General features: G+C 41.7%; 5 protein-coding genes across 8 annotated transcripts in view; 3 read left to right on the top strand and 2 right to left on the bottom strand.

Moving 5' to 3' along the window:
• Positions 1–9010, bottom strand: part of cul2 (cullin 2) — a 30715-nt gene extending 21705 nt beyond the window's left edge. The window contains exons 1-10 of the mRNA XM_080854831.1: positions 8877–9010; positions 7728–7866; positions 7434–7536; positions 7225–7319; positions 4749–4854; positions 4418–4500; positions 3202–3298; positions 1459–1569; positions 322–484; positions 33–157 (exon numbers count right to left, since the gene is read on the bottom strand). Coding sequence (XP_080710957.1) covers positions 33–157; positions 322–484; positions 1459–1569; positions 3202–3298; positions 4418–4500; positions 4749–4854; positions 7225–7319; positions 7434–7536; positions 7728–7846 — 1002 coding nt within the window. The 5' untranslated portion in view covers positions 7847–7866; positions 8877–9010. The remainder of the gene's footprint in view (positions 1–32; positions 158–321; positions 485–1458; positions 1570–3201; positions 3299–4417; positions 4501–4748; positions 4855–7224; positions 7320–7433; positions 7537–7727; positions 7867–8876) is intronic.
• Positions 9011–21145: 12135 nt separating this feature from the next.
• On the top strand, positions 21146–27960 carry LOC308378596 (cAMP-responsive element modulator-like; the record flags this gene model as incomplete). Its single annotated transcript, XM_080855534.1, has 6 exons — positions 21146–21185; positions 21501–21689; positions 24280–24436; positions 27368–27511; positions 27739–27762; positions 27816–27960. The coding sequence occupies 6 exons, from the start codon at positions 21146–21148 to the stop codon at positions 27958–27960; spliced, it is 699 nt and encodes a 232-aa protein (XP_080711660.1).
• Positions 27961–31602: 3642 nt separating this feature from the next.
• Positions 31603–73688, top strand: ccny (cyclin Y). 4 transcript variants are annotated; one of them, XM_080855411.1, is made up of 12 exons: positions 31603–32231; positions 59329–59403; positions 59804–59824; positions 61454–61488; positions 62032–62055; positions 62614–62714; positions 62830–62865; positions 63345–63402; positions 63701–63820; positions 66979–67145; positions 67989–68151; positions 70215–73688. In XM_080855411.1, exons 1-12 carry the CDS (start codon positions 32078–32080, stop codon positions 70329–70331), a joined length of 1071 nt encoding a protein of 356 aa, XP_080711537.1. In that variant the 5' UTR covers positions 31603–32077; the 3' UTR covers positions 70332–73688. The 4 variants fall into 4 exon arrangements, with proteins under 4 accessions (XP_080711537.1, XP_080711538.1, XP_080711539.1 ...); XM_080855412.1 differs by lacking the exon at positions 59804–59824; XM_080855413.1 differs by lacking the exon at positions 62032–62055.
• Positions 73689–76148: 2460 nt separating this feature from the next.
• Positions 76149–77874, top strand: gjd4 (gap junction protein delta 4; the record flags this gene model as incomplete). Its single annotated transcript, XM_080855533.1, has 2 exons — positions 76149–76238; positions 76676–77874. The coding sequence occupies exons 1-2, from the start codon at positions 76175–76177 to the stop codon at positions 77872–77874; spliced, it is 1263 nt and encodes a 420-aa protein (XP_080711659.1). The 5' UTR covers positions 76149–76174.
• A 4343-nt stretch (positions 77875–82217) lies between these two features.
• Positions 82218–108216, bottom strand: rreb1a (ras responsive element binding protein 1a; the record flags this gene model as incomplete). The annotated part of the gene is made up of 10 exons (XM_080855532.1): positions 82218–83257; positions 88250–89038; positions 89194–89358; positions 90378–93060; positions 93181–93370; positions 97496–97638; positions 98310–98454; positions 105919–106082; positions 106409–106501; positions 108076–108216. The coding sequence occupies 10 exons, from the start codon at positions 108214–108216 to the stop codon at positions 82218–82220; spliced, it is 5553 nt and encodes a 1850-aa protein (XP_080711658.1).
• Between the last annotated feature and the right edge of the window lie 35963 nt (positions 108217–144179).

Raw genomic sequence — 144179 nt, 5'->3', positions numbered from 1 at the left:
ACACACAAACGTACACACAAACACACACTCACGTTTTCCTGAGAGGGGTTACTGGTAGCTCGGAGCCCCTCATCATGGATGTGAACTTGGAGCTCCTGGATCATGTGAGGTAATCCATTTGCGACCGCCCTCAACAAGGTATACATATTCGCCATGTCTGTAATTGAACACGTACCACAATGTACACACTGAACAACAGAGGCTTCAAGGATGTCTAAACAATATAAAACTACACTTTTGGGTAAATCATTATCTTTTCATATGAAAACATGCTAAGCAAAATGCATGAATTGATAGCATAGTATGAACGGTTTCCCTGACCCTCTCTCTTCTCCTGTCGGATGATGCTCTGGCACTCTCCATGGAGGAACTGCAGGTGGTCGGCCACCATCCTCTGTTGACATTCATGGATGACTTTGCTATAGGAGCTGGGGTGAAGGTACTTCCGACATCGCACTTCTTCATCTTTCAACCGCCCTAGGACCTGGGAGACAGTAAGACAAGTAGACCATTGTCAGCCAAGTGTGTTGAGATCAGTTTGAGTTTGCTTGATTAACATGTATCGTCATGCCTGATTGTTGCTCCATGATGTGATTTGGTGGCCTGTGAGGACAGAGGAATCAGGTTTCTTCTTGTGTCAAACAGGCTTATCTAAGAACATGCAATTGAGTCATGTTGTTTCATTGAAGAGGCCAGTGCTGGGTGGTTTTTCAGTCCCACTCCTGAAAGGTCCTGACCCGCTCCTGCAGAAACATGGCATTTTTGGCCTGCTCCCGCCACATCTAACGTTTGTCCCACTCCTGCCCACAATACCCCACAGGTGGATACAGTTCTAATTCAAATAGAAGTGACTGTATAGCTACTTGTTCGCTTCCTAGTTGTGTCTGTTTCACCGTTTTCACATGCCCACACACAGCAAAGAGAGCGATTGGCGTCCCTTACTTGTGAATCCAGCATAACCATCTGCCAACACCATCTCTATGTGCTGATGGCAGACCACATCAGAGCTCACAAGAGGAACATGTGCACTTCTGGATGCAAGTGGTCAGTCAAAGAACATATTTGTTAGGACATAAAGAACACCATTATTGGTGGGTTTATAATCTGTTGAGATTATATCGAGTGATTGCAGAAAATACAAAACAGATTCCAAACCATTGGGCGGTAAATGCAGTTGTATAACATATAATTTCAAAGAAATTCAACCAGATAGCCGAAAATCAAATTATGTTTTCTAATCAAATTTCGGGAGGATTCCATGGGGATGATTGACAAACGTCACTCACCTCACTTCTGCTTTCTAGCCAATAAAACCCTCCTTATCTGTCCATCACACACTCTAAATCAAGCATTCCGACGGATAATTACCACAATGCTACGTGACACTACAAAAGAGAGGAAGACTATTGGCTGTTTACTCTACAGATTAAGGATATAAAAGGGCCTACTGCTACTCACTTTCTCCATGTAGAGTGAGCAGGTGGACTCTTGCAGAAGATTGGAGGCTTCCTGTTTGTAATACTCGCCCGTCTTTGTCAAGAAGGGCCCTTCAAAGATCTCCTGGTAAAACTGCACCACAGGAAAAAGGTGTAAACAATTCCATGAATTCAGATTATGCGACAGCTAGATCTGGTCGAACAATTTTTTGGCATAAGCCATTTTTGATATACTTTCACCATTGAATTGTACAACGTCAACAATCCATTCATTCAAGGCGAGAGAGCAGAATGGCAGGCAGGGTTTTTTAAAGTTGCGTTTGAGAGTTTTGGAGTGAGGAAAGGAGTAGGAGGAGAGGAACATGTCAGTGTTATTGGCCAGGGCCCTAACCCTAACCCTGACTCCACTTGGCTGCAGAGCAACAACACTCATCTCTTGGCAACACTTCACGCTGAACACACCGCAACTATTTAGAACTGCTTTTTTGGAACAATCAAAATCATATTCTTCCCTGTATTTTTCCTCAACCTATTCTTTCATGTTTTTTCCCTGTGCACAGGGCGTTTAAACTGCTTATTTTACAGCCTATTCTTCCCTGTGCACTGGGCGTTTAAACTGCTTATTTTACAGCCTATTCTTCACTGTGCACTGGGCGTTTAAACTGCTTATTTTACAACCTATTCTTCCCTGTGTTTTCCCTGTGCACTGGGCGTTTAAACTGCTTATTTTACAACCTATTCTTCCCTGTGTTTTCCCTGTGCACTGGGCGTTTAAACTTCTTATTTTAAAGCCTATTCTTCCCTGTGTACTGGGCCTTTAAACTGCTTATTTTACAGCCTATTCTTCACTGTGCACTGGGCCTTTAAACTGCTTATTTTACAACCTATTCTTCACTGTGCACTGGGCGTTTAAACTGCTTATTTTATAGCCTATTCTTCACTGTGCACTGGGCGTTTAAACTGCTTATTTTACAGCCTATTCTTCATTGTGCACTGGGCGTTTAAACTGCTTATTTTACAACCTATTCTTCCCTGTGTTTTCCCTGTGCACTGGGCATTTAAACTTCTTATTTTACAGCCTATTCTTCCCTGTGTTTTCACTGAGCATATCTCATTTATGCTGTACTGTAGCCATATACACATTTCTGCACTCCATGCCAAAGAAATGAAATGGTAAAGTTGCCCATCTTCCGTCCTGAAGTTAATATATCTGAGCTCTGATGATGTTTCCGATTTTATCATCAGTTTCACTACCGTAAAGTTAATTATGTTATTTCTTGTCTGTCAAAATTTGTCAGTAGCAAAGCTAACATCAATACATTTTTGGGTGATTTAGGCCAGATATTCTAGCCAAGAAGAACACAAACCCGCTGAAGTTGAAAAGGGTAATCTTGCAGCAAAACCTAATCTAAACAGTAATATTAGACTGATTAGAATTAGCATAAGAAATGGTGAGGCTAGGGATATGTTACAGGTATTTACTGCAACAATATCATCCAAATTCATGTCTATTGTATTTTTAGATTTAGCAGGCCAAGAACTGCTTGCCCAGATGGCAGGCCACTGAACTGCAGGAATATCTTTTGTTTAACAACCCCACTTTCACTCATTTCATATTGCTTCAACACCAACACATAAAGACGTTCATTGAAAGAAACTTGATGGGACTGAGAAATAAAACCTGGTCATTCATTCATCAATCCAGCAACCCATCCATCTGTGACATATTTCTTTGTCATGAAGGACTCCACATAGCATAGCTTACCTTTAGAGGAAACTTCTTCTTGTACTGTTCAACATGAACAAAGGAGTTGATAACCCCATGGATTACTTTCTGATTGGGATCCTCACCACACCGATCACTTTGGGAGAGAATAAGAAGAGTTAAGCATGCAGACTAGGACCCTAGTGTTATCCAGAATGCTGCAAAATGTTCCATTGATTTGAATGAGCCAGCCCAACATTTGGAAGTCTGATATGTCTTAATATAACAGTTATTTAACTATACCATTTATTGGATATTTTATATATCAAAAATATTGCATTTGACAATGGCGAAGCAAAGTATAAGGCGCAGGGGTTTTGGCGACATAAGATCGCAAGCTAGCAAAATCTGATCAGTGCTTTAGTTGTTGGTGTATTCTTGTTACTAAAGTTAGTTAGCTGGCGAGTTCTGGACAAACTATGAGATGGGTTAATCAGGAATAAGGTTAATGTGTTCTTTTTGAAACGTGTTCCTCATTCAATAAAGTGTATTTAAGTATCTGCTGTTTGGCATTAATGTGTGGTGCATATCACACTGCTGAGGCTTGTTTACTTTGTCATTAGCAAAACTGACTGATTTTTAAATGTTTCTCACAGTAAATTCATGATTCATTTAGACTAATTTATCATGGAGGATGTCATTAATTGTATTATCTTAATGTAGCCAGTATGAAAAAAGCACCGCTGAAGCATCTTAATGTAGCCCGAATAAAGTTAGCACGACTCAAGCATCTTAATGTAGCCATATGAATTAGCACCACTCAAGCATCTTAATGTAGCCGTATGAGGTTAGCACCTGTCAAGCTTCTGAATGTAGCCTGTATGAAGTTAGCACCACTCAAGCATCTTAATGTAGCCGTATGAAGTTAGCACCACTCAAGCATCTTAATGTAGCCGTATGAAGTTAGCAGCACTCAAGCATCTTGTATTTCAATGAATGAAAATAGCAATTATATTTCAGGGGCTATGGTAGAAGTCATAAATCCTAAATAGAACAAACACATACAAGGGTGTACGCAAACAAAGAGGTTCAATGTTTAATCATTCTGGGGAGGAGGTATCAACTATTGCCATCAGCTGTATTCATGGACTGTTCATTCATCGACTACTAGCCCATAAAAATAAGCATAACCAGTGTAGTAAAAAGCTTTAAACCAGCGATACAGTAGCAGTAGACACAGTACATCTATTGTCCAGACAAATAAGAGGAGACCTACTTTTTGATCTCATTCAGTAGCATCCTGATGAGAACTGCTTGCAGGGGCTCAATCATTAGTTTTCTCCACATGTCAAGAGCGAGCTGGAAAAGTGGGAGTGATTTTTAAACTACAAAACATGGACATTCAAGTCTAACTTCAGGATACTACAGATTATCTCTACTATATCATACTTGACATACAGTAGGGCTGCATGACTTGAACACACCCCTTCTAGATTCCAATGGTTAATTTAGTAATTTTTTCCATCAACAGTCATTTTAACAAAACATGCATTTTAAAATTGTACATACTCTCAGCAAATGTAAATGTAGCAGATTGATTGACTAACCTCTCCAATCTCCATCAGTGGTTCATTCATGTCCACACCTCCGTACCCATACTGCAGGTCAGCTTCAGTCAGCTTGTTTTTCTTGATAAACTGAGTGTTGAGATACCTGGAACAAAATAATATGTCAGTGGGTATCAGCAAAGGAATACTTTCACAACAAACAAAATCTGACTCTTAGTCTGGTCTCCAAATGGACAGCAGCCTGATAACACCTCTCCGCCAGTTTAGATCCCACTCTCCCTGCGATTCTGGCGGAGACAGCTGAATGACTCCCGGTGCCTGAAACTGACAGCTGCCATGGGCCTGTCTTAGGCCTAAACAGGCTCTGTGTCAATGTCCACTTTGTTTTCCCAGCTGTGTTCTCCCTGCTAGATCTGCATGAACAGTGACGCTCAGCTCAGCTCCATTAGCCTGGTTTTCCCAGTGACATACAAAAGAGTTGAATATTCACCTCGACCACCTTAAAACAGTACACTCCAAAAGACATAAGACCCTTACAAAAAAAAAAAAAAACATAGAAATCTCATGTCCCTGAATATGACTGTACGTATACTTAGCTTCAATTCTGGAGGGCTCATGTTAATGACATTACTAGCATTTCAAACGCCTACCTACCTACCCTACTCCAATGACCCTTCATAAAACACTAAATAACAATGACTGCATGGAAAGAAGCACATGTTCTGTAGAGAGAGGATATGTCAGCAGCTTCACTACATATGTATGAGTTGACTGTACATAACAGTGCAAACAGAGAAAAGAAAGAAGGAAATTGTGTCCAGATCAGGAAAGGAAAACAAATGAAAAGTTTGTTTGTTATTTGTTATGTCTAAACCATTTTTTTATAAACTGTATAATTCTCCTGCTTTAAAAGTATCCTATAATATCAATCATGGACCAACAGATCAACCTTGATGAAACCAAAAATGAATTCAGACATCTATGAACTTGGAGCTGTAGGCAAAGCAGCATTTGTGCAATGTCCACACAAGTGACTTGTTCATGCAGCAGTACATTACCTGTATGATCAAATATATATAGTTTAGAAAGTGATCAGAACTATTGAAGTAAAGCCATGAGACTGAAATGATGTGTTATTCTTCATTTATCTGACCTATTTTTGATCCTGAGCGTATCCTTTATGTCGCCATTGGCAGGACATGATAATTAACACAACACCTCATCATTGTGTAAGTTGAATAAATGTGCACTGCATTGCCATAGGCCCACGTTCATATAGAATTTTTGTTAATGACATAAAAACTATTCTGTGGTGCTAACAGTAGTGCTATTGCTACAGATCTGTGTCACTAGTTAATCAATAGTCAACGCCCCCTCTTGTTCAAGCACACTGGTGCAGTAGCTTTAATGCCTTTCAAGCAGATGCCCCTGGTTTGAGTATTGGTCAAAACAATGGGAATAATTTAATTAATTGATTATGGTCCGTAACTTTTAATCAATTTACGATGTCACAAAGTCAATGACTAAACGTACAGTCAAAAAAGACTAAGCCTGTATGTGTGTTTTTTTTTGGATGGTGGCATTGAGATTCATGGTGCAATAAGGCTGATAAGAGTTCACCCTTTGGAGCTAAAGGAGTTCTGTTTTTTGCATTACATCTGTGTTCTCAGATCAACCTAAGTCTTTCAATCAAATGATAAGTCACTCCTTATTTCATAAATATAACCAATCATCATCCTTTCAGCCATCAATTGCATAGCAAAGATATAAAAGCAATTCATGTAATTTAGCATGTGTACCCAGGGTGAATTGGTCTTTAGTTTGTTTGTTTGTTTCCATAGTTAGTCCTTTTGAACTATTCACATATAGTACCCGTACCCAGATCACTGATGTCTTTAATCTTCAGACAAATTTTCAACCAAACAAGAATGCACCTGTTCATTTCAGTACATATAAGGATCCTTCAGGGATGCACCTGTTAGTTTCAGTACATGTTAAAATCTTTCTACTTTTCTTGTAGCTCTATTATGTATGCATGCAAAGTCATCTCACGCTTACCTAAAACAATGTCTGCATATGTAATATCATTTTTCATGAATGAAAAGCACTAGTTTGGCAACTCTAATGTTGAAAAGGTTTTCTATTTTGTTTTGTTTTTTTAAAGGATGCATTGGCAACCTTGTTCCAAAAGTACAATTTGTTGTTCAGTAACCACATCCAATAAGCTACTTGACAACTGTCAATTATTACATCGAATGTACCTTACAATTCTCCCCACAGGAAATGAATAAAGAACAACTCAGGACACTCACTTGATATCCACCCTTGAGTTTTCAAACAAACAACTGAACAACTTCTATTTAACTACACAAAAAAAAGCAGATAAAAGTTGGAGTTTTGGACCGGACTATAATATTCAGAAGTTTATCCTCACAACACCTCTCAGAGACTGCAATGCTTTTGTTGTCCTAGCATCAATTCAAAGTCAGCAAGACTTGACAAAATGGATGGTTACCTGTACAAGCAATCCATGTAATCTGCCCCCTTGCTGTATTCTTCCCAGTATCTGTGATACATCACAAGAAGCTTTTCCTCCGACTCCAGTACTTTCTGAGAGAGAAAAAGAGTTGTCAGTCCAGTGGGCAAGCTAGATCAGGTGGAGTTGCTGATTCAAATGGTTCAACAATGTGCTGTGGACCAGTGGCCCATGCGGAGTGGCCTTACCTTGTACAACTGTCGAACATGATTCTCCAGGAATACTTTAGTCTCCGTATACAATCGCTCACCCAGAGGTTCAGGGTAAGCGACACATAATGCATAAATGTCACTGTGCAATGTGTTAAGAATACAATTTTGACAGGAAACAGACGTGGCTACAAACATTATGCGGTCACTACTAACTATTACCAGTCACAACTACAACCACCGACACATAAAACTTTGAATTCAACCAATATCCATACTTTTATTTAAACTGGAAGAAACAATCAAATGGTTATCTGTTCAATGTAAGGATACGAAAATCGATCGTTCCAGGTTGCTCTTTCCACATAGTCAAGCATTACTACTGCTTTGATTGTCGTCAGGAGCTTGTTCCATGTCTCGTCAAAATCCACCACCCGCGGTTTTAAGGACATTCTGTGGTTTCTTGTACAACCTGGATAAAGTTAAACAACATTGGTTTGTAAATGTATACAATTATGATCAATACGTTTGAAACAACAATAACCAGAGTAGTACAACCAAGTAACTTTCACAGACACAGAGATACATTGATTAGAAATCCCTGTAAATATTTCTCTGCCCTCCAAGACAGTATAACTTTGCAGACTTAGATGCCAATTTACCTGCCTCGATAGCTAAATATTTCCCTATCTTCTGGGGTGAGGGGGAGTGTTCATGTTCGTGTAGTTGGAGAATTGTGAATAAACGAATAAGTGAAATTTCACGACAAGAAAGTGACCCTATCAAAATGCCTTAAGGGATGTCAACAATCGGTAATGGCAGCTAACATACATGGTGAGCTAACATTACTTTGGTCGGACACATCGTAGATCCTGCTTGCGATGGTTTACTTGTTGGTAGGACACAAGGACATTATATTACCACTCTTTCAATTTCAATGTGAACGGTAATCTATTTCACAAGTTCGCGGTCGCGAAGTCATACTTACCCAGCTAGCTACGTTAGCTGGCAAACTGGCTAGACTGCTGTCTAATGATGTTGGCTAACTAACGCTTTTGCACTAGGCCTAGCAGGCTAGCTACGTTAGGATAGCTATTTCAATACTCTCGTCATTCAAGATAGTCTTAATTGCATTTCCAGTCACTATGAAAAGGCTCAAAATAGCGAAGTATATCAAACGAATACGTTTTGACTGTTACCGATATGTTCAATATTTGCTGGTAGTTAAGTATCATAGTTCACGAGCTAGCTTTGTTGTAATTGAAACGGGGACTGCTACTGATAAATACAAGGCTAGCTAGCGAACGGGTTAGCTACTGCCATTACCCCCCGTTTGAGTTGAGCGAGTGAGCAGTGAGTTAGCAAGCACGTCAGCTCATAGATTTCTTTCCTGTGATTTGCACAAACCCATGATACACAACCTCATTTATTTGTCAAAGTACTGTAAACAATTAGAGATAAGAAGACTGATAGGGCGATTACCTCCAACCAATGTCACGATGTTGGAATAAAACTTAAGGTCCTCTACTGTCAGGAGCTTGATCTCTTTCACTTACACCTCTTCCATTACCTTACTTCATGGATGTTACCATTGTATCAGCTGGAGGCGATTTAAGACTTACATACATTATAAATATTCAGTATAATCACGTCAATTCTAAGATGTCGTGTTGCAAGAAATCATTAATTTAAAAAAAAAATACGATACAATGGCATGATTCGTCTAAATTATGTTGACTTCATGGTAAATATACATAATACTTTATACTGTGCCCCCAGTTTTGATGGTACTGTCTGAAACTACGGATGGTGAGAAGGAACAAGAAGTGTCACAAGACATGTATGGTTTGCGTACTGACAGAGTATGTTTGCGACAGGCGTCGTCTTAAATCTAGGAGCCTAGATGACAGAACAGAACAGGCACGTTAAGCGTAGTAAATCCTAAAGTGGAATAAATCTCACAAATGTGGTTGTTCAGTGGTAAAGATTACCTCAAACACACACTGGTTGATCATAAAAAGGTGTAAATTATTCAAAACATGGCATGATACAAGGTGTGTTTTGGACTAGGCTTTTTTACCACCTCCCTTTTAACTTAATTTCCACTTAGATTAGCCTGACTTCTGTAATTTACACCCTTAGCATGTCATCAACAATACCTGTGGGACCTTCGTCATGTGGAGAAAGTAATAAAAAAAACTTTATTTTATATAGCACCTTTCATGCAATAGAATGCAGCTCAAAGTGCTTTACAGCAAAAACTTAAAAACAGACATTAAATAAACATAAAAACTAGGATATAGTGCAAAACAAAACATCAATAAAGAATAATAATGATTATTGAAATTATCATAAAAACAGTGATAGAAAAAATTTGAATACATAAAATGCATAACATAAGATAGAAAATAAAACTGCAGAGATATATTTCATCTAACCCCTTAATATCACCATGAAAATCTAAGTAGGACACAAAGAAATATGAAATAATTAAATTTAATTAAAAGTATTTATAAAGGCTAATGTGTAGAGGTACATTTTTAGTTTTCTTTTAAAGATGTTAATCGAGCTGGCTTCCCTGATGTCTATAGGCAGTATGTTCCATAGCTTTGGGGCGTAATTGACAAAGGCTGCGTCACCTATTTTCTTACGGCTGTTGCTGGGAACCTCCAATAAACCAGCATTCAATGATCTTGAAGGCAAGTTTTTGACTACGGAGTTTGCAATGTAACTTGGTCCTATCCCATTAAGAGCTTTGTATATTAGTCAATTCTAAAGGTTATTGGAAGCCAGTACAGAGCAGCTAAAACTGGACTAATGTGCTCTCTCCTCTTGGTTCTGGTTTTGTTTTGAATAAGCTGAAGTCTCTCAGTTGTTTTTTTCGGGAGGCCAGTAAGGAATGCATTACAATAATCAAGCCGGATTGAACTAAAGGCATTCATCAGTTTTTCATCATCTTTTTGATTTATAAATGGCAGGCTTAAATCTGAATCTAAAATAACACCAAGACTTGTAACCTCAGATTTAATCCAGGGAGTTAATATCCCCAGATTATTAAACATAATTTCTATTTTTGTTTTAGGGCCGACTAGCAGGATCTCAGTTTTGTCCTTGTTTAACTTTAAGAAATTATTGCTCATCTACCTATCGCCAAAAGACAGATAGTAATGGAGTTTATAGCTGCAGCATCATTTGGTTCAGTAGAGATGAACAGTTGTGTGTCATCAGCAAAACTATGGAAACATACATTGTCTTCTCTAATGATGTCCCCAAGTGGGAGCATGTATAGTGAGAATAGTAATGGACCAAGGCAGCTCCCCTGTGCAACCCCAAAGCAGATGTCATGTTTCTTAGACACATTTGATGTATGTTCTGAACCAGTTTGATACAGAGTCAAAAAGCCCAACTAACTTTTCAATACGATAAATTTGGATGTCATGATCAATAGTATCAAATGCTGCGCCTAGGTCTAAGAGGATTGAGACCTTATTTGCATCCAAATGTAGTCTGAGGTCGCTGATTACTTTAGTAAGAGCAGTTTCAGTGCTGTGGCATGTTCTGAAGCCTGATTGAAATGTAGTTGGGAAAGGAGTTTATTTGCACTAAAACAATCTTTTCAAGTATTTTACTAATGAATGCAAGATTGGAAATCGGCCTATAGTTTGGCAGTGCATTACCATCTAGGTTTTTTTTTATTTGGTAAGGGTTTTACAACAGCTGTTTTGAAGGCATCTGGGAAGATGCCTTTTTGAAGAGATGTATTTATAATCTTCAGGACATGACTTGAAACACTGTCCAAGACCCGCTTAAAAAATGCTGTAGGTAGGGTCAATACATGAGGTCACCTGGTGGAGGAGTTGCACTCAGTGACAGTCTTACAAAGATCCACCAATTTGATGCGGGTGAAATTCACCATGGTTGCATCTTTTTTACAGTGTTTTCTGAGGCCTTCTCCATTTACATCAGGCTCTAATTGAAGTTATCTTGTTATTGAGGAACAGTGCAAGTTCTTCTTCATTTTGATGCGGAGGACTGCAGAGGAGTAGGAGCAGTGTGGAGTAGCAATAGTGGAGAATAATATTCTAGAATTTCCATCATTCTCTGTAATAATCTTGGAAAAGTAATCCTTTCTTGCCATACGTATTGCTTTGGTACAGGCAGTTATTGACTCTTATATATTGCAGTGAACTGTGAGCCTAGTTTTCCTCCATTAAGGTGTTTTGAAACTCGACTTTCATTTCACTTGCCTCTTTCAACAAAAGAGTAAGGCCTACTGCCAGATAATACAAATACTTCTAATTAACCAAACAGCTATGTAGTTATGGTAAAATATAGAAATCATTAAAAAAAATATAATTTGGTTTCCAAAAGCCTCCCCATGTGTCCCCAATTTCTGATAGTTTTACCTTCAATGGGGCACAAGTTGCACAACCTTTCAATTGTATTTTATTTTCATGAAAACTTTTCAAACAAATTAATGTCAAGAACTTTGGCCTAATATAAAAATGATTAACATTAATCCTCTAAACCCCCATTTAAACCACTTCTTCCTCCCACAGCACTTCAGACCCGTCTTTGAAAAAAAAAGAAAACAGCCCTAGAATTAGATTCTACAATCGCTATGGACCTCCTGGATCTGGCCTGACTTGACAGCTGAAAGGACACATCCTGATTCCAAGCCCCATCGTTTGGCTTCTCTTCACAGACAGCTGGCTACTGTTTTCTTTTTTTGTATATTATCTTTTTCATTCTTGTCCAGAATATGTATTGCCATTGGTGTATTACCATTGGTGTCAGCCTGTTGATTTTCAATAATCCAGATGTATTTTATCTTACAGGCTATATGTGCAAGTAGGGTACATCTAAACTTAGACATAAACGTATGGAGACGTCAGGGAGACGCTTTAGGACCATCATAGCAAAAACAGACAGGCTGAGAAAGAGTTTCTATCCCAGAGCCAGCATAGAACTTAACAATGCACAAAACTGAGCTTTATTTGTCTCTCTGTTGTGTTATATGTCAAATCTATATTTTTATTGTTTTTGTAGAGCTACTACCTTAATTTCGTTGTACTTGTGCAATGGCACATAAGTATATTCTATTCTATGTCTATACATCTAAATGTTATTCTGTCATAATGAGAACAGATAATCCCCTGACAGAGGTCATACAGTTAAAGGTCGATGGTCCAGTCTTTGGTCACCGCTAGATGTCCCCAACAGCAATTAATAAAACAGCCACTTTTATTCAGATTCATTTTCATCAGAGACGTTTTAAAGGAGCCTATAGAGACTTTTTAATTCTCTGTTAATATCGGGAAATCACACACGTTTCAGGTTATTCTGTGTATTCCAAGTTTTCCTAAAGGTACAAAGCTGTTTTATGTAAAAACTGCACTTAATACTTTTTAGAATTCTGTTTCAGATGAATATCTATGAACCAGATCAGATGAATGTTCCAAGGCAGTTGGCCCTTGTTTATTCTTTATCCAATCAAAAGGAAAAAAAATCTGCCTAAATCCTCACGCGCCTTGTAACATTTTGAAATTACTGGCTAACGTTCCTGTTAATCATTTTAGCAAGCTAGCTACCTAGACTCTCAGTTTAACCATCTCAGCACCATCTGACTATCTTTGGTGAGTAGAAAGTTTAATTTGCAGTTGATAGCCATAAAACTTCGTTTCCCACTAACTCTGTCATTGTCAGCTCATGGAAAAAGGCATCAGAGCTGACGCGAACACTATCACGTAAGTAACCTCAGTAGGAACGTGGATAAACAGTGACGATTAGCAGAGCGAAATGACACGTAGCTTCTAGCTAAGATACTTCACAGAGTTTGTTTCACCAACTTTGACAGTGGAATTGATAAGTGTTTGAAGAAGTTAAGTAAACCCCAAATAAGTAATAAGATCATCAAAAAAATCTAAATGATACCACCCGTCATAGCATACAAATTAACTTATATCCCTAACCTGTTCATTTATCAGCTAGCTAGATGCTTCCATAGCAAAAGGTAAGTACTCTATGCTGGCACGAGGCTTTGGCACCTTAACATGTTCACTTCAAATTAAGATTAGGATCGTTAGCCAAGGCATTTAGCTAAATAGGATTTATCTTTGTACCCATCACATCTAAAATCAATCATCTCTTCAAAGCTTGTCTATTTAGTGTTATCTTTTGTTATTGTTAAGAGGGTACATTCAAACAAACAGCCACGTCATAATAAAACATCACTAATACATACTAACAATGTGGCTTGCCTAGTCAAGTCAAATGTATTTATAAAGCACATTTAATATACAATACAAAACAGATACAAAACACTCTACTAAGCATCTCAGAAAGCAAGTATACAAATGATCAACTCAGATCAGGAGAATCCAAATGCTAGAGAATAAAAGTGGGTTTTGAGCCTGGACTTGAAGGAGTCAATAGAGGGGTCTGATCTGATAGAGAGGGGGATGCTGTTCCACAGTCGGGGCTGTAACAGCGAAAGCGCAGTCACCCATGGGTTTAAGCCATGGTTGGGGGACTGCCAGGAGCCCTAAATAAGATGACCTGAGGGGCCTGGCGGTGGAATAAGGGGTTAAGAGGTCTGTGATATAGGAAGGAGCCTGCCCATTCAGGGCTTTAAAAACAAACAGGAGCACCTTAAAATCAATCCTGAGCCGCAGAGAGGCCAGGATACTGCTAATATAGGGTGACCAGACGTCCTCTTTTCGAGACCCGGGCATGTCCTCTTTTCGAGACCTAAAAAATGTGTTGAGGATTTTGCCTCGTCGGATATTTGTGTTTCTCTGGGTCTTTCACAAACTAGTAGTTTATAACAGCACATGACATCTGCATGTGGAAAAGATGGCAAAACCTTGTGGGGGAAGGGGGCGGGGTCATCTGTATGTGAAAAAAGATGGCAAAACATTGCTGTATGCCAGGGGTTTTAAACTGGTTTTGTCCCATGGACCATTCTGACTACAAAGTAATCCGCGGCCCACATTTTACATTCCCGTACCCTTCTTTTCATGTTTGTAACCGCCGCTGCCACGCCCCCTTGGCCCCCACACATATTCTGCCTATACATTTACATTTAGTCATTTAGCAGACGCTTTTGTCCAAAGCGACGTACAAGGGAGAGAACAGTCAAGCTAAGAGCAATAAAACCCTGGTGTAACAATAAATACTACTTTTTTTTAGAAATAGAAAACGACATAGAAAGAAAAAGAAGTGCGGGACTGTCACTGCTTAAGTGCAAGTTAAGCCAAGGTGCCAGTTAGGAAGGGAGGTGCTCTCTGAAGAGTTGGGTCTTCAAGAGCTTCTTGAAGGTAGAGAGGGACGCCCCTGCTCTGGTAGTGCTAGGCAGTTCGTTCCACCAACGTGGAACTACAAATGAGAATAGTCTGGATTGCCATGCTTGCACAGGCGGCAGTGCCAGACGCCGCTCACTAGATGAGTGCAGCGTCCTGGGTGTAACATTTGCCCTTACAAGAGCATTTAGGTAGGTGGGAGCAGAACCAGCAAGCACCCTGCATGAGTGATTTGAACTTAATGCGAGCAGCTACAGGCAGCCAGTGGAGCTCAATGAGTAGCGGGGTGACATGTGCCCTCTTTGGTTGGTTGAACACCAGATGTTGTATAGCGCAATAGCGGCACGACCTGGAGACAGAGGCCATGTGGGCTGTGAAGGTCAGTTGGTCTTCAATAAAGACCCGGAGGTTTCTTGCTGCTTTGGATGGAACAAGAGATAAAGAGTCAATATTGATATTGGTGTTGTGGTGGATGACCTGTTTGGCTGGGAAGACCATCAGTTCTGTTTTGGCTAAGTTCAGCTGAAGGTGGTGGTTTGTCATCCATGTGAATATATCAGCAAGACAGTCCGAGATCTGCGCCGAAACAGTGTTGTCCTTGAGGAAAAGACAGAACCAGTTGAGTATCATCGGCATAACAGTGATAGGAAAAACCATGCGATCGGATGATAGGGCCCAGCGAGGTGGTGTAAATGGCAAAGAGAAGTGGTCCCATCACCGACCCTTGGGGCACCCCAGTGGTGAGGCGGTGAGGTACAGAGCGTTGACCTTGCCATGACACCTTGAACAAGCGCCCAGTGAGGTACGATTCAAACCAGGAGTGCGCCTTGCCAGAAATGCCCATACTTGACAGTATGGAGGACAGAAGGATGCGGTGGTTGACTGTATCAAACGCAGCTGATAAGTCAAGCAGGACGAGAGCCGAGGATTGAGCTACTGCTCTAGCTGTTTTTAAGGCCTCCGTCACAGACAACAGGGCTGTTTCGGTGGAGTGACCGCTTTTGAGTCCAGACTGGTTTTGATCAAGGAGACTGCAGGGGTTCCCGCGGGTCCTTAAAAAGTCTTAAAATGTCTTAAATTAAAATTTGGGTAATTAAGGTCTTAAATTTCACGCAAAGTTGATGTAGGTATTAATTATTTTGCCGGTGCGCTTAATGACGATGAGAAAGCAAAGTGGCGTAGTATAAAACATCTAATAGTTGATTAATTTAGTATTTTGTGAAATGAGTCTCTGCAATTGAATAGCTGTTTACGGTACGTCGGCTACAGACGCTGACGTCAGGCTGCGTGTCGCCATTACGCGGTTGTCGATGTGAGGTTCAAATGCTAAGAAGATGGGGAAGTGCAAATTTAACAACAAGTGGATGGAAGAGGATGCATTTAGGAGGTGGTTGGCGCCGGCTGAAAACAACAATCAGTACGTTTACATGATGGCATAAACCCGATATTGGCTAAAGTCTGGTTTCTCTATCCATGGGGGGCAACTGCTTTATCTCATGGTACTTGGCAGTATACAGTGACAAATCCAGATCTTGGTCGCGTCAGTTCAAATCAAATGTGGAATGTTTACAAGCGGGCATCTGCAACCGTTGATTATACAGTAAATAAGTTGTGAAATATAACAAAAACCCATCACAGTTAAAGTTATATTAGTAGCCTATTGATTGATTCACATCGATATGAATGGATTACATGACTAACAAGTGGTGGAAAAGTAATATGAAAATATTTGTTCAGTGAATTAGCGCATTCTGTCCAAAACAGTCGCAGTCAACGTTTTTTCTAATATTAACACATTGGTAGGCTATAGCCAGGCTACCACATAACTATCATCTGAAATGGGTAAGATGTATATGAAAAAAAAAATCATTTTCACTTTGAACTGTTTTCTTACGGACTTCGGAAGACCATTGTCAGAAAATATCTCTGAGCACAGCTGAAGTGTTCTCAGGAGGATTCTTGAATAATTCTTGAATAAGGTGTCAGATTTCTAGAGACTTCCAGGCGAAAAACACATCGTTAAAAGTAGGGATGGGTATCGTTTGGGTTTTTTCCGATACCGGTACATAACCGATACTTTTAAAACGATAGCGGTGCCTAAACGGTGCCAGAACCGATACTTTTTTTTTTTTTTAATTAAAGACATTAGGCTTATTTATTGCCAAGGCAAATAGTTTTCTTCAAATTTAACAATATATTAACTGTTTAAGGTATACTCTAAATAAAAATAAATACAAAACACTTGGCTTCAAACCTTTTAACTTCAAACTATGAACAATATATTAACTTATAACAACTGTTTACAGTATACTTAAATAAATATAAATAAATACATAACAAACTCTGTACACACACTTCACACTTCAGTAATACTTTTGCAGAAATAGGAGCATGTTTGCCTTCAGAGTAAAACAAATATTAATTAGTTTGCATTTATTTAAACCCACTGGTTTCGTGAATGTGTACTGCCCCTTTAAAAGTTTAGCTTCAGGGCCTCTTGAGTTCTCTCCCCCATTTACACGCAATTTTGTTGTTGCATTGTCGCGTTGTTTGAATCTTTTTGTGTGAAATACAGCCACACTTTTGATCGTTTACCTTTCGACATTTTCTCCGTTATATTGATGGCTAGCTCTGTTTGTGCTTGCTCTGTGCAAGGCTGCCTGCTCTTCACTGTCAGACTGTTGCAATGTTATTGTAGCGTCCAAGTTAGTGCTCTCTTAAGAACTCACATTGAGAAGGAATATCTTTGGATGAGACGGTAGCTCTCCGTTTAATAAAGCGTATCCAACGTCTGCTTAGAACAACCACACTTATCTTGAAACCGAAACCACACGCAAGTCAACCCATTACCATGGCAACTCCTCAACACAAATCCCGTTTCCACTAGTCCCATAAGGAATGCAGCGTGAGCGACACAGGCGAGAGTCTATATTGGGAGATGGAGCAGTTTTATATGTGCCCCACGAAATCTGTTATCAACACAAAAAAGTATACAGATCGTACTCAGAAAGATCTACGCCACCAACGTTACTTCTCGTTAGCTATCGCTAGTTTTGTTAAATTATAAAAATTTTAATAAAAAAAATGTTAATAAAAAAAAATTATCTGCTCAGGCACCGAAAGGAAGCACCCAAATCTGCGTTGCATTTCGGTCCGGGTAGGTATCGGTTGTATGGAACCGGTGCCGTATTGGTACCGGTTCTCGGTACCCAACCCTAGTTAAAAGCCCTGTATCCAGATTTGCCCAAACAGTAGATGCTGCGTGTGCTTTCTGTGCATGCAAGTGTAAGGGCGCCAAAGTTGCGTAGTGGCCGCGAGCGGTATTGCAGACACATAGAGGATCAAATTGGATATGAAGATGAAATCTGACACATAGTTTCAACGTTAAACTAATAAAATAATTCATTTAAATCTAACGATGACATACGTGGCGTCTTTGCTGCCATGTTCCCTGATTCGCAGCTTGCAAAGTCATTCACCTGTGGTGAAAATAAAACTGCATATGTCGCCAAATATGGCATCGCTTCATTCATCAAGAAGGAGCTATCGTGCAGCATTAGTGAGAATCCAGTTAAGCTCTCTTGGCTAAATACAGATAAGTTGCATGAAGCTCACAAAGGGGTTAATCACATATGGTGAAAAGGTACTTGATAAAAAGGTGTCATGAAAAAGTATTTTTGCAGAGTTTACACATTTAACATAATTGATAACAAATTGTAAACTTTAAGTTTTGATTTCCATTGTAGGAGCCAATACATTGAGTATTTAAAAGAAATTGTGAAATTTTTGGGTCTTAAATTATATTTGTTGAGGTCTTAAAAAGGTCTTAAAAAGCATTACATTTTACTTTTGAAATGGTGCAAGAACCAGACAGGAACTCTGTGACCTGTTTGGAAGCTACCCTCTCAATGGTTTTAGATAGGAGGTTGAGAAGAAGTGAAACCAGTGTTATTGCCGGTAAGACGGCAGGGGATATGGCTGGGATGGGATCCAGCGGCCATGTAGTTGGACAGCTACCTGTTAGCATTTTGGAGACCTCACTCTCAGTGAGAGGGATGAAAGAGGGATACGATGAGCCATTGATGGTTGCGCCCTTAGGGGGGGGGGAGACAGTTGGTCGAATTGTTTCCCAATGGCTGCCACTTTCACTGTGAAAAAGGAAGCAAAGTTATCAGCAGTGAGGTTAGTAGCTGGGGGAGGAGGAGGAGGGTAGAGCAGAGTTTTGGTGGAGAATAGTTTCCAAGCGTCAGTTGCACCGTTGATTTTGTCATTGAAAAAGGTTTTCTTAGCAGCAGTGATGCTGGATTCAAAGGAAGCCAGCATATAGCACGTAAAATATGTGAAATTGTCAGGGTAGAGCATTAACCGCCCACCCCCTCCCCCTGTGTACGTATTTTGCCTATAACACTTAAATATTTGGAATTGTCAGGGTAGTTCACTAACCGCCGCTGCCACGCACCCTCCCCTTGCGCACATATGCCTATAGCACTTGTAAATTTCACTGAATTTTTTGGAATGCGGCAAACTTGGCTATTCACACTATTTAGATTGACATCAATATGTCTACGAAGTGTCCTCTTTTTCTCACACTCAAATATGGTCACTCTAGCTAATATGGTCTCTTTTCCGGGTACCGGTCAGGAGCCTGGCACAGGCGTTCTGGACTAGTTGTAGGCGGGATAGAGATGAGTGGCTAATTCTAGTATACAAGGAATTGCAGTAGTCTAGCCGGGAGGATACAAAAGCGTGAATGACCTTCTCAAGATCTTTGGGTGACAGGAAAGACTTGATTTTGGCAATGATGCGCAGTTGGAAGAAGCTGGTTTTAACTACTGCATTGACCTGTTAATAATAATAGTGCTTCACTCTTAATAGTCTTCAGCCTATTCCAAACCCTTCATATAAAATTTTAATGTTCATGTTGCAAACATTACTCCTCTTCCAGTTCATTAGGTAACCAGACAAATAGCTGCATGTATGAAAATGGAAGTCCAGTTTTGTTACTGGCCTACTAGCCTGAAACTGGTGTGATTGTTACAACTCGGCCAACAACGCTAAAGTGCCAATGTTCTTGTATTGCACAGTATTACATTAGTAGCGTATGGAACATAACATTACTATCTTTTGTTAACAGTAGATATATGAATACCATGGAAGAGGCTTCTCTGAAGAAATCAACTGGCTCCAAAGGTTCTTCTCTTCATCCTCAGGTAAAGGTGTAGGCATTCAGCATGGAATGAATGACCCATTTTTAGTAGATGCAGCTGTTATTTAATCATCTTCAAATTATTAAATGAATTTGTGTCTCTCCTTATTACTTTGTGGCAGGGGTGGTAATTATGGGTAAGATGTATATGAACAACAGAAAAAAAGGAACCTATAGTATACTGCCATTTATGTGACAATCACCTTAAAGAGTACCGCTCAGGAATTAGTAAGCCTACACTGCACATTGTTTAGAACTGAAACATGATGTGAGTCATTTGATGTTGTATTGAGGGTTCTTATTTCTAGGGGTCTGCATGTAGCAGTAGGGGAGGAAGGGAGTCACAGGCTGCAACAATGGTGAAATTACCCAATGGCCAGCTGATGCAGGTACAAAGAGTTATTCAGACAGCGCAATCAACTGTCATCCAGTCCCCGCAGGTACAGAGACCTCAGGTAAAGTTCTCAACACAAGAATACAAGATGTATAATGGCTAAATGTAATGTACTTCAGAAAGGATTAAGACATATACTTACAACAATTCTAGTTACAACACTAGTACCATTTTTATTATTATAATTATCATCATAATGATGACACTGAAGTGGAAATGACTACATGATTACAAACATGACTACAATGACTACAAACAGGGTAAAGAAGGAACACAATTCAGACAACTTGAAGGAAATCTCTACAATCCTTTTTCTTCAGAGCTTAGTAGAGATGTACAATATCTGGTGGAGGAGTGGGACCAGCCTGTCAGTAGTAATAATTAAGAACTTGTGCATTAGTGTGTATTTGTATATCTATTATATGTACTTTGTCCTTCATTAGTCTCTACCCTGGCCCAGGTACATTTATCTAACGTTAGGTTGTTTTTACATCAACTATGGCCGACTAGTATTGGCCAGAGTATAGGTCCATAACAGATGTTACTCTGTTTTCCCTTGTTGAAGGTTGATGATGCAGAACGTGGGATGGATGTCCCAGCTTCTAACAAAAGAAGAGAAAACATTTCCCGTAGAGCTCCATACAGGTGTATTAAAAGCACAGCGTGACAAAACCTATACTTGAAAGCAAACTGCCTAGCCTTAGCATACATACCAAATATATGACTAGCTAATTGATATTTGTACCTGTCCCTCAGAAAAATCAACAACTTTGTATCAGAAATCCCCACAGTGCAGAAAATTGAAGACAAGGCAGAAGACGGTGATAATTCAAATGTACCAGCAATCCCTATGCAGACATCTATCTTTCAGACCAGCTCTGGCCAATACAGTAAGGCTCATAAAATGTCCCAGAGTATTTGCTAAATTTGGTTAAAAAAGAGGATATTTCATGTTATAACAGTATAAAATATAATTAAACAGAATGTGCCATTTTAACATTTTTGTAAATTGAATAATTACAAATATACAAGTGTCCTTTTTCTCTGAAATCTCTTTAGAGGTACATGCAAACACACAATTTGACTGTTTCCAATGTAAACTGAAGCTCATGTAACATTCAACCTAAAAAAGAACAGTTTCTAGAACTGTTTTCACTGTTTTGTCTGTCCAGTTGTATTCACCCAGAGCGGTTTTGTCTGTTCAGTTGCTTTCACCCAGGGAGGTGCCATCCAACTCACAAATGCTGCAGGAGAGGGACTGCAGGGACTGCAGACTCTGACCGTGCCCACCTCAGGAGCGCCTCAGTCTGGGCCACCCATTGGACCATATGGCTCACAGTCAGGTGATGGGACCCAACAGTACTACATGCCAGGCAACAAGATGATGGTACAAGGTAAACAACCATTATGTCACACTTCACTAAACAAGGATTACTGTATTAAGTGATGGAAATAATCGGTAGATTTTCAGTGGGGCTTATCTCTCCTCACATAATTTAATCATATAATTTCCTAAAACAATAGAATTTTCACCAAACATAAGTTTGGTCCCCATTCATAATGAGTTCATACTTAACTTATCATATTTAAATGCTGATTGATTCATTAAAACATCTTTGTAATGAGCATACTTAAATGCTATTGTCCTGCATTAGACAGTAAACCGTGCACGGGGGGGCTGAATTCAACATTTGAACTAAAAACAAAATACCAATTACTAATACTTTTCCCTAAATACTAATGAAAAACCTTTCAAAATATTACCTTCATATAAGCTGAAAGTTAAATTGGGAGCAGAAAAATGAACGAAATCTGCAAGGAATACATATTAAACCATTTATACTGTATTTTGTATACTGTCAACATTGAAAAAATACCTGTAAAAAAAATGTTCATGTGCTCTCATATCTCCAAAAAGAGCATTAGACAAGTGCATTCTAGCAGTGGAGCTGAAAGGGTCTTTTAAAAAAAGTGACAAACTTAAAGAAATTGACATTCAGGGCTCCTTCATTTGAGCTCTATACAGTTTCAAACATGCTCTGAACCAAAGCAGGAGGTAGGCAATCAGCATATTTGGTTGACGTCATGCTATTGACATCAGGAGGCCAGTGATGTCATAGTGATGTCAATGGCTTTAATTGTAAACGCTACTCATAGCTTCTAGTAACGGAGCACTGAATATAGAGAGCAGAGTGAGAGAGCACAGGCTGGAGCTCTATGCGAGGCACATGGATGTTACAGGGGATGAAACAGAATCAGGTATGTGTGTCATTTAACATATCTCTTGTTTTCCTTCTTTATTTAACATTCAGATAATTGGTTACATGCAACACAACATCATAGCAAAATATGTTTTTAAAATAAGCCATCAAGGTGTTTTATGAATGTGTTCTATTTATGAATGTTATTGTCTGTTACATTGGGAACAATTCAAGCATATGCAGAAGGTGGGGATTTCAAACTTACCATATCAATTAAAACGTAAAGGAACAGGCTTTGAATCCCATGACCATTTTCGTCAAAAAAACATTGAGATCAGGTTGTAAAATTAAGTTGAATGAAGGTAAATCCACCGCTAGCCATTTTAAGCAATGTTGTTTCTTCATCTTTTTCACAAGCTTAACTAAATACACACAGCTCTTTAAAGGTCTATGTAAATCAACAAGTTGAACAGTGCACAGTATTTTCATAGCAAAGTCTTTTGTGCCTTTCACGTCCTTTTCCTTTCCTTTCTCTCACTGTCTCTCTCTCTCTCTTTCTCTGCTGTCTTGCCTCTTCCCTCTCCCCTCTCCCTTCTCTGTCACTCTCTCTCTTTCTCCTGCTGTTTCCCCTCTCCCCTCTCCCCTCTCCCTTCTCTGTGTGAATGCTTGACTGCTTAGCCCACTCACATCTCTGACTGACGTCATCACATTTCCTGGAATTGGACACCAGCAGGGAAATGTAAATGCTCAACAGCAAATCAGATGTACATTGACGTCAGTGCAGAGTCACACTGTGATTACAGGCAGTTCCTTTCACGCAAGCAAGACGATACTAGATTAATCATCTGTTAGATAATATCCTGCTTATGTCTCGGTGGAGATTCTTCGTGGTTTTAAAATACAAGAATATAAAGGCAGCGCATGTTTGTCATCTGTCATACTGTCTTTTTCTGCTCTTTATGTTTGTCTTTGTGTTTCCCCTCACTATTGAAATGAATTAATTCCTACTGCTGTGCATATATATTTTGTATAGCTTACATATAACAGTTTTGCCTACTAGATATGTTTGGCATATTAGAAATTCACATGTTGACTGATGCCTTTTGTATTAAATCAAGTTATTTACAATAGAGACTAAGAGAATGATGTTAGGCGTTCATTACTACAGCACCAGTCATCCTCGCATCTATACCAGTGAGAGGACGATCACCATGTTTGTATAGTTTGGTCTGGGTATATCTGGACTTGTATACCAGTGAGAGATAGGACGATCATCACGCTATGCTGGCCCACGTCATTGCTCTCACACTCAGCAATCTGGCTGATGTCAGGACTTGCCACCTTGTCTACACTGATACTGAAGGTTCACACTGTCTCGTTGGGGCCAGGTCATAAACTCCTGGTTGTTAGTAGGGCATATTTGAATTAGTGCAGTGTTGGCTTCTTTTGTGCAATCCCTCTTTGCCTTTGTTTTGGGGGCTATTGTGAAGAACGCGACATTTGTTCAGATGCTGTCATTTGTGTACCAGGCTGAAATCATTGTGCATTCAGTTAAAGTAAGAACTTTTCTAGTTTCTAGAATAAAGCAAGCTTGGATAAAGTACAGGTGTGCATAAACAATGCCTGAAAGAGAGAAAAGAAAAAAAGTTCAATGTCTGACATTCTCTCCCCCTCTCACATTTGAAACTCTATAAATGTATCTACTTCCATTCTCTCTTGCTCTCAGTCTCCATCTCACACACATACATAACTACTTCTTCATGTTTCTCTTTTCCCATTCCAGCTGCTACTGGTGATATATCAGCATACCAGATTCACAACCCTGCCCCTAGTCTGCCCCAGGGAGTAATGATGTCTGGCTCACCCAACTCCATGCATTGCCCCCAGCAGCACACTGAAGAGGCCACGCGCAAAAGGGAGGTGCGTCTGCTGAAGAATAGGTAAGCAGAAGTTTATAGATCTGCCCACGTCATCTCTGCATTGCTTCCTCATCTGTTTCTGTTTCAGAGGTTGTTTCAACACTTTTTTGCTTTGCGCCACTTGCTTGCTCCTCACTGAAACAGTAACTAAACAGACGTACCATATAACCAAGTAATTCAAAGAATCTCTTCAAAGGCTGACGCCAATGCCGCTTACCACATACGGTTTGAATGTAGGCGTGTGTGTTTACAAAAGAAACAGTAGTTCATGGCATGCTCCCGCCCCCACCACCACGGAGCAAAGATTGAGACCAGGGACGTGCACAGGAGGGGGCTAAGGTTGCCGGGCAACTGCCCGTCTGCCCTCCTCGACTGAAGTTGCCTCGCCAAAGGAAATTATTTGTATTTTTTTAAATAGTATAACGGCTGAAGAATTGCATGTAGGCCTAGATTTTTTTTTTAAATCACGGTATATGTGCGCAGGGGGAGGGGCCATGGCGGCGGCGGTTAGTGATCGACCCTGTCAATTTCACAGTTTCAAGTGATAAAGGCAGAATATGCGCGCAGGGGGAGGGGGTGTGGCGGCGGAGGTTACAAAAATGAACATGTTGTCCTTTTTTTCCAGGGCAGAGCAAAGGCCTTCAAAATCCCTGTGCACGTCCCTGATTGAGACATTCACATATTACCTGCCATTTAACTTTCAATACAAAAACAGATGCCCATCAGCTGTTGCATAACTTTTTTAAAAGCATAATTTTTACGTTTGAACAGATGAAACGTTTTTAAACTCATTTCACCAATATTTAAACTTATATTTCATCACTTATTATATATTTTATTGGATCAGAGTGTTTGACCTCTCACTGGGTGAGTAGTAATAACTAGGCTAGCTGTCCGTACTACTGTATCAAATATGCTAAATGTAGTATATGGGCCATTCTACCGAATTGGTGCAAAGTCAGGTCGGAAATATTTGGATTTTTTTTATGTTTTATTCCCAAAACTTTGTCCGTATGTATATTGTACCATATCTAAAGTACACTTATCTAGTAAAAGAACAGTACATTTTTATATTGTATTTTCAGAATGTGTTGGAATGTTTTTCCTCTTCCAAAAATTGTCACTACCGAAACATCACATTTACTATAGTAAAAAAGTATTATTATTGACCTGTTCAGATTGTGTTTCCTTCCCTTCTCTGAAGAGTATTTTTACAAATATTTCTTGAAGGTTTTCACAATGAAATCCATAAAAATGAATTTTTTACCAAATTTTCAAGTTCAATTTATACAATTCATCAAAATCTAAGTGCAATGTTTCTTTGTAAAATGCTAAATACTGATCATATTGATTCCAGAGTTGTTCATTGATGAAATTGAACATACATTAATCCAATCAGTATCATAACATTTTAGTTGATTACTCAATATACTTAATTTTTTACAAAACATCCTGTGTTTCGGTAGTGCTGCACTGTTTCGGTAGTGACATCCAGTGTTTCGGTAGTGACTGCACTGTTGGATGGATGTTCATTTCTCTCCCAAAATCTTCCAAAAGGTGCTCTGGGCCGCCCTTTAGTCCACACAACACATTTATTTAAAAATTATGGGATTGAACTACTTACCAATTAATTTTGTCACTACCGAAATCATCTGGTCACTACCATATGTTTCGGTAGTGACTGTTTCGGTAGTGACAATTCTAGCTAACTTTAAGCATAAATAAAGAATTCTAACAAGCACACGGCATGCAAACACATCTTTGAAGAGGTGAACACACATACAAACATAAGATTTTCCATGAAACCCCAAAAGGTTTACTTAATTGAAGAAAACATGCGTTTCGGTAGTGACAATTCTTAAGGTTACACGTCGATTTTCAGACTTTGGAACACATTTATATAAAAACTATGGGATTTAGCTACTTACCGTTCAACCATGAGGGTCAGAGATGCAGTGTCATGGCTAAAACACAGGCTCAGCCAATGGACTAAAACTCTTGTGTTTCGGTAGTGACATGAAAACTAGGGACATGATTTTTTGAGTATAGAAAATTGATTTAAAAATTAAACCCACAATAAATCTAAATATTCCAAGTTCTGTTTCAACCCAATCATAAAGATCTTTGAAACTAAATCATTGAAAAAAATCTAAAAAAATTGAAAAGTGTTATTTAAAGGCATTGAAATTTAGATGTCAGGGTTGGGGACAGCTACTTCCCAATAGAAAGTACCCTATAAATGATGATTTTGTATATATTTAGCTTATCACTATCTCATGTAATGCATTGGGTTTATATAGACCATAACATTTTCTAATTAAATATCTATGCCTAAATACCTAATTGTTTTGTAAATAGTTTTTATTGTTGAGGGACTGCATATTACACGAATTCGGTAGAATGGCCCATATAATGACTTTATTATAAGTAGGCACTGTTGGCAAGTTACCTCTGACAAGAAAGAAATGTTGTCTTTCATTGAAAACATTCTTCGAAACTTTTAAAACTTTTAAAACACAAATGGCTGAAAAAAAACAAACCAGCTTAGCAATTCCTTGCTCACCCACCATGCCATTTTGGCCTCTCTCAGGCTTCTCTTCTCGGTCTCTTCCTCCTCAGCCTCTCCCTCTCCTACTGCATGCATGCATTGGCTGTATTAGAGTTGTGATGTGGCATTTCCCCAGGCTGTCCATGGTGTTGGTCTCTTCCTCTTCTGGTTCTTGTGTTTCTCCAGCTCATGCGCTCATAATGCATAACCATAAATTGCCACTGACTGCATTGAACTGATATGCAGGCTTGCTTTGTGTTTGATTGTCCTTGTGTCAGAAGGGCTTTGTAGTTTTCTGTGAACTTTTTAGTTGATGTGGGCCCGTCTTATATCTGAGAAAGTATTTGCGTCAAATACGTTTTTCTAGTATGAGCTCTCATTGGGCTGCCTTGTGTGACTTCTAGGGAGGCGGCACGGGAATGCCGCCGGAAGAAGAAGGAGTATGTCAAATGTCTGGAAAACCGCGTGGCTGTTCTTGAAAACCAAAACAAGACACTCATAGAAGAACTCAAAGCGCTGAAAGACCTATACTGCCACAAAGCCAACTAGCAACTAGCATCCGCAATGTTTGCAGGATGTTATGTGGAATTTTGGTATAACAATCAACAAACCCAACTGAAAAAAATCCTATGTGAAATTCAGTACCCTCCTGGCACAAACATACGGGCACCAACACACACACACACAAAAGGGCATTGGTGAACATTGTCCGAGATTCTTGTGTCATGAAGACAGATTTGTTTCTGTGCTTGGGCTAGTCATGACATCTGTGTAGCATAGCCTCCCTGAGTATCAAGAGGTCAGTGGAGTGTGGCACCATGCTGCCCTTTCTGTTGCTTGTACTTTGTGCAGGGATGCAGCTAAGGAGTGCAGGAGAAGAAAGAGAGAGTATGTTCGCTGCCTGGAGAACCGGCTCTCTGTGCTGGAGGTGCAGAACAAGAAGCTTCTGGAAGAGCTCCAGTACTTGAAGGACATCTACAGTGTCAAGTCAAGCTAAGACAATCTTCAGGGTCTACTTCCCAGCAACAACCAACAAGTGGAGGGAAATCACAACGCTGCCTTGACTGATTTTAACTTTCATCTAAAATAGCTGTTTTTCTTTAAAAATGTCTCAAAGGTTAAACTCTGCCATGTAACACCCTATGCTTCACCGCCATTGCAATAGATTGCAATAAATGCTGTTTAAGGCCTCTATGAGGTGCTCAGCACAAATATGTATAACCGTTTATGCTGTAATGATGTTTTTTATGAGGGTGTCAAAAAAAATTTGTGCTTTGTTTTTTCCCAATTTTTAAAGGTACGAGCATGGGCATAATACATTGCTTCATGTTTCAACTTTTTGAAAAATCACTTTCCTCCCTGAGCACAAGTGGAAAATTTAAGCTGTCCATGGAAGAAACATATACATATATGTGTGTAGTTGTGATCTGTGTTATGCTGTTTGGGTCAATCAGGCCTTGAATTGAAATGGAGTTTTACTTTGATTTGATGGAGCTCTTTCCAACTATTTGCCATAATTTATTTGATTCAACAGTGACCTTTGATGTGACCAGCATACAAAATGTACCTCTACAAGTAATAAATCACCAATAAATGTGGTTTAGTTTGTTTTATGCAATATGCCTCAACTGTATTTTTATTGAATTATTTTAAATCCATTTCAACAGTACAGCTCTCTTTTTGAATACAGATTCAGATATAACTAACCAGCATAGGCGAACTTTAAAGTGTTATTTCATGAGGAGTATCTGGAGATTGACATTAATTTATTACCATTGTAATGCATAATATGTGCATTGCAGTGGACCTCTGTGAAAAAGCATAAATATTTAAGTATATATAATATAATAAGCATAAAATGCATTTTCTCATTTCTTTTCAATGTCTGCCTTTTGATTTTTATACTTTGTATTGTTTCTCTTTTAGTTTGATTGACACTATTCTGGGTGACAGTTTTGCAACAGTGATTGTGACATTCATTACTTTAACTTTGTCAATTGTTGTCCCAAGTTCTAAATTGATTTGATACATAAAAATATTATTAATAAACAGATTTGCACTTCTATGCCGTTATGTGATGTTATCTAACATTTTTTTAGACGATAGTCATTTACCATATTCATACAGTTTTCCTCTTCTGGATATCAGATAGACAACAGGGTCATATTTCAATGGCACATTAATATAATTATGGAGTTAACAAGCATATATTAACTTTGGAAAGGATTAATGGTTTGGTTCCCCTAATGGAGAGTAATATTACGTACAACACAGAAGGAACTCAGAACAGATGACAGCAAGCTCATCCTGCTCTTGAAAAAAGGCATCATGTATCTAGCCCTAATGAATTATCCCTACTGAAATATGACATGATGAATCCATCCAGTCAGAAAGGAGAACTAGACTAAGAACTAGAACTAGACTGTCTATCATCATGTAGAGATCTACCCAATGGTCACCTCTCATTCAGCGTTGGCCTTGGATGATTTTAAACAGTAGATGGCGTGTTGAGCCACTTTTAATCAATAAATAGATGATTAAAAAAATAAAAGAGGTAATTTTGTCTATTAGTACAGTCTTGACCATTGGTTTACATCTCCCAAATCACCTTTAATTGTACGGTACCACTTAGTTTTGATGAGTTGGGTCTTGGGAAAGTGTACCGCTATCCAGAACAGTGACAGACTTTATAGAAGAGAGACAGGCCTTCTACAACTGAAGGTGCATGTACTTCCAGCAGCTGTCCAGGAAGCTATGGCCTAATGCTGACCAGGGATTTCCTGTTAACGCTGTGGTGCAACACAGTTCCTGTTCTGCCCATTGTGTCTCCATCTAAACACAAAGATCAAACCTTTTTTAAACTATGGGTGTGATATTTTCATAAAATGAACATGAGATAAAACTTGGAAAGACAAAACATCAATAGACCAGGAGTTCCAACTGAATACATAGACATGTAGCCTCTCATCAGCCTGAAAAATAAAATGTATCATCAGATATGATTATTTTCAGTTGTCATTCATTGCAAGGTTCTTTTTTTTTTTTTTACAGCAGATACAAAATCGTTTTTTAAAACTCAAATGTGGGCAGTATTGCTCACAAACTGATTACTTATTCTGAAGATTTTTGAACTTCTGCAAGACCTGCTCTTAAATGGAACTTTACATCAGTGCGCCCTCTTGTGGTGAGTTCATGGGATTTGTCGTTAGTGGAGTTCTGTTACATCTGTTCAATTCTGCAAGCCCAAGTCAAATTTGACACCATATATCTCCTGGCAAGGCAATAATGACTTTGATATTGATAATACAGATATATATACAGTATATCAATTTATTTTTGCCAGAGTGCAACATCACAAAACCATTTGTAATTCCTTTACTTCCCTGTGCCTCTTCATATACAAGGTGAATCTGATGAAACCAAAATGAAGAATTTGCTAGTACATATTATCCTCTCAAATCACAAGACTTTACAGCATAACTGTCATATTCTGTCAACGACTGATGGTGTTTGTACAAGTAGGATGCACTCACTCATTTCTGATACCTACATTCATAAATACTAAAAGTGTATATCTGTGCCTGAACTTACTGTAAGAGGATGGAATCACTTTCTCTTGAAAATAATTGAAATCAATGGCTTCACTGGCTTTAGTAACCTGTAGCCATTAATCTGCCTTGAAGTCCTTTATAGGCCTCCCTAAGATTGAAATTTAACTTTTAACTTTAATTTTTTAAACATTTAATTATGTCACAAGTCCAGGCACAGGTCATTTTAAAAAGACAATTTCGCTTTTTGTTCTCTTGGTCACACTAAGCAACTTTCACAATCTGCCAATTAATTGTAATAAATAACTGACAAATTCCTTTGTTTATCAGATAAACAAAGGAGATTGTCAGTTATTGTATCATGTCATTGTTATATAGCCTAGTGTTCCCTGCTGTTTAAGAGCCCTGTCATTCCAAGTGTTCATGCCCAAGCTCACACGTAGTAATATCACATTTGGGCAGGATTCAGGTAATATTAAGAGTTTGGTAACACATCAACAGATTGTTGAACATTTAAGGGCGTGTTTTTCCACATTAAGGGCATCATACACATAATGGTGTTGCCAAGTTAACTACATGGGTAAAATGAATAGAACAATAAGTATATTTAAAACTTTCTAAAGGAATTATTGTTTTGTAGTGAGTTATAGCAGTTACATCTATGTGCTGCTCACCCTGACGCATCCCCACAGAGCCAGTAGGACACACCATACATCTCCAACACATACCTACCGTGCTAGTTTATTCACTAAATCATTCGGCCAGCGAACAAACGTAGTTTTGGCAGTGAGCAGGAAAACGTGCTTAAGAGGGGTTTTTTTTTGGGGGGGGGGGGGGGGGATGACCTATGAGAACTCAGCGGCCACGATTGCTGGTGTTCAGAGGGAGGCTGTTGTTTCAAAACAACGCCGTGAACAATATTTATATCTAGACAACAAAACATTTCAATGTGCTGGAGATAAATATCGTTGTTGCGATTTATTGAGCGCAATGGTAATGTTCGGCATATACGGATACAGCAGCCTACGTCAACGAACCTACATTGTTACCACCCACTTGAACCGGAACTATTTCACTAGGGTACTGTCGCCTCTGTAAGCTTGTAAGCCGAGCCCTATATTGACAGCTGACGCTGTTACAATGTTACTTGGGCTATTTTAACACAGCATTTCTCATGTTTTTCGACGGATGAAAAATGTTTCTGGTGCGGTCTTTCATATTGCTGTGGTAGGATTCTGACAGCGACGGTGGCTGTTGCGTTTATCGGCGCGAGCTGCGTCGGTCGGGGGTAATATTTGGTTGATTGGGGTGGGGTGGCCAGTAGCCCCAGCGATTTATTTGATATGTGCCGGTGAATGGATTTATATCACAGCTGTTGCAAATTAGGACCCGAGAAGGGTGCATAAACGCTGTAAGGTATCTTTGCGTTTCCTATTTAGTGCTTGTAAACGTCGTGTTACGCCTCAGCCTGTCCTCGAGCCAGCTGTATCGAAAGGCCAGGAGAAAGCTGGATATTACACTGCGTAGCGCTACCATCATCATTAGCCTCTGCAAGGAAACCTAATCATGGGGAATACGACCTCTTGCTGCGTATCGTCCAGCCCGAAGCTTAGGAGAAATGCGCACTCGAGGCTGGAGCCGTACCACCCGGAGCCGGAGCTTCCTCGGGACGACACTGGGGGCAATCTTCAACACATCAGCGACAGGGAGAACATTGACGGTAGGATGTCACACCTTGGGAAAAAAAACCTCCACTTCCTTTTGTGATAAAAATGTAGCCTAACCCAAAGGTTGCTATGACATTTTGTAATAAAACTGCCTCCCAGATAAAAAAAAAAAAATGTATTATATATATAAATTAGCAACTGAATTACACGCATCTATGAATTGGACGTGGTCACTGTTATACTAGCAAGGCTCTAGATAACACAGCATTTGGAAACATTGCATTGTGGTTCAGCTGCTTCTTCAAAGAATAATCAACATGTTTCAAGCCTATATAACAAAAGTGCCGAAACACATGGTCTTCAAAAGTCTTTACTATAGACCTGCAGTCTTAATATACAATAGAAACTGATGGGTCTAATTCTCAACCACAGCTCACGCATAATTCAACCTAGGCCACTGCTTTCTATTGGGTTAATAGGCTTTGTGCAGCTACTTCAGAAGTTTTAGATATGTAGTAACATAAAGCTAACTTTCTGGTCAGTTTGCAGTAACTATTTTGAGTAAGCATGTCAGTCTGCCGTTTTCCTCCCCACATAGCTCTCTTACACACTTCTAACTTTTGTCAGTGATGGTCCGAGTTGACAGCTGTGGAAAAGATCTGACTGGTATTAAACCATTTCAGACTTGCCTCTGTGCAGTGCTGAATGTAGGCCTATTTACTCAAGTGGATTCATTGCTCAGCTAGTGTAGAATTTTTGGGATTTCTTATTTCTAAGGGGTAGGCAAGTAAGCATGATGTAATATAATTCTTTGCAAAGCATCAGAAAGGCATGCCAAATAACAAACATGCCTTGGTAAAATCTGTAGAATGTAGGCTAATAATCCCAAATTCAATAGGGTATATCTATGTCTTGGTATAGTTGGCGCATTCCCTCCTTTCTCAAATGTATGCATTGTAGTCGGTAGCTGGTCTGTTGGGTGTATGCCAAGACTGAGAAAGAAAGGTCTTGTGTGTGTCTTCTGTGCATGTATTTTCTGTTCACTTGTTTGAGTGATAGGATGCCCACCCTCAACATAAACACTGGTGTTTTTTTGACACGCCACTGTATATATATTTGAGCCTCTAATGGGCCCTAGATTCCCATATAACTTTATTAGCTGGTTTCTTATCATGTAGGTTGTTTTTGTTTTGTGGTTGTCATTGCCACCTCTAGTTGGCAATTTCATGTCTAAAAGTGGAGCCAGAAGCAAGGAGATTTAGATTTGAATGGAGCATGTGATTGCAGAGAAACAAAATAGTTGGTAGCTTTAATGAGTGTTTCTGCAGTAGGTCTGTCTCCTTTGCAGTAGGTCTGTCTCCTTAGTCTCCAATGTGAGTATGGGGTGTGGTTGGATACGGTGCCCCCTTAAAGCACTGCTTTAGCTGTCTGTTTGTATGTGTCTGTATGAGTATCTCTGTCTGCGGGTGGATGGACTGAGGGTGATCAGCACCCTCTGAAGGGTCTGTACCAGTCTGATGAGGACAGAAAGGATCCCTGTTTATAAATTAGACTGATTTAAACGTGGCACTGTGAGCAAGGCAGGCTCAACATGTGAGTCATTGTTAGAGAATGGTCTATTCATCAAGAAGGGGCTGTAAGAGGAAGAGTGCCTCTGTTTTTACTATACGCTGTTGAATTAATATAGCATCTTCAGCTTTCTCAGTCAGATGACTGGATCAGGAAAGGGTGTTTTGATTGTTTGTTCTTAAGTTGAAAAAAAGGCTGTGTTGTGCTGATAGAGTGTGAAGCCTAAGCTCCCAAGAAGTGTCTTTCTTCTAAAAGAATAAATTAGTGGCATCATAGGGCATTAGTGTCTCCTATGTCTGTGAACATTTCCCAGTAAAAGTCATGAGCATGAACAATGTTGGCTCTGTTAGCTTAAACAAAGAAGCTATAGTTAAAATATGAATATTGGGGATGCATTTGTGTGTGAGTGTCCTTTTGTCTGTCTCTATGTTTCTCCCCCCTTACCCTTCTGCTAACCCTCCCGGATCATGCTTTTGCATCTACCATCTCCTCCAAGGTAGTGCAAAAGAGGCATATTCTCAAGCTCTCCTGGCAGAGTGCACAAATGTAACCTTAAATAGGCAGGAAAGTCCCTGGTTTCCTGTGCACTACAGACTTGATCTTGATGAATTGGGTCAGATGTGAGTTGCCCACATGTCATGGTAGCATAACAAGGATCAACTCTGAATGAACATTAAAAGTAACAGTTTAAAAATGACTTGGATAAATGATGAGAGCGCACAGTAAAAGCTCAGTTTGGGGTGACACATTGGAGTAATGGTTGCAAGATATTCATGTCTACATTACACGTTTTTTGTTGTTGTTGTTGACTATGGCCTATGTTTTGTGGTAGAAATACTGGGTTTTGCTCTGATTTAGTTTTGTCTTCCTCAGACAGTATCTCAGGTTTTTGCATGACTTCTTGGTAGTTTTCCTTGGGTAGTGATATGTTTATGTTTGTATGTATTTTTATGTGCATATTTTAGGTATGGATTTGCAAGTAGGACTGAGTTTTGCGCTTGTCCGGGGTTGGCTTGCAGCACGTATAACAGCTAACGAGATGGCGCCTTTGCATTCTGTGGTTAGATAGCTGGGAATTGGCATGCTCTTTCGCATGCTATAACTCTTAACAAGCTAACGTAATCTATTTGACACGAATCTGGAAAGCCGACAGTGAACACAGCGAGGGTTTGACAAATGATAGTTTGTTACGTTACAGTCTGCTAAGTTATAGTTAACGTTTCGTTGTGGTGATGACAAGGTAACTTAAAAAACGTATGTACTCAAGCAACTGCAAATTAGCTAACATAGCACAGCTAGCAAGCAAGCTGTTAGCCAGATAAGTGATCCGTTTTTGTGTGTAAACATCTGCTTATGTAGCCTTTTCGGACACGACAGAACACTTCAGTTAATAGGTCACGGGCATTTGTCACTGTCATTGAGGCCGTAATAAGCATTCGACAAGCTAGCTAGCCAGCTCTCGCTAGCGAACTAACGAGGCCTTAGAACAACACATACTTTTCTGTCAAAGCATCTGCTCCAACCTTATGAAATAAAAAAAAATAGTGGAAATCTTTTCAGTTGAGTGGTTACACTTAAGAACTTCGTTAAATGCCCAGTCACTAACACTAAGCCTTTAACTTGCCCTTGTATGCTAGCAAGCCAAGGTACGTCTCCGATGTATTTGATATTCTGATTGTGCTCTGAATCGTCTGAGTTTCTGTCATTGAAACATCCTGAATGCTTAAAACGTTTGACTAAACACCAACAGCCTTTTGTATAACACTGGTAAACGGCTGACTCATATAATTAGTTTGTTCCGGATGAAAATGCGAACATATTCTTCTTCTTTTTAAAATGCGAACATCTTTACTGAGATTCCTATAAGAAACATGCAACTGCTGGTCATTTTACAGCGCATAAGATGGTTTACCGATGTTGCTATGTCGTTAATAAAATCTCTCGGCAAATAACTGAGTCGGAGAAATATCTTAATGAAGGAAAAGGGGTTTGTACAGAATTCCATCCCTCCTTTATCTGACTTCTGGACTACACTACCCAGAAACCCCACCGACAACAATACTTGAACATAGGTGGCCCAAAATACAGACAGACTTGAAAATTATGAAAGGAAATGGTGAATTTGGAAGTATGAAATGGAAATGATCAAGACAGCAAAGGGAAGCCCAAACCAATTTTGAATTTGATATGCTGTTCATTAGTGTTCTTTAAACATTAAACTAAAAATTAAGCTTAAGTGGCACATGTAATGGGATCATGTGTGAAGTGTTAACATGTAGTAATATTTCTGTTGTTTTATTTATCTACAGAATACATCCATGCACACACAAAGTTTGTGTCATTAAATCTAGAAGAATAGATAAATGCATGTCTTATCTTATGTCTTAATATAAGCTGTGCTGTTGAGACACAAAGGATGACAATGGTTATGCTATTCGGCAGATGCTTTTGTTCAAAGTGACCTACAGAACAAACTTGAAAAAAAAAAATGAACAACAACCAAAGCATTAAGCATACAACAATATGCTTATCACAGTATTTGTATCAGAACATATTAAAATGAACAATAACCATAATATAAAATTGTAGGGCTTTGAACAAGTACATTAGAATGACGGATGAGTTATAAAGCGCTTTGTGATAGCCACGGTATATTGAAAGAGTGACACTTCATCAAATAGCACTAGGTAGGTCATACAGAGGTACCACTAATTTAAATAGTCTTGATTGCCATCTCTTGCTGTGTAGAGAAGGCAAAAACGATAGAAGTTCTTCAGAGAGCCAAGTGGATGAGTTCCTCAATCTTGATGAGGTGCATTTCACACAATGAATGGAGAGCATGGACTCATTTTGAACATTGACTCATTGATATTTTAATAGCAGAGTGTGTGGTCTACCAATGTGTGTCAGTGGGTCATAGTTGTTAGAGAATGGTTTCCATGCGCCTCGTTGGATGATGTGTATTGTTTATCCAACAGGTGGTTAGAGAGTCAAACCTTTCTTTTGTCGGGTGAATTGTAGCATGGATCCACATAAATGCATAGGTTATGGTATGCATCCACAGAAATGCATAGGTTATGGTATGCATCCACAGAAATGCATAGGTTATGGTATGCATCCACAGAAATGCATAGGTTATGGTATGCATCCACAGAAATTGAATTGAATTGAATGCCTTTATTGTCACTGTACTTTGCAATACAATGAAATTGGGAACGCTACTCCACTAGGTGCATAAATATAATAAATAATCATTACAAGACATATAAAATACAATAAAAAAAACAGTAAAAGGAGCAATGACCAGGTAGTGCAACTATTAAAGTGCAAGAAGTGACAGTAAGTGGCTGGGTTTAGCTATGTTTGTTTAGGGAGGCTATTGCGTTTGGGAAGAAGCTATTTTTAAATCTTGTGGTACGGGATTGTATGGACCTATAACGCCTACCAGAAGGTAACAATTGAAACAAGTGGTGGCCGGGATGAGTATTGTCCTTGATGATGTTCTTGGCTCTTGAGAGGGTGCGGCTAAGTGCAATATCTGACGGGGGAGGGAGGGGGCAACCAATGATTTTTTTCTGCAATTTTTATTATTCTTTGTAAAGCTGTTTTGTCTGCTGCAGAACATGCAGCAAACCACACAGAGATGCCGTATGACAGGATGCTCTCGATGATGGATCTGTAAAAGGACACCAGCAGCTTCGTGTTCAAGTTGTTTTTCTTCAGTATCCTGAGGAAGTGAAGGCACTGCTGTGCTTTTTTAATACTTGCTGTGGTGTTAGTTGCCCAAGAGAAACAGTCTGTGATATGGATGCCCAGGAATTTGAATGAGTTTACGCTCTCCACACCCTCACCATTTATGAGGAGAGGTTGGGGGGAGGTGTTGTGTTTTCTGAAGTCAATTATGAGTTCTTTTGTTTTTGTGGTATTTAGGATGAGGTTATTGGCTGAGCACCACTCAGACAGATTCTGAACTTCCTGTCTGTAGGCGGACCTGTCCCCGCCCGTTATAAGTCCGACCACAGTGGTGTCATCTGCAAACTTTATGATGGAGTTAGGCTATATGCACACGGAGCCTAGTTTCACTGAATCTGGTTCATTTTTCACACCTATCGAATCTTTTAATTTCGTAAAGACAGAGCCTGGTAACGAGAGATTTGCGTAAAAACGGAGCCACCAGATTGTGTTGAACGGGCTGTAGTACATACCTCACGCCTGTGGGTGGCGCTTTATTTACACAACTGAAAAAACGTGAAAAACCTAGAAGAAGAGACTAAAAAGCACGAGGATAAACACATTACACAAGACATTCAAGCTCCAATTAACAACATTACATTATGATGGTTAATAAAATCAGTGGTTAGACTAAAGGATATGCAAAAATGAATTATTTTTTCTATTGATAATAAAGAGTTTGGAACAGTACAACATGACCTGTCTGTCATCCCATTTCCCATGATGCTTTGCTCCGTTCATTTTACATACATTTAAGAATAAAAAAGCAAATTAAATCGCTGGCCAATTTATATTTGTGGTCATGAAAGTTATGTTACGTCTGAATAAGAAGAATTAGATCAAGATAGGAGGCTAATCAAAAATCAGAAGGCTGGGTTAATGTTAGTGAATTCGAGGCCCACCACGAGTGAGATTTTGAGGGAGAACAAGTTATATATAAAGTGGTTGGAGATCGCGAATCGATCACGTGGGGCAATGACGTCATCAGGTTGCGTGAAACCGTGCAGACGAACACCAGCCCCCGTACCGATTCAAATCTACTCACTTTCTACCCCAGACTTCGATCGTTGCGGATACCGTGTGCGGATAGAGAGTGTTCGTCTTTATGATAGGGCTATCTGTATTATGAACAGATCGGACGCAAACAAACTAGACTTCGTATAAACAGCACATTAGTGGGGAATGTTGGTAGACAGTCAAAGGTGTATAGTGAATAGAGGAGAGGACTCAGCACACAGCCCTGAGGTGAGCCGGTGCTAAGTGTGATGGTGGAGGAGAGGTGGGGGCCAATTCTAACAGTCTTTGGGCGGTTTGACAAAAAGTAGGCCTATTTTATCCAGCTGCAGGTAGGTGGGGGTAGTCCGAGGGTCAGCAGTTTGTTGATCAGGATGTCGGGGATGATTGTGTTAAAGGCGGAGCTATAATCCACAAAAAGCATCCTTACATAACTGTCTCTCGATTCAAGATGGTTGAGGGCAGCATGGAGGGTAGTGGATAGGGCATCATCTGTGGATCTATTAGCCCTGTATGCAAACTGATGATTGTCCAAATGCATAGGTTATGGTATGCATCCACATAAATGCATAGGTTATGGTATGCGTCCACATAAATGCATAAGTTATGGTGTGCATCCACATAAATGTATAGGTTATGGTGTGCAATGGCTGACCGCTGCTACAGCGAAATCACATTCACATTATCCTGTGAAAGAGCATCTGTAGTTGATAAATAATTGGCGACAATAGTTGCCCCATGTTCATTGAGAAAAGTAAATATTTAGCTTTTTTGGACAGAGTGGTAGTGTTTTAATGGTGTTGACTGGGCTTTTGATAAAGTGGTGTGTGCTATTCAGTTATCTGATAGCAAGCCATTGATGCATTGAATACTCTGTGCCAGATGAGATTAAGAAAAACTGATTCCAACCAACTAACCTTCAACTCCTGGCATATGATTGTTGACCTCTGTCTGTAGAACCACTGTGTGTTTGTGATTTGTATGATGTCTTGGGCCTCTCTCTCTCCTTTTTTTTTTTCTCTCTCTCTCTCTCTTTGGCCTCTCTATTTCTGTGGGTGTATATGTGTGTGGCTGAGAGGAAGTCAGTCATGCGAATTGCTGGCTGGGGATACTGAACGGCTTCTGTACTGCCCTCCTCTCCTGCTCCTCTCTTCCTCCTGACTCCCGAACCTCCCTCTAGCCATATTTAACCTCATTCCAGACTGGTTCACAGGCCCCACCCCCACTAAGTCCTTTTGCAGGCCAGCTAACCCAGCACAGCCCCTACAGTATCTCCCCTTAACCCAGGTTCACCATACTTCACTCTGTTTGGAGTGGGCACAGACACAACATGAAGTCAGATGGTGAAAGGGGCTAATAATGAAGCATTCTGTCACCAATAAACATTTATTTCGTAGTAAGTGTGTTACAGTCGCAATGCCATACAAACACGAGGTTGACAGAAGAGCAACAAATTAAAGAATTGACTTGAACAAAATGTAGGTGATGTTAAATTAGCTGGGTTTGTTGTGAGCAGCAGCATAATGAGGTGTTATTGTTACAAATGTGTACAACATGCAAAACTAGAGTTGGGTTGGAACTAGGGTTGGGTAATATGGGCCAAAATTCTTATCCTGCTATTTTTAGCCTGATTATCCTTATATCTGTATTTTCTAAGACTTTGGCCAAATGTTCATTTGTAAGTCAAAGCCACATGTGAGATCTCACAAGCACTTTTATTTAAACAGACTAAGATAAAAAATAAAATGCAAAGACAGGGTTTCGTTCTCTGTTTGAAAATGTACAGATGCAAAACACGTGAATAAAAAATTTAAGTAAAATAAGAGAATCTGATAATTTTCCCTCAGTTGTTTTCAACGGCAATAATACACTTATTAAATTCTAGAACATTGCTGCTGATTCTTGGGTATTTGGAGGGGGAAAAAACAGGGAATATTTAAATACTTAAATAAAGAATATCTAGGATTATCTAAGAATAGGAATATCTAAGATTGCACTTAAATCGGATGTCGATTTAGATCTTTTTTTATGGTATGACCCTAATTGACAATTGTTTTTAAGCATTTACATTATATGCGTAATGATTAACAATCTGTTCTTGGGAAAATAAACGTTTAATGTGCTCAAGTGTGAGGAGCATGCCTAGCCTGTAAACGCTCTCATGAGAGAGCAAGACAATGGCCGAATCTCGATTCTTCCCCTTGCCCCTTTTGCTTTGTCTTTGTCTTTGTCTTAACCCTAGCACTTGCAAGTGTAAGGGCCAAGGGCTGAAAACTTTCCCCTATGAAATGAGACGCCACTCGGTTTCGGGTACGTCACTTGGCGTCGCTGGATAATACAGGATGGTACATGTAAAGCACAGGTCGATGTCTTCAAACAAGTGCTGTCATTCACAGATATCAAACGGAGTTCGCGGATAAGTTATCTGTAGACATGCGTGACTGTATGAGCTATGAAACTAGCGATTTAAAAAAAGTTTCAATTATGGTTGCAAATATATATATACGACTGTATAGAGCACAAAACTAGACTGTCGTAATTGTTTTGTGTACATGTAAAGCACAGATCGAGGCCTCCAAAGCAAGTGCTGTCATTCACAGATATCAAACGTAATTCGTGGATAACAAAGTTATCTGTACACATGCATGGAGTCAGGCTAGTCCTAGCAAGCTACCATATAATCCAATTAAGTGGTGGCATACGCGCTAATTGTAACCTAAAACTACCGTTTGAAAGCTTCAGTTAAGACCTACAATACTATGCATTAGGGCTGTAACGATACACCAACTCACGATTCGATTCGTATCACGATTCTTGACCCACGGTTCGATACACCCCACGATATTATTATTATTATTATTATTTTTTTTTTTTACCTCGCGATTTTTCAAATATATTTTCTAATTCACATTAGAATAAGTATGAGCTTTAAAAAAAATTAAGAAACAATTTATAACCAAATATTGAGGTTTTTATTACTCAAAGCAATGCTGTTGAAAAACAACAAACTTCTGAAAAAGTAGGCTTGAACATAGCCTAAAAATATGAGGGAAACAACACATACCGTAAATCCTCAAATAAAGGCTGGGATTCAATTAGAAGCCGGGCTTCAGATAGTAGCCGGGGTCGTGGTCCATACGGACAAATAAAGGCCGGGCCCCGAATACTTGCCGGGGGTAAAATAAAGTAGCCTACTGGTATATTACTGTAGCCTACCAGCATCAGTCCGTCGGCTCAAAGTAGCATCACAATTGAATTGAATGCATTTCAGAAATACATGTTCTCCTCATGTCTAATATTATATTATATAATATTGTTGGCTAATCTCATGGGCTGTTTGCAATAAAAAAAGAAATTTCCCCACGTAGGACTACTAGGCGAATGTTTAGCCTAAATGCACGTATCGTATAGCCTACTGTTGTTTATCTGTAACGTTTTAGTTGGCTAGGTTACTTTTTCCAGAAGGGATCATAAAGCAGTAGTACACTTACGTAACTTTGATATTAAATTCAAAGAGATGGTGTATGCTAAAGAACATTCGGGAGAAAAAGCAGCAAAGAAGTTTGACATTGACCCGAGACGAATGCGATAGGCAACGACTAGCAGGTGGAGGTAGAAAGAAAGTTAGGCTGGATATCAAACCAGTTCGTTGAATAAATGTTTTCAGTCCGCGATAAGCATAATAGAGTGTCTAGAAAAATGATTAAATTCAAGGCTTTGGAAGTCTTTTCCTCCGTGACTGACAGTGGAGACCATAACTCCGATGTTTAATTTTTACGTTGACACCCCGACCTAAAGCGCTACGCGATGTGCAGGAAGTGTTGAACGCATATGCAATGAATTATATTAACCTACTGCAATTATGCCCATTATTTAAATAATACAATTCTATAACAGAAGATAAGTAAGAAATAAAGGCCTGCCCCTAATACAAGCCTGCCCCAAATAAAGGCCGGTGCGCTTTCACGTGACCGCTGAGGGCATGTCGCGGTTCTGCCTCCTCGCATCGCGATGCAGGTTCGTGGCCCAGAGTGTCGCGATTTCTCGGTTCGATCCAATATCGTTACAGCCCTACTATGCATAGTTCGTGTATCACATTTCAGATCAAACCGAGTCATTATAAACATATAAAAAGTTGTGTAGATAGCTTTATTCATGTAAAATATTCCTCGCTTCAAGCAGCCATTTTTTAAAAAAAATTCCCGAGCTGGTTTCGCTGTGTGCTCTGGGATAGCCCTTGGAGGAGCAAGGTAGCTCTCCGATCAGCTTAAAAACGAGGGCCGTACACCACTTAATCTTACCCCTTAATCTTGATCAAATTGGGTATTGAGACACCACTAGCTCTCACATGAACGCGCAACTTCAAGGGTAAGGGGAAGTATTGAGATTGGGCCAATCTCTTGACAGTTCCGCCTAGTGAAATACCCTGAAAAAGCTATGTAATCATATCCTTGTGAGATTATGATCTGGCATCAATCGTGTATACCTTCACGTATTCACAGACTAAGCTTAGTAGACAAAGCACCATAACACCAGATTGCTTTTGTTTTGTCCACAGATATTAGGCTAACAATAAACCTATTGCCTACAATAACACCCCTGCAAGTGCCTTGGACGAAACCAGCGATTTATTTCACCATCATACCCTATTTTCCCAACTATAAACCGCACCATATATAAACCACGCTAGCTATGAAATGATAGTTATCTAGCTGATGTTACAGCAGCCTCCATTTAACTTATACAATTATAACAGGAAAAGGCAGAAACCCTCAGGGTACCTGGACATCTTCATATTAACACATGTTCTTATTCACTAATAAACATGAGTCCAGATTAACAGACTCTAGCAGCTGTCAACAGCGGAGAATCTGATAGAAGAGTAAGCGCACTGCAAACACTGGCAGGTTATGTAACATCAAACTATATCTGAATAAACTGTATTGGATCATCCTATAGCTTGTGTGAAAATATGTTGGTACACCTTATAAAGTCAATATACCGGTCAGTCCAAGTTGGAACCACAGTCTCGTGATGGCCTTCAATTTATAGCGCCCTAACAAACTGAGCTTTCGTGTCCGTCTGAAAATGAGGGGAAAAAGGAGAGCAGAAGATGAGGGAAGGTCGACAATGGGCTATTCTTAGCTGACCTGAGATTTGTTGTGTGTTTTGAGAATGGCTGTCTTGAAATAAGGACGTAAAAAGCCTGGCCGCAAGGCCTTATATTCACACATGAAGAGAAACATATAGGTAAATCATGTCACAAAGAAAGATCAATCTGTTTGCTAAGCACAGTCTCCAACCTTATACCTTTACAACCTCACACGTCACAGTCTTTAGCCTCACACCGTCACAGTCTTCAGCCTAACATCGTCAGTCTTCATCCCGACACTGTCACAGTCTTCAACCCCAGACCGGGGTCTTCATCCCCACACCGCCACAGTCTTCAACCTCATACCGCCACAGTCTTCAACCTCACACCGCCACAGTCCTCAGCCTCACACCGCCACAGTCTTCAGCCTCACGCCGTCACAGCCTTCAGATTCACGCCGTCACAGCCTTCAGATTCACGCCGTCACAGCCTTCAGCCTCACGCTGACACATTTCTGCACTCCATGCCAAAGAAATCAAATGGTGGTTCCCCATCTAAACTGTTAAATAATGAATAACGGTATCCACTGTACCACTACACTATGCACTATACCGAACATAACTGTGGAGCCAGTAGCCTGCATTTTTGTTCTACCTAGTGATATCTTACACAGAATCCAAAAGCCTTCCATTACTACCATAATGAGCATAAAAACATTCAAATCATCCGTAAAACCTTGACGGCATCAAGACAACCTATTCCTAGAGATGTGGCATGGACTTGATATCCCCCTCTGATCATAATCTTGTCATTAATGCCTTTTTCAAGAGATTGCTTAAAGGTGTTCCACAATAACTACCAAGTTTTGTGACCAAGGTGATGAATCTAATGAAACGCAAGAGCAGCAGTCATCAGTACCCTACATGAATAGGGAATGCTCAAGATAAGTCACTTTCACTTTTTTATATGGGAGGTTGCAAGCTGTGTATATGTTGATGAATTTGAATATCTGGACGAACCTGAATGCAAACTCTTTCTGCAATTTTCTCTCTGCTTGCCAGAGGATTTACACACAACCAGCAACACCACAATTGGCACTGACTGCTAACTTATGTAATGCACAGAACTACAAAGTACATAGCCAGAGTGGTTTGTAGGAACAGCAGGTGTTTATCTCTCTCTTCATATGACTATAAACTATCAAAGTAGGCATACTGTGATAGACACTCCCTCAAATGCGATAGGAAAAGTGTCACATAAAAGGTTTGGTAAGTTTGACTAGTGAAATTGTCACAAAAGAACATAACAAATAAGCAAAGTTAGGTTGCATTAACCAACTCCAAGGGTACTCCCTCCCTGACTCGGCCAATCATATCCCTTTATTATGCCACAAGTGACGCAAACAGCCAATCAGTAATCAGCTGATTAGCTTGGTTGCACCCTCACCTGTGCCCGGCTGCAGGAATGTCATTTATTTGTTAAGATTTGGCAAAGAAGTGGAGAGATGATGTCATGCTTTTATCCACTGGATCATTGTTTTCCATGGGGGATCTATTTAGGTCCAGTGGAGAAGGGAAGACAGGCTCTCTTAATATAACTTAAGACACTGTGGCCAAAACACCTCTCTCGCATTCAGCGATCATGGAACTGCACTACTCCCCAACACTGCTGACAATACTGTGTGTCTGTTGAGGAATAATACACACACAGGTGTTTATTTTGAATTGTCTTTGAGTGTCTCCGGGTGCATAGTTTAAAAACTCTCTCTGGAGGAGGTGATGTGGTGATCAGATCTTGGTCATTCTCTCTGGAGGAGGTGATGTGGTGATAAGATCTTAGTCCAGGAACCTGTGCAATTATAGTGTCTGTGAATGTAAAAGAAATACAACAGAAATCTCACAGCCAAAAAATACATTTAACAATATATATATATATATTTTTTTTTACCTTTTACTTCACTGACGTATTATTTGTTTGTGAATTCTCATATAAGTCAAACAACTGTACACTATGTAGAAAACCGCAGTAGCTAATGACAATTACACCCGGGTAGACCTCAATGCCTTAAGACTGGAACTCAGTGTTTATATTGTTGCTTGCGTCAGTGCTCACCAATTCTTAAGCCTTCTAGTGAAGGCCTGAGCTAATACCAACGCTAAAGCGTGTCAGTGCTCACCAACTCTTTAGCCTTCTAGTGAAAGCCTGAGCTACAGTCGTATGCAAAAGTTTAGGCACCCCTCTAAGGCTGCATGATCATTTACTCTGTCTTCACCAAAAAAATCATTTTCTAGTTATCACTGAGTGCTGGGGTGTTTTCCAGACAAAGATATTTAGAGTAGCAGTATTTAGTGGTGTGAAATTAAATCAAATGTGAAAAATAGGCTGTGCAAAAGTTTGGGCACCCTCATCCATTTTGTTGATTTGAATACCTGTACCTACTCAATGCTGATAAACTGCAACACAGAATTAGTCTGAGTAGCTCGTTAAGCCTTCAATTCCATAGAAAGGTGCATCCAACCATTAGAAAAGGTATTTAAGGTAGCCAATTGCAAGTTGTGCTTCTCTTTGATTCTTCTCTGAACAGTGGCAACATGGGGGCATCAAAACAGCTATCAAATGATCTGAAAACAAAGATTGTTCAGCAGTTTGGTTTAGGGGAAGGCTACAAAAAGTTATCCTGGAGGTTTCAGCTATCAGTTTCCACTGTGATGAATTTTATTATGAAGTGGAAGGCAACAGGCACAGTTCTTGCTAAGGCCAGAAGTGGCAGGCCAAGAAAAATAACAAAGAGAAAAAGGCAAATAATGGTCAGAATGGTCAAGGACAACCCCCAGACCACCTCCAAAGACCTGCAAGGTCATCAAGCTGCAGATGGTGTAACTGTGCATTGCTCAGCCATTCAGCGCACATTGCACAGAAAACAGCTATATGGGAGAGTGATGCAGAAGAAGCCTTCTCCGCACACACGCCACAAACAAGATCGCTTGAGGTTTGCCAAACTACATTTGATCAAGCCAGACTCATTTTGGAACAAAGTGCTGTGGAATGATGAGACAAAGATAGAGATATATGGTCACAACAAGAGGCATTATGCATGGAGGCAAATGAATACAGCATTCCTAGAAAAGCACTTGCTGCCCACAGTAAAATTAGGTGGGGGGTCCATCATGCTGTGGGACTGTGTGGCTAGTACAGGAACTGGAAATCTAGTTAAAGTTGATGGTCGCATGGATTCAACTCAGTACCAGCAAATTCTTGACAATAATGTTCAAGAATCTGTAACAAAGCTGAAGTTACGGCGGAGTTGGGTGTTCCAGCAGGACAATAACACGAAACATGACTTGAAGCGGGCTGTCCACGCTAGGCACCCATCAAACCTTACGGAGCTGGAGCTGTATTCTAAGGAAGAATTGTCCTAAATACCTTCATCCAGAATCCAGACACTCATCAGAGGCTATAAGAAGCGTTTAGAGGCTGTTATTTTGGCAAAAGGAGGCTCTAGTAAATATTATTGTGATTTTTCTGTTGGGGTGCCCAAATTTATGCAGATTCTCTGTTTATCTAATTAACCTTATTTCACTTCTAAAATATCACTGTGTCCATGTAGTATTATATATGTGACAAAGAAGTTCCTGATCCAAACGCCCAACAATTTAAAAATTAAAGTAATGAAGATTATCAGGGGTGCCTAAACTTTTGCATACGACTGTAATAGCAACGCTAAAGCGCGTCAGTGCTCACCAACTCTTTAGCCTTCTAGTGAAGGCCTGAGCTAATACCAACGCTGAAGCTTGGGCATCATGCCTTGGGGATGGATTACTACCACTGACAATGTGAATCTTTTAAGCGTTTCACCAATCTTCCATTTATAGGCTCGATGATTCCAACTAACTAGTTTTAAAGTTTCAAACTACTGATTAGCTGTTTTGGCTTGACTCATGACTCGACTTGAAATGCATCATGTATAATTTGAAATACCTGTAAAGGCTTCTCTCCTTTTTTTACAGGTTTGAGTACAGGATGTAATCTTTTTTTCACTAGACATGGGTACCTTCAGCACAGGCTAGTTGGTGTACTAACAAAAACCGTTGGTATACAGAATGATTCAGTGAATGGTTGTCATGTTAATGTTCATACTGTGAGGCATCAGAAGGGTTCAATATATGCATGATTTTCCTGATTATCTCTGGCAGTTATCCCTGGTAGGTTCCCTCTGTAACCACAGTGAAAAAGAGAGAAAATGAGAGGATCTAAGGTGCCATTTAGACGGAGCCGAGTTTGTCTGCGTCCGAAATGAAACTAATACAGATAGCCCTAACACTCTCTACCCGCACACGGTATCCGCAACGATTCGAATCAGGGGTAGAAAGTGAGTAGATTTGAATCGGTACGGGGGCTGGTGTTCGTTTGCACGGATTCACGCAACCTGATGATGTCATTTTCCCACATGATCGCATCGCGATCTCCAACCAATATATATATATAGCACTTGTTGTCTCTCTACAGCTCACTCATGGTGTGTCTCAAACTCACTCTCATTAATCCAGCCTACTGATTTTTGTTTAGCCTCCTATCTTGATTTAATTCTTTTACAGACGTTACATAACTTTCATGACCACAAATATAAATTGGCCAGCGATTTTAATTTGCTTTTTTGTTCATAAATGAATGTAGAATGGTCGGAGCAAAGCCTCATGGGAAATGGGATGACAGAACTGTCATGTTGCCCTGTTTCAAACTCTTTATTATCAATAGAAAATAGAATTAAATTTCGCACAACCTATATTCTGCTTTGACCACTGATTTTATTAACCACCATAATGTATTACTGTGCAGATTAAATGTAGGCTATGTGGTTAGGCTAAATGTTGCTAATTGGAGCTTGAATGTCTTGTGTAATGTGTTTATTCGTGTAATGTGTTTATTCGTTTCTTCTAAGTTTTTTTCAATTTTTTTTTCAGTTGTTTGTAACACCGTTAGAGCGCCACCAACAGGCATGGGGAATGTTCTACAGTCCATTCATCCCAATCGGATGGGTTCGTCCTTACGCAAATCTCTCGTTACCAGGCTCCATCCTTACGAAATTAAAAGATTCGATTCGTGTGAAATAGGGATGCAAATGATTAATCGACTTTAGATTAATTGTCGATCAAGAGGTTGCTCGATCAAAATGTATTAATCACGATTAATCGCTAGAGGGCGCTAGCGCGAGAGACCGGTTGAAAACAAAATGAAGCGGGCGAAATGAAGTGCGGTGTGGGACCACTTCAACATTGTTAATTCAGGCAAAGAAGTCAAATGTTCTCTGTGTAATGCGGTATTGAAATACAATAGTTCCACTAGCTCACTCAGTTATCATTTGAACACCGTGCATGCTGCTGTCCTGCATGGCACCACCAGTTCACCTGGTCAACCTAAAATCACAGCTACACTTAGGCTTAAAACTCAGGTTAGCTGTTAGCTCGTTAGCGGGCTAGCTCACCTTGCTATGAATGTGAATATCTCTGTCTACTCCCGCGCTAACGTGTGCCCGCGAGTTTGGCTCATGAGAGTTAGTAAGTAAGTAAGTAAGAGTTGAGTTGGCTATTTAGCTTGATAGCGGACTAGCTCACTCAGGCTTAATGATATTATATACCTAGCTCGTTAGCGGGCTAGCTTACCTTTGCCTGATGGCTTGCCATTAAGAATGTAACTACTCTATCCCTCACTACCGTGAGCGCGAGTTAAACTTCAGAGAGTTGTGTTGGCTATTTAGCTTGTAATAGCCTAGATGCAGTTTCTTCATAATCTATAGGCTCAATAATATTCTGTTTGGCTCTCTATTTAATTTCTTCTATTCTTTTTTTTTAACGTCTGTTTCAAATGCAAGAACTGAGCCAGTCCATAATTTATTTCTTTGTTTTAAATTAAAGAATGTATTTTGTTATACCATTAAAAAAAAAAATCTGCTTTCTTTTCCTAATGCATAATTACTTGAGGAATGTATAATAGAATAGAATAGAATAGAATTATCATAATGTAATGTAATATAATAACTCAACTATTTAGCTGATATTTATAAAGGCCCTATTGAAGCACTGAAACTCAGGTGAAAAACGCAGCTTATCAATTAATCGAAAGTCGATCGATAAGATTATCAACTAATGATTAATGAATTAATCGATAATTTGCATCCCTAGTGTGAAAAATTAACCCGATTCAGTGACTAGGCTCCGTCTAAGGCCAAGGCCAGACTAAGCGGATTTTCATACTTTCCGGAAAGTAACTTGACAAACTGGCCTCCCGGCCAGATAAATCTGCCATTTGGAGCGTTACTTTCCGTCAAGGTTAGAATCCCCTCTCCAGAGTGGGAAGGTTGCAATCTACCCTGCTATCAGGGCCTGTCTGGCCGCAAATCGGGTTTGAATCCGCGAATCTGATGACGTAATTATCCCACGTGAACGCTGGAAGCTGTCAAGTAGTCACATACATCTTCCCAATCGCAATAAAAACAAAAAAATGTAAGTCTTCTGTTCTGTTTATGGCTGGCAAACAACGATCTAAGAAGGGCACGTTTTATTCACTGAGTTACCAAAGCAGTCTTCTTTATGGGGACTAATTTACACTGCACTGAATTACACAACTAATATTACTAGATACATATAATAGTGCACATTACACTAGGCAACATGGATCTCATTCATATCTCATCCAGTCGAAATCTTAGCAGGATTGAACACATCTTTATTACAGCGTATCAACATAAGAACAGAACATAGCTAAATCTCCGCTTAGCGTGCTAATCACTACTAATAGCACTAGAAGGTAGCCCAAAATGTGGTATTTAATACACACGATCTATCACAGTAGCAACTTCATGAAAACCCTTACTTTCATTAGGTATGCACATAATGCATCACATACAGGTCGAACAATGATTATTTAAGCATAGGAAATGTATAAGGCACAGTATGGTCAACTACTTGGCGACAAACTGAACTGTCACCAACTTAACTAGTTGTAACTTGTCGTCTTCTTCTACGAGTCTTCTTCTCCATTTCCGGTAGCACCCTTCACAGCGCCACCAACAGGCCTTGCATATGTACTACAGCATATTCACCAGTTTCAATGGGTGTGTGTGGCCGTAGAACAGCGCAGCACAGCTTTGTCTGGCCGCGATTGACTAACCCTGAATACGTTCCGGAAAGTATGAAAATCCGCTTAGTCTGGCCTTGGCCTAAATGGGGTCTAAAAGAAGGAGAGTGAGAGCGAATATAAGCACTTGAGAGGGCAGGTGTGAGTAATTATCTCCATAGGGGGCTCTATTCACGGTGAAGACCATGTCAAATTGGCTCAGGCAGCAGCGCCTACCATGACCAGATGAGCCCAACATCATACATTACCATATGAACCTTGATGAGGTTTCAGACACATGACTGGCTCAAACAAATTTCCATGAGTATTCATGCCTACTGCCATCAACCTACACATGTGTAAAATGGGTATTTCTGTGTTCTAAATTCTCAAATGCCAACTACTATTGGTTAGTGGCATGGGATTTTGGATGTGTGTGTGTGTGTGTGTGTGTGTGTGTACAGTTTGTTGTCATGCCTTTTTGAGGCAAACGCTGATATACCCTAAAGGCAAAGGTCTGGTATTGAGCAGACGCTTTTTTTCCAAAACGACCTTTACATGCATCCCACAGTGTCTGGTAAGCAAACCAAGGTAGTCTGCTTTGAGGGCAGCAACACTAACCACTGTACCTCCAACATCCATAGAGGAGACAGGTCAGCACGAACCACTATACCACCATCACCCATAGAGGACACAGGTCAGCACTAACCACTGTACCTCCAACACCCATAGAGGACACCGGTCAGCACTAACCACTGTACCACCAGCACCCATAGAAGAGACGGGTCAGCGCTAACTACTCTACCTCCAACACCCATAGAGGAGACAGGTCAGCACTAACCACTGTACCACCAGCACCCATAGAAGAGACGGGTCAGCGCTAACCACTGTACCTCCAACACCCATAGAGGAGACAGGTCAGCACTAACCACTGTACCACCAACACCCATAGAAGAGACGGGTCAGCGATGTGTGGGCAACAGTATCAAACACATACAGACCACTTTACTACATGACAGACCAGGTATAATGTACCTCAGAGGGACTGCTCTCTGGGATTGCCATGTGAGTGCTGTTTCTACTCTTAGCTGACGTCTGCACTGATTAAACAATTGGCTTTGACTGTTGGCCTGACAATTAAAAGCTGACTGACCATAATAATAACTGACAGAATCAAAGCAGCAGTACGTGGTTTTGGTTTACAACTAGCGAGCTAACTGCCTGAAAGGCATGCAAAAACATCGCAAAACAAAAACACTAAAAGCAGCACAGTCAGCACTGATAAAAACATGCTAGCATCCTAACTGTGGTGTATCTTGGGAATAAAGTTTTGGTGACCTCCTGCTATGAAAGATTTGAGTGTGGGTTCTGATTCTGGCACCCTCCATTATCTCAGTCCCTCTTTGTATTGGCCTACTTCTCTGGGAGTGAGCTTGTACTGGGAAGACTTCATTAATACGTCTGAGTGGTGTTTCTCTGTCTCTCAGTCTCTCTCTCTCTCTCTCTCTCTCATTTTGTCTCCTTAAACATTACGTAATGCTCTTATTTAGGTTCTCCCATGTGATTAATCTATAATCTGTGTTAAATTACTTTGTTAGAGTTCTGGGTTGACTTATGCCTACTGTTTTACTATCAGTTATTCGGTAGGTTTTTGTGTGAGGGTGTGAGCGTGAGAGAGCTCATCAGTCAGCCTTTAACTCTGTCTGCAGCTGCCGAGCCTTTTCGTGCCTCCGTTGCCTAGCAACACTGTTTTGACTGAGGGCTGAGGGGGTTGGGTAGGTGATGCTGCTGGACTGGTGGAGGAAAGGGAGAGGGAGAGGGAGAGGAAGGGTTGGTAATACCTTTTCTGGCCAGGCTCTGATGTTCACAAGCTGGTAACGTGACTCCAGCTCATCCCACTAGCCTGAGTCAGCCTCACACTCAACCCTGCTGTGGATCTGCAGTGTATTACATCAACTCAAGTTCCCTCCATCCTTTTTATTCCTTCTATAGGTTATGAATATTTTTCATTCATAGTCACCTGCTCTTACGTATTTTATCACATAAAAGATGGCCCAAGAAGCAGTAAGCCCTGGCCTCTGATGGAAGAGATGGAAGGCCTTAGAGAGAGAGAACGGGCCTCCTGATGCGTTGCTATGGCACCACTCTGGAGGCTAGCAGAACCCAAAGCCTTGGTGTCAGGGTGGGCTGCCACTTAAACGGTGCCTAATTACAGCTATTCATCCTCTCCAATGCTATCAGTTCGCATACACAGGCCTACGCACACACACACACACACACACACACACACACACACACATATTAGGGCTGGGCAAGTTAACGCGTTAATCTCAATTATTTTATCGCGCGTTAACGCAGGTTTAATTTTTTTTATTTTATTATTATTGTAAGTCTGTTGCCTACAGGCTTTTATTTTGTAAAAGTATGCTGCTGACTGCTGCGCAACCGGATAAAAAACCCTGGAGAAGGGCATAGACATAGCCACACGCAAGTTAACACAGATACATGAAAGCTAAACTTCTCGAAATAATGTGGCGATTCATTGCCTGTCACCCTACTGGATCCATCATTAAGATCACATCAGGATGACAAGAAAATCAACTATCGAAAATATGATTTTGAGCTTGTTGTGCAATGATATCCCCTGTCCTCCCGGGCCGGCTCCCGATAAGTTAAGCTAACTAATTTTAACGAGCTAGCTATCGCTAGCTAGCATGGGGAGTTGCCATTAACTAGCGAGCTACAAACGTCAGCTAACAATGCAAAATTAAAAGAGATATGGCAAAAACAACGTCATAACCAGGCTGGTTAGTTACATTACAGGGAAACCAGCCATCAAGTACATGGAATTGAGTTGTAATATTGTCAACACAACTTTCTGGTGCTTCACCACACTCTAAAAACATTAATGCCCTGGCAGTGGCAATAAGCTTTAGTTTTGTATTTGTTTTGATAACATTGTTTAAGTTGAGAATTACACAAAGTATTTATTTTATTAAACTGCTACTATATAAAAATGCTGATGTTAAGTGTTTGCACAACAAATGTTGTGGCACTTTTGTTCATATGGCAGAACATTTAAAATAAAAGTGCGCTATACACTACTTTTGAATTGATTATTAGATTTTGCGTATAGAAATGCGATTAATCGGGATTAATCAGGGAAATCATGCGATTAATCGCGATACAAAACTTTAATCGTTGCCCAGCCCTAATATATATATATATACATTGATGGGTGGAGAATGTAAGGCAGAAGAAAACGTTAACCAATCACAGGATAGCGTAGTTGTTTAATGGCAGTCCCCTCCTTGTCTCTCCCTATGTCATGCCAGACGGTTAGTATAACAGTTTCAAATTGTATTATCATTCAAACAGTCACGATATTGGTCACTCTTCTATATTGACTCTTGACCAAAATGGCTCAAACAGAACTAGGGGAGGCAATGCTTACTTGCTGGAGCTAACCCCTTCAAACCTCCCCCTGGTCTGACCTCACATCAAACGCTGGCTCTAAATGGCTTTCACAATGCAGGTTCCCTTCCTCCCGCTCCAAAAGTGTAGAAAAGATAAGAGTCCAAAGGAAAACCTAGGTGTTGATCATTTATTTTTATTTTTTAATTATGAAGGTTGAATTCCTACTCTGAATCTCAGAAGTGGGCTCACCATTGGACACATTTTATTTTTCTACTTTCTGCACAGAAATCAATACAAAATGCCCTTTTGATGGTAATTTTCATACAGCTTGTGTTCAAATATGATGCGAACAGTGCACCATGAATGTTTAAACTAACTCAGGCATTTGTTTAAAGACACATATTGGGTATATGGTAAATAAAGCGCTTACTGAAGTGAAAGTAACTTGTAACTCCTAACCCAAAATATACATACATCGTAGCCTAGAGTGTCAAAGGAAAACCTAGGTGTTGATAAAAAATAAATACAAATTATGAAGGTTGAATTCCTACTCTGAATCTCAGAAGTGGGCTCACCATTGTCATATTTTCTACACTATTGATGATATGCGGTGGTCCCATGCAACATACATACTTGCTGTATGACTCAAGGATAGAAATCCATTAAGACCCTGACCACTGGGGCGGAGCGTTTGCCTTTTACACATCGGTTTTGGTGCTGGTGACAATTGACCAATTGTTTCAAAACATCTGGGGGTGTAGGTCTGTGAAGGCAATCTTGTGTAGTGTTTAATACAATTTTTTACTATGGTCAGAGATAACGTACAAAATAATTCTTCATAATTAATCCTGAATAAATAATGTATTTCTATCCTTGAGTCATACAGCAAGTATTTATTTTGCATGGGACCACCACATCAATAGTGTACGAAATATGACCTATTTATTTGGGCAAGATCCCTCGGCTCCTCTTCCACCCAGTGCGTGACTTGGCCCTGCAGCACCACCATATTAGCATTCCCGCTCCTTTCCCCTAACCCCTTATCTGTGTCTGTGCCAACCTGTCCAGCATTTACAACACAATGGACCCCCCCCCCCACACACACACACACACACACACCCCAGACGTCTCATGCCATCAACACCCCACACACAATGAATCCTTTCTTTTATTTGCCCTTAAAGCAAAGCAGGAGGGAGGAGAAGGAGGGAGAGCGACCGGCTGTGCTAAAAGAAGAAAAGCTCGAACTAAATATTCAGTCTGTTGGATGGGGGTTGGCGTGTTGAGAGGGTTTTTATGTATGATGTGGTTATCAGCCGTGCTAATGAAGATAAGCTCCACACACCCTTATGTGTTGCCGTGCTCTTGTTTGCCGTCGCACCTCAGAAAGACTGCTAATGCAGCGTCAGTCTTGAAACAAATCACCATTTCTTCTCATCACACCCAAAGAAGCCATCAGAACTACGGGTAATTGGGCGGACTGTTCATTGGACAGTTGTTTTCAGTTGTCTGATTCTAGGTATCAGTGCTACTTTTGACAGGATTCCTGATCCGGATCCCCTTTTGAATGCAATGAGTACAGTCTCAGCATTTGTCTCTGTCAGAAGGAACTGCTGTCTGATCTGTAAACATAGTTGCTACCTTCCACTTGTCTCTGAAACCAGCCAACACGAATGCACAGGACAGGCGCACGCTTAATTAGCCCCTGATTCTTCCAAGAAGATCGGAAAAGGGGGCCCAATTAAACTAAATAGCTCTGTTTTGTGTAGAAGCTACTTGGCAATTGTTAAAGTTAAGATGTTAATGTAGCCTAACGTCAGTCAACAAACATACACGTTTTCAGTAAGGACGTGCTGATTGTTGTTGTTGTTATTACACTAAGGTAACAAATACAACATTAACAACAGCCCCCAATGTAAAACAGTTTTAAACAATACCCTTCCTGTTAGAAGACATGCTCAACCCCCTTCCCCTTCAGAAAATGTTTCTTCACAACCTTCCAAATCCCCTCTACTAGAGAAAGACTAACTAATAGGCATCATTATAAATAACATCATTAACTAATTCATGTTAAGCATATTGTCTGTTCATACAGCCAGACACCATTCCTTTAAAAACCTTGAGCCTTCAGTATCCAGTTCTCTGAAGTCCTCTTAATGACCGTCTTCGGTGGCCCCAATAAAACATTTAACAAACAGACCTCTTGCCTCTCTTTAACCATGTGCCTTGGACAGCTAATAAAATAATGATAGGTGAAAGCTTCCCCCAACTTTCTGAAATTAGTCCCTCAAGTGTTTTAAATGGTCAAATTTAGCACAAGAATATATTTTGTTAAATGAAGAACTCATCCTCATATTCACCATATGGGTAACAAAACCGCAGAGCTTGACTCACAGGTACTGCTTCACACCCTATCAGTGTACAGCCGCCACATCTACAAACTGTAGTTCCTGGAATTTGTACTCAGAATAAGATGTACAATAATCTATTGTTGCCCGAAACATAATATTTGGAGCAGTGGTCATATTCCACACAGCTGTATCTGCATCAGACTGTGAGTTAAAGCAAAGGTGGAGTGAAATGAAAGGCCCTCTTATGTTCAGATAGCACTAGTTCCACCTCCCCTGTACACCTTGCTTTCGTCCTCTCTTGTTCTCAAATGATGTGTGGTCAGAAAGGTTGCTATTAATGCATTAGTTTATTATTTGTATCAATTGAATTGTTTCTTTGCTCGCCTCTGCTCATAGTAATCCTGACCATGGGCAAAATGGCCATGAGATATGTCACAGTAGTCCACAGGAACTCAAAACAGTGTTCAGTCACAAGGCAGGGCCCATCTCCCTAGAGCTGCCTCTCCCATGATCATCTGCTCCAGTGTGCTGAGTCATGCTGGTCCAAATGTAGCACATGTCCTGGGGCCGCTCGCCTCATAAAGTAGGCCTAGACTTCCAAGGACCCACCACTCAGTTTGTCATGGTCTTTGGGCAACATATCTTGGTCATGAAATGTGTTAGAAGTTAGATTTATTTTAAGGGTGTTATATAAAAGACCTCGATTATTGCTGATGGCTCAGTGGATGGAAGCAGGATTACTAAAAAATATCTCTAAGTGAATACAACACCATCGAGACTGAAGACCACACACTATCACACACACAAACAGAAACACACACACACACACACACACACAGAAACACTTACACAAATACACACAGAAAAACACACACACACACACACACACTCCTCAGGCATCTGTTTCTGTTTCCTGACTTGCCCTCTATTGTGTTGAACTGCATGTGTAACTCAGCATTAAAAACTCTGTAGTATCTCCAACTCTCTGCTGTATCTTCAGCGATGGGGGTACGTACTGGTACTGCTGGGCGACTTATTGATTGGCTATGGAGCACCCCAGCACAAACATTGGACCCCCATAAAATTGCTTCACTGTGGGCAGGATCTATCAGCTACGTGTGAGAATGAGTTTATGAAGCTTAGAAGCAAGACCTTTCAAGGCTGTTGGAATTCTTTCAAGGACAGTTTCAAATACCTCTGGTTTGTTTATTTGTGTTTAATCACTGTTTGACTCTCTTCTGTGCTGATGCTTGTGTGTGTGTGTGTGCCTAGCCAAGGGTGAGCCGCTAGTTGCTTCTTATTAAATGTTTAAAGGCTGGAGCCAGACGGTCCTGAAAAGTTCAGTCTTTAGTCTTTACAAGTCTGTGTGTGTGCGCGTCTGTCTCTTGTAGTTTGGGAGGAGGGAGCTTGTGTCGTTGCCTGCTGATTTTGTTTCCTGTATTTTCCTGTAGGAAAGGAAGCGTACTGTGACATCCTCCATACTCATACTTAAATTATAGCAATGCCATCATCGTAGACACTGCTGTTCAATGCTTTAATGCAATAGTTTGCATTAAACCTTTTTATTTGGGCTCCTCAATCTCTCACTAGTAAACTGAGTTTTTCATTTTCTCCATTTCCATCTTCCGTAGGGGGCTGGTCTGTATGACCTGATGCTGCTCGTGCTCCTTCGAGCTTTGATTGATTGTCTCGCCCTTTCAAAAGGCTGATACTTCAAGAGTGTGCACACAAAAGATAAAGCATGTTCACGTGGGCTCCATGCTTAACAGGGCCCTTATTAAACAGCCCTCTAGTTCACCCATGTCAGGGCCCTTATTAAACAGCCTCTCTAGTTTGCCCTTATTAAACAGCCTCTCTAGTTCACCCATGTCAGGGCCCTTATTAAACAGCCCTATAGTTCACCCTTATTAAACAGCCTCTCTAGTTCACCCATGTCACGGCCCTTATTAAACAGTCCTCTAGTTCACCCATGTCAGGGTCCTTATTAAACAGCCTCTCTAGTTCACCCATGTCAGGGCCCTTATTAAACAGCCCCTCTAGTTCACCCATGTCAGGGCCCTTATTAAACAGCCTCTCTAGTTTGCCCTTATTAAACAGCCTCTCTAGTTCACCCATGGCAGGGCCCTTATTAAACAGCCCTATAGTTCACCCTTGTTAAACAGCCTCTCTAGGTCACCCATGTCACGGCCCTTATTAAACAGCCCTCTAGTTCACCCATGTCAGGGTCCTTATTAAACAGCCTCTCTAGTTCACCCATGTCAGGTCCCTTTAAAACAGCCCCTCTAGTGCCCCCATGTCAGGGCCCTTATTAAACAGCTCCTCTAGTTTACCTATGTCAGGGCCCTTTAAAACAGCCCCTCTGGTCTAGTTCACCCATGTCAGGGCCCTTATTAAACAGCCCTCTAGTTCACCCAACACAGGATTTCAGTTTTTTTGCCGCTTCCCTTTCTGTCCCTCTATTAGATCATTTTCTAAGATCCTGTTGGACGTTTCTGTTTGTTAACGGTTCCCCACTCCTTCAAGGCACTTGTGAGAGATATTCTGAATCTTTCACTGTAGGGTCAATGCAGTCATGTGCCACCTGGTGTTGAAAGAGTGTTATTGCAATAAGTGGAAACTGCCACAAATCTGCTGATTGTATGTGGTACGTTACTGTTTAAAAGCAAGCCAGTCTGAACACATTGGTGTATTGTCCAAATGCCAAATGGCTTTCTTTATCTCATTACTGTGCTGTGCCCAGCCGTGCCACATAGGTCAATATTCTTTCCCACATCACCCGTTGGTAATAGCATTGTACACAAAAGATGCTTTCCTAACTAACAAACTCTCTCCCCCCCCCCTCTCTCTACTTATCTCACACAGATCCAAACATGGAGTACAACCCCTCAGACCATCCGCGCGCCAGCACCATCTTCCTCAGCAAGTCTCAGACAGATGGTGAGTGAATATGGAATCCACTCCTGGATATTCCTCCATCAGCCAGACCTTTTCATGAGCCCAGAGGAAGAGAATATCCTTCAAAGCCATGTTAAGCACTCTTACGGATAGAAATGTACCGCAAACTCTTTTTTTGTAAGTTGAGGACACAGAAGCATAATGTCAAAAACATCCTGTCCTGTCCTCATTGAAGTGATTTAGGGGAGGATAAACTGTCACTACCTCACCCATCCAAGTCAGGAGCAGGTCACAGCTCATAGGTCATGGACGTACAGCCTCTCTTTGCTTGGTTCAGCTCACTCCAGGCTCTCCCAGTGGTATGGGTGTCAGGTGACTAGTTGCCAGTATATGTGGAGTACAATAAAAATATCAAACTTAGACCAGCGCTCTTATTTTTCAGTTCCTGCCCTGAATAAGAAAGGTAAGCTTGTTTGGAGAGCTGTGTGTGCCTCGGGTGTGTTTGTGTGTGTGTGTGTGTGTGTGTGTGTGTGTGTGCACACTGGCAGTCTGCTTGAACCTGTGAGTGCTTCTATGCAGTGTGTCTGTGCTATTGTGTTGTGGGCTCTTTGCTTTATAACATGATCTTCATTTGTAAACTAGAAGGTTTGACCTAACTATTTGTCCATAAAGAAGTCAATACACTTAACTCTGTGAAAAAGCTTTCCATCTTCATTAGGCTCAGTGTCACAGCTAACCAATGGTTATGCCCTTGCTGCTCTCCCATGGAGGTGAAATGTCCTAAAAGGCCTTAATCAAGGCTGAGACGTAGGCTTCCTGCTGTGACTGGATACTGGGGATTCAGATTGTGTTGAATATGAGAATAACAGTGTTTTCAATGGATTTCCTCTAGTATTTGTACATATTTGTGCCGTGTGTAAAACGGTTTGGTAGACGCAAGGGGCTTTTTTTAGACAGCGTTTAGTCAGTGTGTGTGAGAGCGAGAGAAAGGGGCATTGATGTGTAGGAGCAAAATTTGGTCAGAGAACAGCATGTCTCTACCCTGCTGTGACCCTGCTGCACCCATGTTAGCGTTTCATTCTGATGACTTGAATGAGGACTCGTCCCCCACCTCACGTACTGAGCAGCAGCAGTGGTGCAGCAGATCCTGGCCAACATGTGAGTTTCACCTCTGATCTCTGACCTCTGGGCTTGGCTGGAGCACTCTTCAGATCGCCCATCAAACTATGGCCCTTGGGTGTGGAGAAATCAAACACACGGTTCTGGTCTCAGTCTGAAAGACTCATTCGTGACTTTTAACTAAGCGTCTGCAAAGTAATTAACCTCGCAGCAAAGGTTCAGTCACAGAAGACAACAGGGACACTTCATCTTGTACAATGATGATGATTCAGTTAAGTGTCTCCTATCCATGACTGAAGTTATAGTTTGGGAAGATGCTTCTAGGATGCTTGAGGAGCTCTGCTCAGTGTGTGCTGTGGAAGATGTGTGTCTGTCTGTCTGTCTGTCCGTCTGTCTGTCTGCTTAAACAAGGTGTTGTTGTCTCTAGAACCAAGCATGTCAGGGCTCTCAGGTGCAGTCCTGATACAGGGATCATTGGACCAGAGGGATGAGTAGCATTTCCAGTTACCGCTGAGGAGTAATCTGTGAGCATTTGATAATGCTGCTGCCGTTGTTGCTACTGCGTCTGTTGTCGTCACTGTTGTCCGTGATGTGTGTGTTCTTTTTTTAACTTGACCTATATAGTTTTTTTATGTACCTCTAGCATGTATGTGATTTCGGTCCCAATAATGCTTTACTTGTATACGTTTTTCACCAAATGTTGTATTGAAAATAGACTTGTTAATCTGATCTGAAATTAGAATCTAAAATATGTCATTTTGGTGCTATGTGCAAAATAGTTTCTCAATTATGACGTTTCATCTTTTGAAAAAAAAAAAAATAGTTTAGTACATTTTGGGTCCACAGGACACAAGGAAGACACCATTGAAATATGCAAAGTTGGGGCTATGTAAAAATTATGTAGTTCTTATACTCTGCATTATCAAAGATGTGTTTTCTCTAATTCTAGAGTTTTTTTTATTTTTTTTTGCAGTACGGGAAAAGCGGAAAAGCCTATACATTAACCATGTAAGTAGAACCATCGTTTTTCTGCTCAATAACCTTTAAAGCTCCATCCCCATGAACGCTTTTACACAAAGGTAAAACACCTATTTAATATGTTTCATATGCAGTCAAACGTCTACAGTTTTAGAGACACAATAACATTCCCACTGCTTTGGTGATGTATTGTGTTTTACCTTGGTGTAAACCTTCTGGGCATTTTAAGACCATGTTTGTTTGTTTGTTTGTCTTTATGCACACTAAAGACAAGTGTAAACAAGCATGATTTAGCTATAATGAAAGCTTGGCCTGATTAACTCTGCATGGTAATATTCAGTGCCTCATTTACATTGCTAGATTAGGGGTTCTTTTTGAACCAAATAAAAATATGCTGCCACTGGCTAGTAATGGCCCACCTAAAGAATAGGGAATTGGAGAGTATGCCTGGCTGATCAATGAATATGTGATAAATGAAAATGAATTCATTTTGCATGCTCTGTAAATCTAGCCAAGGTCATATGCAGCTGAACGTGTTGTTAAAATGTTCATCTCCCCCTATTGCTTTGCAAGTTAACACACATCTCGGAGTCCAAGGTAAAGTATGACCGCAGACCTTCAAATTTCTTTAATTTGTGTGTGGCTGTCTGTGTGCAATGTAGTGCCCCAATAGGGTGTGATGAATGTCCTCTTAATGTCCTGCATGGAGGCTCCCCTTCCTAATTTGATGGACAGAAGCACCGTGGTAGATTTGGCAAACACAGAACTATTGTAGCAGAGAGCTGCTCCAGCTGCTGTCTGTAGTTGTTCAGGCTCCTCCCATTTCCCTCCCTTATTGGACCGCAACCACAACCCAGACTGGAGGAGAAGGGTTTTAGTTCCCTTATGGAAGCAGAACCCAGACTGGAGGAGAAGGGTTTTAGTTCCCTTATGGAAGCAGAACCCAGACTGGAGGAGAAGGGTTTTAGTTCCCTTATGGAAGCAGAACCCAGACTGGAGGAGAAGGGTTTTAGCTCCCTAATGGGGGTGGGAGCAGAACCCAGACTGGAGGAGAAGGGTTTTAGAATAAGGTTGCCTACTGCATGCCTTTTGGCAGGTTTTCTGACATCAGTGCTGACATTGACCCAATGTAACCTGTGTATGTGTGTGTTAAAGCATGCGGCTGCACCCCTGAGACGAAAGTACAGCTCCTGTTCAACCATTTTCTTGGACGACAGTACTGTCAGTCAGCCCAACCTCAAGTACACCATCAAATGGTAGGTGACACCTGACAGACTTGCAGAACAAAAGTCATAATAAGGTTCGAATGACTACATTTTCAAATCATCACTTAAGAATGATACATGCCACTTCTACCTGTTTCTCTTACAGTGTATCACTTGCTATCTTCTACCATATAAAGAACCGGTAAGTTTGACTTCTTCCGAAGAGCAGAACCTCTTTTAAAGCTTTGTAAGGAATCATCAATAAGCCGTCTGGATCAATTTTATGTTACTGCATCTTACAAGAGTTGTAAATTGAAATTGTAACCTGGAAAAGGGCCCCACTTAATAGGTTTCTCATGTCTTCCCTTTACACTTTTAAAAGCAGCCTGCATGCTTAGTGATTATTGGCCACATGTGTGAGTGTATGTATGGTTTGTATATATCCTAAAAGTCATTCTGTGTATTATACATGTATGTATGTATGTATGTATGTGTGTGTGAAAATCAATCACCAGCTAATAGTTGCTGGCAGGGCATTTTGCCATAATGTCACTGGTGTTTTCAGTCCACTTCCTCGGTATGTTTAACTTGAAATCAGTGAAAATCAATTCTAAGATCTTTGTGTTTTATCTTGTCAAGTCTCACAGTCTCCCTCTCTCTCTTTCTCTCATTTGTTTGCAGAGAGGTGGATAGTAGGATGGTAATAGATATTTTTGATGAAAAACTCCATCCTCTTTCAGTAAGTTTGACTTGTGTCATATTCTGTTGAATAACCCCTTTCTTCCACCTCTCCCACCTCTTATATTTTGGTCTGGCAGAATTAAACATATTACAAAGTAAGAACCCATTCTATTAAACTAGGTGACCTATTTTATTACAGGGGTGCATATGGATGTTGTATTAGTGCATATTGAAATGATGGTCTTATGTCAGCAGTTCAGTTGTACAGATCTCTCAGAATAAGCAGACAGTGTGTGTGTGTATTTGGAAGGCTTCTAACACTATTGACCTGTGCTCCTTAACTCTCTCTTCCTCAGAAAACAGAGGTGCCATCAGACTATGAAAAGCACGACCCAGAGCAGAAGCAGATCTACCGCTTCGTGCGGACCCTGTTCAGTGCAGCCCAGCTCACTGCGGAGTGTGCCATTGTCACCTTGGTGAGTGAAGCAGGCACAGGACAGTCACACCACATGCAGATTGTGAAGGTTATATGACGGTGTGTAAATCCTCAAAATGTACAAGAGACCTTGAATAAAGAGTCCAATCCTTTTAAATAGCAGCGTTTACTCTAAATGTATTCAACAGCGCAGGAGCTTAGCAGCTGAAACTCCACACTGTTATTATTCATCACAAAATATAGACTTACGTTTACAGCTAAAGATCTTAGTTTAATGCTACATCCCTAATCTAAAGTTTGTAAAGTCAAAATGTTGAGAACGATGTTTAAAATTCTATTAGCATTCGACTTGATTCTCAAAATGGTATTTCAATTTTATTCTCAACATTTTCACTTTATTCTCACTCTCTTACTTCAACTCTTATGTTTTCCCCCTTAATGTGGCCCTAATACTCTGTTAACTGAACTACAACCTCATTGACCGCTCAGCTTGTTTGGTGCTAAATTCAATGGACTTTCCAGTGTCACCTGTCACGCCACTTCTCTTGAACATGAAAGCATATCCTTGGTTGCTGCCGGGCCGCTCAGGCCATCTTTAGGCTAACAGGTCGTATTAGCAGCACTGACGTCTAAGTATCATATGTAGCATCTTTAGGCTAACAGGACGTATTGGCAGCACTGACGTCTAAGTATCATATGTAGCATCTTTAGGCTAACAGGACATTTTAGCAGGACTGAAGTATGAGAGTATCATAAGTAGCATCTTTAGGCTAACAGGACATTTTAGCAGCACTGAAGTCTGAGAGTATCATATGTAGCATCTTTAGGCTAACAGGACATTTTAGCAGCACCGAAGTCTGAGAGTATCATATGTAGCACCTTTAGGCTAACAGGACATTTTAGCAGCACTGAAGTCTGAGAGTATCATATGTAGCATCTTTAGGCTAACAGGACATTTTAGCAGCACTGAAGTCTGAGAGTATCATATGTAGCAGGTTATTTTTACTTTACCTAGATAGTTTGCGGCCAAACCTGTGTGCAGGTGGCCAGGCTAACTTTCTGGTCAAAAACTAGCAAGCATCTTTGCTAACATGGCAAACTTTAGTCTGTGGAAGCATGTGTTGCAGTGGTCTGTGGCACTGTGTTTACACTCAACAATGTCACATAGGTGCTCCCGTGGCACGAGCCTGCAGGAAAAAAACAAACCGAACAACAGCTGCTGGTGTACCCACTCCCCTGCTGGGAAGCTCAGTGCTTTTAGCAGCTGGGCTTTATAAGGAATGAGTCAGATGGGTTTATGTCATGGCTATAAGGTCTGGTCCCAAACGGACGGGCTTATTAGGAAGTCATTTCAGATGAGTTTATGTCATGGCTATAAGGTCCGGTTCCCAAAGGACGGGCTTATTAGGAAGTCATTTCAGATGAGTTTATGTCATGGGTTTAAGGTCCGGTTCCCAAAGGACGGGCTTATTAGGAAATCATTTCAGATGAGTTTATGTCATGGCTATAAGGTCTGGTCCTCAACAGACAGGCTTATTAGGAAGTCATTTCAGATGAGTTTATGTCCTGACTTTAAGGTCCGGTTTCCAAAGGATGGGCTTATTAGGAACCCATTTACGCAAGGACCCCCCTGGCGGGTCACAGGTGGACAGGTGGCAAACTTTAGTCACCTGCCTGTCTGCAGTCTCAGACTGAAGAGTAATTTGACCTACTAGTGTGTCTGTATTCTGCCCTCCCATCACAATACATCACACATATCCTGATGTCCAACACCCTTGTTGTTGCCCACAGGGGAGAGCATGCGATGTCTTGACAGCATTGCACTCCATTCTGCTCAGTTCCATTTCAAGTCTGGTCCTCACCTTTTTCACCAAGCAGGACTCCTCATGCTCCTTTGGACGGAAGCAGTTTCCGATGGTGACATAATGCTTTTTAAGCATTTCTGCTACATCTCCATTAAGTACTCTCGATAGAGTTGTAACTGCTCAGATGGCTGATTAGACTAGGTTCAGTATCCTCGATAGAGCTGATGGCTGATGAGACTAGGTGAGATGAGATGAGACTAGGTTCCAGCTTTTCTGCATCAGGAGAGAAGTGGGCAGAGCTTTTGGGGGAAAGACCAAAGGCGCTTAAGTGCTTAACCCTGCAAAAGGTTTTGAATGACTATTAGACATTGCTGACTTATATCAGCTACAACTGTTGATTTTAATTCTTTCATCTTTTCCTGGAATACATGGGGTCTTCATAGACAGTCATTGACGTGAAGTTTGTTTTAACTAGTGTTATATTCCGAGACACCAGAGCTAAGTAGAGTCCCTGAGCCAGCTGGTCTTGCAAGGACAAACAAGTTTTTTTTTTGTCTTGTAATATGACGATTCGACCCATGGATGGGTGTATTAGGTGATGGTTCAATAGGCTTAATACTGGCCTTGCAAATGGCAGAGTATGAATAGTTGAGTCCTCTAATGTTCTTCTCCTTGTGTATAGTTTGGCCATGGGACCATCTGTACATTCCCATTTAAACCCACCCACCCCTCAAGCACAGCTTTCCTTTCCCAAACGCCAGTCAAGGGTATCAGAGGGTTGCAACAGCATTCCTACCAGTCTGCCTCTCGACCACAATAAAATAACTGTGTGTGTGTGTTCACTAATTCAACTCAACAAAGTGTATTGTGTGTGTGTTGTGATGTTTGACTTGTACTGCTTAATGAAAAAACGAAATTGTTAAAGCACTCTAATAGTGTGTGTGTGTGTGTGTGTGTGTGCGCTCGTGTGTGCGCTCCACTTTGTGTTGTTGCACTTGTCCTATGAAGTTGAATGACCTTTAGAGGTAGAAAAGTCTTTTTTAGTTCTAACCTATTTAGAAATTGCATCAGATAGCCAGGCCAGGGACCGTGGCATCCATTCATCCATCCATTTAAGTTTTTAAAGACCTGCAGTTTGATGCGTTGTACAAAAAAAGAAGCGGTAAACTTGGCTAGTTTTGCTTGTAAATCATTTTTATTTTCTGTTTTATTATGAACGTTTTAATCTTAGTCCGGTGAGATATGGTGGAATTAGGTTTATTTGCCCAAAGTTGACCCTGAAGTAACATATCTGCCCTGTAGGTGTACCTTCAGAAGTTGACTAAAGTAATACCATATCTGCTCTGTAGGTCTACCTTGAGAAGTTGACTAAAGTACCATCTCTGCTCTGTAGGTGTACCTTGAAAGGCTGCTGACGTACGCAGAGATTGACATCGGCCCTGCAAACTGGAAGAGGATTGTTTTGGGTGCCATACTTCTGGCCTCCAAGGTATGGGATGACCAGGCAGTGTGGAACGTGGACTATTGCCAGATTCTGAAGGACATCACCGTCGAAGACATGTGAGTATTTGTAACTGAGCACACAGTCCTGCACTTTCTGGCATGATACAAGTGGATATATATGAATGTCAAAAGGTACTAGTTGGTGCTTTAGAGATTGAGAAGGCGAAGGAGTAAGGAAGAGTGAATAGAAATGTTTTTTCAACAGCAGGCTATTTCAATGCAAACTCCAAATAGCTCTGGTGCAGGTTTAGTCGGAAGCTATATCTGAGCCGGCTGGCAGTATATTACCCTTAGGATTGTTAAAGGTGTATTTGAGACCCTCTGTCGGGGAATTTCCATTGGTGTTTAAAACAGTACCGTCTCAGATTCTTCCTGAGTATCATTAATTATAACCCCACATAAAACACAGACTATGATGCCTAGTTCCGTGAGAATGCTGACACCCTTGATATCCGACCTGTGTGGATATACAGTTTTTTATTTTATATATTGCACATGGCAACATTATTAATCACATGGCAACATAACTAATCACATGGCACACAATCACCTGGCAACATTAATAATGTTGCCATGTGATTCATAATGGTTCCATGTGATTAATTATGTTGCCAATGTTGTGATTGCACAATTAATCACATTGCAACATTCTTACCAATCCAGTCCTGGTTGCAGCTATTGTATTGTATTGTATTGTACCAATCCAGTCCTGGTTGCAGCTATTATCCTGGTTGCAGCTATTGTATGTCTTGGGAACATCTCAGCACTACTGATTTCAGATGTAGGTCTGCGTTCTCATCCTCATACTCAATGTTCAGGCATGTTTAAGTTTGTATATTGTATTTCATTTGTATGTATGTGTGTGTGGATTCTTTTGAATCTTGCTTTCTTGATCACCAGGAACGAGCTGGAGAGGCAGTTTCTGGAGCTGCTGCAGTTCAACATCAATGTGCCCTCAAGCGTCTACGCCAAGTACTACTTTGACCTGCGCTCACTGTCTGAGGCCAACAACCTGAGCTTCCCTCTGGAGCCTCTGAGCAGAGACAAGGCACAGAAACTTGAGGTGAGACTCCTCTTTAGGCTGCCTCCTCTTTAGGCTGCCTCCTCTTTAGGCTGCCTCCTCTTTAGGATACCTCCTCTTTAGGCTACCTCCTCTTTAGGCTGCCTCCTCTTTAGGCTGCCTCCTCTTTAGGATACCTCCTCTTTAGGCTGCCTCCTCTTTAGGATACCTCCTCTTTAGGATACCTCCTCTTTAGGCTGCCTCCTCTTTAGGATAGCTCCTCTTAAGGCTGCCTCCTCTTTAGGCTGCCTCCTCTTCAGGCTCCCTCCTCTTTAGAATACCTCCTCTTTAGACTACCTCCTTTTTAGGCTACCTCCTCTTTAGACTACCTCCTCTTTAGGCTGCCTCCCTGCTAGACCCAGTTTTTGTCTTGGATTAAGCACCAACTTGGCCCCACACGACAGACTAATTATGTATGTCTGGTTTGGGCTACAGAACCAATAGTCCGCTGTTTCTGTGCCAGGCCAACAATATACATTGCCACTTGAAAGTATGTGAACCCCTTGAGCAATTAAGAGTTTTCTGTTGTTTTACCATGATTTTTCATTATTTTCATCACCAATTTTCCATAGATGAAATGTCAGGTTTATGTTTATCATTTGCATTTACTTGTTTGGAGGGAATTGTTTGAGTAGCCAAAAAACTACATGAAACATGGAATTAGTCCATTTCAAAAGTAAGTGAACCCCCAGCTGAATTGGTAAAGTCAAGCAGGTAACAGATTCGGTGAAACTTATTTGGGTGCTTAATTAGTCAATTAAGCAAACCGATCAACTGAGACATCCTTAGGGAAAGGTTTGGGCAACACAGATTGAAAGAGAGAGGAAACCAACCAAACTACTGTAGTGCCAAGGTGTACCCACACAGATCAACAATGCCGAGAGGAAACGAGATATCCGAGAACATCAGGAAGAAGGTACTGACAGCCCATCAGTCTTGGGAAAGCTATAAGACCATCTCCAAAAGATTCCAGCTCCATCCATCCATCCAAGACAAATAATTTAGAAATGGAGGGCATTCAAAATGACCACATCTCTGCCTTGAGGTGGACGCCGATCAAGACCATCACCAAGAAGCACCAGAAGAAGAATAAATCAGGTAAAAGTCAACCCACACATCACCTCTAAAGAGTTTCGGACCTCTCTGGCAGCATCTGGGGTAAATGTACATGGGTCTACAATCAGACGAAAATTGTTGGTTTTGATCGTGACCAAATAATTCTATCTCGGACTCATCAGTCCAAAGAAGGGACTTCCGGAAGGCCTACGGTTTATCCAAGTGCTCTCTGGCAAAGTTGAAACGGGCAGTTTTGTTCTTTCTTGAGAGCAGAGGCTTCCTTCTAGCAACCCGATCATGAATGTCATGTCTATTCAATTTCCATCTGATTGTAGACCCATGTACATTTACCACAGATGCTGCCAGAGAGGTCCGAAACTCTTTAGAGGTGATGTGTGGGTTGACTTTTATCTGATTTATTCTTCTTCTGGTGTTTCTTGGTGATGGTCTTACCTAACGATGTCTCAGTTGATTGGTTTGCTGAATTGACTAATTAAGCACCCAAATATGTTTCACCGAATCTGTTACCTGCTTGACTTTACCAATTCAGCTGGGGGTTCACTTACTTTTGAAATGGACTAATTCCATGTTTCATGTAGTTTTTTGGCTACTCAAACAATTCCCTGTAAACAAGTACATGCAAATGATAAACATAAACCTGACATTTCATTTATGGAAAATTGGTGATGAAAATAATGAAAAATCATGGTAAAATAACAGAAAACTCTTAACTGCTCAAGGGGTTCACATACTTTCAAGTGGCACTGTATATGGTCAATGGAGTTGAGACCCCTCCAGTATTAGAGTGTCCTTTAATGCAACTGTTAGAGCAATTTATACCACACTGAGGACACTACTTGGATTGGTTCACAAGTGGTTGTTGTCACTTTTTTAAAAGAATTGCACTTTTTGGAAAGCATTGCATCCTAATCTGTACTTTGTACCCAAAGTGTGATTTGTAATTTAATCAATTAATAATAATAATCTTTCTCTCTGTCGTCTCATCTCAGGCCATCGCTAGATTGTGCGACGACAAATACAAGGACTTGAGAAAAGGCACCAAGAAGCGATCAGTGAGTGCCGACAACCTAGCGGTGGTCAGATGGTGCCCTGCCATCCTCTCCTAACAGCCAGAGACCTTGGGACCGAGAGCCAGAACACGTGAGGGGGGGACGGGGCTACCAGAGGCATGTGACTCCTCACAGCACAGGCACAGGCACAGGCACAGGCAGGTCTCTTGTTTGAAGGGACGCCTCTCCTGCTTAGATCCTCCACTCATGTCCAGAGCCTGTGCTGCTCTCATTGGGTGGGGCCTCATCTCCTCCCCCTCCCCCTCCAAGGTTTTTCCTACCATAAGTATTCCAGTTTGTGTCTCACTGTACATAAGAGCTGGGCCTACACCTCCCTCCTCCAAATCCATCGGCCTCTCTTTCTCTTCCTCCTCTTTATCCTCCTCCTCCTCCTCCGCCTGGACAGCATAAAGTTTGGTTTTGAAGAAGGCATCCCAAGGTGGACAGGACAGCACCACTAGTCAGTTACCACGAAGGACAAGGGCAAGGACATGTTTTAAGAGGACCTGTAAAGACCAACAATGGCCCCCGTAATCCAGCAAGTAATCAGAGCAGCCACCTGCTATTAGGAGCACCATTCCAACAGTGCAGTCAATCATCCATTGCTTTCTGCTGCTGCCTTGATTGGTATTTAATAGCTTACTATAATTAGTACATTCCTTTGATTCCAGTGGCTTTTGAGCATCTGAGTAACATCGGCTCAAGCATGAGATGTGCATCAAAGAGAGGCCTCATGTTTGAAGCCTTAAACTGTGGACAATAGTGGTCTGTGCTCTTTCCCGTCATTTAGAAGACCCCTCTCCTTATTTAATTTTTTCTACGTTTAATCTAAATCCTATTTTTGGTCAGATGTCAGTCAAGTTGAAATTGATTCCTCAATCTTCAAGTATGCCACCTAAACCCAACTCAAGTCAGCCTTGAGGAGCAGGAGTGCGGGTTGCACTCATCTATACACACATCCACCTTCTGAAGAGGGGACCTAGTCTCTGGTCTTTGAAGAGGGGACCTAGTCTTTGGTCATTGAAGAGGGGACCTAGTCTTTGGTTTCTGAAGAGGGGACCTAGTCTCTGGTCTCTGAAGAAGGGACTTAGTCTTTGGTCTTTGAAGAGGGGACCTAGTCTTTGGTCTTTGAAGAGGGGACCTTGTATCTGGTCTCTGAAGAAGGGACCTAGTCTTTGGTCTTTGAAGAGGGGACCTTGTCTTTGGTCTTTGAAGAGGGGACCTAGTCTTTGGTCTTCCGAAGAGGGGACCTAGTCTTTGGTCTTTGAATGGTAATACAGTATGTGAAGCACACAGACACTGACTGAAATCATTCCTCTCTTTCATCTAGGTTTCAGTTGCGTATGCTGTTAGTCTGGGAGGCTTTTAAGGTGCTTTATACGGTCTCCTGTTAGGGTTACTGCTGTAGCCCCCCTCCCTATACCTGCGCTCTCTCTGATCAGCAGGCATCAGGATAGCCAGGGGACCACCATGTTGTTATTGGGAACCATTTTCAGAAAGGGTTTTCTTTGAAGAGAAGGAGGAAGGGGGGTGAAAGGTCATTGGAAAAATGTCACATTACCATTGGCAAACACATGGTTCTAGATACTGCCAAGTGGGAAGAAGACCCACACACAGTGTCTCTGAATTTATTTAGAGTTTGGCATTTTCAGATATTTAGATTTTCTTTTCCATTGCAATGACTGAAGCCAAGGCCATCAAAGATTTTTGTTAAAGATAATTGCGCAGTAGCCAGCAGCAGAGGACTCGAGTCTTCATTACTGGTGAAGATGTGTCTTGTGCTGCTGACCAACTGTTAAGGCTCGGGCAGGGATGAGCCAATGGGAGAGAGAGGCTGAACAGAGTGGTCGCGCAGCGTTAGTCTGCAGTATCATTTCCTTAAACTCAAAAGGCCAGAGTTAACTGAATATCCTGTTTTTCAAAATGCAAAAATGTTATAAAATGATTTCAAAGTTAGTTGGTGAGTTGTGATTGCACACAAGATCTTAAAAAACAAAAATCATGTTACCATCCTTCTTTCCAAATGAACTGGAGCATGAACAGTAACCATAGAGACGGTCCATGCATCACAATGCATGTGTACTTAGAATATTTATTTTCTAAAACATGGAGGTATAAAATTTCTTTTGTGAAGATTCATGTTGGTAGCTGTTATTTTTATTCAATTTCTAACATAAACACCTAATCACAAAAGCATTACAGATTAATAAATGTTACATTAAAATTAGTTTGTACAATGTATATACAAGACTCTGTGTGTTCAGATCGTGATTAAGAGGAATAAAAATGATGTATATGTAACAGATCAGTATTGATGTAAGAACAGGAGTAATCTTTCAGAGTTTAATAGAACAATGCCATGAGTTAGGGAGCCACTGATTTGGCATTATCCAATACAATACAGAAAGGGCGGCATATTCTTCTTATTTCAAAAGCTTTTGGTAAATTGAGTTGACACTGTGCATCATGTCTGAAATTGGTATCGTATGAAATTTGAATCGTTTTCATTGTTTATTGCTTTCGTTTGTGAAAGCCTAATTTTAGCAATGATTAAATCCGTTTGAACCGTTTCTGCCTATCCATTCTCAAGTATCAGATTTTCCCCAAATAGTATCAGATGTACATTGTCCACTCTTAATTTTCTTGTTAACATAGTTACAAACTGTATTGTGACGGTAATCCCATATTTCATTTTGATCTATTTTCAATCAATTCTTTAGTGATTCAAAAAGGGATGGATCTTTACCAAAGTTTAAAAACAATGAAGGACGCTCCTATGAGGAGTACTAGTGCTTTAGAGGCCCGCTGCACTTTTGGGTTGGAATGGCAGAAGCTCCAGGAGCAAGCAAGAGAGAGAGACCGAGAAACGGAGAGAGAGAGCGAGAGAGAGAGAGAGAGAAAGAGAGACAAAAAGAGAGAGAGAGAGAGAGAGAGAGAGAGAGACGGACACAAAAAGAGAGAGAGACACAGACACAGAGAGAGACGTAGAGAGAGAGACAGACAAAAAGAGAGCGAGACAGAGACACAGAGAGACGGAGAGAGAGAGAGAGACAGAGACACAGACAGCGAGAGACAGAAATGGAGAGAGAGACGGAGAGAAAGAGAGCGAGAATAATTAGCAGTGAGAGCATGAAACACAAGTGTCTAATTTGGGTGGGAGGTTGGTGTTGTCCCTGGGAAGGCCTCGGAACAAGTATTCAAAGATTGTATTATCCTATTTATTGTTTGTGTGAGTGTGTGTTGATTCAGAGCCTGCTGTGAACGCTGGCCATGGCAGCCTTCTGAATGGTCTGATAGCCTTGTGCACTCAACTCTACCTCTGTTTAGACATGTTTGGTTCTTTCCTTTTCTCTCCCATCTGTCTCAGTCTGTTTATCTATCTATCTATCTATCTATCTATCTATCTATCTTCTATCTTTTTATATATATATATATATATATATATATATATATATATATATATATATGTGTGTGTGTGTATATATATATATAAAACCTTATCTGTCTATCTCAGTCCCTCTCTTGTTTGTCTCTCCAATTTCTTTTTATTTCATTTTTAGAATTACAAATTAATCTTTCCAATTTGACTTTGTACTCTTGGTGGCTTCCTGTGTTGACATAAAGAGACCTGCTGTAAAATGTCTGTGAATTCTCCTGTTTTTTTCCCCCTTTTCGATATTGGTCATATGACTGGTTACAGTTAATGGATTATTGTTGTTGTTTTTTTTAATGTTCTGTAGGTCAACCCATTACCTGTGCGCAGTTTGCCAAAAGCTAAAGCGCTATCTGTTTTGGATATTCTCTTAGTTCATCATCGGTCTTTCTTTCTAGTGAGGTCTCTCCAACCTCAGGTGTGGCCAATAGGTTTAAACGCTGCATGCTGACTCTTCAACCATGGTTTTTAACTGATGCTCCCAGTTCAGAAGCAATGTTTAGGAACCTGCACAAGAAAAATAAACTTTTAAAACTTGCAATAAAAACCCCTCTGCCTCAGACCTCCTTAATGTCAGAGTACACAGACATAATTCTTTCTTCAAACTTACTGACATTGTATTCTGCAGATCCCAACTAGTAACGCATAGGGATAAACTTCACCAACCTGGACTGTTTGAAGAGCAGTATCACAGAATGGACTGATGAGATTAAAGATCCTGTAAATGTACAGTCTGAAGGTCAAATCTCCACTGGTCAGGGTTCTCAGGACTTTGAAACTGAACATGTTCAAAAAGAGTTAGTGCCCTGGTATGCCTGACCAAGCTGCTGGATTAACACTCTGTCTAAATATGGGATCGCTGGGCCTATAATTAAGTTAGACATGTAGTCATGCTAAGGGTGGCGATGAATGTCAGTCAACTTTTCTGAAGCAAACATCCATTTAATCCACCAGTCATAATATCAACTCTATGTCAAAGTGTGCTGCAACAGTTACATCAAAGCAATTTTTTCGTATCGATAATATGATTTACAATATGCTTATCACACTTGTGTAACATTTGGAGTCAACGGTGTTCAGTTGTCACGTTCTGCTTGTAAAGATACACAAACGCACACACCACACCCCCATCTAGCATACCAAGGAAATGGATTCATTGAACATCATATGAGAACCTCCAACCAATACACAGACTGAATTATTGAATAGAACTTGTATTCATTATTTGATTACTCTGCATTCTTATACTGCTTTATGCCCCTTGGATTGTGTGATTTATCATTGTTTATGATTGTGCAATCTGCTTATTACTATATTTTTTATTGTTGTATAAAGCACTTTGATTTATAAAGTTCCATATAAATAAAGTGTTACTCCTTACTCATAGGAAGTTGTAACAGTAATATCTCATGGTGTCACTGTGTCAATGGCCTGCCTTCAAATGAAGAAGTCAATGACTTAGCTGGAAGCAGGCTTGCTTTAACCAGGCTATGATCCACATTGAGATTGGAATCCCAGAAATGTGTGCGTGAGTAGGGATGACACACAGAAAGGTTTTCATTATTTGCATGTAAAACTGTTACCTACCTATTATATCAGGGGTTAGTGATTCCAGGACTCAACAGTCTTTAAGCCCCTGCTACAAGTGCCAAAGCCATGGTAATGAAAGAAATATAACTGTGTACAGGTATCCAATGATCTCAACACTGCCATACTTTTAAGGACAAAGTATCAGTCATTTTAAAGGCATGAAAACCACATGTGGCCAATGTCATTTTCAGAAGATTCTTTTGATTTTAAAGTCGTCATGCAAAACTGTACCACTACACTTGTGAAAATGTGAACTTCTGTCGAGTAGAATGTGTGAAGACGACAACAGATTAACTCACACAATATCATTGAGTCACTCAATATCGTTCTGTACAATTCACAGCCGGTTATAGACATAAGAAAAATAAGTCAGTCAATGATGATGTTTTATATCAACCTTGGGCCGCGCATTCAACTATAGCATTGACATGCAATCCGTTTTACATGAGAACTTAATACCGGTTATTCAATAGCTAATCCAGAGGCCTCGTTATTCTTCTCTAAGGACAAACAACTCCAAAATATCTCCACAATGTCAGGACGGCGACGTGCCTTTGGTGGGTAAGAATAGCCCCACAATGGGGCTCTCTGCCCTCCTCTGTTGTCTGAGACCAGTTGTCACCAGGACAGGGGGAGAAAGAGAGGTAAGAAAGGGAGTTGAGTCGGAGCCCAGCGGCAGACGGCAAGGGGGACCTGGCTACTGTGAATTCAACAGAGACCCGGCCTGAGTGCTTGGAACAACCTTCAGACTCAAGTTTGTATCACCTCAACACAAGTGGATTCCCTGAAAGCAGTATTTCATCAGTTTGCTGAGCTTTGTTGGGCTGAGAGGTGGGCCCATAAGGCCAAAAGCCTTTGGGTTCAACCGCCAGACAATATGGGGGGTCAATCTGTGTCTGAAGCCATTTTTATTGCTGTCAACCACAACATCACTCTAGTAGGTGAGTAAATCCACTGAACTTTAGTGTCAAATTGTCACACCGCTATTGGTGAGAGAAAATGGTAGTACACATTTTAAAATGGAGATATGTAAAAGGAAAAGCAATAAAATTCCAGTGTCACTTCAGCACAATATCATGTTGTGGTTGTTGCTGCTGTTAGTATGAGGTCAAATGTATGTAGGCTTTGGTTAAAAGTCAGTGAAACAGAGACTTATGAAATGTTTATTATTCAATTGGTCTGTAGGCTATACTTAAGTATAAAGGCCAATTTTCCAAGTTTTGAGACTTTAGTTTAAAATGCCAGAACTTAAAACATTCCAAAACATAAAATAGCTTTTGAGGGAAGAAACATATCCATATGTTTTCATCTTAAATGTGAAGCCTTATCATCGGAATAAGCTTTAAACACTCTAACGTGTGGTGTGCTTCCATTGCAGGGAAATTGTGGCTGCTCATTATGGTGTTCCTGCGCATTTTCATCCTCATCTTCGCTGGATACCCACTCTATCAGGACGAGCAGGAGCGATTTGTGTGCAACACCATTCAGCCAGGCTGCTCAAATGTGTGCTACGATCTATTCGCTCCCCTTTCCATCTTCCGCTTCTGGTTGCTTCAGCTCACCATCCTCTGCCTGCCATATTTGACGTTCGTTACCTACATCATTCACAAAGTGCTGTCAGATATCGCTGTTTTCTCTGACGCTTCGCACAAGATGAAAGCCAGGTCTCTCATTGAAATCCAGCAGGGATCTCTCCAGAAAGGAGCCCTAAGCAAGGCACGTCGCATCCAGGCAGAGCTCAGCCCGTTGAGGACCTTCACTGGAGCTTACATCCTCCAGCTGCTCCTCCGGATTCTATTTGAGGCTGGATTTGGAGCAGCTAACTACTATCTGTTTGGCTTCTACATCCCCAAGCGCTTCCTGTGCCAGCAATCACCTTGTACAACTACAGTGGACTGCTATGTCTCCAGACCCACAGAGAAAACTGTTATGCTGAACTTCATGTTAGGGACGGCTGCTCTTTCCCTTCTTCTCAATGGGTTGGATCTGATCTGTGCCATCAAGCGCTCCGTGAGGCAGAAGTCCAGAAGGAAGATGCTGGTGCAGAACATGTACGAGGAAGAACAGTTCTACCTCTCCCCTGGAGGGAGCCAGGGAGCCATTGATGCCAATGTTTCCACAGTGGAGGAAATGGTGGCCTCAGTAGCAAGCGGAAGTTTCCGGAAGAGAGGAATGAGTAGGTCCAGCAGGGCCGATCTGGAGGATGCACCGTGTGGTCGAGGGACTCCTCTTGTACCGGGGATGCTGGGTCCTACAAACACTAACAGTGAGAATAATGTCTATCCAATCCCCGCTCTGGAAGAATGCCCTGACAGAGAGGGCAGTGAGGTGGCACTGTGTCCTACAGAGCAAATGGGCACACCCAGACCCATACGGGTCAGTAAACGGAGCCGCCTTAAACCACCCCCACCACCCAGACGGGACATCCCCCCTGGGACAGGTTCTGTAGACGTGGTTCCAGGAGCGACGGCACTGTGTACCAGAAGAGTGGGACACTACACACTGGTGGAGATGAGCGGCCCTGGTCTGCCCTCATGCAGTGGGGACAACCAGGAAAAAAGGTCAGAGTGGGTCTGACTACGAGACAGAAATAGAAAACAGACCAGTAGAGTATCTCAACCCTAAGTGTGTACTCTTCATAAAGGTGAATTGTTAATTGATTGTTGATTTAAATTCAAAGGCTAAACTTATGCAATACCAGCATCATAAAGGGCTTTTATGCAAGATTTTTGATACGCTCATCTTCAAATTGTTCAGTCACTGTGGCACTGCTCTTCCTATTTGCATCACTGCTCTCTTTGTTTCAGCAAACAAAGGCATGCCTTGACCGGTCCTGACCCTGACCCCACTCAGAGGCCAGCAATCATTCTAAAGTCGGGCTGGAGTTATTCAGCTGGAGGGTTGAGGCAAGCATAGGGTCAAGGGTAGCATAGTTGGCCCAGTTAGTCTGTCATTGCATTTGCCATGTATTAGTCTTACTAGACATGATCACTACGGACACTTTTGGTCATTCATACTATTGTCAAACCAACTGGTTGTCATGACATTCATATTGTCAAACCAACTGGTTGTCATGACAGACTTTTACTACTTTGTCACTTGTTTCATCCCGAGAGGACTCCATGCCCAAGGACAGTCAACCCCGACGCTGCGCAGAGGATTAGCAAATCAATTACAAGGCAGACCAATGTATGGTATTTATGGAAATGACTTTTCACACTATTTCAAGGTCCTGGGGGCTTCAGAGTTTGAGCTTTGGAGATATATACAAACCCTTAAAATAGAGCCTTGTAGAACTGTGTAATGTGAGACCTCTGTGATGTCTAATCTTCCCCCATCACCACCCTTCTGCCATGCCATCAGATGGCAATGTGAGGCTCCTTCAGTTGACAATAGCAGCCCAATATGACATAAAAGTAAACCTAACAATTCTGCAAGGTTTATTTTTGTTAAGAGTTCACTAGTGTATTAAAATAAAACCACACCCCTCTTAATGCTCTGGAAGCAATTGAATTGTGTAGCTGTCACTTTGAGATTGGGGAAAAGCTGACCTCTAGTGGTGACTTATACAGGATAAATTAGGCCAGAGTGAGTGGATTGGATTCAGGCATGCAGGCTAGGGGGTTGACACTTAATGATTAAAAAAACTGAAAAATGTATTCAATACATGCCAACATCATCAATACCTTATGTATTTTGTCAATGTGTTAATATAGGGTTATATTTTGATCTTAACAGCAAAAAAGAATGTTAATTATCCAGCAGTGATGTTTTTTTTTTTATATTTTCATACAACCTTGCATGCAGTTTATTTATATGCATATTATACACTTCCTGCTCGGCTTGTAGCCAAATGAATGGAGCCAACTGTCTGAGCCAACATGTCAACACAAAGACCGTCTGTAGCAACATGGATTCACACTAAAGGTAGCTCAGTTAGAAAAAGTGTTATAGGTGCGTATAATAGGATTTTGTTTCAATTATGTTTTTTAGAATATTATTTAAAAATGTGGTTTGCCCATTTTACAAATCTGTGAATTTTCTGCCAAATCAAAGTTTCTCCTTCCATTCATTCTTGTTGTTAAAACTACATTGATGAAATACCAGCAGGTAGTTCAAATGGGAAGACTGAAGTGAAGCCACAGTAAGATATTCTTTTTTTAATGGGAACAGTCTGATGACGTCTTACTGTAAAATTTGACTGTTTGATCCTAAACCGCGTCTTGATATGAGGAATGTGCAGATAACAGATCCTGTTGAAATATTGTCTTTGCCAGGCTCATTTACCCTTTTATTTCTTTAACTCAAGGAGGTGTAGTCATCTTTTTATCAGAAAAATATAATACAGTGGAATTCAAAGAACACGCAGAGCATTCTTTCTGATAAATCTTTATTGCTTTCATTATTATACTGATACAAGACAGCTTTTTGATTTGGATTCTGACACATGGTCATGAAGAAAGGTGATGAGAATTTGAATGGTAGTTTTCTTGGGCTATGGTTGGAGAGAACCCGGCTCCCATAACAAACCAGTAGTGTCATTGAGTGGTGAGCGTAGCAGCGACGCAGTTCCCTTTTCTGCTGGATCTTAAGGTCGAAAACAGTGACAGTCAACAGGCAATGTTTGAAGCTTCAGCTCTCTTGAGGTCAGAATGACAGAAAAAGAGGATTAAAAAAAAAGAAAAAACATGGCAGGATTTTAAAAACACTAGCCTTGTAAAAAAAATTTTTTTTCGCACAGTGAAGATGCAATTCTAAAATGTGCTCTTTGACAGAAATATCATTACGTTCCTTACTCTGCACAATTCATTTGAATTCACAGTCAAGTGCTGATTGTAGTGATTGACAGTCTTTCATCAAAGAACTAAACTGAACAGTAATGTATCAATACTTATACTGACATACACATTTTAGTAAAGACCCTGAGAGCAAAAGAGGAGGGAAATAAAATGAAATCATTCAAAATTAAACTAATTAAAGTTAACATGCAAAATCAAAACAAGACACTCTACCCTACAGATTCACCAACAACAGCTGAACACAATAACTTTCACAGTTTTATATATAGATAAATTCACCAAAATGACAAAAAGTAACAAGAAGTAACCCAAACCATACACTCTATCAAAACAAGAAAATCAAAGTAAAGCTTTAAATCAAGTGATTATTGCTAAGAAACGTCTCAGATCAAGGCTCTAAGATAATTGCGTTTGAATCCTTTTTTCATCTGCAGCATAATTGTGTTAACTCATGGCTTCTCCTCTGGTTATGCATTTCCTCCATTCAGGAGTTCAATAAATACACTTACACAAGTCTGTGTGAATTACATATACACTGTCGGTCTCTCTTCCACACACACACACACACACACACACTCACACACATACTCACACACATGCACGCACACACACACGCCCACACACACAGACGCTCACACACACACACGCTCACGCTCACACACACACACACACACACACACACACACACACACACACACACACACACACACACACACACACACACACACACACACACCACACACACAGGGAGAAACTTTACCATGGCGCAATGTAAATTATTGCCTTTCTGTTCAAGTTCTCAAACAAACCCAGTGCCTTTACAATGTCTGTATATTTACACCCAACTCCTTGATGGACAGACTGCAAAGAGGAATCTAATCACAGACCGTCATTTCAAGAGCACCAAGAAAAATAACCCTTGGTACGATCTTGGAATAATTTCATATCATTTCAGTCATATCCACTCAGGTCATTTTGCCTGTTTGGCAAGTGTCTTCTTCAACACTGTTTTTCATGGTCCCGTGTGTCAATAGGCCAGAACGCTGTTTTGAGGTTTATGCAGTTTGAGGTTCCTTTATAAAGAGAGATAAGACCTATACACCAGGGGAAAAATACTAAACACAAGAGAAACTTACGCTTGACTGGGGTGGCGACAGGCAGCAGTACGACACTGTTCAAGTACACAACACATACATGAGGGGAAGGTACCATCACACAAACCAGGAGGGAGATGTTTTTCCTGCAGTCAAAATGAAACGAAAACAGCAGGATCACATGTAAGGCTTAAAGTGAGGGTGTTGCTGTTTTTGGAAGACATTTTCAAACACAGGGAAGAGAGAAGAATACAAAACAATGGGTATAGAACAGCTTTCTTCCCAGGCAAATATTGCCCATATTTACTGCGGTATATCATTTCTTCAATTAAAAAAAAAGAAAAAACACACAACAAGATTATTCAGTTACTCTATTCATTCATTCATTCATTCATTCATTGTGCTCAAGCAGAGTCCTTGGAGTCATTCTCTCTGTGGAAGATTTGATGTATGCGCTAGACAAAAAAAGAGGGCGCAGGAAAGAAGCAGGTCAGATGCCTTTGTGCCCAACAACACATTGTATATTTCTCTAATACGTTTTTTCCATCTTCCAGTTAAGAAAATCCTTGATAAGCCCTGACTGAAGTCCAGTCCTCAAAACTGTGTGCTCATTGATCAGCCTCTGTTGAGTTCCAGTGCAGAGACTAGAACACCAACACACACACACACACACACACACACACACACACACACACACACACACACACACCACACACACACACACACACACACACACACACACACACACACACACACACCTTATCTTCCATTAACATATCTAGGTATTCTGTTTATTGCTTCTGCAAAGTCAATGAAAAAGAGAATCATAAAATACTAAGGTTAAAAATTTGATTCAGCACAAACTGATAAAGATGGAGCCCAAAAAAGTAGCAAGGCACTTGGAAACCCCTCTGGTTCGATTTCACACTCATTTGAATGTGTCCCTTTTAGATGAAGCTTTTCCACTTCATTGTATGGCACAGTGTCTGACAAACCCGGAAGAGTGTCAATGCATAGAAAAACAGTCTTAATCCATCCCCACAAGAGGAAGCTCAGGAGCGGGCAGCGTGAGCTCAAGGGAAGGCTTAGCAGTGTGGATCTCCAGCAGGCCCTGGATGAAGCCATCGCTCGGGGTGTCCTCTGCATCCTCTGGCTCTGGCTGAGGGCAGGTCTCAGAAGGGAGCACACCTGCCTCTCGCACGGATTCCACAGGCATGTCTGCGTCTGCCTCTCTCACGTCTCCCTCTCGCACGTTTGCCTCAGGCATGTCCATGTCTGTGTCTGCGTCTATGTCTGCCTCTGGCACGGCTTCCTTAGGCATCTCTGAGTCTGCGTCTGCCTCTCGCACGGCTTTCTCAGGCATGTCTATCTCTGCGTCTGCCTCTGACACGGCTTCCTTAGGCATCTCTGAATCTGCGTCTGCCTCTCGCATGGCTTCCTCAGGCATGTCTGCGTCTGCCTCTCGCACGGCTTCCTCAGGCATCTCTGAATCTGCAACTCCCTCTCGCACGGCTTCATCAGGCATGACTGAATCTGCGTCTGCGTCTGCGTCTGCGTCTGCGTCTGCTTCTGCCTCTCGCACGGATTCCTTAGGCATCTCTGAATCTGCAACTCCCTCTGGCCCAACCCCAACCGGCGATCCTGGCTTGACCTCAGTCCTCCAGGTCTCTGCTAGGTCCTCCACTTTAGGGTTTTCTGGAAGGTTCTCTGCTGTACTGACTTGTGCAAGCCCCTGGTTAGTAAGTCTGTCTATGAGCTGTGGGCTCAGCTGACCACTGCCCAGCTCTCTTACCCTCTCAGCCCCCTCACTCTCCTGCTCCGGCTCTTGCTCCGGCTCCTGCTCCAGCCCCTGCTCCGGCTCCTGCTCCTGCTCCTGCTCATTCTCAGAGTGAGGGTTGGTGTCAGGTTGGGAGCTCTCTCCTTCACTAGCAGAGCCCCCCGAGGATGCCGGCCCCCCACCATTGGTCACCTCACTGGGGGGTTTTAGGTGGATGCGCTGGTGGCGAACCAGACTGTGCTTCAGGGTGAAGGTGCGCTCGCAGGTAGTGCATCGATATGGCCGCTCTCCTGCACGGAAAGAACAACACAACTGATTAATTCCAAAAGGTTGTCCAACAACCCTAAACAAAAACATCTGACATCACAGGCCATGTTGGGCTCCCCCCATTCTCCACCCTCTCCAAGTCTGCTTCAGTCCAGTAGCACAACCTGGTGAATAATGTCAATGCAAAAATGTTACGCTTTCCTAGCCAACATCTTGTGACGTGAAGGATCAAACTTCACTAAATGTGACACTCTGAATCCCTTCCACATTCTTGAGATGCACTCCAAAACTTAGGGGGCAATGCAACTGATACATTTCAAAAGCTTGAGAACCATTTCACCAAAAAATACACATTTTTTTATGGCAGGTTAGCCTCTCGGCGCCACATGACCCTAGCTCATTACGATTCATCTGTGGAGTGGCGCCACCTAGTGAATAATGTTCAGAGCAAAAGCCTAGAACTTCGACTTGTGATGTAAAGGTTTAAACTTCATATTAGGTTCAGACGTCACGAAATGTCACACCCTGCATCACTGCCACATTCTTTGGTACACACAACAAAAATGTCATCCATAGGCGGTGCTACAACTGACACATTTCAATTTCTCAAGACCCACTTCAGCTAAAATGTTTAAATTTGGTATGCAAACACATTAATATAGCTTATTTCATCATGTGTTGATGTGGTATGACTCCTGTAGACAATCTTCAGGTATCATGTAACCTCAGGTTTGTTGGACGGGGGGATGCGTTTGCTAGGCATGCCCGGGAGCTTGTGGGCCCTGGAGGCTATCGTGCCCATCTGTCCATGCTCATTCTCTTACTGTGTGCGGCTGTCATACTTCACACCGCTATGTAGTACGTCTACTAAGGATATGTACCCCAGTCATTCAAGACAGTGGCCATCAAACCCTCTCTTATATGGACATACCCTGGTAACTAGGCCAATTAAAGACAAACACTGGTGCTACAAAAAAGTGTGAAATTGTTAATATATGTAAAAAAGATCACGGCTTTCCATTAGCAGTAAGAACAATAAGAAGATAAAATTCAATATGAATCATTACACCTCTTTGTTTCACATGTACCTGCTTGTATTCCCTGAGATCAATAATTCCTTTTCAATTAAACAGCCTTGTACAACAAGATTTAAAACGACCTTTCTAAAAATCATCAAAGACCTCCGGTGAAGCTTCAGAGCCCAACACTGAGGTAGCTCTAGTCAGCCATTTGCATCTAACAATAGATGTATCTCAATACTGGTTCTTTTATATGTTAGTGAGGCTTTCAACACTATAGATCATCATATTCTACTACAGAGACGTGCCTGGTTGCCATGGCTCTATACATGCCTGGTTGCCATGGCTCTATACAGGCAGGGTTGCCATGGCTGTATCCATGCCGGGTTGCCATGGCTCTGTATGCCTGGTTGCCATGGCTCTATACGCCTGGTTGCCATTGTTTTATACATGCAGGGTTGCTATGGCTCTATACATGCCTGGTTGCCATGGCACTATACATGCCTGGTTGACATTGCTTTATACATGCAGGGTTGCCATGGCTACATCCATGCCTGCTTTTCTACTGCAGTACCCTACTCTGTAACACCTGTAGAACCTCCAACTGATTCAGAATGCAAAAGTTCACACACTTAAGGCCCTAGTCTGAGCGCTTAAGGGACATGACCTATAGTCACTTAAGGCCCTAGTTTGAGCGGTTAGGGGACATGACCTATAGTCAGTTAAGGCCCTAGTTTCAGCAGTTAGGGGACATGACCTATAGTCACTTAAGGCCCTAGTTTTAGCAGTTAGGGGACACGACCTATAGTCACTTAAGGCCCTAGTGTTAGCAGTTAGCGGAAACGACCTATAGTCACTTAAGGCCCTAGTGTTAGCAGTTAGCGGACATGACCTTAAGGCCCTAGTTTCAGCAGTTAGGGGACATGGCCTATAGTCACAGTGCAGATCTGCAAAGGTAATTCCAAGAATTTCAAAAAGCACATTTGGAAGCATAGCCTTTTAATTTAAACCCTCTCCTGTGTCTCCCTCAGAACATCTGGGGAGCGTTTCAAGAATAACAACGGAAATACTTGCTGAACGACGATAGTGCGCTGGAGCATTGGCTGGAGTACAACCTACTCACTGCTGTGTCTCAAAACCGTAGAAGCTGTGTTGCAAATGCTAATATTAATGTTGCCATACAAGCAAATAAACTGAAATGTACAGAAAGTCGGCATTGACAGAATACGACTGGTGAAGAAACAAAGCTGATTGCGTCCTAGGGGTGGGGGAAAAAAATCGATTCCTTGATATCTCTTGATTCTCTCTAGAGCGATTCTGTCTCGATTCAGAAAAGTTCAAAATCGATACAAAAATAAAATAAATGTAATAATAAAAAATATATATTTTTATATATATATATATATATATATATATATATATATATATATATATATATGGGCCATTCTACCGAATTTGTGTAATATGCAGTCCCTCAACAATAAAAACTATTTACAAAACAATTAGGTATTTAGGCATAGATATTTACTAAGAAAATGTTATGGTCTATATAAACCCAATGCATTAAATGAGATAGTGATAAGCTAAATATATATAAAATCATCATTTATAGGGTACTTTCTATTGGGAAGTAGCTGTTCCCAACCCTGACATATACATTTCAATGCCTGTAAATAACACTTTTTTTCGATTTTTTTCAATGATTTAATTCCAAAGATCTTTATGATTGGGTTGAAACAGAACTTGGAATATTTAGATTTATTGTGGGTTTAATTTTTAAATCAATTAACTATACTAAAAAAATCATGTCTCTAGTTTTCATGTCACTACCGAAACACAAGAGTTTTAGTCCATTGGCTGAGCCTGTGTTTTAGCCACGACCCTGCATGTTTCACCATGCAGTGACACTGCATCCCTGTCGCTCATGGTTGAATGGTAAATAGCTAAATCCCATAGTTTTTATATAAATGTGTTCCAAAGTCTGAAAATCGACGTGTAACCTTAAGAATTGTCACTACCGAAACCCATGTTTTCTTCAATTAGGTAAACCTTTTGGGGTTTCATACAAAATCTTATGTTTGTATGTGTACACCTCTTCAAATATTTGTTTGCAAGCCGTGTGCTTGCTAGAATTCTTTATTTATGCTTAAAGTTAGCTAGAATTGTCACTACCGAAACAGTCACTACCGAAACATATGGTAGTGACCTGATGATTTCGGTAGTGACAAAATGAAATGGTAAGTAGTTCAATCCCATAATTTTTAAATAAATGTGTTGTGTGGACTAAAGGGCGGCCTAGAGCACCTTTTGGAAGATTTTGGGAGAGAAATGAACATCCATCCAACAGTGCAGTCACTACCGAAACACTGGATGTCACTACCGAAACAGTGCAGCACTACCGAAACACAGGATGTTTTGTAAAAAATTAAGTATATTGAGTAATCAACTAAAATGTTATGATACTGATTGGATTAATGTATGTTCAATTTCATCAATCAACAACTCTGGAATAAAGTATTTTGCATTTTACAAAGAAATACTGCACTTAGATTTTGATGAATTGTATAAATTGAACTTGAAAATTTGGTAAAAAATTCATTTTTATGGATTTCATTGTGAAAACCTTCAAGAAATATTTGTAAAAATACTCTTCAGAGAAGGGAAGGAAACACAATCTGAACAGGTCAATAATAATACTTTTTTTAGTAAATGTGATGTTTCGGTAGTAACAATTTTTGGAAGAGGAAAAACATTCCAACACATTCTGAAAATACAATATAAAAATTGACTGTTCTTTTACTAGATATGTGTACTTTAGATATGGTACAATATACATACGGACAAAGTTTTGGGAATAAAACATAAAAAAAATCTAAATATTTCCGACCTGACTTTGCACCAATTCGGTAGAATGGCCCATATATATATATATATAGTATACATATTTTTTACATCCATTTTATGTTGAAATGCAAGCTGCATCAATTATTGCATTGTTTATAGAAAGTCATAATTGTGACAAGGAAAAGATTTTTCTCTAATAAAAAAAAATAGAGAAGGTAATTCATCTGTTGATTTTCTTTAATTATCAAACACAAAACAGGAAGTGGTTAGCAACCTCTGAGTAGCAAACTCAATTGTATTTAAAATCGAGATGCATCGATAATCGTTTTATCGGTTTAAAATTGATAATCGATAATCAGTTTAGAATCGATTATTGGTTTGGAATCGCTAAATCGGTTAAGAATGTAATCGTTGACCTCTGAATCGGAATTGAATCGAATCGTGAGGTGCCAAGAGATTCTCACCCCTATTGTGTCCTGCATCTGATTTGGATGAAAGTGCCAGAATAAGATGGAACTAAAGAAATCTGCCTCAACTTGTATATGTGCGTGGTACCTGTATGAGAATGCATGTGTCTGGTTAGGTCCTGTAAGCTTGTATATGTGTGCGTACCTGTATGAGAGGGCATGTGTCTGGTAAGGTCCTGTACGCTTGTGTATTTACCTCTACGCATGTGTCTGGTAAGGTCCTGTACGCGTGTGTATGTACCTCTATGAGAACGCATGTGTCTGGTTAGGTCCTGTAAGCTTGTATGTGTACCTGTATGAGAACGCATGTGCCTGGTTAGGTCCTGTAAGCTTGTATGTGTACCTGTATGAGAACGCATGTGTCTGGTTATGTCCTGTAAGCTTGTGTATGTGTGTGTACCTGTATGAGAACGCATGTGCCTGGTTAGGTCCTGTAAGCTTGTATATGCGTGTGTACCTGTATGAGAACGCACGTGTCTGGTTAGGTCCTGTAAGCTTGTATATGTGTGTGTACCTGTATGAGAACGCATGTGCCTGGTTAGGTCCTGTAAGCTTGTATATGTGTGTGTACCTGTATGAGAACGCACGTGTCTGGTTAGGTCCTGTAAGCTTGTATATGTGTGTGTACCTGTATGAGAACGCATGTGCCTGGTTAGGTCCTGTAAGCTTGTATATGTGTGTGTACCTGTATGAGAACGCATGTGTCTGGTTAGGTCCTGAAGGCTCCAGAAGCGCTTGTAGCAAACACTGCAGACCTTCTTCCTCTTGTCCGCCTTGGTCTTCTCTCCTCCTCCAGCATCACTCTCACTGTTCTTTGGTTCCAAGCCTCCTTCCTCATCACTCTGGTCCTCCTTGTCTTCGTCTTCCTCTGAGCCACTCTCCATGCTGCTTTCTGCTGCTCTCTTCTCCTCCTCTGTCTCCATGCCCTCCTCCTCTTTTAGATTTGTGCAGATGTTCTTATTTTCCTCGCAAAGGCGCTCGACGATGCGCTCGCACAGGTGAGCCTTCTCATGTCGGGCAAGGGTAGCAGCGTAACGGAAACTCTTCCCACAGGTCTTGCAGGTGTGCTTGGTGTCCTCTAGGGGCACTGCTGAGTCCTCTTCCTCTACTGCTGCAGTCTTCCCACTGCTTCCATCTGGTGGGTATGTCTGGGACTGCGGCTCATGCTCAGAGAACTTGAAGTCTATCAGTTGGCTGGCAAAATTGAGGTCTAGGCTCTTGCCGCTGTGAGCATCATCATCATCATCCTCCTCCTCATAGGTGGTAGTGATGTTAGTGCTAATCTGTGCAAGTATTGTCTGGACCTCAGTCTCCTCCTGCTGGGTGCTGTCTGTGTCCGCACTGGGGGGAGCGTCATTAGACATGGCTGTTGGAGGGGAAGCCTTCTGAGTGACAAGGAGAAGGGACTGGGCGGCGTCAGCAACACTGAGGTCCATAGCTTCTGCAGTGGTGAGCTCCGTTTCAGACATGCTCTCTGAACACATTGAAAGATCACATAAAATGATCAGACAAAACACACAACCAAATTCGACATCAGTGAAATGCTTTGAAGTACTTTGAAACACTACTGAAGAGATATTGCTTCTATACACATACTATACTAAAGCACGCAGTTAGCTTAGCATGTACCTGCACTCTCAGGTGAACCCTCTTCTGTCTCTTTGGCCTTCGGCATGCCACCACTGCGACGCAGCACTCTATTAGTCACACCATGTTTACGCAACAGGTGACGCTCACAGTTTGACTTTGTGGAGAACAAAGCGTCACATTTGGCACATGGGTATGGCTTTTGGCCTTCAAGACACACACACACACACACACAAGTACACAAGTGTGAGAATTAAGTGGTTGTTCATTTCCTGGTCCTACCTGTAACTGTGCAACTGATCAATTTGTTAACATGTAGAACTGCACTGTCAAGCACCTGAGAGCTTCTGGCAAAGTGTGTGCATATGTGTGTGAGAAAGAGGGAGAGAGAGAGAGAGGGAGAGAAAGACAGCAAGAAAGAGAGAGAGAGAGAGAGAGAGAGAGAGAGCGAGAGTAAGTGAGTGTGGTAATGCAACATGCATTTTTCAATGTCTTACCTGTGTGTGTGTGTTAGCATTTGTGTGTGAAAAGAGAGAGAGAGAGAGAGAAAGAGTAAGTGAGTAAGAAGGCAAGAAAGAGAGAGAGTAAGTGAGTGAGATAGTAAGTGAGTGAGGTATGGCAACATGTGTGTGTGTGTGAAGAGATAGAGAGAGAAAGAGAGTGAGAAAGAAGGCAAGAAAGAGAGAGAGTAAGTGAGTGAGGTATGGCATATGTGTTTTTCAATGTCTTACCTGTGTGTGTTTGAGCATTTGTGTGTGAAAAGAGAGAGAGAGAGAGAGAGAGAGAGAGAGCGAGAGAGAGAGAGAGAGCGAGAGAGGTCGGTGAGTGAGGTGAGGTATGGCAACATGTGTGTGTGAGAAGAGAGAGAGAGAGAGAGACAGAGATAGATAAATAGATAGATAGATTGAGTGAGTAGGTGAGTGAGGTATGGCAACATGTGTGTGAGAAGAGATAGAAGAGAGAGAGAGAGAGAGAGAGAGAGAGAGAGAGAGAGAGAGAGAAGATGAGTGAGGTATGGCAACATGTCTGTGAGAAGAGATAGAAGAGAGAGAGAAAGAGAGAGAGAGAGAGAGAGAGAAGGTGAGTGAGGTATGGCAACATGTCTGTGAGAAGAGAGAGAGAGAGAGAGAGAGAGAGAGAGAGAGAGAGAGAGAGAGAGAGAGAGAGAGAGAGAGAGAGAGAGAGTAGGTGAGTGAGGTATGGCAACATGTGTTGCATTTTCTTACCTGTGTGTGTGAGCATATGCCGCTGCAGGGAGCTGGACCAGGGGAAGACTCTCGGGCAGAAAGGACAGGTCATCTTCTGCACAGAATTGGAGTAGGCATTCTTCTTCCCCTTTGGTGGCTGCTGCAGCTGGCCTGGATCCAGGTTGTTCTTGCGCGTCAGTTGGCCCTGCTGAAGGTGCAGCCGTTTCTGTTCCTTCCTTTGACTTTTCTCCCCCTCCTTCTGAAGGATCTCTAAGGCTCCTGACTGCAGGTAGGGGCTGAACTTGTTGGTGTTGGTGGTGGCCAGCATCTTCTCCACACTGGCAAACTCGCCGCTGGACTCCAGATCAATCCCACTGCCTATGTTGCCTGTCTTTACGTCTTCCCCCTTCATGTATCTCGCAGGTCTTTTCCTGCTCCTCTTGGTTGCTCCCTGCAGGGGGCGCTCATCCAGCAAGCCATCCTTGGAGGCGGAGTCTACCTTGCCAGTAATGTCTTTCTCTCTTTGCATGTTAGGGCTGCCATTGCTCTCCAAAAGAGTCTCTCGCTTCAGGAGGTCTGGAGCCCCTGACACAGAGGAGATGATCTGGGCTATGGAGGCCAGCGGTGGCAGCTCCTTCAGGGTGGATGAGGAGGACGAGACTGGTTTGGGGAGGAGAGGCTTCAGCCGCAGGGCCGACCGACTAGTAGGGCCTCCTGCATTGAGGGCTGAGGCCACGGTCAGGGGCATCTGGTGACGTCCTAGCTGCAACTTCTCATCCTTCTCTGTCTGTAGGGACTGGTTCACACTGTGGTCTGGGGGGCTGATGGACGAGGTCTCCTTCTTGAACTCTCTTTGCTCCAGTAGAGGAACTTGTACCTCCGTCTCCAGCTTCATTCTCTTCTTGGGGTTCTTGGGAATGGAAAGGTCGATGGGCTCCATGCTGCAGTCATCAGTTAGTAGAGAGGAGGTGCTACCCTCCACTTTGATTTCTGGTGAGCCAGCATTGCTTCCTCCAAGACCTTTGTTGGAAAAGTCCAGGGGTTGTTCCAGCTCACCGCTGTAGAGGCTCAGGTTCTTCTCCACCTTCACAGGAAGGATGGGCACCGCAATAGGTGATGTGGTGGAGGCAGGCAGGCCGTTGACTGGCTGGGAGTTTAGACCTGGCTGCGAGGCCGTTTCAGCTGGTATTGTAGCTATATGCTCCTCAATCTGCTCCTGAATCTCAGGGTGCCCTTTGAGTAAGTGATGGATGCAGTTTCTCTTGGTCAGGAAAGCGGCCCCACAGCGGCGGCACTCAAAGGGCTTGCGCTGACACCCACTGTGGGTACGGAGGTGAATCTGCAGGGCTCTGTAGGTCTTGAGATCATCCCCACAGAAGCGACAGAGGGTCTCACTTGCTCCCACTGGCTCCAGGGTGGCCTCTTGGGTGGACAGTGTGGAGGTGGAGGTGATGTACTTGATGTTCTTCTCGATCTCTTTCCGTGTGTTCTTCATGTGCTTCTTGCGCAGGTGGCGCTCACAGTTGGCCTTAACAGTAAAGGGGTAGTAGCAGACACGACAAACATAGGGTCGCTCACCGCTGTGTGTGCGCATGTGGCGAATCAGCGTGGCTTTGTCCGGTGCCACATAGTCACAAATGTTGCACTGATGGGGTAGGATGCCCAAATGGTAGCGCATGTGGGCCTGCAGCAAACCAGAGAAGGCGAAGACCTGGTCGCAGAACCTGCAGGGATAAGATGCCTTTTGAGACCCTGGGCCTGAGCCCTTCCTCTCATCAGCTTCAGCACCCTGGCCAGCCTCACTCTTGATCTGGAGGTGGTCTGAGTCCTGGGGCATTTGAGCATCACCCATGCAGTCTGCCTCCATCTGCATTCTTTCTGCAGACACCTGACTACCAGACACCGTAGAGGAGGAGGAAGATGATGAAGCAGAGGACATTTCCCTGGAGCTCTGGAGTAGATGGCTGTTTGAGGGAGGCAGGTTGGGACTGATGCAGCCCAGTGAAGCCTGTGTGGTGATCAGTGGGGGAGGGGTGTAGGTGCTCATGCTGGTCCGTGGTGACACCAGTGGCTTCGGCTTCAGAGGCGGCATGTGCTTGTGGCCAGCTGCCTGCATGGCACTGCATGGCGCCTTGGACAAGGTGGGCAGCCCAATCTGGTTGGATGCAGCAGATGCCACCCTCAGCATCTGCTGGATGTCAGCCAGCTCCAGACCCGTCTCTCCACAGACAGGCTTTGCCACAGCATCCCCATCCGGCTGGAGGACAAACCCTCCCTGGAATGGCTTGAGGGAGAGGATGCTTAGAGCCTCGCACTGGGATAGACTCTGGAGGGACATTGGGTCTACCAGGTGGAAACCCATCCCACCCAGCCCTGCCAGGACAGGGCCCTCTTGGGGAAAGGAGGGTGTGGGCTGCTCCACATGGATAACACGTATGCTGTCCAGCTGAGCCTGGTATGCATCTTCCTCAGAGGGCACAGGCTTGATCTTGGAGGTGTGCTGAAGGCCCAGACAGCCCATAAATGAGAGCTCATCAGGTGGTGTGGTCTCAGCCTGTTCAGCTCCATGGGACAGGGGAGGGTCAGGATCACGCTCTTTTGGTTGGTGGGTGTCTTTGTGCAGGTCCAGAGAGGATCGGAGAGGGAAAGCCTTGTCACACAGATCACACACAAAGCGGTGGACTTTGCTGGTACATCGACGGAGGTTGGTTTCACACCATACCTAAAACGGATCAATTATTCGTTAGTGTTACTGGTGTGACAAACTCTTTAAAAACAAAAGTACAGAACTAATAATTATATTGTTATATCAATGAACCAATTTAACTATGTTTTAAATCACCTGTGCAATCTGGGGGAACTTGTGGCAAGAGAAGTCAATGAAGGCCAGGTCATTGAAGCCCAGGGGGATGGAGGGGTTGTTCTGGATAAAAGGCCGACCGCTGGGATCTGTGGGAAGTTTGTGGTGGGTGGCGGCATTGTGACGTAGGAGACCACGGTGAGTGCGGAATGAGAGGCAGCAGAGATCACACCTGGAAGAAATGGCATACCAGTACAACAGGTGTTTATGCTATTGACGTGACTGTACATTCAACAAAATCACATTGAATACAGATATGACCACACATTTGTGCCTAATTACGTATCATAATATGCAGATATATGTATTCTGAGTTAACATATCTACAGTAGTTTCAGTGATTATGGTACACAATTCCAAAGAGAAACATCTACTATAGTTATGCACTGTGGTCAGTTTTAGTATGGGTGTGAATGTGTGTCAAGTCTGAAGTCAAGTATGTGTGTGTGTGTGTGTGTGTGTGTGAGTGTGAGTGTGGGTGTGGGTGTGGGTGTGGTTCTGTTTGAGATAGTATGTGTATACAGTGCCACTTGTAAGTATGTGAACCCTTTGAGCACTTTTTTTTGTTTTACCATGATTTAAAAAAATGTTCGTCACCAATTTTCCATAGATGAAATGTCAGGTTTATGTTTATCATTTGCATGTACTTGTTTCGAGGGAATTGTTTGAGTAGCCAAAAAACAACATGAAACATGGAATTAGTGTATTTTCGAAAGGAAGTGAACCCTGAGCTTTATTGGTAAAGTCAAGCAGGTAACAGATTCGGTGAAACTTATTTGGGTGCTTGATTAGTCAATTAAGCAAACCAATCAACTGAGACATCCATAGGAAAAGGGTTGGGCAACACAGATTAAAAGAGAGAGGAAACCAACCAAACTACTGTAGTGCCAAGGTGTACCCACGCAGATCAACAATGCCGAGAGGAAACGAGATATCCAAGAACATCAGGAAGAAGGTACTGACAGCCCATCAGTCTTGGGAAAGCTATAAGACCATCTCCAATAGATTCCAGCTCCATCCATCCATCCAAGACAAATTATTTAGAAATGGAGGGCATTCAACATAACCGCATCTCTGCCTAGAAGTGGACGCCCATCAAGAAGCACGAGAAAGAGAATAAATCAGGTAAAAGTCAACCCACACATCACCTCTTAAGAGTTTCGGACCTCTCTGGCAGCATCTGGGCTAAATGTACATGGGTCTACAATCAGACGAAAATTGTTGATTTTGACCAAATAATTCTATCTCGGACTCATCTGTCCAAAGAAGGGACTTCCAGAAGGCCTTTGGTTTATCCAAGTGCTCTCTGGCAAAGTTGAAACGGGCAGTTTTTTTCTTTCTTGAGAGCAGAGGCTTCCTTCTGGCAACCCGATCATGAATGTCATGTCTATTCAATTTTCGTCTGATTGTAGACCCATGTACATTTACCACAGATGCTGCCAGAGAGGTCTGAAACTCTTGATGGGCGTCCACTTCTAGGCAGAGATGCGGTCATGTTAAATGCCCTCCATTTCTATTTTTTTTGTCTTGGATGGATGGAGCTGGAATCTTTTGGAGATGGTCTTATAGCTTTCCCAAGACTGATGGCCTGTCAGTACCTTCTTCCTGATGTTCTCGGATATCTCGTTTCCTCTCGGCATTGTTGATCTGCGTGGGTACACCTTGGCACAACAGTAGTTTGGTTGGTTTCCTCTCTCTTTTAATCTGTGTTGCCCAACCCTTTTCCTAAGGATGTCTCAGTTGATTGGTTTGCTTAATTGACCAATTAAGCACCCAAATATGTTTCACCGAATCTGTTACCTGCTTGACTTTACCTATTCAGCTGGGGGTTCACTTCCTTTCGAAAATACACTAATTCCATGTTTCATGTAGTTTTTTGGCTACTCAAACAATTCCGTCGAAACAAGTACATGCAAATGATAAACATAAACCTGACATTTCATCTATGGAAAATTGGTGTTGAAAAAAATGAAAATTCATGGTAAAACAACAGAAAACTCTTAAGTGCTCAAGGGGTTCACATACTTTCAAGTGGCACTGTATATGTGTGTGTGTGTGTGTGTGTGAGACAGAGTATGTGTGTGTGAGTATGTGTGTGTGTGTGTGAGAGAGAGTATGTGTTTGTGTGAGTGAGTGTGAGTGTGTGTGTGTGTGTGTGTGTGTGCTTCTGTGATAAACTACTGCTATAACAGAGTAAACTCTGTGTGTCAGTGGCACATAAAGGGCCAGCTGGGGAGTGTCTGTGACACCACCCTGTGGTCTTATCTCTGGAACAATATGCCCATGGAGGACATAAAGCAGCTTATCACTGCAGGCACACACACACACACACACACACACACACACACACACACACACACACACACACACACACACACGACGCATACAGGCACACATACACACACACATATCCACACACGACATACAGCGATGGGCACACATTAGCTGCTCTGACTGATGCATGGCTACAGACACAGTTCATGTGGCCGTGCAACTGATGCTGCTCACACTTCTGTCCCAAAACTTGGTGACATTGATGATTACATAAATGCTATTTTGTGTTTGCATATGCAATCAAAAGCTCTAATTAACAAGTGTGTGTGCAAGTGTTGAGTTAACATGAGTGTGTGAATGAACATCAGTGTGGCAATGCACCAACAGCTTAGTGCACCAGTATGTGTGCCAGGTCTGTGTGTGTGTGTGTGTGTGTGTGTGTGTGTGTGTGTGTTAGTGCACCAGTATGTGTGCCAGGTCTGTGTGTCATGTTTAATCCCATTGGAGCTGCCTCATATTGGCACTTCTTATATTGCCCTTCCCCCACTATTCATAGGAATGACCAAATGAGACATTTGAATATAGAGTACAACATTTAAGTTGTAGCAAGCAACCGTGTTAATGGGTAGAAATGTAGGGGTGTGTGCACGCGTGCAAGTATGAGCATGTACACACACTCATGTATGCAAGTCCAATTCTGCTGCTTCGTAAGAGGCCTTTGGCCATGGGACCTACACTACTGCTGCTGATATCCTCTTAACTGCCCCACTCAGCTGCAGTGATTAGCTTGGATTAGAGCTAAATTTGCAGTCCTTGCCTCAAGCAAGACCATGGCACCGAGTCTATATGTGTATACTTCTCCACTGCTATAGAAAAAGGGCCGATTGTGTCTCATTCTAGCTGTAGATCTTCTTCAGTCCTAAGCAGCCTCCTGTGAACTGAAGTTAGGATGTGCAGTGATTTACTTCAAATTTCCACACCACTGCTTTAAAATCCTGTTTCCCTGGAAACCAGCCCCACAGTCACCAACACTCAAGAGGAGGATGTGGGGGTGGGGTGGGGGGCATGGGAGCTCGTGGGCAGCATCCTGAGGCCCTCCTTCTGTGATTCATTAAGTCTTGACCCCCCCCGACCAACTTTATTCCTCCCTTCCTCCCTCCTGTTCTCCTCCTCCTCCTCTGAGCAGCAGCCAGTTAAAATATTGTCAGGAGAAGGCAGCAAGGACTGGGGGATGGGCCTTAGAATGGGACTTGTATGACAAGATGTGCCTTATACTTCTAGATAAATCAAAGTAGTTCATTTTCAGCATGTTAAAAGCTTGCCAGTGACGAGCAAAACGCACAAATGATCACTCTTGACAGGCACAGTCCACCGACGATAACTGTGGCAAGATAACTGTTGTAAGATAAATACAACATTAACTTTTGCTGGTTAATGCTACACTCACCACTTCATACACAGATTAAAAGCATTGCATGTGCTACTTGAATGATTAGCATCTTAGCATATGTTGTAGATACAGGTTGGACACTCACAGATCACCCATATGTTAATTGCTCCATAGCAGATCCTTGGCCCCCTGATGAGCGCAGAGGCTAAATGTTTGAAATGTCTGCGGGCCATGCAGCAGGGTTTTGGGGTGGATGGGCAGCAGTTGCTGGGAGATTATGAAGGCATGCTTTGTGCTCAAACAGGCATAACTCAACACATCTGAGCAGAACAGTAGCAGAAACACCACTTGTTTGCTAAATATACCTTCAGTCCCGTACCACAATGAAGCAGACCTTTGTGTAAACCAGGCGATGGAACCCACAATGTATGTATGCACTTCCCTGGTAACCTGGATCTTTGTGCTTCATGCTAAGGTTTGAGGTTAGGGAGTCTGTGGCTGCCCTTTTGAAAATACTTTGCCCTGATGCACCTAACGCTTGTGTGGATTGTTCTGGCACTGGTTGTGTATTTAGTTTGGCGTCTTTAATGTGTATGGGTTCATTCCTCATGTTCTAATGTCAGGGCCCAGTACCTTAGGCTGGAGTCGGGGTGGGTCTCCATGTGGGTCTCCAGATCACTCTTACATCGGAAGGCTTTGAAGCAGATGGAGCAGGGTAACATGTCATCTTCCCCTTTGCCCTGAGGTGCATTATCAGTCCCCTTTTCCTCAATGACCTGTAGAACAAATGGATAAGGAATCAGACACCCACCCACAAACAGACCAAGTTCTTAACCCTCGAGGGTCGGCATGGACCAGTGGGGAATATTGTGGTCTTGTGGGGAGTTGTGGTCTTGTTGTCAATATGCATTTAAAGCTCTACGAGTTTCTGTCCTAGAGACATAAAAATAACACCCCCAGAAACCTTGAAACAAAAAAAATTATTTGGCACTTTGTAAGAAGAATCAAAATCTTGCACATTTCAGTCTCTGAATGAGGAAGCAGCTGCATGACCCACCCATAAGCAAATATTCATATGATAAGGGCATCGTAAATTGTCGATTGCTATTGGGTCACGACGTAGCAAGAAAAAGTGACTAATATTTAGTTGTGAAACCACATACAATTTCTGAATGCTGACAATCACCTGTGTAGCTAACACCTGTGTTTACAAGGTTCAAATGTCTTGGCCAGAAATCTTTAAAATGTTTTTTTTTTTCTAAGTCTGAGCATCTCTGAAAGAAGGTTTTTCTGCAGGTATGTTTCCATGTGATTTAAATACACCCCGCCCCCCCCCCCCCCCCCCCACTACATACACACACACACACACACACACACACACACACACACACACACACACACACACACACACACACACACACACACACACACACACACACACACACACCATCTTGTTGTTGGTCTCATCCGTTGGCTCTCCATCCTCGTCCTGGCTACTCTTCCTCTTGGCTGAAGGACGTCTGCGTTTTGTGGGGGAGAGTGGACTAATGGGGATGGAACTGGCTGGCTCCTTGATATGGATCTTTGAGTGTCTGTAGCAGAGCAATAGGACAGAAAGACAAGAAAGACATACCAGTAATATTATTCACTATAAGGAACACCAATAAAGCAAATGGAATGCCATTAATAAAGACTGACTTTTGAGATTCTTTTCTTGTACCGATCATCAAATAGATGGATGGTCGTACTCTGACAATGCAGAACAATTCTCTAGATTGTTGTTTGTGGAGGACCCACTTCACATGACCATATGGATGTCAGGTATGGTACATTGAGCTGGAGGCTCCAGCAATGGTACATTGAGCTGCTCATGCCTGCAGGAGGAGTTAGAAGCAGCTTAGGAATGTGGCTGAGAGAGGTTCTACTGGCCCTTCCTTCCCACAGGATCATCACAGAACCAGCCTTCTCTCAGGTCAGAGGTTAGGCAGGTGATCCACTCTGTGCAACATCAACATGGCTGTACTGCTTTTTTCTCACTGTGACTATCAAGCATTTGGAGTATCAAAGGAATTATCCAGACTGGCTGGCAATGACATCAGGAAAACAAGAGATTATTCAGTTCCTCCTTCTTCATTAATTGACATGTCAGCATTCAGGTATCCACTGTTAGGTAACTCAGTATTACCCACAGATGAAGAGAAAATAAAATCAAGTTTCAAGATTTTGCTGTTTCCATTTGACTGATGAATTTGAATACCATCAAAACAAAGTCACCTCAATATTTGTATCACATATAAGCTAATTATTTAGCAATCGTTTCATTTAGCAATTGAACTTGATCCTGATGCACAGTTCCGAATTCTTGCCTATATCCTATTTATTAAATTGTCTGGATAGACCAGAGAACAGATTTGTATCTGATAGCTCCATGAACAACCACTGACGAAACCCCAAGTTTGGATGGCACAGTGGTGACCACAGTCACGTACATCACCAAAAAGCAGAAGAATGCAGTGATAATAACTGAAGTTGTTGTTTTGCTTATTGCAGTCACATGAGCATATATCTGGGTCAGCACAATACAAGAATAAGGCCCAGATCAGACCTGAAGATATCCACACACTTTTGTCCTGTTTAGACTGGGAGGACCTGACCACTTGGAGAACACTTAACACTCAGTGTCAACATAAGAAAGCAGTTGCTCCACCCTTCACTACAGTCATAGTTGAGGACTCTTGGAACGGAAATTGGCTCGTGGCGGGCCTTGCTTCTCTTTCTTTGATGTTGTGAAATCTCTCTATGGTAATAGCAGAAACTCCCTCCCAGCTCCTTTCTCCCACTCCCATGTGATGGTTTGGCCCAAAATGGCTTCCACCTTGCCAACAACACAGGCTGGGTTTCCTCATGCATCGCTGTCTCATCATCCACAACAAACTTAAACTAACTAAACCAAGTTTCTGTGCATGTGTTGAAACATACTTTTTTTGAAACTTTCCTTTCCAATATTGGAAAAAACTTTACATATTATCATATGTTTTCAGTAGCCTTTTCCACTTGTGTTTTTTTAACACAGCAAATGTGTTTCAGAATAAAACTCTCAGGCTTCTTCATTAAGCATTTATAGCTGATATGTATATCAAACCCACAGATGCAATAGACATAGAAATGCCTCCAAAGGGACAAAAGACATCATTTTTGTCATGAACTCCACAGTGCAACCTCTGTCACACATGCAGAAACCCCAGCTGCACCACAGCCTCAGAATACAGAGTGTTTTGTAAATCCCTTACATGGCCCTCTTTTTGCTAGTACCCCCCTCCCCACACACACACACACACACACACACACACACACACACACACACACACACACACACACACACACACACACACACACACACACTCCATCTAGCTGTACAAAAAAAAAAGTATGTAATCACCCCCCGTCTACCAGGCCGAATCAAAACAGATAGCAGAGCTCCAGAGGCAGGGCAGCTGAGAGGAGATGAGGTGAAGGGGCAGAGCAGGAATCTTATTTCTCCTTCCTGCTCTACACTAGGGGCCCTCTTTGAGCACAGACTTTTTCCTTCACAAAACCAAAACCTTGCCATTATTGCAGAGCCACACCCTGATGTGGTAACCCATCCCAAAACACACACACACACACACACACACACACACACACACACACACACACACACACACACACACACACACAATCTCGAATCAACGCCTGCTGGTTTATCATCATTGCCCATGCACACACACCCCAAATCTCCAATCCCGCCCACTTTCTGAAAAGTAAGAGAAACCCACTTCAATATTACACTACTGTTTATATATGCCTTCAGTCAAGTTATTCATCTATTGATGGTGAAGGTGTTTCAAGGAAGTGAAATAGTCTCACAACCACACACACACACTGAAGGCTGTTGGAGTAAAAAAAGGTGTATAGGACAGGTTGGAATATGAGAAAACCCTATCTTATTTTTTACTTAAAAATGCTTGAAAGTGCACGTTCTGAGGAATCCCCCTGGAAACACCCCTTACTGGAGTTTTTTTGTCACTAAAGAAATTGTGATTGAAGGCCTAACCACTAAAACTACAGTCTTAGACTGACACATCTTATGTTCTATTTTAGTGTTTATTGGACATTTTCAAATAATACATAAAAAATATCATATACGGTATGTCCCTGATTACGTGGTTTTGTTTGTATCATATTTGATACATTAAGCCTTCAAAACAAATAGTTAGATCTGGAACATTTTGGAATTACGTGGGGTTATGAACCCTTTTATTAAAAAAAATGATTTTACCTCATCATAGGTTAAAAGTCAAATGAGTCAAAATACCAAGTTTTATGTCATCAAAGATTTGCTGAGTTAAGATCTTTCTGTCAGCATCATAAGTTGCAATTGAGGGATTTAGAGATCAATTATCTTAAATATAATCATATTTCATACTTGATATATTTACCTTAAATACCAGCTTATCATATTTGATACATACATTTTCCACAAAATTTGACTGAATATGAAATATTAGGTAATTATAAGTTTCTTCAATACAGTACATTTTTAAATTGCAATATTAGTATATTGAATAGTTTTTCCAGTACCTTTTTCAAAATATCCAAAGATTATCCTGCCAAATATTGGCCTCAGTTGCTACATGAAGGCAGCCATTTTGGATATAGTATTGAAAGGTCCACTATTGCCTAGCAGAGCACAGATAATCCACCAGAGGGCAGAGTACATATGAGATCAGGTTTTCAAGAAAGTACTGATCATGATGGCAGACATTTCAAAAACTAAGTATATTACAACAGGCATTATAGGGTTCATTCAAACAAACATGCCATACACATTGGGTAAACAGAAGAAGGTGCATCTACACTAACATTGGTAAACTGATATGAGGAGGGTGATACCAATATGGACAGCTAGGCGTCAAGAGACAAAGAGTGGCTGCTGCATTGGCAAAACCAATATAACATACGCCTTCTGGCAGTCTGGGAAGTCCCGCCCCTCTACTTCCGGACAATTTGATTTTGCCTACAGTACCGGTCTTGCAAATTGTATATTTGTGGGGAACTTCAAGGATCCTTGGAGCCAATCACAAACTGGCTATTGGCTACCTGGCCATGACCTGGCGCGCCATTGGCGGATTTAAACTTATCACGACTACGTACCAAAAGCGACGGCAAACAGAGTTTGAAATCATTCGACATGGAGGCCTCCGAAGCACAGCAAAACTTCGATACTGCTCTCGCGGCTGTCTTGGATGATTGCAAAGGCAAGTTTTCTTTGAAAACAGAACAGAAACTTGCCCTGGAACAATTCATACAGAAAAAAGATGTGTTTGCTTCATTACCGATCGTTTTATCGTTGTATAGTATCGTTGGTCTGATTGGTTAAAGGAGTGTCCAATTACGTGACTGAAGTGGACCGCCATTGCGAAGTTCGCCAGACTAACTGAACAAATCTCTCTCTCTCTCTCTCTCTCTCTCTCTCTCTCTCTCTCTCTCTCTCTCTCTCTCTCTCTCTCTCTCTCTCTCTCTCTCTCTCTCTCTCTCTCTCTCTCTCTCTCTCTCTCTCTCTCTCTCTCTCTCTCTCTCTCTCTCTCTCTCGCTCTCTCTCTCTCTCTCGCTCTCTCTCGCTCTCTCTCATCATATTGCTTATGCCTATAATAACAATGATAAAATAGCCATATTGCCTACTGTTAAATCTACTACACAAATGTATTTCCCTATCTGTTTATAAATGTTCTCTCTCCCTTATAGCATGTTCCAATTGCTGATGGAAGTGGAAACATTGCTCCTCGCCCCCACCACTCCTCATCTACACGCATGGACAGCTAAACTCTACCCACTCATTTTTTCCTACTTTTTCTTTCCCTCCTAATCTAATATATCTCCGCCATGGGATGCTGCTGTAGTCTCTCCACCCGGTCTACCTGGAGAAACCCTCGGCCAATTGCACCCACCGCCACTGCATTGCCGTACACTTACTCTACCCCATACCCTATGCTAGCATTTATATACAATATACATTATTGCCACCACTGAAATGTTTCTCTGTCCCTACATCCCTTACCCCTGTAACAGTAACCCTAGGAGTACAGTAAACTAGTCTTGCCTGTATCATGCATTTACCACCGGATGTATGTATATACCGTAAATCCTCAAATAGTGGCCGGGGCTTGTATTTACTTGCTGCACAGCACACCGGCCTTTATTTGGGGCAAGCTTGTATTAGGAGCAGGCCTTTATTTCTTACTTATCTTCTGTTATAGAATTGTATTATTTAAATAATTGGCATTGCAGTAGGCTAATATAATTCATTGCATATACTTCCTGCACATCGCGTAGCGCTTTAGGTCGGGGTGTCAACGTAAAAAATAAACATCGGAGTTATGGTCTCCACTGTCAGTCACGGAAGAAAAGATTTCCAAAGCCTTGAATTTAATCATTTTTCTAGACACTATTATGCTTATCGCGGACTGAAAACATTTATTCAACGAGCTGGTTTGATATCCAGCCTAACTTTCTTTCTACCTCCACCTGCTAGTCGTATAGCCTATCGCATTCGTCTCGGTCAATGTCAAACTTCTTTGCTGCTTTTTCTCCCGAATGTTCTTCAGCAATCAGCGTACACCATCTCTTTGAATTTAATATCAAAGTTACGTAAGTCTACTCCTGATGATCCCTTCTGGAAAAAGTAACCAAGCCAACTAAAACGTTACAGATAAACAACAGCAGGCTATACGATACGTGCATTAAGGCTAAACTTTCGCCTAGTAGTCCTACGTGGGGACATTTCTTTTTTTATTGGAAACAGCCCATGAGATTAGCCAACAATATTATATAATATAAATATTAAACATGAGGAGAACATGTATTTGTGAAATGCATTCAATTCAATTGTGATGCCTACTTTGAGCCGACGGACTGATGCTGGTAGGCTACAGTAATATACCGGTAGGCTACTTTATTTTACCCCCGGTATTCGGGGCCCGGCCTTTATTTGTCCGTATGGACCACGACCCCGGCTACTATCTGAAGCCGGGCTTCTAATTGAATCCCGGCCTTTATTTGAGGATTTACGGTATACTATGTCCAGCGACCAAATGCTGGCTGTGTACAACCCCTGTTGTTTCCCTTCCCCTTCTGCCACACAACACTCCCCCTTCCCCCCTTCCTATCTCCACCCGGCCGACCTCAAGCAGATGGGTCCCCCCTTATGTGCCGAGGTTGTGCTTAAGGTTTCTTCCTGCCTAACAGGGATTTTTTTCTTGCCATTGTGCATGCACTAAGGGGGTTCAGGCTCTGGGCTCTGTTAAGCGCCTAGAGGCAATTGTATTGTTATGGCGCTATATAAATAAAATCAAATTTCCCAACATTTTGAATCGCATATATTTCTATGTACTTTTGAATCAATAAACCAATGTAATTTACTGAAACGGCACTTGAAAGGCAAGATGCCTACGTTTCCAAAGATTTTACGAACTATGCGATTGTGTTCGCTGTACACTAAAAGGGTGTAACAGAACACTATATGACCGCCTGTGCACACACAGGACAGGGGTATATATTATCATAAATAACACACCCAGGACAGGGGTATATATATTATCATAACTAAAGAAAATAGCCACAAGCAGTAATCAACAGGCTCCAATCATCGGGCTCCAAGCACAATATGCAAACTGCCTCAAGTAGTGAAAAATGTAATGATTTGGAAAATGTTCCATAAGGGTTTAAAATCAAAAAGAATTCTGAAGATAGACTAAACCATGTAAGAAGAACAGAGGAAAACATGGTGTAACTTGTTGTTGTCTTACAGTTGATTTGTTTGAAGCCTACAAAATTCCATTGAGATTGGCCATCCACACAAGCATGTATTAGCTGCTGAATTTTGATTGTTCAAAAAGGTAGCCATTTTGTGTAGTAAACCAAATGGAACTTTAGGAGATGTGAGAACATGTCCTCAAGTATAAGCATACCAGCATAATTTGTTGGAGATTCATGAAATTTGGCGTGTCCAAAAAATGTGCTAGTGATGCAGCATGTCAGATTTCGTGAACTTTGAATCTTTATATCACAACTTATTGGCTAGTGAAGCGCAAGATGTTTGCATTGAACATTATTCACAACGTGGCCCTACTCCACAACTGAGTAGTGATGAGCTGGGGTCATGTGCCTCTTAGAGGCCAATTGGCCATAAAAGTCATAATTTTTGGTGAATAAGTGAACTTCAGAGGTCGCTCGCACAAAGGGACACGCCCACCCAAGGACACAAACCTTAATAATATTGAAAATACAGTAGTAAGCTGCTGTACACTGGCTAGCTGATCTATGCTGACTGGAGTATCTCCAAAAAAAGACTAGGATTTACCGCAAATGTGTGAAATTTATCTAAAAAAAAGTTCACACGGTTAAACATTTCACATAAGTATATTTGCATAAGTACATTTCTAGAGATATGCCGATAGTCTTGCTTTCCAAAGACCACTTCCTGTTTTAGTAACTGTATCAATGTATGGGTAGTACAACCTTCCCCCAAACTACTGAGAATAAAATAAATAAATAAAATAAAATAAATAGTTAACAGTTATAAGGGCCATTAAAACAGCCGGTGCTGTGTTAGTAAAAGTTGCCTTAGAGGCATGTGCTATCATCTCCCACCAACGTTCTACCTTTAAGAAGCTATTGAAGACCCAACTCTTCAGAGAGCACCTCCCTTCCTAACTTGCCCTTCTACTAATACTTAACTTGCACTTACGGCATTTACATTCCTGCCCTTTTTTTCTTATGTAAAATAGTATTTATTGTTACACTAGGTCTCTATTGCTCTTGGGTTGACTGTTCCTCCCTTGTACGTCGCTTTGGACAAAATTGGTCAATCTGTTCCTATATTGGTTACTGTGAGGGCCCTGTAAGAAACAATTCAAGTGAACAGGTAATAAGAGGGGGAGAAAATACGATCAGGAAAAAGACAAATATTGTACAAATGTGAGCAAGGAAAGAAATATATGGGCATTAGAAGCTCTGACCTGTGCATATTGCCGTTGGTGGTGAAACTTTGTCCACAAATGGAGCACTTGTAGGGCCGCTCTCCGCTGTGAACCAGCATGTGGCGGTCCAGTGAGCTGGCTGAGCTCAGGGCCTTGCCGCAGATACTGCACGAGTGGTCAGCTGCACCATTGTCCTGATTGTGCTGGAGTGGCAGAGGACAATCAGAGCCAGTGTCAGCAGAGCAGAGCTATCTCAGAGATGTTAAGATGACCGTCACTTCCATGCCAAAACACCACTAGCTCACATTCAGGTACCAACCTTGGTCATCAGAATGGTTTTACAGCTGATTACACAGATTATCCAAATCAAATATCTTCTGTTCCATGCATTTACTGGCTCACTCAATCATTTGCAGTTTTTTCTGCTCTCGCAAGTTTGCAAGAGCACCAACTCACTCTTAACTTTTCATCAATGTATAGTTTACATGCTGAGAAACACTGTGTGAGTGATGATGATGATGATGAATACCTGGCGGATGTGCATAGTGAGCTGATGCTGGGTTAGGCAATCCTTGTCACATAGTGGGCAGATGAAAGATGCACCACTCTCCTCTTTGGCTTCCTGGAAGACACACACACACACACACACACACACACACACACACACACACACACACACACACACACAAACACACAAACACACACACACACACACACAACACACACACACACACACACACACACACACACACACACACACACACAATGAACCTTTGTGCCTAGATGGGTACTGAGTGTAGTACTAGACCAGAAAAAGACAGCAGTAAAACCCTGACTGTTGTCTAGTTTCTTTACAGTTATTGAGGTACACAGACGCAGGTGTATGTAGGGATCCAAGTTGTCAGACCCTTATAATAACATTTACAAGCCTGTCAGTGGTGCAAACAAGCTATTGTTGACATGCATCATATGATCCCATTGTATAGCCCTTTTACGGTTACTGGTTTTAGCATTCTTACTCAATACTAGACCAATTTTAACCATTAATTGTCCTTGGTAAAAGTTTGGACCGAAAAAGATCTAAAAATAGGGCCCAGGTTGAGTGGTCCGGAAGTTTCCCTTTAATGTAGCCTTGAGACAATTTGGGGCTATACTACTACAATTGAAATGAATACAATTTGTTTTGTTTTTTGTAGGGCCGGGACTTTAACGCGTTAATTAAGATTAATTAATTACACAAAAATTAACGCGTTAAAAAAATTGACGCATTTTAATCGTATCTATTTTTGCACCGCGGAACGTTTCTCACTGGAGGAGTTTCAGACGGACCGTTTATACTGGCGCACCAACTAACGCGCATAAATTCGGTTCAAACAAGTTGACCAACAAACCACAGTGGCACAGTAAACATGAACAAAAAAACTGATGAGACCGTGTTGGTTGGCCCAATGGATGGGACATTTTGTTACAAAAAACCAACGCATGGAGGCGTCGATAAGAACATGGTTCAGTGCAAGCTATGCAACAAGGAATTCGCATATCACTGCAGCACATCGAGTTTCACCTCAATGCAAAACATATAGCAGCTAGCGTGGACGTTAAGCCTGACTCTGGGTACAACCCACACACAACCCACACTCCACCAGAGATGTTTTCTAACAGTCAGGGTTTCCAATGTTCTGAATGTACTTGAAAGTATTGTGTTTTACTTAAAAAACCCAAAGTATTATAGTTTACAGAAGGTCTACCTATCTATAGGCTATACCTGCATTTCTGAAATGTACTACATTTCTAAATATGGTATTGCTACACTTAATGGCAAAAATTGCACTGGTCTGTTGGACTTGAACAAAAATAAACAATATTTTTGTTGCTTAAGCTTATGTATTCAGTCATTATTCAATGGTATACTAAAAATCCATGTGAAAAAAATTACTTCTCACTGTTCTCAGGTCAAATATTTATATGCGATTAAAATGCGGTTAATTTCGATTAATTAATTACAAAGTCTCTAATTAATTAGATTCATTTTTTTAATCGAGTCCCGGCCCTAGTTTTTTGTCAAAACCTTCAAATAAAAAACAAAACAAAATTCTGGCTATTATTTGATATTAGTTTTTTGGCAAGCCGTGTGTGTGTGTGTGTGTGTGTGTGTGTGTGTGTGTGTGTGTGTGTGCATACGTTTTGTGTGGATGCCTGATTCTTCCTTCCTGTGCGGCTGATACTGGGAGATCTGCTGGTAATGGTCTTGCTGTGGACAGGACTCTTGGTGGGGGTGCATGACGCCGAATCCACCCCTGGCCCACTCAGTGTGGGCGCACTCATCACTGTGGACATCATGGAGTTGATGGAGGACAGGTCCACCCCATAAGTCTCCTCCAAGGTGCCATCTGTACCTTCTGCCCCGTTCTCAGACCTCTTCTCTGGATCTGTCCTCTCTAGGAACAGTGATGTGGATTAGTAACACATACAATCTGTCCTCTAGAAACAGTGATGTGGATTAGATAAGTAACACACAGTCTGTCCTCTAGAAACAGTGATGTGGATTAGTAACACATACAGTCTGTCCTCTAGAAACAGTGATGTGGATTAGTAACACATACAGTCTGTCCTTTAGAAACAGTGATGTGGATTAGTAACACACACACTTTGTCGCTACACTCTGGACATTCTCATCAACCATTCTCCAGTGTCTCAGCTCTGTGCTCACCTGAGTCTTCCGTGTGGAGGACAGAGCTCTGATCTTCTGCTCCTTCCTCTCTGGAGGTCATGATGAGACGAGCCTCCCCTCCCGACCCCTTGTCTTCTGTTCCATTCTCCATCACTACGGGAAGGAAAGGAAGGACAGAGGGAGGGAATTCACTGAAAACACACTCATTACAGACTTTATAACCTTTAAAGTTGAAAAAGAATATTACAGAGATTGTAAAGGGCACAAGGTGGTTGTCAGTAGGGCCTTATACATGTGCCACTGAGATCAGATCAGTTTATCGTATCGTATTCGCGTGTAGGTGTGAAGATTTTCAAGGGAAACGGCTCTTGTCGTTACCTGTATACATGTGCAAAATGTGAAGCTGTTACATTGCCTCGGGCATGCGCAAAGACCACGGAGATGTGCTCCCACCTGGTTTGTTTACTAACAACATCAACGTGGATCCGCATCGGGCACAGGCAGTGTAGTGGCTTAAAGTTCCCTTCTTTCTATCAGCATATAGTTCTTAATATTTTCTTTGAATAACCACTCTCGGATGGAAAGAAAACGAGTCTACGCGTGGATGTGTTTCAACAACGGTAGAAAACTGTGTTTGCTCCGTCTTTTACTGGACTCATAATTATATGACAGTGGTATTAGTTACAGTTGAGATACCCGAAATAACTTGCATGCGCAGCAATCCTGAGACGTGATTTTTAGTTTGCACATGAATACTAACGTCTTCTTTGATCCCAGGAAATTTGAGCACATAACCCATCTCCCTTACGGAGATATTGGCGAAAGTTGTTTAACCTACTTCATTACAAACGTCTAGTTTTTCAAACGTGTCTAGTTTTTGTGCAGTAGTGAATAGAGTCTCAGTCTACTACACCATACATAGCATATCATGTTTGTAGAAAATGATTAAGGTGCAACAAATGCCAATAAGCATATTTAAATTAAATGATTCACATTGCAAGCAAAATGGTGCGGCTGGAGCACAGGGAGGGACAACAGTGACGCAGTTTGGATGTAGCGACAAACATTTATGTGCTGTAACAAACAGTGTTAACCAGTATGTGAGTAACGTGGCTTTTATTAAAACATACAGTGTGTAATGTGTAGCTATTTCATTCCGTTTATTAACCTTTCCGGCTGTCTTTATTACTAGCCAGCAGCAGACGTAAAGGCAAGGGAGCATTTTACTCCCCGGCAATCTCTCTACAAATTCCATATAGACGCGGGATCAGCAGAGAAAAATCTACTTTCCTTTTGGGAGAAACCAGGCCAGTCGTTCCCACGACTACAGCACCTTGCAAAACGAATTATATGCGTTCCAGCAACAGGTGCTGCGAGTGAGCGCTCCTTCAGTGCAGCAGGGCGCGTTTTAGAAGCCAGGCGCTCTCGCCTGAATCCTGACACTGTAGATGCTATTTTATTCCTGCATAGTGCTAAGACAAATTCTAAATAGAACGAAGGTTAGGCATATCAGCAGAGGTATATTTTGGTTACATTAGGATGGCTACGTTTATAGCTTGCGTTTTGGGCGCACCACAATGCCAAGAAGTTTGTCGCGACTGTAATGGCATATTTCATTGTGGGGGTGATTGATAGCTTAAGGCTTACGAGACACGCAGTTTTCCGATGTTTTACTGAGTCCTCTCTGTCTCTATCACACACACACACACACACACACACACACACACACACACACACTAACGGAAGCAAAAAAGGTTTAAATTAAGTGACATCCCTCAAATGTCGCGTCTCCCGCAAACCTGCAAGCTATGAGTCAGCTGTCAGTATTGGAAGAAGCCTTAACGTCTCGAAGATGAAACTTCCTGGGTTATTTTGTTTCCTTAGGCTATTAGTTATATTTTAAAACAGCCAGTCACATTGTAGCCTACCACTCATGGAGTAAGGAATTTCAAAGAGATGATGGAGTGAACTTTCTAGCCTCCTGTCACCGTCTCCCCCCAGTCACGCACGGCCTCCCCCATGACACATCGGCCTGATTTGACACGCCCTTTTCTAAGCCGAACGATCATGGTAAACCACCTCTCTCGAAAGCTTCAGACGATCGGCGGAAAAACTAACGGTTTACATCTAGACCCCTTATACATGAGGCAATTGTAACACGTTCGCGAGTTTCTATCGTGGTAGAAGCGATGTAACAGCTTTACATTGACGCATGTATAAGGGGCTAGTGTGGTTGATCCTCCTGTTCATATGCACTGCAGTGATACACAACAGCATAGCTACAGGTGCTCAGCAGCCAATTCTACCGGTCTCTCCAAAAAGTGCCTTTTGTGTGTGTGTGTGTGTGTGTGTGTGTGTGTGTGTGTGTGTGTGTGTGTGTGTGTGTGTGTGTGTGTGTGTTTGAGTGTGTGTGCATATTTGTGTAAACACTTTGATTATTGTCCCTGTTGGATTGTAGTCAGATTCTCCCTGAGCCACACTGCCCATGTATGGGTTGGCCTTCACTGTGGCAGCAAGAGTGTGTGTGGTAACAAGGGTCTGATTGGTGCAGAGGTTTTGAACCAGAGGGGCAAACAGATGGGCAGGCGCTTACTTAGCATGGTTGGATCTATCCATCAAAACAGAAGGCCACTGTGTGGACAGTATGTGTGAGCTGTGTGTATTTCTGGGGGTGGGGGGTAACACAGTTAAAGGATATTTTTTATATTCTTTCTCTCACATACACACAAACAAACACACACTAAAGCGAATCTGTAAATGAAAACAAAACAAAAACTGAAGGAGTATGAGACTGTAGAAGGTGTAGAGGAAGGGGGGAGAGATATCCAGGCAGCTCCTCATTTTTATCTCCTGTTCACAGCCTAACAGGAAGCTCTTCTCTGTCACTTCCTCTTTACCGAAACAGACAGAATGTGTTTTTGATTCGTGCCCTTGTACTCCACCTATGTGGATGCAAGAAAGGCCCTTTGTAAACTCTGTGTGATTTAATAATGCTTGTGTGTTTGTACGTAACGTTCCTTAACCTGTCTGTGAGAGGTGATATGGTTAAGCACCCTCCTACCAGGAGGCCCAAAGGTGATGGAGCAGGCAGAGGAAGAAGCAGAGGCACACTCCTAATGAGTGTTCAGGGTTCACCATGGTAACCAGAGGGGAACGGGCTGGCACTGGGGTTGGACAGATGAAGTAGATCTTGTTCATGTATCAAGAACAGAGATAAAAAAAAGGGTGGGCAGTGGGGGGGGAGTGAGGGGCCAAATCGTCCCTAAGAGTGAGAGGACAAGGGAGCAGAGCAGGGACGTGTACCCCACCACACTCCCTCACCCACCCACTAAAAGTATGCTTCAGAAAAAAAGGTCACTCATTTGACACACATTTAGCACATGTATGTTGTGTACATTTAGCACATGTATGTTGTGTACATTTAGCACATGTATGTTGTGTACATTAAGCACTTGTACGCTCTGGACATTTAGCACATGTATGCTAGCATGCTCATCATGCTACTTGTATGCTGTGTACATTTAGCACATGTATGTTGTGTTAATTCACCACATGTGAGCTGTGTACATTTACCACATGTGTGCTAGCGTGCTCATCATGCTACTTGTATGCTGTGTACATTTAGCACATGTATGTTGTGTTAATTCCCCACATTTGAGCTGTGTACATTTAGCACATGTATGCTGTGTACATTTAGCACATGTATGCTGTGTACATTTAGCACATGTATGCTGTGTACATTTAGGATCATGGATCTATCTCTGCTCAAGCAGTTGTGCCACAGTTCTGCTTAAGGTTTCTCCCTTAGGTTTACAGGATGGCAGCACTTTCACTGACTATTCAAATCGGCTGATAATACAGGGTAAGAGAGAAGGAAGATGAGACAGACAGACAGACAGACACACAAACACAAACACACACACACAGCGGTCTAGTTTTCACCTTTCAATTTTCTGTGGAAATATTGTGGTAATAAGAGAAACTTCTGACTTGTAAAAAAGCAAGTAAAAACTCCTGGACAGACTGTCTATCTCTATAGAGCTAACACCAGCCAAAGCAGTCAACCTGACCAGTTGCTACCCTAAGCTTTTACACACTGCAGCCAGTAGCATCATGTCTGCCTGTATTCTCACATGTATGCTTATTTTTTAACCAGCTAAGAAGTGGTACAGCTCATCATACCTATTAATATTTAGAAAACTAATTGGCAACATGGCTTCCAGTAAGACCCACAAAGTATTGCCCATGTACTTTGTGAGTGGATGTATGTATGTATGTATGTATGTAGTACTTATACAAGACATTATATTAAGACGTTTTAGGCAGTTTCATTACAGAGAATTTTTATCAAGAATGCTAGTATGCTACGCTTCCATGCTGTGAATTCAACCAAACTGAGCTTAAACAAAACATGCACCAAGTCACATAGGTGAGTGTGTGAACTAGGGGTGGGGGAAAAAAATCGATTATTCGATTTTAATCGATTCTCTCCAAAACGATTCTGTCTCGATTCAGAAAAGTTCATAATCGATTTTGTAATTTTTTTTTTTTTTTTTTTTTTTTACACATCCATTTTATGTTGAAATGCAAGCTGCATCGATTATTGGATTGTTCATAGAAAGTCAAAATTGTGACAAGGAAAAGCTTTTTCTCTCATAAAAAATAGAGAAGGTAATTCATCTGTTGATTTTCTTTAATTATCAAACACAAAGTAGGAAGTGTAGCAAAGACTCTAAGTAGCAAACTCAAATGTTTTAAAAGTCGAAATGGATTGATAATCGTTTTATCGGTTTAGAATTGATAATCGTTTTTTTTACACATCCATTTTATGTTGAAATGCAATTATCGATTGATTATCGAATATCAATTTGAAACCGATAAAACGATTATCGATGCATTTTGACTATTGAATCATTTGAGTTTGCAACTCAGAGTCTAAATTGAAGAAAATCAACAGATGAATTACCTTATTTGCTTTATTAGAGTAAAAGCTTTTAATGGTCACAATTTTGACTTTCTATGAGCAATGCAATAGTCGATGCAGCTTGCATTTCAACATAAAAAAAAAAAGAAAAAGAAAAAAAAAATTCAATTACAAAATCGATTTTAAATCGAATCGTTGACCTCTGAATCGATTTTGAATCGAATCGTGAGGTGCCAAGAGATTCCCACCCCTAGTGTGAACACACACACGCACGACATACACAGCATCTGAGAGTAATTTTTTTTTACATCTCCAGACAGGCTTCCTAAGTTTAAAGATTGTTGTTGTTTTTTTAACCAATCACCTGACACCAGGGATACCAGATTGCTGACTGATGGACACACACTGACTGTTGTCTCAGACATGCGTTTGCTTGTACTTGGCCTCTAGGAGACTGGGCAGGTTTTGACTAGCTGTAAGGCCCTCAGACACTCTAGCCATACCTACCCTGCGAATCCCTCACTCAAAGACAGGTTTTCATTAGTGAGAAATACTTTTTTTTGATGATTGTGCTGGACTATGAAAGGAACAGATGTTTCTACGTTTCTTACAATAAATATCTATATAATAATGTGTTAAGTCACTCAGTGTACAAGAAAATAAGGATATGACACTTTGCTGAAGAACGGGGAGTGGGGTTGGATTACAAAGCTTTACCTCCACAGTGAAGACATACCTGGGGGAAAATGCATAACCCACAGCAGGTTAACGGGGTCTGTAAACTTCTTCATTGCTGTGTGTGTGTGTGTGTGTGTGTGTGTGTGTGTGTGTGTGTCGTCATATAGAAGGAAATGCCTGCTGGGCCAAAGGCTTTGGAAGAAAGTGTAAGACTGTGTTTAGACAACAGGCCGCGTCATGCACAGAGAACAAGCAGAGGAGCACAGCAGCCCAAGGAGAATGTGGAACCACAAGTGGCAGATCACAAAAGAAGTAGGACAGAGAGAATTTGGATGGGACAGTATTGGCACAATGGAATACAGAAAAAATAGTCAAATGGTATCGAGCATCAGAGGGCAGGAAAAGCAGGATGGCAAAACAAACCAAATGAAAATGTACGCAAGCATACTGTATTAAAATGTTTACCTGTGGCACAGTACACAAAGCTCTCTGCATGGCACAACAGGTCTGAGGGCTAGCCTGTTGTCTAAGTGCATGGAATAACAGTTCTGAGGGCTAGCCTGTTGTCTATAATGCATGGAACAACAGGTCTGAGGGCTTGCCTGTTGTCTTTACTGCATGGAACAACAGGTCTGAGGGCTAGCCTGTTGTCTATAGTGCATGGAACAACAGGTCTGATGGCTAGCCTGTTGTCTATAGTGCATGGCACAACAGGTCTGAGGGCTAGCCTGTTGTCTATGGTTTCAGATGCAGGGGGACAGCGGCAAGGCGAGCAGTGGCGTGCACGAGCGGTTATCGGGCGACGTATATTTACCCGTCCACAGATACAGGTGCTAAAGATGGTCACAGATGAGCGGGGTGCCGGTCACCTAACCTCACCTCACACCTCACGTGCTGGCAAACACACACTGCTTACACTGAAAAAGGAGATGACAGAGATGCAGTTTAGTAACAGACACACACACACACACACACACACACACACACACACACACACACACACACACACCCCTAAACTGTCAGAGGTCCCACAGAAATCAGTGGTTACTTCCTTCCTTGCTGCTTTAAGTAGTCCATAAGTCAGTAACTGTATGTATCTGCACATGAGTAAGGGGGAACAGGGAAGTGACAGATAAACCCAGTGAGAGATAAACCCAGAATGTTCTTTCAGAGTGAAGGTAAGCTCTACTGTTCACTGCTCTCAGGCCTCATTAAATGTGCTTCTATAAAAAAGTCAGGAGGAGAAACAGGTCAGGGATGGAGGGAGCACACATGGAAGAGAGTGGCCGAGAGACTTAGAAAGCCAACGACAACAGCTTATCCTCTTTAGGATGTGAGAACTGGAAAAGCGAGGGAGTGCAGGAGGAGAGAGAGGATAATGAAGTGTCTGTATGTGTCTCTGTATGTGTCTGTTTGGGGGGGGGGGGGGGCACAATAAAAGATGAAAAAGGCTCGAGGGGAGTGACAACAAGAAAGAACAAAAGAGGGACAGAGTGAGACAATGAGTGTGTGTGTGGGCAAAGAAGAGTACAGGCAGGATGAGTGTGTGTGAGGGTAAAGAAGAGGACAGCACAGGATGGAGGAGAGAGAGAGGAGGAGGAGGATGGGGAGCACAAGAGAGAAACAGATTATCAGATTAGTGGCTGGTAAGACTGCCTAATTGAGAGCCATGAGGGAAGTTGCAGTGGGTTGATATGGAGGAAGCAGTTCTAGTTGGAACTGACCAAAACTGAACTGTTTCTAAGAAAGACTTCACACTGACAAGTAAAAGAGAAGGCTTTGGAGAAAATGAATAAAAAAATCCTATACACAGAGAGAGAGAGAGAGAGAGAGAGAGAGAGAGAGAGAGAGAGAGAGAGACTAAGATACAGAGGGAAAATAAGTCAGTGTGAGAAACATCTCATGGCCTGATCGAAAAGGGAAAATGTCTTTGGCATGGCAGTCCCAAGCAAGGTTGACAACAAGTAACATACTTCCTGCTCAAGGATTTGGCCTTCAAATACTTCTTGCATGTGCCAAACTACACACCAAAAGTTTATGAGACTGAGCATGGCCTCTCTGCTTTGTGTGTGTGTGTGTAGGCCAGCACATGTGTCAAAAGGGCTGCTTTACAGTTCCCATAAGGCTTCACAGGCAAAGACAAGTGCAGGTGACTGATCTCAGAGCAGCTGACCCTATGACTGTTGTGTCTGTCCAGCACATATCAAGTCTCTGGATCAGTTACTACAGAGCAGTGGGGGGGAACACATCGCTGGTTGACAGAACTATGTGATAATTGAGGAAAGGAGGAAGATAGTTTGACAAGCAGGAGAGGAAAACACTTGGAAAAATATAAAAAGGGATGGGAGCAATAAAATACCTGACTTAAAAACATGCTCTAGTTCAAGAGGAGGGAGAGAGAGGGGGAGAGAGAGAGTGTGTGTGAGAGACAGAGAGGGCGAGAGAGAGTGTGTGTGTGTGTGTGTGTCAGAGAGAGTCACTTCAGTAACGAGAATCCTAACAGACAAGATCAGCCGGTTCTTTGCCTACATTCCAAGAAGAAGCCTGCACTCGTCTGTTCATTTGGCCTCTTGCTCTGTCTCTGCCACAGCTACTCAAGCACAAGAAGAAAGAGAGAGAGAGAGAGAGAGAGAGAGAGAGCAAGGAAGGGCAACTTCTATCAGGACCCACAGAGCATGGCCTGGAGCCTAATGGAAATGGCATTGCCACAGCAAAAGGCAAAAAGATGGCTTAACCAACCCCACTGGTTTCAAGCATATTTAAAGTTGTGTTGTTGCAGATGTAATGTTCTGCTCACAGACAGAATTGATAGTGACACTATGACACTAAGAGAGTCAGGAACGTGCATACTTGTCTCTATTGACAAATAGCCTGTTTGGGCTTTACACCCTTTATAAACGCTTTAGTTAAGCCACCCTCTTCCTTCTCCCAAAAGGAAGAGCCCTCTTGAAAGTGAGCCGTCTTGAAAGTGAGCCATATTGAAAGTGAGCCATATTGAAAGTGAGACCTCTTGTGCATGTTTGCCAGTCAGGCGCTTTTCCTTCTCCTTCTGCAGCTGCAGCAATGACAGACATCCAAACGGGGAAAAACTGCCGAGTGCTGCTGCAACTTGGTATTCTGGCTAGACCCCTGAGTCCTGGTCACATCCAACTGGGTATTCTGGCTAGACCCCCTGAGTCCTAGTCACATCCAACTGGGTATTCTAGCTAGACCCTCTGAGTCCTAGTCACATCCAACTGGGTATTCTGGCTAGACCCCTGAGTCCTGGTCACATTCAACTGGGTATTCTGGCTAGACCCCCTGAGTCCTAGTCACATCCAACTGGGTATTCTGGCTAGACCCCTGAGTCCTGGTCACATCCAACTGGGTATTTTGGCTAGACCCCCTGAGTCCTGGTCACATCCAACTGGGTATTTTGGCTAGACCCCCTGAGTCCTGGTCACATCCAACTGGGTATTTTGGCTAGACCACCTGAGTCCTAGGTCACATCCACCCATCCTGCTGAAAAGCCTGGCACAGCCCATACATGGAACCCATGTTGCTTATGGGACCACTGGATACAGTTTTAAAAATTTTGAAATAATTTTCTTATGGGTGCCCTAATCTCAACCGCCATTTCATTGTTCCTTTTTAGATCTTGGTGAAGACAGAATAGTTTTGCTGGGCAGAAGGCATAACCGAGCACACACTATTCTATTTCCTGTTTGTGGTGTTGAATGTTGAGACACTGAACATTCAGACCAAACGAATCAATAATTTTCCATTCTATGAGTCCACAGATCCCAGTGACTAGCCAACAGGACTTGGTTGAGAAGTAAAATCCCTTACTATAGCTTAAATAGGTTTTAATAACTTAGATAATTTTCACATGTGTGAACGTGTCACCCTTGCCGTCCTAGGATGCATGTGTAAAAGCATTACTTTGAGCCTTCTCTGGACCTTGTTCTTCAAACATCACCCAGAGGTCTAGTTTGAACATGCATAGTTGATGCTGTGAATCTAGCTGAGGGTCATTTTGTTATGTAAAAACAGGAGGATGAGATCTACAAATCAGTAGGATAAACATCTTCCATTTCACACCTCACACCCTACGCTTTAATGACGACCAGATTTAAGGCTGTTGCCAGGACCCGATAGCCTTCTGCACACAGACACAGGTCTTTCCCCAAGTTTCTATGCTAGACTCGTTTTGCCAAACTGACAATAAAAATTTTAAAATGATCATATCCACAGTTTGCCACCATTTATGCTTTCACCAATTGGCCATATGCAGCTGGCATAAAAACATCACAAGATTGATAGAAGGTCTCCTGAACCATAACAGTTAGGTTAAGGGGATCAGGGGAGGTGTTAGTCAGCTGCTGTCCAGAGAGATATGGTTCAGGAGCTATCTCAATGTGACTTTTCAATTCTAGAAATGTTGTCTGGGCAGACATCAAATAACACTTTCAGCTGTTTGCTTGGTCTTTTGAGCATGTGCAAATCACTGCACTGCAATGTAGCTGCTATCCAAATGAGAACAGTTTGTCATACAGGCTTGTTTCCCTCCTTTCCTTCCTACCGCATTCAATCCATGATTAAGTCTTCTCTCTCTCAATCCCCTACCCCTACTCCTTCACTCCATCTCTCTCTCTCAATCCCCTACCACTACTCCATCCCTCCATCTCTCTCTCAATCCCTACCACTACTCCTTCCATCCATCCCAGTCTCTCAATCCCCTACCACTACTCCTTCCATCCATCTCAGTCTCTCAATCCCCTACCACTACTCCTTCCCTCCATCTCTCTCTCTCAATCCCCTACCACTCCTCCTTCCTTCCCTCCATCTCTCAGCGTCTCTCCCTCTCCCTGTTGTGGAGGTTTTTATAGACGTGCAGGAAGCAGCAGGTTGGTCTCACTCTACTGTGCCCACCATTGCTCTGACAGTTGTCTATCTGTACAACAAATGGCACATTCATTCAGGAGCTGCAGTGACCGCTCAACTCCATAAATTCAGGGGCCCCGCCAGGGACCAGGGGCTTTTTCCCCAACCCCAGGCAGCAACCAGGCAACAAGCAGCAGCCCTATCCACCCCAAAGGGGGGTGGTGTCTGTGTTCTTTCCAAAAACTGCTTCATCTTACCTCACCACTGAGGTTTGCTGACTAGTGTGAAAAATATCCAGTTTAAAGTGACCCAAGCAGAATGTCACAACTCTGTGTAAAGAGACAATGTTGCAGTAGCATGTCATTAGCACGCCCAAAGTGAATCCTCTGCCTACAAATGACGGTTTGGATATTTTTTTCTGACTTAACTTTTCTTGACCCAGACCACTTCCTACCGGTCCATTGGGAACAACATATGCTACTTAAACTCCTGTTCATTTAAAGACATCAATTAAAATGCAGGAGTGAGGTATGGCCCACTTGAGAATAGCAGCCACTTTAAAAGGAGGAAAGGGGGGCTGTTATCCATAATCTTGAAACTCATTAAGGCAAAACCACTATAGGCATTCCACTGAACATCCCACTATTATCATGCAGTGGAATCCCTCTACATCACAGTGAGGGCAGTGGAATCCACACTCTAGAATACTATTCCAAGTCAGCAGTGGAATGAATGGAAAAGCTCTGCATAAGAGACGAGTGTACAGTAAATCAAAGGGCATTTCCTTCAGTGTCTACCCTAACGGCCCTGACAGGTGAAGGCTGAACTATGCTGCTGACAGGACTACCACTGCGTTCCAACAAGCCTGCTTGTGAGATGAGGAAACCACTGAAGGGGATGGGGGGGCATCCATGGAGAAAGAAGCAGATACGCCTCTCATCGAGCCCCATAATAGGCCTCTTTGTGCAGCCAAGAAGAATACACCTTTCATGAGGATGGAGACTGAGGCTCTCCCTCTGTCAGACACACACAGAGAGAGACAGAGAGACGCACACACAGCTTCGCGCAGTGGCACACATGATTTGTGCTTGTGTGAAACTTTTTTTCCCCTCTCTCTGAGGAAGACAGCCACTCGTGGGGGCTGGGAGACAGAGAGACACTAGACAATGTCATCAATTAAACTGCTCAGTTCATCCAGTCAGGTTCAGTGAAAAACACTAGACAATGTCATCACTTGAACTGCTCAGTTCACCCAGTCATGTTCAGTGAGAAACACTAGACAATGTCATCAATGAAACTGCTCAGTTCACCCAGTCATGTTCAGTGCTATTCTATTTATTTTAAACAGACCACACAATAGAACTCACCTCCACTAACATGACTCTCACCGTACCTACCTTCCTCTTTTCTATGCTAACCCTTCTCTTATTTTTGGCTAGTGCTTGGATTTGCTAGTGCTTCACTTGAGCGGGGATGCAGGCCAGGCTGCAAAATCAACAAACAGTAGCTGACACTGACGCCGACCCTGCAGACCCCCCCTCCCCCCTCCATGTCCAGAATACCATGTGCTCCATCTTAGCCAACACTTGTAGGCAGCCAGTCTTTTAATATATCATACTAAACTGCCCACTGTCCATGGCAACCACAGCATAACAGCTGTTGATCCATTAGCCAAGTTTCAGAATTTGAAAAAAAAGAACATTGCAAGGATGGAGGCTCTACTCCTGAGTCAGAAACAGATATATTCCAGTCATTCTTTGTACTCACTACCATACCAGCTAGAGGGGAAAGGAGGGTGCCACAAACAAATGGCCATTATGGACCACCACCACTCCACCATGTTCAGCAAGTAATCTGAAAACATGTTAGTCCCAACCACATAAATATCAGTGCTGAGGAGGGGAATAACAGGATTAAAAACAACACGGGGTAAATGAAGGATGCAATGGGACCCCCGGCTCAACAGTGAACAGCGAAGACCATTGAGAAAAGTATTTGGAAGTGAATAATAGGATTAACAAATTAATTAAATGACAGGTAAGGATAACTAGGCAAGTTTCTCAGTTAGGTCTTTATCCTATGCATTGGGATGAACTCCTCACTTCAGTAGAGCAGAGCAGCCTTCTCAGTTTGAGAGGTGGTGGCATATCAGAAGCTTCTTTCCCAGCTTGTAGCTTGGAATTCACTGGTAAAGAAATGGCCTGAAGACCTGAAGAATGATTTTTACATTTTGCCACAACGATCATTTATCGTCTCCTCACAACAATTCCCCTAATGCAATGCAGTGTTTATGGCGATATATATAAAAACCTGAAACAATAAGTAGCGTCCACCATGTCTAAAGCGGAGGAAGTTAGAATGGCTCTCGGCCAAGGACTGAAACAGGCCAAGGACAGGACAGCACCCACCTGTAAGAACTCTAAACAGACACTTTGTTAACACATAGATCACATGTCCACATACACTCTTTATCATATGCCAACCACAATCATTTAGGTGTGTACTGGGTTAAAATATCAAGAAAATAACAGGTATGTCCTTAACTATGTGTTTAATTGGTAGACTCAATTATTCTGTTGTACTGTGGCAAATGTTCCAAATAAAGCAAAGTCTAGGTATGCGGCAACTGCAAAACAAACCCAAAACGTAAGAAAATAAATTAAAAATGTTTTAATAGGTCAAACTGAGAAGGGAAAGAGACGATTCTGAGACGACTTCTGAGTTTGAGCCTAAAACTTCTCAACAGACACTCAATAGACAGATATAATGCACGTGCTACAGACTGGTGCCATCACAAGGCCTAATAAAAAGCTTTAAGTTACACCAACATATTGTAAGAGTCCTAGGTGAAATCATTCCGCTAGCAAGTAGAAAGAGAGGTACAACAGACCATCCCAAGTCCTATCTGTTGTGTGAAATTTCCTTCAGTAGTACTTTTAACAATAAGATGGGTGGGGTGTAGGGCTGTAACGATACACCTACCTCACGATTCGATTCGTATCACGATTCTTGACCCACGGTTCGATACACCCCACGGTATTATAATTTTTTTTTTTTACCTCGCGATTTTTAAAATATATTTTCTAATTCACATTAGAATAAGTATGAGCTATAAAAAAATTAACAAACAATTTATAACCAAATATTGAGGCTTTTATTACTCAAAGCAATGCTGTTGAAAAACATTCAACAAACTTCTGAAAAAGTAGGCTTGAACATAGCCTAAAAATATGAGGGAAACAACACATAAATAACCAAATAACTTAAATAACTTAAACTATGATGGCAGTGTATGGCCAAATGTGACAGACCCTAACTGCCACGTATTTTATGAACAGGGCCCAGGCTAATCAAATGAATGAATATCGAGGAGGCAAGAGTTGAGCAAAATAAAACGTTTTATTTCTGTAGTTTAATAAATATCTGGTCACTGGTATTTAATGACATGACAAAAACAGTTCTCACACACGCACACCCTCATACACTGCCATCATAGTAACCCACGATTACCCGCGATATACAGGCTACTGGCAACAGTAACACACCCACCAAAAAGAGCTATAAGATCTGGAATAACCCAACTCACGCACACGAACCAGAGCAATCAAACGTGTTACAATGTTTCAGAACACTACACACATTAGTGAATAGCCGCCACACTACTACACCACGTAGCCTATTATGGTATGCACTTCCACTAGGGATGCAAATTATCGATTAATTCATTAATCATTAGTTGATAATCTTATCGATCGACTTTCGATTAATTGATAAGCGGCGTTTTTCACCTGAGTTTCAGTGCTTCAATAGGGCCTTTAAAAATAGGCCCTATTATTATTATATTACATTACATTATGATAATTCTATTCTATTATACATTCCTCAAGTGATTATGCATTAGGAAAAGAAAGCAGAAAAGTTTTTTTTAATGGTATAACAAAATCCATTCATTAATTTAAAAAAAAAGAAATAAATTATGGACTGGCTCAGTTCTTGCATTTGAAACAGACATAAAACAAAAAAGAATAGAAGAAATTAAATAGAGCCAAAAAGAATATTATTGAGCCTATAGATTATGAAGAAACTGCATCTAGGCTATTACAAGCTAAATAGCCAACACAACTCTCTGAAATTTAACTCGCGCTCACGGTAGTGAGGGATAGAGTAGTTACATTCTTAATGACAAGCCATCAGGCAAAGGTAAGCTAGCCCGCTAACGAGCTAGGTATCTAATCATTAAGCCTGAGTGAGCTAGTCCGCTATCAAGCTAAATAGCCAACTCAACTCTTACTTACTTACTTACTAACTCTCATGAGCCAAACTAGCGGGCACACGTTAGCGCGGGAGTAGACAGAGATATTCACATTCATAACAAGGTGAGCTAGCCCGCTAACGAGCTAGGTAGCTAACTCTATGAAGTCTCAGTGAGCTAGCCCGCTAACGAGCTATTAGCTAACCTGAGTTTTAAGACTATAAACTCGCGGCAGTAAGCGAGAGAAGGTATAATACAGTGTAGCTGTGATTTTAGGTTGACCAGGTGAACTGGTGGTGCCATGCAGGACAGCAGCATGCACGGTGTTCAAATGATAACTGAGGGAGCTAGTGGAACTATCGTATTTCAATACCGCATTACACAGAGAACATTTGTTTTCAACCGGTCTCTCGCGCTAGCGCCCTCTAGCGATTAATCGTGATTAATACATTTTGATCGAGCAACCTCTTAATCGACAATTAATCTAAAGTCGATTAATCATTTGCATCCCTAACTTCCACACAATGCGCACACTTGGGAACCACTACAAACTGAACGTTAGGGTTACACAGTAACCCCGTACATCACAAGATGGCCGTTAAGTAACGAAAGCACACACACACACATTCATACAAACAAAATACAGAAAGATCCAAAGAAAGTAACATAAAGTACTGGTGGCTCGCTCACAGCCTATTAACTCAAAACAATTTAACTACGGGAAAACAGTGGTCAAAACACGACGCATTGTACGTCTTTCTTCTGAGGGAGCGTTAGACCACCCGCAACCAAAACTCCGGAGAGGGAGAGACAGCTACGGAGCAATTAACGCAGCAATTAACTCTCCGTGCAGAGCAGTCCTCCAGCGACAAACAATCCGGCAACCACGCGCCAACAATTCAAATGGCCGATTCAAATGTCATCTGAGGAAGCCATTGCGCACAGCACACGTGTAGGCTTACTAGCGAACCAAACTTTTTGTATCACGTGACCGCTGAGGGCATGTCGCGGTTCTGCCTCCTCGTATCGCGATGCAGGTTCGTGGCCCAGAGTGTCGCGATTTCTCGGTTCGATCCAATATCGTTACAGCCCTAGTGGGGTGGGGGCAAGGTTGCAATCAAAAGCAACTGACTTAATCAAGCCTTTTTTCTTTTCTCTACACAGCAGCTCATGCAAACTCCGTCCAAAACACCTAGCCAGCTCAAATATGACCCCATACATGAGTTGACCATACATTATATAACTACTGACTGCAGTATAAGTGTGCATAGCCCAGAGCTGAAATTAAAACTGAATTGCTTTTTGAGTGATATTTGAACACACACACGTATCGAGTATAGTATGCACTTTATTCTGTCACTACATCAAGTATAGTATGCACTTTATTCTGTGCTTGAAAAAGTCAAAGGTTGGTTTGAACAGACAACCTTCGTGTTGACAGTGGGGATCAGGAGGTAGGGTTAGGGCCGGGGGCCCATGCACAGACGTTTTATTGCTGACCCCAAAGTCCCTAGAAACGCCATTCTGTGAAGACCCACCCCTACTCTGTCTCTAAATGGCCTTGACCCTGATGTTCTGATAAACTAAACAGAGTGAGTGTGAGTGTGAGTGTGTGTGTGTGTGTGTGTGTGTGTGTGTGTGTGTGTGTGTGTGTGTGTGTGTGTGAGTGAGTGAGTGAGTGAGTGAGTGAGAAACCATGCTCTGTATTCCTCCTCAAGCGTCATGGCTACCTTCAAAGATACAGGTAATTAAATGATCAACGTGTATGGGAACTGACACAAAATGGTAACGCTTAAAATGTGACAAAAGGTCAGGTGAAATCTTGAAATGAAAGTTAGGAACGTCACAAGCCGCACTCATCACAATTATACTGCCCTCCACTTGAGTATCTCCAGCCAACCTTGGCCTACTACTGGAAGGCTTTAAGGGGTTCAATGCCCTAATGCAGGGGTCTCCAACCTTTTTTGCACCACGGACCGGTTTAATGCACGCAATATTTTCACGGACCGGCTTCAAGGTGTGGCAGATAAATAAAGCAAAAATAAAATAACACCACCTGCATGAAATCGAACGTTAAGTGCATGAAAAATACAACTCACCATAACGATGAATCAGTGCTTGTTCTCCATGTGCCGAAGCAGTTTTTAAGGCTTCATTGGCTCGTTTGCTAGCTTGTCGCCACATATTATACAGAGCAGACTTGGTGCTTGAGATCACCTGTTGCGATAAACCTGTATTTTAAGTATGACTCCTGGTATTGTCTGTTAAAAGAAGCTTTCTTTCTTGGAGGTCGTAGGCTCCTGTTCTGGCTCCTCAGTTGGCATTTTCTTATAAAGAAGCTCTCCAAAGACGTTTGTTTTTTACTCATTTTCGCTAGTTTGCGGGCTTATTTTTGGAGTGACGTCATCACGTGAACGAGACAATCGTCTTGACGTGACAAGAGGCACAGGCGAATGTTACATCCGGGAAAATCCTGTAGTTTTTCCAAATAAAACACCTTTTAGATGCTAATAATTAATACAGCGGAAACTATATAAATTATTTATTCTTTCTGTGCGGCCCGGTAACAAATGCCTCACGGACCGGTACTGGGCCACGGCCCGGTGGTTGGGGACCACTGCCCTATTGCGTTAAGGAGTGAGGTTAAGGTGAGCCTCTGAAACAGCACATAAGTTACTGTGAGCTGGATATCACTGTTGAGAAGGGAGTTCCTATGCCCATTCGTGCCATGCCTTGGCACACACTAATAGGTGCCAACCATAGAGCATTCTGCTTGCCACATAATGATGATGATGATGCCGATAATGTAGCATTAGCTTCGGACCAGCAGAATGGACAAAGCCTAGACACAGCCAACTCCCACATGAGTCCTGTCTCACTGGCCACACAGTACACACCAGCCAGAGGCATCTCTGGGTTCAAATTCCATAGTCCATGACCTGTGGTTTATTTTGGAAACAGAGACGTTCAACTCTTCATAAGTATAAACTCTTCAAAAAGCTCAACAGTTCTCAAACAGCAACACTTTTAATCACACTGCTCAGATCAACACTGTAAATAACACTGCTCAGATCAACACTGTAAATAACAGTGCTCAGATCAACACTGTAAATAACACTGCTCAGATCAACACTGTCAAACACTGCTCAGAGCACAACAGTTAGCTTGCAAAGACAGTCATTTATTGCAAAGAGACATAAAGGGTGGACTAAAATCCATGGACCCCATGCAATAACTGTGAATGAATGTCTAGAGTAAACTGGATGCACAAAACAGCGTGATCAAAGATCATCAAAACCTGGCCTGCAAGCTCCATAATGCCTACAAGGGACTGGTGTCAATTCTCTACATGCTAATGCTAGAGAATAAAAGTTAGAGCCTGGGATCACTAGAACGTTTCTGCTACTCCACAATGAGGTGTTCACCCCACAATAATAGTGTCATCATTGTCATGTCGTCAAACCAATGGAAGAAAAAAGCTTTGCAAGAGTGATGTGTTCAACAGCTATGAAAATGACCAACACTGCGCTGTATATGGGCAAATACACAGGAGGGGAAAGTAAAGCTCCTATTGTTAGCCTGAGCAAATGACAGTGAGCAGTGGCACTGATGTTACTGCTATAATAAACAACAGGAAAGAACAAAAGGAGTGATTGTGAAGCTCCATTATAGAATTGACATACCATCCCTCCTAACTGATACTTCCTAGCCCCCACCCCCACTACTGCTGCAGCTGTGCAAAGTGATGCTCTTGGGAATAAGTGTGTGTGTGTGTGTGTGTGTGTGTGTGTGTGTCGGTGTGTGTGTGTGTGTGTGTGTGTGTGTGTGTGTGTGTGCATGTGCATGTGCATGTGTGCGTGTGCGTGTGCGTGTGCGTGTGCATTTGTGTGTGCCAGTGTGCATGTGTGTGTCAGGAGATGTGTGATCAGCTTCCATCCAAACCAAAGGAGGAACAACTTGACTACGGGCATGTACTATAGTTTCCATGGAGATGAGGTGTGTCCAATGTTTGCGGAGCAAACAATACCACCTTCTCAGCCTGAGGAAGGCAGGTGTGTGTGTGTGTGTGTGTGTGTGTGTGTGTGTGTGGGGCAGAGATGTGGCACCAACATAAGGAATGTAAGTGATAAATGAAAAGATCTTAGAATTGTTTAGTCTAAAACTAGCAACCTAACTATCAAACAGCCAACAAACTTGACTTGCAAACACAACAACAACAGCACAATTGAGTTCCCCAATAGTATACTTTAAACACGGTTTACTCTGCTCTGTGTTGAGAATCAACATGCACAGTCCGTTTTGTGGACACTTCCTTCCTCCCGTCTTCTCTCATATATGTGACCTTTTACTGCAAGTGTGTTCCAAAAGGCCAGAAGTGAAGTCAGAGGATATCAAAGAGTATGCCCATCGCTTCCATATCCAATTATTTGATCAGGTTTACAATTACGTTTGTCTACGAAATAAGTTTCTTTTGTCCACAAAGTGGGTAGTGCTTTCAGTGAAAAGGTCTGTTACACTTGGTGCCCTTCATGATGCGTGGTCAAGTTATAGGCTATCAGTTGTTATAGTGGACAAGTGGTAGGCTATACTTACTTTTACTTTTAATACTTTTCACACATAGCCTACTTCTTGTGTCAGACTCTCTTACACTCTGCAAACTTCAACTTCTTTGTGCAAGTTGAGGTCTCCATCTTTCCCTCAGCGATTATCCAATAAAGGCCTGTTATAAATGTTGGTGTATTCATTAGCCGTTTGAAATGTAACATTTTATGGATGACTGTGGACCACTGGGAGGAGCATTGCGCTCGTGCACACATGCACAACGCTGGTTGGTGCGCCGCACAGTTTTTCTAAATCAGAATATTTTCATGCGTACGTAGATTCTAAGGGCCTGATTTACTAATATGCGAGCGCTTCTTAATCTGCGTTCGCAAATTAACGCACGGTGTTTTTGCGCATTTTACTTGGTATTTATCAAGCCAGATCTGCGCTGGGCAAACTGTGCTTACTCCGCCCTTTAAAGAGCCTGATTTACTAAGATTGATTTGCGAACGCATCTTTGCCAGGCGCACATTAACGCACGGTGATTCCCCGCATTTTTTTATCAAGCCAGATAGGCGCTGGGCAATCATTATTTAGCGCACCGTTAAAAGACTGGAGAACTTGCCAGCAAGTTACTGCCACCATGGAGATTCGAGGAAGAAAAAACTAAGGTTCAGCGAATAGATAGCGAATAGATAGCGAATAGATCGCTCAATCACTGAACCTGATTCAATGGGTTATATTGTTGTTTTGCCCGCCATCATCTACAGCGAGATGTTTAAAAGAACACGATTATAAATAATATGCTATTGGTGGCATTAATGCATAAACTGTCTATTATAACAATATATATGTGTACATGGCGAGATTAATACGTTCTACAAGGGACATGGGTTCACTACAATATATCCCCACTGAAACAAATACATTTACCAAGTAGACAGGCCTCTCCAAAATCACCGTTGCTCAATCATGGATAAATGGCACTATTCCGAAAGATAAAACTGTCATGGACAGACCACTTCCACGTAAGTAATGGTCATGTTGGCATCACATATGACCTGGACATTCATTGAATATGTGTGCTTTCTGTTTCGGTAAACGTGTTCGCGGATTGAAGGTGGGACTGTTTGCATGTGGGTGCGATCAATTTCTCCAATTACGTTCGGAAAATTGAATTTCATATATATGAATATATGAATTATACGAGTTGAAACAAATATTTCTGTTCGCTGTCTCTGTCTATGTCTTTGCTTTGCTGCTGCCATATCAACGTTTTCAGACTCAGTGGAAATGCGCTTGGTTAAGACGTGCTTTTATGAGGCGGAGAATTAGCCTGCAAATCAGAGATGTGCGCTCGCCGGGCAGTTTAGTAAATACCACGCAGTTCATCATTAGGCGCACTCCTCCCATTAAATAGCGCTACACGCCTACGTTACCACCCACGTTTCCGAACCATCCCACCTGTTTGCATGTACACACCCTCAAAGCGTTAATATGCGCTGCGCCAGCTTAGTAAATACCGTTTTTCGTTACGACCGCTATTTTACGCCAGAAAATGGGCGCAATCCTGTTAGTAAATCAGGCCCTAAGGTTTGTGTGAACATGTTAAATGACTTCACATACACATGAAACAATCCTGAGAGAAATAATGGGACATCAAAGGCGAAAGCGCTTACTCCAATATCAATGTATTGAATGAAGGGGCAGAAGTCCCCTCTCCCTCTAATACTTCTCTTAACATGGTAAACTTGATTTCACATTCACTTGAGTTGTGGCAGAAGATTATCAGTTGTGTTAATAAAGTGGCCAGGGGAATGGTTCAAGTCCACCGCTTTTCTCCCATTCCCATTCCCATGACGGTAAAATAGCCCAGACTGAAGGGCTGTCAGTGTGAGTGTAGATGGAGTATGCCTCGTGTTACTGCACAGTGGGAGTGTAGAGGGGGTATACCTCATGTTACTGCACAGCTCCACTCAGCTCAACAAGTACTGCCTGGCGCCCCTCCCCCTTATCCTGCTAAACTCCAGAAGGTATTACAAATCCTCAGCCTATGAACAACTGCCAGCTGACAAAACTGTTTAGTCAGCCAGATAAACTGGGCAGGAGAGAGAAAAGAGGTGAGACAGACAGAACAAGAAATTGCAGGAGAGAATAAAAGAGAAAAAAAGAGTCTTTTCATACAGTGTGTTCACGGGAGGAGTATTTAGCCTTCATTCCACCTTAGAATTGGGGGGGGGGGGTCATTGTTGTTCTGCCTCTGAGCCAGCAGCGGAGGTAGTCACAGAGGCAGATCCACACACACACACACACACACAGCAGAGGTAGTCACAGAGCCGTATCGACACACACACACACACACACACACACACACACAGGAGGTAGTCACAGAGCCATATCGACACACACATACACACACACACACAGCGAAGGTAGTCACAGAGCCGGATCGACGTCTGTGTAAAAGGGGCCGTCGGCCTGGCGGAACAGGAATGTGACACAGCCTAGAAGCTAGTCAAAAAGAAGCAAGACTGCTGTGATAGAACAAACAAATCTGTCATGATAAGCATTGACATGTTGTACATGATGCAGACCAAATAAGCTTGAGTTGCTAGAAATGTGAACAGCTCGCAAGAGCCCGTTCACACCAGGTCCCCCCGTCGTTGTTTTTGAAAGCAACAGGTAGACAAGTTTATTTCCAAAGTGAATGTTATGTAACTTTTTTCTTGTATGTAGAGACGGTGCCTCTTCATGCATGTTCACTCAATTTTAAAAAGGTTTTTAACCTTTGATATAGTCAAGGCTCTGTTATGTTGCCACCATATTGATAAGCTCAAATTGATTAAAGGTAACATATTATGGAAAACGTTTTCAGTGCTTCAGTACTACATCTGGGTATCAAGAGTGGGTTGGTATCTAGACCCCCAGCCTCAGGGGACAGAAGAGCTGAGTGGATAAGGTTTTTTTATGGCAACGTCCCAGCTACAGTCAGTGTCAGGAAGTATTTTAATTATTATGCGTGACTTGTATTGGAAGCAGCTGGCAAGAATGTGATTTTTTAATTTTTTATAATACATTTAAAAATGTATTATTATAAAATAATTCTTGTACACAATCATTAGGTCAAGACACAAATGGAATAAAGGTGTACACTGCTTTTTCCTAAACAAAGCCCCTTGAGTCCATCAAGTTTTCTCTTAGCAAAAATCAGAAATACCTCATACCTCACCCCATCAATGAATTCCAAAGACATCCACCAACTTGGCAGTGCCATAGACAGCCTACTTGTGTCGTCATAACCCGTGGAAAAGCAGTGGCTCATTATCATTTAAAGGAACAGGCACTCAAACCAGTCTCTCTGAAAAGGGCTGTTATAGACAGGGTGAGAAGGGCGCTGTGGTGCTTGGTCCTTGTAGTATTTTGACCAATCATGGTACAGGCACTCCATTAAGACCCCAAGGGACCGTGTCAACTTCTAGGAAAAGGGGTATGAGATGACTCCTTTAAATTATGGATTATTACTTTTTCCTCCGAGTTTGAGTGAGAGCTGGCAGGTGGCATTCTAGTGATATTTTCTGAGTTGGAAATATTGGAGTTCCAAGTAGTCTCAATCGCGGCATTAAAGATCAGGGTAGATGCTATGGTAAATGTGACACACCTCTGGATTCAGAATGCATGCTATCTTAAAGCACACACTGGGAGGCTTCACGTTGCCTCAGTTTGGTTCAGTGTAAACAAGCAAAGGTGGCATTGTTAGGAGTCTTCTTGACAGCTTTTAGCAAGATCTCTGTACAAAAAGATCTACAGTCTCAGCCTAGTTTGCAACTTTTCCTCTTCTCTCTCCATCCATCTCTCAGAGCATCAAGTTAATACTGTCTGTCCCAGCCAGCGATAAACTGGGCATACTCAATGAGATAAACCAACCTATTCGCAGAATAACATACGGGGAAAAAAGTCGCAAAAACATGTCGCAGTGCCAAAAGAAGCAGTTGTGCATTCCCACAAACACTCACATGAAAGAATTAGCCTATAATAAATGGAACTCTAAAGGCTTAGCAGCTTTCTCCACATACACTAAAAGGAGACATTTTCTTTGGTGAACAAACTGAGGCACAGATGAAGGTGATTGTTTCTACACATCCTCTGTCTCTTCCTCCTTCAGCTCAGTTTCCAGACACCATGTGCTCCTGTCCCCTTTGTTTCTTTTCTAGTCATGTCGCCCAGTTCTGTGGGCTCTTCTGAGGAACCCATGTCCAGTTCTGTGGGCTCTACTAAGGAACACATTTTCTTTCTTTCCTTGTACCCTCCTTTGTCCTTACTTATTAACTTCTGCATTTCTCACTTGGTTTAACTCTTGCAGTCTCCATTTTCTTCCTCTCTTCTCTGATCTCTCCCACCTCTTTTTCCTCTGTCCTCTACCACATTCTTTCACGTGGGAGATAGCAGTCTATTTAGACTTTGAACCCGCAGTAAATGCCCATTTTATTTGTAGGTTGTCACAGGGAAGGGGGTTAGAAGGGCAGGCAAAGAAAGAATGAGTGGAGGCTTAGCACCTTGCCTTTGCTCTAGTGAGCAAGTTGGCACTCTAAGGTGTCGACTACAGGCTCCAGAACATTCCCCCAACACCCATCACAACAAGCAACACAACTCTTTCATTCTTCACAGAACAAAGGATGCCATTTCCTGCAACGCTCTCAGAAGGAAACATGTTTGAACTCAGAGGGACAATGTGTAGCTTTCAATAAAAATGTATATTCAGATAAATATGTATAAAAATGACATTCTGGAAGAACAGTGAAAAATAAAATAAATGTGTCCTGGTTTTCTTGAGCTCACAACAGATCTTGATTCTTAGTTTTGGTTTTATTTTCATCAGTTGAAATGTTTCATGAATAGAATACATGCAGTACAGGGGGGAGAAGCAGAGTCAGAAGCCAGTAGACCAATGTGTAAGGTTAGGTTAAGTAGAACTATGGACCAGGGAACTGTGCCAATAATGTAATTGATTACTACAGACAAATAGGAAGGCACTCAATATAAGACACATAAGTAGACTACAGAAATGTGCAAAATAGTTTGGCCAGATTGGGAAGCAGTAAGCAGAGGACTCCTGTCTGCAGATCAGAGTACTGGATACTGTGGAACAGGGAATTTCTTTTTCTTCCATGACATTTCATTGTGCTGTGTAACAACAAATGCTACCACTGGGTCTATCTCTCCAGTTACATGAAAAAAAACTAATAACTAAAAAATATACGAATCAAAGTCAATAAATAAACAAAAATGAAACAAACAAGAGACACTCTTTATATTAAAATGTAGGTCAACATCACACAAAAAGGTATAGGCCTACATCTTAAAACAAGAGGAGGCAGGTTCAGATTTAATGTTAGATAGGAATGACTCTTCGTTTTGTTTCAGGTAAGACTTTTATGGAAAGATTGAAGAAGCCAACGAAAGGTTTAACTTGATCATTGCTATGTTTAGGGCCAATTGGAAGGACGTCCATCTTATCAGAGGTCAGCTGCTAAAAGCTTTGAGTAATACAATCTTTTAAATCAAGACATGAAGCGACCTAGTAAAAAAAATATGAATAAGACGCAAACTTGTCAAACAACCGCACAGTATTCATGGCCATCATAAAATAGGTGTCAATGTTAAGTGTTCTACTAAAGTGTAAATGATGTTAAGATAATGTTAATGTTAAGCAAGTCAGAGACATTGGCAAGAATAGTACTCTCAGTTCAGCCAACTGTCCCAAATAAACCTACTCTACATAGGACAAAGAGGGCCACATGAAGGCAGCAATATATAGCTACTTTTCTTGCACCAAATTACAGTAAAATTGATCAAACAAAACAAGGCAGTGTTTTCAGTTTGTTTCCCATGCAGGAAGTTTTGTTCAAAACCTGGAAAGAGACAACTAGGAGCTGATTAAGATGTATGGAAGGTGAGGTACTCAAAACCCCGTACTGTATTCTCAGACTCTCTTGTACTCTGGATTCTTATGAATGTTATTGTCGCTGTTTATTGAATGTTGTTTCGAATATGTCAAAGATTTAATGGCTTTCCATTCTAGTCTAAAAAGACAAGCCTGAAAAGAACTTTGTGTGTTCTCCTACTGGTGTGTTTAGACTACTGAAATTAGGCTACTTACTTGCCTTTTATCTAAAATAGGGACTGCCAAAAACATAACCAAAGAGAACATAAAGAACATTCAGACAAAAAAGATAATCTCTTCACCTCTTCGTCACATGCAGTTTGTTGAAAGTTATGAAGTTTGTTGTTTTTGTTAGGTTCAAGGTTACTTTAAAAAATCTGTTTGTTTGGTCTGTTGTTACCGTTGCAACTGTTTGACACACATTTTGAAACAAAACTCTTAACTCCTTTCCTTTTGTGTCCTGCACCCTCCTGTACTGTTTCCATTCTTGTCATCACAATCAGTTGGGAATATAAAAAATTAACTTTTTTAAATAAACCCTCCAGTCCAAGGGAGACCATTTCCTCCTCCCCTCAGAGGGAACCTTAAAAGACTCTCCATCTGGAGCTATGGGGCCCTCTTGACTCAGCTGAACCACACCTCAGAAAGATCTCTAAACAAATAAAAGTCTCTAGACTGCAATCATATTTTCACTAAAAGACAGAGAATATGTGAATGCATATTCAAGTAGTCGTTACTTCAAAAAACACACAAACAAAAAACACCACGATCCATGTTAAAAAAATGTCAGCTCAGTGATCAGGTCTACATCAGCTCTATTTAACAGGCCATGTATAAACTACATCAGGTCCGAGGAACAGGCCTTGTGTAGACTACATCACGTCTATGGAACAGGCCTTGAATAGACTACATTGATTTCTCTGTGGGATGTGTCACCCAGCTTGAGCTTTAAGTAGTGACCAACCTATAATCAATTAATTACTGCTTCTCCATTGACTGCTGCTGTGCAGCACAATACAATGCAATGCAGTACAGTCCACTCTGGAGGAGTACCTGTCACCTCAACTAGTACCCATGAAGGTAGGCGGGGTCGACGGCAGTTTTGGGTTTGGTTACATTATCTCAAGTGACACGCTTACAAACAATGGAGGAGCTCAAAGGTTGGATGTACCTCTTGCTAGATAGGCTATGATGACTCAAATGACAGAAAGATACAGGACAGGAACTGCAGCAGTAAAAGAAAAGACTGTTGAAAGGGAAAAACAGAGCATTGAGGAAATCTTGCTGCTTCTTGCAGATGACGAATAGAAATATGTGAGAGTCTGGCTGGAACGCACTTTATTCTGCTACTTTACCTGTTGTATCTGTAATAACTCACTTCCATAAAAGTTAAATTAAGTTAATTTAATTTCTTATAGCACCAAAACAATAAAATTAGCTCTAGGCACTTAACAGGGCACCTGGCCTGAACACCCTGGACTGAAACCTCACACTAACCGACTGGCTATATTTTCACATAAAGATGCACACTAGTGGTGTCAGACTGGTTGGTATTTATTAAAGTGAACTTACTTTCATCAAAGTTTCAATACAAGAGAATAAAGGTTTTTTTTCAGCTGAAGTTCCAATGTAAATCAAAGTTCTACTACGGCTCCATAGTGGAATACTTTGTCAATGTGGGATCGCCAACGTAAGGTTACATTCTCTCAGGAATAGGTTCTAAATAAGCATAGCCGAGGTTTTGTTTAAACACTCATGGGAGAAAAATAGTCCAGATTATTAACTTGGTGGCATCAACAAGTAGCTTAATTTTTGCTCATAAAATGCCTCAGTAAAAACACATCATCTGATTTTAAGCTGGTAGGCTATATATCACCACACCACATTGCTTCCACCGCCCTGCAAAAAATATACTAGGGGTTTATAGAAGGGAATAAAAGAAAACTTTGCTTTTAATGGCAACATTTGGCTAACATAGGAGTTTCCACTGAAAGCCAGCTAGCTAACTAGCTAAAAGGCTACAGACATGCCATATATATATAAATATATAAGCAAATTATATATATATATATATTTATCTTCTGTTGAGGTGTCTCTGACATTTACTCTGGGTTTCAGACCTAGATCACAAAAGTCAGTCAGGTCTGCTGGGAACGACAGGTGTTGATTTCAGAAAAAAAAAGTTAGGCCCGGCTTCTACTGCTGCCTAAAAGCAAAGTCTAAATGTTCCACTGGGCTACTGCATATTATGGACTTATCAATGGAGAGCATATTATGGACTTATCAATGGAGAGACATCCGATAACCGATAGGCTTACTCGGAGAACTCCCGTCAGTCTTTAATGACACACAAAGCAGCGCTGTTGATGTAGGCCTACTGGTCCACAGTGTAGAATTTCGTAATGGAATGCGAGGTGCTCATCTGGATCTGTTCTCCTCACTGTCCTCCTAAACAGAACATCCCTGCATTTGCTACCCCCACTACTTCTCTGGTACTTTTAAAACTTTGATGTCTAAAGGAAAACCTAACTCCCCGCAATGGAAATGACTTTAGAAAATAAACAAAATCACCTCTTACTTGATACTGGGCATACGTTATGCAACGCACAAAGCGAGTTGGGCTCGCCACGTTTACCTAAAGAAGGGTGTTGCAGTGCACTGCTCGTGCGCAAATTAAGCGCCTCACCGGCAACGCGAGAGGCGCCGCAAAAGGGCGAGAGGAAAAAAAAATGCCTAGCAACCATTATCTAATAGCTCGAGCTATGTGGCTGTTAACGTTACCCCAGAGACCAAAAAGCCATCCATTCCTCCAGTCCACTGCGCTACCTCCTTTTTACTTACAAAAGTGTGTAAAACACAGGAAATTGCCTACATATTTAAACGTCAACTGTTCAAATTAGGCTATAAGATGGTGATGCGAAACGTGTCCTAATAAGTTTATAAAACAAGTTGTAGTGTGATGTCCGTTCGATTTAAAATAATAAATGTAACCATATGGCATATACTTTCCCTTAATACAACATAAATGCAATGTAACACGGATGCCAAAGTATTGACACCATGTTAACATAAAGATGATGCTTCTTTAAGGGGGCGAGAAGGACGTTAGGTTGACAAAACAAGTTAAACTATGCTGTACAAACAAAATGTATCCAAATAAGAACTATCCACCCAAGAGATTTTGCTTTAAAAAAAAGAGATGTCTGGTCAAGGTCAAAATGTAGTAACTCTACGCATGTCAACTAGCCAGCTAAGTTGTTGCTTCGATCAAAGTGCACTAAGATATGGATGCTCCGTGCAGCACTAGCAGCTAGTTAGCTAGCGATAGACTTTGAACCCTCAGTTGCAGCTCCCATCACAAACTTACAGGAAGCGCAACAGTTGAAATCGGCGTTTACGACTCCGACCAACCAACTCGATAAAATAACATAATAAACTGCAATGGCCATGTGAGAAAACATCGTGACAAATTCCTGTGCTTGTCTTCTTCTCTTCTTTGACCAGTGAGCATCGTCCTCAGAAAAAAAAAAAAACTAGGAAGCAAGCAAACAGGAGTTGAGAAAACTCCGTACCATCACTTCGCTTGAACCTCAGTCAAAACTCTGTCATCACTTCATTGCCCCATTATTTGTACAACAAAATACACGTTCAATTTCGGCAGATAACCAAATAAGCGATTTAAAAGAGTAATCCGAGAGCGACTTACGTCTGACTTTGTTGGGGTTGGGCTGCTTACGCCGAGACATACTGATGATGGTGAGATGATGGGCTGAGGGGGGAAAAGAATAGGCAAACTTGTTCCGGAAAGGAATCAAAATGGCGATACTAAAAATGTACAAAGTTAGTCAACTTTGAAATGTTCCTCTGTCTTCCAGATATCGTTAGCCGAAGACCATGAAATAAATCGACGCAGGAGAGGAAGACACTTTCCTCGTTCGTCCTCAAAGCGCCGTTCTCTGCCCCTAAACCTGATAAGTAAGTGGCCACATCACGTGTTGCTCCTGCTAGTCTCCAAGGGGACGTACTGAGGCTGCTGCAACTAGACTTGTGGCATATTAGCATCTCACAGGCGTTGAGGGGGCGTTTAAAAAGTTCCTCGGACAATCGAATATCATCACTTGGGGTCCCTGCTTTTACTTAATTATGATTCATTCAAATCGATTTGTTTTAGTTTTAATAGGCCACCATAGAGTGTGCCACGCACAATCTGGCAGTAGTACATTTTCCATAACAATCGTGACTTGCGATAAGATGGCTCTATTGGTAGCCTATCCGTGTCAAGAGTTAATTTATAGTGTTGTGAACTGTAATGCCCGAGTCTGTACTGTGAACAGCATTGTTGCCTGACAAACATTGACCCCACTCATCGCTGTTCGTCGCTTCGGACAAAAATGTGCTGATTTCTTTACTTTTACCTTTACTCAATTTATGTTGTCACAAAGTTACCTACTAAACATCTTGGGGTGCATTAGTCCCTGTGAGCTGCTCCGCGGAGGGAGTGCCATAGTGATCGGAGGTGCCCATGCCACAGTGCTATCGCAGACCAAACTGACCAATAAACATTACTTTCAAACAAGTACTGTCATCAAAACGGTATAAAACACAGCGTAAAATGCACAAAACAAGCTTTTGTATTTTACGTTGCCTTGTGGCACCATACAATGCAGCATTTTCTTAAATGATTATGATCTCTGCTCAAGGTTCTCACAGCCTCTGAATTTTAACTGTTATCACCCAATCATGCCACCATAGGTGACACAAGCTGACGCTCCAAAGGCCTAGAGAGCAATGTGTTTCTTATCCCTCTTAAAAAACTTCATGACTACAGAAAAAACAGCGCCGTTTGTTCATTTTACCTGCATTTTAGATCATATGTTACTGCAGCGTAAAAAGCTTTGTGCTCTTTGGACGCTGTGTTTTACACCACTTTATTGACAACGTGTTCCGCATGATGTGACACATTTTGATAAGTTTGGCCTGCCATAATGTGACCTATTGACCCCGCGTCGACTCAGCACTGCACTAGGATTTACCACAGCAGGGGAGGCAACCGTTTTTTGACAGTCTCCCCTGACAAACACCATGTTCCCTAATGCTATGGTATGGGAATAAACCATACAAAACCAAACCTACTGTGAATTCGTCCGTGGCAACAGTGGCATCAGACCAATAACTAGGCTTAGTTCTGTATCCATAGCTGTAGTCAGTGCCTTTCAGTAAAAGTAGAAAAAACAGAATTGCCCTCAATGATTCTGCCCTCATATAACAGTCTTCTTAAAACATTGCAAAGCAACCATAAGTACTATGGCTTTAGGAGTGAAATAAAAAACTACTTATAAGCCTATGTTAGCCTTTTTCCAAAGTGTCAATCCAACTCAATCGCTGAGTTGATGGACATTACCTCTCGCTATGGTACAAGAGCTCCTCTAGCCATTTCTGGCTGATGTAAACAGTGACTGTCAAAGGGTATCCAATGTAGAGAGCCTTTTAGGGAAGGCACAAAAAGCACTTGACATGGATACCCTTTGACATTTGGTGGCTGCGGTGGGATGGCTTGCCATTGGAGGTGTGACCGTAAAACTGTTTGAGGGACCCCCAGGTAGGTTGACTCCGATGTGAGGGACCCCATAGATGGGTGAAGCACTTGCGTGTGGGGCGCTCTAGATGGGAGATGTATGGTTGGTGTGGATGTGCAAGGAATGCCTGTGTGCATGAAGGGATAGGGTGTGTTTCCCGAAGGTGAGGGCAGTGTGACGATGTGCCGTCACTACACACAAGTTTGTGCTCTGACTGCCATACCAACGAGCCTGGCTCTCTGCCGTTGCGGTCAGAGTGCGTGTTTTGCACCCTGTAGACCCGGGTTCAAGTCCGGGTTGGGTGACTACTCTCTCACTCTCTCCTTGCTAGAGTGACTGATGCCCATCTATTTTGTGTTTGGAACAGTGGAATTCCCCCTCATGATGGAGTGTAACACCTGCTTTTTAAAACCAAGTCTTTCTGTTTTTTGTATTTGACTGTATAGGCTACCTGCAATGTAATATTGGCCTAATGAATTGAGCTGGTTCGAGAAGATGTGACTTTATCGTAACGAAAAAACTAAGTATTGTGTTTTAACATGAACTAGGATATGGTTTAAAGTTACTGGGTGAAATAAATCCATCTGTCTGGATTCGGTTAACCCAGCATTGTGGGACCGATTTGAGATGGCAGGTCAGATGATTTGCCATTCTTTCAAATATACATAGTTTAAGCATGTTTAATCAGGGTTTAACAAGAACAACTTGTTATATTCCCACTTGGTGGGCTGCTATCAGATGCCATGGAAACATGGATTCCTTCTTGTGTATCAGTTATATGCAGATGTCTGTTATGGTGTAGTCTATCTCCAGTTTAATTATCTACAAGTTCCAGTGAATAAAGTTTGCGTTCTCTACTGGACTGTTTCTGTTTGCTAGTTTAACTTCTGAGCGTTGTGTTTTGAGCATCTATCTTCTTAGCGTTATCCCTTGTATTTATTCTGTCAGCCTTTTCCAGTTTTTGTGTTACCTTAGTTTCTGCTCCTGTAACTATTCTCTGGCTGCTTCCAATAAACTCTGTGTGTCGCCTGAAGTCACTGACATGGACACTGCGCAGATGAACACAGTGTGTGTGGTCACATTCAATCATGCCTTCAAATTTACATTCATCTGATTGGCTGCAATTGCCAGAGACAATTGACAGTCTGCAGAGAATGTCCTTTTGAATGCATTTGTGAAGCTCTCAAGCCGTGTCAAGACCGTGTCAAAAATCCACAAATAAATACAAAGATGTTCACAAATGGCAAATGGTTTGTTAATGCACATGCATTTTTCTGCAAATAAATGTAACAGCGTTTACATTTGTGAATCGTTTAACATTTGTGAATCGTTTTACATTCATTTGTGAATCATGTGAAATGTATTTATGAAAAATACATTTGTGAATTTTGTGACAATTATTTGTTAATGTTGAGTCCTGATGTCCACATTAATCATATTCATAAATGTATGCATTTTATGACATCAGAACTTTGTAACTTTAATAACAATTTATTTCTAATGAAAATAAATCTGAAAACTCACTCAAATATTGATGACTTACTAGAATCAAAATACAACATTTAAAAATATTTTTAATTATTACAATATTACTTTTAATTAACTATTTATTATATCATGCTTACCTTCCTTTTTTCCATAAAATGTTCTCATTGCGATGGCAGCCATTTTGAAAAGATGTGATGTCATTTTAAAGCCCCAGTTGTCCTCTTTAGGCAACAAAAGGACTTAACATACAGTAGGGACGAGCATAGTATGAGAGATATGAGCCAAAACACAATATCCACAACAGTGTCCAAAAATGAATTGCTATAAGGATATCACTGGAACAAATTTCCAAATTTTGGAAATTGTATTTGCTTATAGTTGGCTACAATTGCTCACACGTAATGAAGTTCCATTGGGCTTGCACAACAAAATAGTCAGCTATGGCCAATTAAAATTCAGCAGCTAATAAATGCTTGTGTGAATCGTGTCCAATCGTTTTATGGGCTCTTTTATAATGACATTAAATCTATTGTGATGCAAGAGAGATGCTTGAGCCATGTCATCAGTCCTTTGGACAGATGGACAGGTACAGGCTCCACTGGGGAAGGCTTAATGTACAAATCTCTGTATGTTTGGCATGATACTTACTGGTCAAGTGAGACTTTTGTCATGGATGATCAGCATCTAGCTTTTCCTTTGATTTTGGGGCTTGACTTCCTTCCTAAAACCCACACATTTGGGAAAAACAAGTACGGAGTGCATGACACTGCTCACAACAGGCATCAATACCATCCCTAACAACCCTGAACTAAAGAAACCATTACCTGGAAAAATGCCCGTCTTGGTTTATATTGTACATGGCTGTGCCACTCCAACAACCTTGTTCTGTAAAACAGGAGTCTCAAAAATCAGCCGATGAACTTGACCAGATAAATCTACTACCTGAGATTCTTCCTTTAGTCAGGAAGTGGTCAACGGTGTGTTCCAGCCAGCTGGGAAGAACTACCCTGGGAGAACACCAGATTCCTTCCACAGACCAAATGCCAGTGTGGAGTTAAGTTCACAGGGTGTCTCCTTTCAATAAAGCCAAAATTCAAGAGCATTTAAAAAAAAAAATACTAAATACAACATTATTGAGCCATCCTCATCAGCCTTGGCATCACCTGTTGTTTTAGTAGCTAAACCATCAGGGCAATAAAGGTTCTGTGTGGATTATCGTCGTCTGAATGTCAAGCTCTGCAAGATGCCTATCCAATGCCACTTATTTAAGAGATCATTGAGTACTTGCATGGCGCCACCTGTTTTATCACACTGGACTTACAATCAGGATACTGCTAAGTGGCAATGGTAAAGGAAGACAAGGCTAAAACTGCGGTCATTTTGGGCTGTTCCAGTTCCGATCCATGCCTTTCGGCTTGCGGAATGCTGGTGCCAATTTCCAGCGTTTGATGGAACATTTATTAGGCAACTTGAGAGGTTTAAATCTTTTTGTATACATTGATGACATAATTGTGTTCTCTTCAAGCCCTGAACAACATCTGAAGGACCTTGAGGCGATCTTTACAAAGCTCCATGCTGCCAACCTGTCCTTGAACATAGCCAGGTGTCATTTCTTCTTGGGCCATGTGATCTCATGAAAAAGGAGTGGAGATTGATTCAGCGAAGACATCGCCTGTGATCAAGTACCCTACTCCAACAAGTCCTTGTAGAGATTATTTGGCCTCCCAGGCTGGTACATAACATTTATTCCCGACTTTGCAAACATTGCAGCTCCATCTGTTGAAAAGGAAAGGTGTGGGGTGGAAATGTACGCCAGAATGTGAAAATGGCATGTAATCAATAAATAATTCTTTGAGGAACTCTCCAGTACATGTGCAGCCTGACTATAGTCTAAACTTTCAGGTGCATACAGATGCTAGTGACTTAGGCTTGGGAGGGGTCCTGACACAGAGAGGACCAGAGGGGGGAAAGGTAATTGCATATTCATCGAGAGGTATCAGAGGTGCAGAATGCAACTACTCCACATCTGAGGTTTGTCTGGGCTGTCGAAAAAATGGAGGCATTACTTGGAGAGAGTTAAGTTTAAAGTCTATACAGACCATGATGCCCTCTTCTGGGCCCTTCAATTGTCCTAAAACCACTTCTCGGCTCACACAATAGACATTGTGTTTGCAGCAGTTTAACTTCACCGTCTTTTACAGAAAGTGATGTTTGAACAAGGTCCCAGATGCCTTGTAATGAGCTGTGCCTTCATCTATGGTGAATGACATCCTCAGGTATTATCATGATAATCCCTTAGGAGGGCATTTAGGCCGTATAAAGACATTGCTAAAGATTGTGGATGTTGCTTGGTGGCCCTCAATCCGAAAGGATGTATGGTCATACATTAGGAGTTGCCAAACCTGTCAGAAATATAAACCTTCCAACCAAAAGACAGCAGGTCTACTTCTAACACCAGATGTAGAAGAGCCAAATGACATGCTGGGAATTGATTTGATGGGACCTTTGCCAATGACAAAGCAGTCGGTTTACAATAAACATGGCCTTGCATGACACCAGCGGGACAACACCAGCTCAACTGGCAATTGGAAGGAGCCTGAAAGGACCACTGGATAGGCTCATCACCAAATCACCTATGGCATCTCCAGAGAGCCAGCCTACTGGCTGAGTCCATATCCTACTGAATATAAGAGTAATGGGACAGAAAAGTAGCGTATACCTGCATACTATACATTTGGGTGCTGTTTCTTTAAATAAGTACGCCCCTGGGTTGTAGGGTGAGAGGTGAACAAACAAACGAGATTGCCAAATGAAAAAGAATACAAGGAAGCGGGCCGACACTGTAGCCTGTCTGGGTTCACGTTCACATTGGGACTATTCATATCACATGAGGACTTTATGTTGAGAAATACTGATGATTTTCATTTCTTAAATAACCCACACTGAATGTCAAACGACACTGACAGTATACAGTATTTACTGTATTGTTTCTGTTATGTTTTTGGGCACTCATACAGATCTCCTGATTTAAGTTCTGACAGTGAATTGTAATGACTGTTCTTCTTTTGATAAAAATTGAATTTGTCATACTATTTACCCAATTTCAAACAAATCGACAAAGCTCAAACAAGTTACATCACGTTTTCCTCTGTTCCTCTGACATGATTTGGCCTGTATTTGAAATTAATTTTGACTTACAGAATCCTTACCGAACATTAACAAAATCATTCAACCTTTGCTACTTGGGGCAGTTTGCACATTGTGCTTCGAGCACAATGATACTGCTTGCAGCTTTTTCATTTATGATCATGTATATCCCTGGCCTGCATGTGCACAGGCAGTCATATAGTGGTACTGCTTCACAC

Source organism: Sprattus sprattus (assembly GCF_963457725.1).
Source record: "Sprattus sprattus genome assembly, chromosome: 17".
Classification (NCBI taxonomy): Eukaryota; Metazoa; Chordata; class Actinopteri; order Clupeiformes; family Clupeidae; genus Sprattus; species Sprattus sprattus.
This window is presented reverse-complemented; position numbering and strand designations above follow the sequence as displayed.

Bases quoted from the DNA above. Each gene is read 5' to 3' on its own strand.
- ccny (XM_080855411.1), top strand. From the start codon at position 32,078: ATGGGGAATACGACCTCTTGCTGCGTATCGTCCAGCCCGAAGCTTAGG. The intron at 59,404-59,803 runs GTGAGTGAATAT...CTTATTTTTCAG, and splicing joins CAGCAAGTCTCAGACAGATG to TTCCTGCCCTGAATAAGAAA. The intron at 67,146-67,988 runs GTGAGTATTTGT...CTTGATCACCAG, and splicing joins GACATCACCGTCGAAGACAT to GAACGAGCTGGAGAGGCAGT.